Source organism: Coturnix japonica, chromosome 1 (genome assembly GCF_054131305.1).
Source record: "Coturnix japonica strain WE chromosome 1, WE-NBRP24, whole genome shotgun sequence".
In the NCBI taxonomy this organism is placed as follows: domain Eukaryota; kingdom Metazoa; phylum Chordata; class Aves; order Galliformes; family Phasianidae; genus Coturnix; species Coturnix japonica.
Genome location: NC_140663.1, coordinates 143,924,349 through 144,068,527, shown reverse-complemented (window position 1 = coordinate 144,068,527; position 144,179 = coordinate 143,924,349). Strand labels below are relative to the sequence as shown.

At 35.9% G+C, this 144,179-nt stretch overlaps 1 protein-coding gene, 1 non-coding gene and 1 pseudogene across 2 annotated transcripts; all 3 read right to left on the bottom strand.

Moving 5' to 3' along the window:
- Positions 1–90,271: 90,271 nt before the first annotated feature.
- LOC146762771 (uncharacterized) lies at positions 90,272–109,195 on the bottom strand. The gene is made up of 2 exons (XM_085553870.1): positions 109,112–109,195; positions 90,272–92,707 (listed from the first exon to the last, which is right to left on the bottom strand). The coding sequence occupies exon 2, from the start codon at positions 92,567–92,569 to the stop codon at positions 90,992–90,994; it is 1,578 nt and encodes a 525-aa protein (XP_085409996.1). The 5' UTR covers positions 92,570–92,707; positions 109,112–109,195; the 3' UTR covers positions 90,272–90,991.
- A 13,084-nt stretch (positions 109,196–122,279) lies between these two features.
- LOC146762770 (uncharacterized) lies at positions 122,280–123,268 on the bottom strand (annotated as a pseudogene).
- A 281-nt stretch (positions 123,269–123,549) lies between these two features.
- On the bottom strand, positions 123,550–123,828 carry LOC146762769 (signal recognition particle RNA). Its single transcript, XR_014942340.1, has one exon.
- Between the last annotated feature and the right edge of the window lie 20,351 nt (positions 123,829–144,179).

Here is a 144,179-nt window from a genome sequence, read left to right as displayed (position 1 = left end):
TACTAACGGGGATATGGAAACAATGTACAGTCTATTTAGAAGTAAGTAGTTTTATAAAGTATGGAATTATAAATGTTGGTGAAAAGGCCATTAATCGTGTTAACATGATGGCTTACTACTAAATCATGCCCTTGATATTTGAAGCTAAACACATAAACAACATTTCAAGGCTTCTGTCACTCTGGAGAACATTTCTGCAGAGTATAAGCATATCTATCATCCTGAGATGTACATAGAATTTTAAAATAATAATAATAATAATATTAAAATAATTTTTTACTCTGCCCAAGATTGACTAAAAGAAAAATTAAAATCTTAATCTTTTTCTTAAAGAAATAGATTGACAGATAATATTTTCTTCTAAATCTTATGGCCTAGGTTTGATATCTAGCTTCATTTCATGTTCAATATGAAGCATCACAAGCATAACCTGTTATATTCTAGTTCCAGCTACTATAAATATATAGAAGCTTTTAGTGACAAATCTGTTAATGTTTACAGTTGAATAGTTCTTACTTCTATATTGTATTGAAAAATCTACAGAATGACTTCAGAGTACTTACTTCCATTGGCAATTAACTTGAAATATTTTTCACCATTTTAAACTGAATCAAGCTGAAAATTTTGTTAGGAATGTGAGTTCATTTTCAAGAACACAGGACTACCTTAAGTGTATTGATACAATAAAGCTATACCAGGTGATTTCTATACATACATATTTTTTATAAATTAATGCTCAATGCAAAGTATGATCTGAATATGAACTGAAGATTTGATTTTCATATACTCTCCATTTTTTTTTTCTGCATATACAATACTTCTACAAATATTTGACTGAAGGAACTTATTTCATGAAGAATTCCTGTACATTCATGATGAGACAAGAACTTAGTTATCAGGATGACCTGTGGTACAAATCAAGGTTGTTGTTTTTTTGTTTGTTTGTTTTTACTAAAACTACTAGTTTTATTAAATATTTAATGTTCTTCTGATTATAATTCTGTATTATTTGATGTGTTTTCAATAAAAATTTATGAGAAACTATAGCGCTCCTCAATATTGCAATAAATGACAGCATTGTTGAAAGCTCAGATTTTATCATTTTCTCATAAGAAGATAATTCATACAATGAATCAAAATAAATGTCTGAATATGCCAACTTTTTTTTTTTTTTTTTTTTTTTGTTTTGTTTTGTTTTGCAAGATTTCACCGTTTTCAACTTCTGGGGGTTATCAACAATTGATAAACTAAGAGGAAGTGCAGAGAAGCAAATAATGGTATCTCCTGACTTTCCCTCCTAGTTCACTTTTCCCATTGTTTCTGAAAATTAGAAAAGAATATTTCAAGGGATAACATTCCTACCTGATATCTTTTATGACAAAATGACATGCCTGGTACATAAGGGAAAGACTGTAAATTTTGTTTACCTCATTCTCAGTAAAATGTTTGACATGGTCTCCCACAGTAACCTGGAGAAAATGGCTGCTGGTGGCTTGGGCACATGTACAGTTTGCTGGGTGAAGAACTGGTTGGATGGCAAGGCTCTGTCATGATGAATGGAGTTCAATCCAGTTGTTGGTCAGTCATCAGTGTCATCACACAGGGCTCATTCTTAGGGCCAGTTTTGTTTAACACTTTTATCAGTGAACTGGATGAGGCAATTGAGTGCGCCCCCCAATAAATTTACAGATGATACCATGCTATGTAGAACTGTAAATCTGCTTGAGGGGAGAAAGGATCTGCAGAGGGACCTGGATAGGCTTGGTTGATGGACCACTTACAGTTGTATTCCATTCAGCAAAGCTGAATGCTTCATGCTACACCAGTGTCACAACAATCCAATGCCAGCAATATAGCTTTGGGTCAGCTCACCTGGAGCTGAAGCTGGCCAAGGAGATAAAGGAAAATAAGAAGGGATATTTTTAAAGTATGTTAACACTAAAAGGAAGACTGAGGATAATGTGGGTCTGCTGCTGAACAGGGGAGGTGTCCTGGTACTAGGGGGTTCTGGTAAGGTGGAGATGCCGAACACCTTCTTTGCTTTGGTCTTCACTACAAAGATACCCCCTTGGGACTCCTGGACTCTGGAGTGAAGAGAGTGAGTCCAGGAAATGGTGAGCTTCTCACTAGTTGAGGAGGAGGTGGTCAGGGAGTGTCTAGGTGGGATCAATATGCACAAATCCATGGCCCCTGATAGGATGCATCTATGTGTGCTGAGGGGTCTGGCAGAGATGACTGCCAAACCACTCTCTATCAGCTTTGGCAGGTCTTAGAGAGTAGAAGAGGTGCCTGAAGACTGGAGGATAGTCAGTGTCACTCTGGTCTTCAAAAAGGGCAAGAAAGAGGAGCTGAGAAACTACAGGCCAGTCAGTTTCACCTCTGTCCCTGGAAGGGTGATGGAGCAGTTTGTTCTAGATGCAATCTCTAAGCAATTGGAAGAGAAGAAAGTCATCGGGAATAGTCAGCATGGATTCAAAAAGGGAAAATCACACTTGACCAACCTCATACCCTTTTATGATGGCATCACCAGCTGGGTATGTTGGGAAGAGCAGTGGCTGTCATCTACTTTCTCTACGGCAAGGCTTTTGATACTTTCTCCCATGACATCCTGATACTGAAGCTGAGAAAGATGAGAGGATGGTAAGGTGGGTTGAGAACTGGCTGATTGGCCAAGCTCAAGAGGGCTGTGATTGGTGGTGCAGAGTTTGGTTGGAGATCTGTGTTCCCCAGGTGTTGGTGCTGGGTCAGATCTTGTTCAGTATCTTCATGGATGATACTGATGAGGAGATGGTAGTGTCCACTCTCAGTAAGTACACCAATGATACAAAGCTGGGAGGAGTGGCTGACACACCTGAATACTGTGCTGCCATTCAGCAAGATCTGGACAGACTGGAGAGCTTGGCAGCAAAAAACCAGATGAGGTTTAACAAAAGCAAGTGCACTCTAGCACCAGGGAAGGGATAACTGCAAGTACCTGCTGGAGAGGAGCTCTGTGGAGAAGGACATGGGGGTCCTCATGGATGACAGGTTGGCAATGAGCCAGCAGTGTGCCCAGGTGGCCAAGAAGGCCAGTGGCATCCTGGGGTGCATAAAAAGGAGCGTGGCCAGCAGATCAAGGGAAGTGATCCTCCCCCTCTGCTCTGAGCTGGTCAGGCCTCACTGGGAGTACTATATCCATATCTGGATTCCCCGGTACAAAAGAAAGGGTAAAATATGCTGTGTAGCAGCAGCTGGGAGGGAGGGATGAGAAAATAGATCAGTGCAGAAGGAGGGCAGAAGTTGCTCCAGACATGGAGCAAAGGCTCCCTGCAGCCCAGGACAAGCACATAGTGGGGCAGGATATCCCCCTGCAGCCTATGGGTACCACATGGAGCAGATCTCCACATGCAGCCATGTGCAATCTCAACAATAATGATCTATGATTTCTTAAATCTTTTACTTTTTCTTACATACACAATCTGAAACAGTCACATATGACCTTCTTCTGCTTTTTCAATTTGTCCTTCCCTCATTTACTGCAGATAACAGTCATTCAGTCATTAACACCTACTCAACATTTTGTTTCTTTACGTCTTTCTAGGTGTGGTCTCAGGCCTTAGGACTTACTGCATATTTTGCTCTGAAGACAATATTATGGATTTTCAATTACATTTTTCCGTGATATTTTAAAGATGGCATTTCCAGGAAACTGATATGTTTGCCTTCAGGGCACCATGTGATTTCAAACTGAAGAGGAAAAGGTATCTTTCTGTTTTGTGTATTCCTCTTCTTAAAAGACAGATTTTAAATGTCATGTTGGTTATTAAATGTCTAAGGTGCATTTCCTATATCATCAGCCAGAATCCATAGTCTTTACCTCTGTAAAGAATACAAGCCCCAGTTCAGAATTCAAATACTCCAAAACAAGTGATAACTTAATTAGTGGTAATTAATAACTAAGTTATTGATATAAATGAATTGCCTTTATCCCTCTGGACATTTTCAGTAGAATGAATGAAACAATACATTTCTATGATAATTGATAAAACCTGTAATCTTCAATGATACAATGTGATCAGGCAAAGGTTCTTTTGATATGTTATGCCCGGCGTGAGATTAAGAAGAAGAGCATTCAAATGTTGATCCGACCAGTTTATTAGAAATGATAGACAACTGAGGGGATGGGGAAGGGAGAGCGATGAATATCAAAATTAGGGTGATGGGGAAGGGAAAGTAGGCGATAGAAAAGGTAGAAAAGAGCAAGAATTACGTTAAAGCGGGGAATAGTCACCTCCTGAATGCAGCAGCGTCCTGTAGCATGTTGTTAACGTTGGTCCGGGGCAAAAGAAGTGTAGGGGAGAGCAGCAGCGAAGTAGCAGGCCGCAGATTGATGAAACACAGAGAAGATGGTCAGAATAGTGAGGTCTCAGGAAGTGGAGTCGCGGGCAGCGAGGTCCCACGAAGCAGAGACTCGAGCAGCAATCCCAGAAGAGATAATAGGCAGCAGTAGGACAACGGTGGAGGAATCTGAGGTCAGATACCTAGATGCCCAAAAGGTTCTTCAGCATGCAGGCATCTTCTTCAGCATGCAGGCGTTCACGTAGAGAGGCATCTGATGACAGAAAGCCTCCTTGTTTCCGTAGTGAGGCATCTGGTGTCAGAAAACCACAAATTCGGGGTTTGTACATGCCCTTTTTATCCTTCTTTCCAGCCTTCGAGACATTTCGGGAAGGCTCCGGTCAGAGTCCTGTTCCATTTCCTCAGAGATGTCAATCTTCCTTGAGATGGGCCAACACAAAAGACCACTTAAGGGCCATTAATCTGCATCTTATCTCCCTTTCGTAGCTCCCGGACTTGTCCATCTCCTAAACAAAGGGATTTCTCGAACCTTGGTTCCTGTGTGTCTCAGACAAAGGCAGTCCTGGAACCTTGGCCAGGACTTGCCTGAAATTGTCCATTTCAGCAAACTTTGAGACAGTAATGTAAAAAGCATGGCTTCTTACATCAGGTAAACAGGAAATCCATGTCCTAGACCTTATCTGTGCCATTTAATCTAATAAAATAAGTCAACACAAACTTCCATTGCATTTAAACTGTGTCATATAGTTAGAAGCATTGCTGCCTGTAAGAAGGCAGCTGTGGGACATTAGGCAGCATGTTAGTTATGATGTTTTCTTAAATTTTACTGCTCAACTTTGCAGATATAATGATGTTCCTTTCATGCAGATGGGTCTGTCTGTATTATGTTTTAGGAGTGAAGTCACTTTGAGTTTGAAATTCTAGCTATGACAGTGAAATCATACTGATTTCATTTGCTTCTCCAGAAACGCAGAAACTTTGGGTTAGCTCATTGTCCCCTTTTCAGTAGCCTTACTCTTCTCATAGTACTTTTTCCTAGGCAGTCATGAGCTTTTCCATGACACCTTTTTATTTGATCTGTATCTCCTAAAATTTATTCTTACTCAGCTTGTATTTTTGTCCTTTTTTTTTTCCCATCAAGTCTCAGCTTTTGTCTTTCTTAGAATAGCTTTTTGTTCAAATTTAATGTTATACTCTTCAAAACTTCTAAAAGTTTTTTTTGTTTATTTGTTTGGGTTTTTTTGTCTTTTTTCCATTTCATTCTACATACCGATATTGGTTTTCCTACTAAACGATTTCTAATTCAAACTGGAACTATGTCATTATTCCTTTTCCACACCTATCTATACCAATTATCCACATAACCATTCTTAACTTGTTCCTGCTAATATCATTATGTGGGACTAAGTCTCTGCTGGATCTCCAAAGAATATAAGGTCTCTTCCATGATGAACTTGTATTCAAAATAACATAGTTAACTGTCTTGAACTATACTCTGTCAGATCTCCTGTTGACATTTTTTCTTATTTTTCCCACAAAAGCTATTTATTATTCACATGAATTTATTATTTTATTTATTATTTATTATTTTATTTATTATTTATTATTTTTATTATTTTGTCTGTATTTGGGAAAAAAAAAAAATGGAAATAACAAAAAACGAAACAGCTTCTTTCCCCTAGATGGCTGGAATGTTCCACCAAAATCTGATTCACCGAAAGTGACAAACAAGTTTCCTCATTTGCTGGAATATAATGAAATTCATAGTGACTGCTTCAGGATTGAAACAAAAACTGCCTATGTAAAACAGAGTCTCTCAGTCAAGTCTGGGTGCCCTTACTATTATATTAATGTCATTTTTTATGATTTTTTGTTCTCTCTCTGTAGTCCTACAGTGAATAACTGTGTAAATGGTTGATTCATTTACAAACTTAGAAGAAGATGGAATCCAGATTTAAACTCCCTGCAGTAATATGTCTCTATAAATAATGGTTCAACTACTACCTCCACTGCTGGCTTCTCAGTGAGATATCTAGCTTAATCTGTATTACAGTCAAAGGGCTGAAATGATCCTGTAAAGTAAATTGCCTGAAATGCTTTCTAGAATCTAAGATAGAAAACAGTTGAATAAGCCTTGAGTTACAGGCTGTGGATGCACTGAAAATATTTTACAACACGAAATTTGAGACAAATCTGTAAGCAGTTTTGCTATAAGTGGTTGTACATGTTGAGACTTTGAAATGACTTTAGTTGATAAATAACAGAACATCTTTTTTTCCTAGACCAAAATATAGCATCAGGAAAACCTCAACTTTTTGTTTAGAAACCATTTGCCAGATCAAAAATTGACAACTGCCAGATAAAAAAATACTGCTTTTATTTTCCTGGCATTCAAAAGTCATTCAATTAGAATATAGCTGTCTAAATGTTTGTTTATTTTTCTGTAGACTGTAAGTCCATCTACAGACTTTATTAGCTGATTTAAGAAGTTTGGAGGTTACTTAATACTATTTTTAGGCCATCTTATTTCAAATTGGACAACAGTTTATGGTATCTCATACAAACATAAGACATCTCATATGTCACTATGATTAGGAAGCTAAAATTTATCCTTAATAAGAGATTCATCTCATGTAGACCAACAATATAGAATTTCACATTTTAGCTAGTCATGACAGGGTCACTTATTAATTAATAGAAAGAAATCAGTATTTAAGGATTGACTGAATATATGTGTTATATGTGTTCATTCTTGGATGAGACAAACCGTGACCTAAAGATGTCTTTAAAAATATAAAGGTATCTAATGTGATAACATTATGGTACTCACCAATGCAGAGATCATTATAGATGTTAACATTGGAGGCAGCCTGGGCTTCAACAACCATACCCTGGTCGAGGTTGGGGTCTTGAGGAGCATGGGCCTGACAAGGATTGGAGTCAGGACACTGACGTGGAGAGTAAACTTCAGACTGTTTAAAGAATTGCTGGGTGTGATACCCTGCAAAACTGTCCTTGAGGACAGAGAAACAAAACAGAGTTGGCAGCACTTTAAGGATGCCTTTCTGAGAACGCAAGAGCTCTCCATCCCCTGGAACAGGAAATCAGCCAGTCCAGTTAGGAAATCAGCATGGCTAAGCAAGTACCTGCTGGTAAAACTGAGGGAAAAGAAGGATAAGTATAAGCAGTGGAAGCAGGGAGGGTGGCCTAGAAAGGATGTTGGGATGCCATCCAGATTTGCAGAGAGCGGATCAGGAAAATCAAGGCGAAGATGAATTTGTGGAGGAGACTTGGAGGTGCTGGTGGATGGCAAGCTGGACATGAGTCAGCAATATGCTCTTGCAGTCCAGAAAGCCATCCATATCCTGGGCTGCATCAAAAGATGTATGACCAGCAGATCAAAAGAGGTGATTCTGCCCCTCTGCTCTGGTGAGGCCTCACCTGGAGTAATGCATTCAGATGTGGAGTCCTCAGTACAGGAGAGACATAGACCTGTTGCAGAACATCCAGAGGAGGGACACAAAAATGATCCAGAGAATGGAACACCTCTCCTATAAGAACAGGTCAAGAAAGCTGGGGCTCTTCAGCTTGGAGAAGAGAAGGCTGCGAGGTGACCTTATAGCAGGCTTTCAGTATCTAAAAGGGAGCTACAGGAAAGAAGGTGACAGGCTCTTTATCAGGGTCTGTGGCAACAGAACAAGGGGAAATAGCTTCAAGCTCAGGGACGGTAGATTTACATTGTATATAAAGAAAAGATCTTTTACAATGATGGTGGTGAGGCACTGGAACAGGTTACCTACTGCTGTGGGAATGGCTTCAGTTTGCACCAGGAGTGATTCAGGTTGAAAGTTAAGGAAAAACAACTTCTCTGAAAGAGTGTTTTGGCACTAGATGGGCTGCCCAGGGAGGTGCTGGATTCACTGTCCCTGGAGGAGTTCAAGAAACATTTAGATATTGCACTGAGGGACATGGTTCAGTGGGAAATACTGGTGATAGGTGCATCTTTATCAACAACATAGTGTGATCAGGAGTATCATTGAGTTTGGTGATGTCACCAATGTGAGTGGTGCAGGTGACACAATAAAAAGGAAGGACTTCTTCCAGAGAAACATGGAAATGCTTGGAAAGTAGGCACATGAGAACTAATAAAGTTTAACAAGGCCAAGTGTAAGGTGTTTCACTTAGGTCAAGGCAATCCCAGATATGAGTACAGAATGGGAGAAGTACTCATTGAGCGCAGCCCTGAGGAAAAGGACTTAGGGTCTTGGTGGACAGAAAGCTGGACATAAATGCGCACTTGCAGCTCAACTGTGTCCAGGGTGGCATCCTAAAGGGGGGTGGCCAGCACGATAACACAGGTGGCCAGCAGGATAACATAGGTGATTGTCCCCCTCTACTCTGCCCTTGTAAGGTCCCATTTGAAGTACTGTTTGTAGGCCTGGGGCCTCCAGTACAGGAATGATGTGGAGTGACTGGAGGATGTCCAGAGGAGGGCCACTAAGATGACCAGAGGTCTGGAGAACCTTTCCTATGAAGAGAAGTTGAGGGAGTTGGGCTTGTTTTGCTTGGAGAAGGCTCCAAGGAGACTTCACTGTGGTCTTCCAGTACTTGAAGGGAGCTTTACAAGCAGGAGGGAAACTGACTTTTTACATTATCTGATAGTGATAGAACAAGAAGGAATGACTTTAAGAGAGGGGAGACTTAGGGTAGATGTTAGGAAGAAATAATGTAGTCATAGAGTGGTTAGGGGCTGAAACAGGTTGTCCAGAGAAGCTCTGTAGGTCCCATCCCTGGAGGCTGTCAAGGCCAGGTTGTATGGGGCCCCAGGCAGTCTGATCTAGTACTTTGCAACCCTGATTGTAGCAACAGGTTTGGAACTAGATGATCTTTAAGGTGCCTTCAACCTAAATCATTAATGTCTCTACTGTTACCTGAGATTTGGACATCTATATTGTAGAGAGAATTACTCTCTCTCTGAATTACATTCAGAGGAAGCAGCAAAACCTCAGACAGAAAGCTTATTTCAAAGCTGACCTTCTAGGTGGTGCTCCAATTACATCCCTTATGGTATTGCACTCTACCACCATAGCATAGTTATTAGAATGTAATAATAAAAACAAATTCTGGTTTTCTTGTGTCTAGTCAAGTTGACTATAAAGAAATGGCTGCCTTTTTTAATGGTCAATTAAACACTTATGATTACAGAGCTGAAGAATCACAGCATTCCTAACAGAAGATACTTAAGTTTAGAATGACATATAAATCAGCAAACATATTTTAGAACAAGCAAATGACTAGACATTAGTAGCAAGCAGACTGAAAATATCATGAAAGCAATTAAAAATATTTATAGACTATGTTTCATGAAACCAAAATAATACTCATTTTTTCAGGAGATGACTATTTACTGTAAATAATACAGTTAATGGCATGCATTCGTCATATCTTGTATTAATTAGATTTTTTTTTTGTTTGTTTCATAAAGATCTATGAAACAGTTTTAAGTACCAATGTCAACAACAGTTAACATGATTAAAACTGCATTCTTAATAAGAATTTTATCCCAACTTGTATTAATGTTTATTTTAAAATGCTTCAGTGCTATGGAGCCATCTGTTTTCTTGCTAGTTATAGTACCTAAGTTTTACATTCATAAGTCTCAAGGGAGACTTCCACCTATTTTTTCTTCATCATCTACCAGGCGTTCACTAGCTCATTCAGAAGAAATATTTCAACTGAAGTTAAGAAGTTGTAGTCAACAGGAAAAGGTTTCAAATTTTTTTAAATTGAATGCTCTTGATAAGTGCTGTAATTGCAGTAGCATCTTCACTGGGTGTGCAGTAAACTGTCATTTTGAAATTGTCAAAGAAAGGAGTGATTCTAACAGTCAAAATAAGGCATCCATTTTCATTAAAAAATACATTTGCTCAGTAAATAAAATTCCTTTAAACATATGAATAAGATATGAATTTCAAATTATCATTTGAAGAATATTAGAATAATTTAAATAACAAGTAAATACTCAACTATTTTAATTTAATTTTATTTTATTTTATTTTTTAAGAAATCCATCAGCTGTCAATTTTCATTGCTTATTTTGGGTTACAGTGGTGATTAATCAATGAACTTACTGCACAATATTCAACTATAAAAACATCATCTGAATTAGGTATTACGTGTCTCGGAGAAAATGGACTAAAACTTAGTTTACCCTTTAAGTCTTGGTTGTAGTATGTGATCATCTGCTCTTGATTTGGAAGGTTATTCCTGTTACACCTGGACAAGGCTATATTACTTTTTAATAAAGGTCAGATTTTTAAGTAGTAAGAGATGCAAAATATCACCTGTTAAAAAAACAAGAATTCAAGATGTGGAGAGTAAAGGTTGTGTTTTACAGGTTTAGCTAGCAGAGATTTTGTGTGGAAAAGTAAATCAAGTTTGAGTGATATTACAACACAGTAAAATATACAACTTTAATCAGATTAAAATAAAATGGGAATACCTGTAGAAAGGCACATATTACGTAGGTGAGTCTGAAAGTCTTGCCTCCTGTTCATTTCCATGGAAAATATGAGAAATACAAAGAGCACAATAACACTATTTGATAGTGCAAATACTCACCTACCAAACATTATTTTTCAACAGTCATCACTATTAGCAATGTATTTTCACAAGCAATGAACAAGAGCCTGCATGCCATGCTCATAAATATCTATGCCAGTGGAGGTGACCCACTGTCACTGCTGCCAGAACGGTAGGTAATTCACTACCCACCACTTCACTGTACTTACACTTTTTGGTCTCCATAAATGTTCAGCAAGCATTGATATGGGCGCCACTTTTTCCTCATGGAGGAATTCAGTGACACACACTTCTGCTTTGTACACACTTCCAGGTCAGACACCATTTTTTCAGACTGCCCCTCTGCTGCCATATGTCACACAGCAACAGCTGGGAGGGAATAGAACCAGGACAGATGACCCAAACTTGCCAAACAAATGAGGATGGGAGCTTAGATTTTCAGGAGTGTGTGAATAGTGTTTGTATGAAGGCTAAGTCCAAAGTTAACCAAAGGCCTTAGTAATGCAAATGCATAATGCATATACTGTCATCAAAATAATAAGTAATGTTCAATAAAGGGTTCATCTGAGGCCTAACAGGTTTAGAAAGTAAGATTCATTTCTCAGGTGAAGGAATCTATGGGAGTTTCACTTAAAAAAAAAACAAGAACAGAAATAAAATCAGGAATAAGGGTCTTGAGCAGTCTGACCTAAAAATGAACTTTATCTAGTTTTGGAGACCTCCAGAGGTCTCAATCAACTTATAATGGCCTAATGTAGGTATGGAAATAATGAGTAAAAATATTTTCAGCAGAAACATGCCTGTAAAATTTCACTTTTCATAGGTCTGGGGAACCAAAAATTTCAGGTGGCACTTAGCTCTACTTCCCTTCTGTATTGAGAAAAAATAATAATAATAATAAATCTTAAATGTAGCATAACTGTGGGGAAGATGTATCTGTGATTAAGTCGCCAGAGAGCTTATCAGGCTCTCTGATGTACCTTATCACAGTGAAACCCTGGTCGACTGGAGTGTGAGACCAAGAGCAATCAGTGTCTGTTTGCTCCTGCTAATCCTGTTATTCTTAAGAAACCATTCATCCCCTATCACCTTTGTTTGGGAGAAGCTGGGACCAATTAACTGATTAGAAAAACTGTTAGAGAAACAGGAATGTCTTGTTTGTACGTAAATGGTATAAAAAGATGCATGCTGACCACAACAAAGACACTACCCTGATGCTAGAAGAAACTAAGAGAGCTCTCTAACTGGACTGAGTGCCGACACATAATATATGAGGGAAATCTTGTGAAACTTACTGTTTGTTAAGAAAAAACAAAACAAAAAAACAAAAACAAACAAAAAAAAACCTGTCATACATCTACTAACCTTAGAGCTTCCTTTCCCTGGCAGGCCTCCAAGATCGTTTTTATTTTATGCAGTCATTGGGGTAAAAAGGCGACTGACAGTTGCTTATTAAAGTTTCCCTTGGCTGCTGTGCTGACTGGCAGACTAGCCTCCATTTTTAATTCTTCTTCCTGACTGGTTATTTAATATAATTTACTCTACAATTAGCCCACAGGGGCCTGAAAAATGCAGACAGTCCTTTCATCCTATTTTGGATGTGTGCAGTCATACAAATGGTACTGGATCAGAAACTGAAGAATCCAAAGTACTTTGCTGGTAAGATTTGCATAAGAGGTTATACTCAGGCTTTAATCTAAAGCTGTTCTTCTGTCTTTTCAGATATACTGAGTGTTGCTAGAACTAAGAAGAATTATTATTACTAAACTGTATTATTATAATGCTTGCAAAAAGATTTAATGTTTTCACATTCAGACATGGAAATTAAGAAATTAAATATTAATATCTAGGTTGCAGATATCACAACATAGTTGGTAGCATTCATCTGCTATTGGAAACTGGTTAAGAGTGTTCATAGAACACTGTAACTGCTTTCAGATACTCTCACCTCTATTAGGAAGTTAATGTCTGCAGTAAATTTCTAGCCTGTGTAATTTCCCAGCAGTTGTGAATTAGACTATTTTAGGATGAGAGACATTTCCTATTTCATCTTTGTCATATCACCAAACATTCCCAATGCAAACTGTAAAGTGTATAGAGTTCTTTCATAAGGAATTCAGAATGTTGTAGAAAATTCGGTTTTCGTATATTCTGGGAGCGAGTTTCAATTAGTCAGGGTTCACATTCCATCATTTCACAAAGTGAGTGAAAGATTAAGATCAGAGTATTACTGTTGCCAAGTGTAGTTCCAATAAAAATTAAGCCATAGGAGCACTGGTTCTTGTTAATAGTGCCTCCTGCAGACACAGTTGCTGTGTGCCTTCTAAGTGTGCAACTCTCTTTGAATTTGAGGCCTGTGTCCTATCTCTCAGAAGGTGTGCATGAATTGCAAAGTATGATGTGCAATTAAGAGAAATCATTCAATTAATTTCAGCACACATTTGTTATTGTGCTGCAGAACTACCCGAACAAGTGCAAGAATACTTGATAAGGATGACTGCATTCTCTGAACTTTTACAAACTGTAATAAAAAGCTATGCTATAAATCCGAAATGACCTGCAAAACTCAAGGGAAAAGTGAATATGATCTCTTCAGAGTTATTCTAACAGAGACAATATAATTTTTGAACTTCATGACAGCTCTATTGCTTTTTGTGCCATGATTTGGCAGTGTATTATGAGTACCTTCATCCAGAAATGCTCTTTCATCCAAGACTGCAAAGTCAAGACTTTTCTTGTCATACTTTTATGACATTGTAACTTGAAAAAGATACAACACTAAATACAATGGATGGAGAGAACAAACCAGAAATCAGCACTATCAGAAGTACATTTACTTCTGAGCAACTGAGTAACAGATTCATCGCTATGGCAAGGGCAGCACTATTGTATATATTTATTTTCATGAAAATAATTACAATGAGACTGTGTTTTACATATATTTGTCATAAGACTGTATATTAAAAATGGAACAGAACAATTTGAGAGATCTCTTAGACTAGAGAGGAAGGTATAAAATTATGAAGAGAAGGGAGTAAAGTTTTTTGCAGTGTAATTTTTGGAACTCATCATACCTGAAATATATGTATATATGAAATGTAGCATCAAGGTCTCAGCTAGCTACCATTTTCTCTTCTATAGGTAGTGGAGAGAAATAGTGCTTTCAGAAGGCAATTTATGTGATCTTTCCTAGATGTTTCTCTTATGAGGTGCCTGTATCTTTCCTCAGAGTATACAGCATAACTAGTTTTGATTTGTAGATCTACATCTTGCTTATTTATCACAAATGAATCTACCTGTATCCCTTCAGTACACCCTTGACCCAAGCAGAATATCTTCTACCCCCAAGAAATTGAGACTTCTAAATTAGATAAAAGATTAGTGAATTAAGATTAATAATAATAAATTAGCAAAAAAATGAAAGAGCAGCATCTCAGTTATTTTGTTGGTGACTTGTGTAGTCCTAGCAAAAGCATGAGTACAAGTATTTAGAAATTTTATCTGGACATTTAAAAAATGAATTCAGTTGTGGCTGCATGAAAATGGTCTCATCTTGGAACTAATATGCAAAAACTGTATATATAAACCAAATATGAGAATTTGGAAGGAGTTTCAGATCAAAGACTATATTCAGTCAGACCTGAAACATTTATGTGGCTAAAGTAGGGCAGAATAGTGATATAGAAGGAATAAAATATACCTCCTTTTCAGACACACTGAACCTGAGCTGTTAATTAGGTAGTCGTAAGGAGATGCCTGAATTCAAAAACAAAACTTACAGACTGATCCAGAATCAACAGTTCTGTGAAAGCCCTGATGAATATCACAGTTTAATAGGGAAGTTTAATCACTAGTTATGTAAAGAAATTATGCTACAATAACTTGATTATTGCTGTTATCGTACTTGGTTAGAGTTAGAGATGTCAAACAGTGAAAATGCACATCACATGGTAGATCATTTATGAAATCTTCCTCAAAACATTTTGGCTTTATTAAGCTGAGAAAAGAAAGAGATAGTTTATATGAGAGTAATTATTGACAAGCTTGTATAGAGATAATAATTTAAGTTCTGAATCATGGCTGTATTCACATTACTCAGTTACAGTAAATATTACTCTTACAAATAAACTGATTCATTTCTGCAGGACTCTCAGAAGAAAAATGTGAAGAACAGTGGCAAAAGTGGGATCTAAATGAACATACTGCCTTATTCATATTCAAAGTGAAAATGCAGGTTATATTATATGCATTTTCACATGGCGACAAGAAATTGTAGTCTATCCAAAAAGCACTGGATACCATACCCAGAAGAAGTAAGCCTGGCAAAATGAATTAATGCACATTTATAGTAAGTGTTTTGTATATTTTGTTTAGAAAGTATACTATGAAGAACAATTAACTTAAAAGGCACAAGTACATGTGGGAAAGAAGATTATCAGAGGAGACTGCAACTAAGGAAATGTTTTGCAGATGTACTGCATTTAAATTAATAAAATCTCATTAGGTTTTATGTTTGCCAATAACGGCTGGAAAAGTTACCATACATTGTAGGAACAATTACCCAAATCTTCACTGTCTCATTAGGTTTGTCATACTGTTTTCATTATAATACATTAGAACTTGCAAGTGAGCCTTCAGTAATGACATATTGTTCCAATTCTCCTTTCAGCAGGCTCTAAGATATTTTAGTATTTGTGTTATAAGCCAGCAGGTGTCTTCACTTTGTTTTTTTTCCTGAATCAGTTTTATACACAGACCTCCAGACACAGAATGGAATGTAAAAAGGCTTTTCAACAACCACATAAAAACGGGTCTGATTAAAGCAAAGCAGTACACACTATTTTTATGTTTTTATGATAATTTAAGGTACTAAAAATGTGCATCTTTAGAGTAAATGTTTATTCCTAAAAGTCTTGTTAGTGAAATCTCTATTAATGTAGATAAACCATGTAATATATGAAGTTTATAAATTTGCAAAGCAAATAGAAGACATAAAGCCAATTTGAATATCTAAGGCATTATAAACAACCAACATTGTTTGAGCTTCTAATACACCAGCATTCAGATGAGTAAGAGTTAAAAAGGATGTGGTTTCTAAAACATTTGAAGCTTTCAACTTCATGTCTTAAGAAGCTAGGAGTTGAAATCAATACTGAATTTAAGTTATGTGAGTAAAATATTGAGAAACAATTTGATATATAAATTACTTACTTAGGTAAGTTTATTGAAATATCACATGATGGCCAAAAAATGAGTGCTTGTTGTGTATTCTGCCCATGAGAAAATGGGCAGAATTCCATGACACCCTGAAAACCTGACAGGAACATTGTGCTTACACCATCACAGTAACTGGATTTTCACTTGGTTTAGAACTGTGAATATAAAGCTGTTTTATGTGACAACTGCTGATCATAGTGACAATAACGATGAGTTTTACATTAATAATACATAAAAATGAAAATTAATTTTTCTTATGATTTTTTTTCATTTATTTAAAGTTTCCCTATTTCACAGTTCTAATTTTCTCCTCATAATACTTTATTCCTAGAAATAGAGAAAAGTGAAAGGATGATCAGAGAAAGGAGAGAAAGATTAACACTGTAAATAGTAAAAGACCCAGAACATAATAATGCTGGTACTGACAGACATTTGCTATCTTTCCCAGTCCTGTGTCTCTCATGGGAGAAGGTGAGGAAAAGAACATTTTTATGTTAACTATCCCATTAAGATTTTTTAACTAGTAACAAAGCTAGTAGTTTAAGATCAAACAACTTATTAAAAGTACTACAATTAAAACTGAGTTCTTGTCCTGATTTGATAATAAATATTTCAAGTGTTTTCTGAAAATATAGCCAATGTCTTAAATTGTATCTATCTTTATGCATAAACAAAGAGGTTGTCAAGGCAAGAAATTCATAGGCGCTATAAAAGTGGTCTGTGGTCCACTGACTATTTTGCCTTTACTGAAGCCTTGCTACAGCTGATGTTACCACAGCAGAACAACTGTAGTTGTGATACAAAAATTGTAAGTAGTTTGAAACAGGATTTATTTTTTTTCCCATTAGCGTGAGACAGCTACAGATTCTACCCAGTGAGCCTCAGATGCAGTATAAAAGTTTCTGATGAACTACCTATTGCAAACAGAAACACATATACACAAAAATTAAATGAAATAACCTCAAGAAATATCTACTTCTTCTCTACAGGGAAGTTGACCAGACTATGACTGCATCCTACCCACAGTGATGGACCAGTATTCAGGTCTTGCTTCATAAACCTGTAAAGCAAGGTTAAAAGAACAGAAGAAAAACTGAAAAAGGAATTATAAGAAACGTTAGATAATACCGGAAATAGAAATCAGACCACTTTTTGGTGGTGGTGGTGATGTTTTTTTTGTTAGTTAGTTTGTTTGTTGCAAAGACTAGAGGTTAAAAGTATTCTGAAAAGTATATTGCCTTCTTGAAAATTCAGTCATAAAAATGCTAAAGTAACTCAGAAAATCAAAAATCTGTTATCTTCACTTGAACAAAATACTCATTAGTTGTTTTATATTAAGGATACACCATGACTTCAGTTTATTAAATAAATCTGAAAGCCTAGGAAAAGACATACAAGAATAAAACTATAGCACTGGTGTGAGAAAGATGAACAAAAATCATTCTGGTATCAGACATGAGGTACTGTCATGGGACCTGACATAGGTGAAGGATATCCTTACCCAAACAGCTCAGTTGGAGATCTTCAGTGCCACTCTTGAGCCACAGTGTAATGGACATTATAAAAATTTTACACCTGGACAGCTTGCTCTCTACCCCATATTACTCCATTTTATCTTCTGCCTGATGGTCACCCCTGCTGTTACTTATTACTGTACTGATCCCCTTGGGTCTGCTCTTTTTAAGATACAGGTTTTCTTAATTAATGCATTTCTTGCTGCTCTATTTTTTCCTCACTTTTAATTTGTCCATGAACTTTAATTAAGCTCCTTCATCATGGCTCAAAGGTTTGGCAAGCTTTGTATGCACATATATATTGACACATCCAGGAAGATGACCTCAGATTTTTCACTGTAGAACAACTGCTTTACTTCAGTTCATGTCTTGTGTTAACAGTTATCGGTAACAGTCAAAAACAATATAAGTGGTAGAAACAGACTGACTTACAATTGTGTTTTTTACCACAGAAATGTTATAATAATAATAATATACTTACATGTGCAAATACAAATTCTAAGGAAGCTGGTTCTTGCATATTCAAATTTCATATTTACTCTAAAACAAAGGAGTTGCAATTCTGCTCGAAATGTTTGCTGAAGAACAGAGGAGAAACCGTTGGATGTCCAGCAGTTTCCAGCGGGATATTTAAAGCGGCACAAACCCAGATGAAGCCCTTGATCGCCAAGGTTCTTTGCTTCGGAGCTGCCCCGGCCAGAACCGCAGCGACTGACCACGAGGTATAGGGCGGTTTCGGTTTGTTCCTTCATTGATGGAGCCCCGAGATAACAGAGCAGCTCGGCAGGTCTCGGAGAGGAGGATCTGGGTGTGTGTGCGTGTGTGTGTGAGAATTACATGGGCTGTTCAAACGTGGAGAAGTCGTTAAGTCACCCATTCACAGGACTACACAGTGAGGAAGGTTTTTATCACTGTGAAGAGAGTGTTAAGTGCGGGGGCACCTGATAACACAGAGCAGAGCTGATCAGTCACACCCCGTTAAGGCTACCCTAATAGTTCTGGTGAATCTGCTCGTTTGCCACGGCTGCACCCTGGCAGAAGGCTACTGCCAGGAAAAATGTGGAGACTCAGACAGAGGTCCTGATACAAGATGCTTGTGTACTGATCTCCGGCTGTAGTGAATGCCAGAGCCTGGCCTTTTTAGTGCTAGGTGATGGGGACAGCACTTGTGTAAGATGTGACCAGCTCAATTACTTGATCAGCCTTGTGGTTGACCTGAAGGAGGAGCTGGGGAGCATAAGGGATTTTGAGAGGGAGACTGATTGGTGGTGGGTAGGCAACCCTAACAGGCTTGGGAAGGAGAGGCTGGAAAGGTGTCTGAGGGAAAGGAACCTTGGTGTCCTGAAGGAAGAGTCAGCTGAATATGAGCCAGCAGTGTGCCCAGGTAGCCAAGAAGGCTAACGGCATCCAGGCTTGTATCAGGAATGAGAGATGAGCAGGACTAGGGAGGTAATCCTGCACCTATATTCGGCACTGGTGAGGCCTCACCTCAGCTACTGTGTTCAGTTTGGGGCACCTCATTACAAAAAGGACATAGAGGTACTGGAGCAAATCCAAAGAAGGGCAACAAGGCTCATGAAGGGCTTGGAAAACCAACCCTACAAGGAGAGGCTGAAGGGGGGCTGAAGGGGCTTTTAGTCTGAGGAAAAGGAGGCTGAGGCGAGACCTTATTACTCTCTTCCAGTACCTGAAAGGTGCTTACAGTTCTCACTGTAACCGGCCACTCTTCTCACTGCTGCGGCAGTGTTGGTCTCTTCTCACTGGTGGCAGGTGACAGGACAAGGGGAAATGGCCTTAGGTGCCAGAGTAAGTTTAGGTTGGATATCAGTAAACACTTCTGTACAGAAAGGGTTGTTAAGCACTGGAATAGGCTTCCCAGGGAGATGGTTGAGTCACCATCGCTAGATGTGTTTAAAACCCATTCGGATGTGGTGCTCAGGGACATGATTTAGTGGAGGGTTATTAGAGTTGGGGTAGTTTGTTTAGGTTGTGGTTGGATGTGTGGATGATCTTTAAGGTCTATTCCAACCTGAGTGATTCTATGATTCTGTGTCACTGGCACCTATGATATGGTTTTTTCACACACCTTTCCATGGTTTAGCTAGCTTAAATGTAAATGAAAATCCTTTGAAATGTGGTAATGTGATGATTTCATGTTGATGGCTAGCTAAATTCTTCCACGCCACTCTCTCTTCCCCTCCTCAACAGAATGGGGAGAGAAAATACAATAAAAAAAGAATGACTTCAGGGAACAGAGATTAGGACAGGGAAATAACTCACCAGTAATCAACACGGACAAATCAGATTCAGCTTATAGAGATTTATTTATTGCTAACTACTACAACATGAGAGCGGTGAGAAACTAAAAAAACCTTTCCCCCAGCTAACTACTTCCTCTCCCTAAGGAGTGCAGGGGAATGTGGAATTTTTGTTGCAGTGTGGCGATTTCACACTGAACTGAAGCTCAGTTCCACTATGCTGCTCTCACACTCCTCCTCCTCAAAGGTACAAGGGGAGAAAATTATTAAAAAATAAAAATAGGTTGAGATTAGGACAGGGATATCCTCTACCAATTGCCTACATGGGCAAAACAGACTCAGAACAGGGAAATTAACATGATTATTGACTACTAGTAACAGTTTGGAGAAGTAAGATACTAAAACCAAAAAAACCTTTATCCTATCCACCCTCTTTTACCTCCTTCTGCTGAGTGGTGCAGGAGAAATAGGAATGGGGATTGCAGTCAGTCCATAACTCTTTGTCTCTACTGCTCTTTTGTGGTTTTTCTCTGTCCCTGGTCCAGCTTGTAGACCCTCTCATGGGATGCTGTCCTTCCTGACCTGATCTTGCATTGCCTTCCCACATGTTGCAGTTCTCCAAGCACTGCTAGAACATGGCTCTGTGCCACAGGGCTCACCTCTCAGGCACTGCTCCACATGGGTCCCCATATACCTTCTGGGGTATCCACGGGTTGTGCCTCCTTCAGGCCTCATCCACTGCTGCCCCCTGGCTGCACATGGACGTCTATTCTGTGTAGTTCCCGTGGGCCACAGGGCAACACACTGCTCCTCCATGGGCCTTTCATGGGCTGCAGGGAGCTTCTGCTCTGTAGTAGGCGCACCTCCTGCCCTCTTTCTGCACTGATCTGAGTGGCTGCAGGGCTATTCTCTCTATGTTTTCTCATTCTTCTCTCCTAGCTGCTGGCATGCAATATCTCTTCCCTTTCCTATATTTGCTTTCCCAAAGACATAACCGGCATTGCTTGTCACTCAGAACACACACAAACACACACACACACAATGAATGTAGTATGAGAAGAAATGCTGGTTTGCTTACACAGGATACTCAAAAAGCTGAAATTACAGGTCACAATTCCATTTTATTTTTGAGGTTATTCACTATTAGGTGATGTAGCTAAAGACATGCAATGGCATTCAAAATATCAGATTTCCCTATAATTAAGGTTACAACACCATTTTTAGATAGTAATTTTCATAATATACCACTCTGCTTCATTGTATTCAAATGTTGCCTTCAAAGTACTTTAGTTAGAGTTTAAAAAAAAAAAAAAAGAGTAATTAAACTTACAGAATGAAGGCTGGTTCTTGTTTTCAGACCACTATCCAGGGCTTTCAAAAGCTACTGAGAACCAGTAGATACATTGTGTTTTGAAAATTGTATGATTTTAAGAATAGGCCTTGACAATTCTGGAGTTTCTTACTTGGAGATGAAAATGAACTGAAGACAAACAGAAATAATTTCCTGACTACACAGAGAAAGGTGGAAAACTTAAGTCAAGGCAATCACAGATATGGATGCAGACTGAGAGCAGACCTGCAAAGAAGGACTTGAGGGCCTGGTGGACAAAAAGCTGGACATAAGTGTGCATTTGCAACCCACAAAGCCATCTGTGTCCTGGGCTACATGAAGGGGTGGCCAGCAGGATAATGCAGGTGTTTGTCCCCCTCTACTCTGCCCTTGTAAGGTCCCATCTGAAATACAGTTTGCAGGCCTGGGGCCTTCAGTACAGGAAGGATGTGGAGTGATTGGAGGATGTCCAGAGGAGGGCCACTAAGAAGATCAAAGGACTGGAGCATCTTTCCTATGAAGAAAGGTTGAAGGAGTTGGGCTTGTTTTGCTTGGAGAAGGTTCCAAGGAAACCTCACTGTGGTCTTCCAGTACTTGAAGGGAGCTTTACAAGCAGGAGGGAGGCTGACTTTTTACACCATCTGATAGTGATAGAACAAGAGGGAATGACTTTAAACTCAGAGAGGAGAGACTTAGGGTAGATGTTAGGAGGAAATGATTTAGTCATTGGGTGGTTAGGGGCTGGAACAGGTTGACCAGAGAAGCAATTATTTTCTTTTTTTCCCCTTTGCAGTAGGGAGAAATCATTTTGCTGCATCCTGTTAAAATACATAGCTTATCTTGTCTCTTGTGAATTGTTCTGCTTGGCATATTACAGAAGGCAGACTTGGGGTTCCATATTTACCTCGTGCATATCTTTTAATTTCCCTCTAGAACTGCCCACTCCAGGGGAAAATGTTTTCTACTCCTCATTCCTCTTATTGTGAGATTCATTTTACTAGCACATAAAGACAGCTGGTCTTTAGTTATACATTCATTCCTGTACCTTTATTTAACGTCATTCACAATTTTACGTGTAACATACAATTGCAAGAAAGAAGACAAATCATTACAGTGTAATTCAAGATGTTTTTGCAACACACTAAGAGATAAAGATCTTAAAACAAATTTATAATAGATGAACACTATTTGCAGGCAAAGACCAGAGCTATAAATAACATTGAAATAAAATACTGTGGAGTAATCTCATGACAATTTTCTGCTAGAGAACTGAAAGTGTTTTATAATACATGTTATGTCAAGAATACAACTAGATGTATATCCATGACAGTCTGTTTTATGGAAAAATAATAATAATAAAAAAATAAAAAATAAGGAGTGAGTTATACTGTTAAAGAATAACTAGGATGAGAAAAACTCTCAGCCATAGGAGCTCTACTGAGTAGACAACAGTGGGAAACATGCTTCCAGTTGGCTTCATAGAGTTGCAGGATTCATATCAGCTAGGAATCTGTCCATGTAATTTTAAGGAGTGAAAGACAGAGATAAAGAAAATGGAAAAAAACATTGCCTCCCTTTTCTTTCCATCTGTGTAAGATCTAAACATTGTATGTCCAAACATTCAGCTGGAAACATTCTGAAAACAGAGACATACCCATCAAGTGGGAGGAGGACAGACTTGCTGAACATTTCAGTCTTTGTGCATGAGCTTTTTGTTTCAATGACTGGTTGTCATTCTGGGTCACTGCTGATAAAGATCCCACTAGAAGGGAGTAAGAGATTTACCCTAGATTAGACAGTGTCTATGTCATTACAAATTCTGCTCTCAGATTTATTCAGGTGGCATGAAACTTTATAGGCAGCACACACTGGTACCTAAACAAAATTTCATTTTTGTTCAGCATTTTATCAGACTTCATAACATAACATTATGTCACATAAAGTACAATATATAGAGCCCATTTTTGGGAAGTGTTTACAATTTTCAACAGACACCGAAATAGCTAATCTAATTGAATCTCTGGTGCCTGCAAAATGTCATTTCAAATACCATAAAACATTACTGCTGACTTATCTAGAGCATCCTTGCTTTATTTTTTTACAGATTCATAATACACAGTAAGATCAACTATAACATGAATGTGATTCATTTTTTTGAGGTTTTTACTCAAACAATTCTTAGGAAGCAAAGGTGTTTCTAAACAAGTGTCCTGTTATTAGTCTCTCAGTTTTTCTTATCTCATAAAATGCAAAATTGATAAACCCACAGAGGCTACAAAAGCTCAGATTCCCATCACTGTCATCTTTGCCTTCATCCACCTTGTATTGAGTTGTGTCAGTCACGTCTTTTTCTGATTTTGATTGCAGTGAATATTGACAGCTATGTAGCTGGTGAAGAGTAAGCAGTGAATATTCCTTACAGTTAATTTTTAACCTTTGCTTATATCCTGGCAGTCAACGCACTTTCTTTGGAGATTTCAGATTTGAACATGAATCCACACTGATGAGACAACTGAACTTGTTTGACACCTTTTCTTGAGTGCTTGTATCACTGCCATAATGCTAAAAGCTGGGAAACATCATTTCTGTGGTATGAAATTCTATAAATACAAGTTTTGACATCTACAGGGGACACATGTACCTCTAAGCCAGTCTAAACTGTTTTTTATAGACAGGTAAGAGAAACAGACACTTCTTGTGTCAATTCTTCTGAGACATCTTAGGTTCTTGGATTAGCTCATGAGAAATCACTCCTTAGCAGTGTGTGTTCCTCTTCACTGACCACATAACTGGTTGTCACTGCCTAGAGATTACACTCCCACTTTTGGTTGAATGAAACCAATTTCAGTGTATTGTGGAAGAGGATGAGCCAGTGCCAATTTTAAAAAAGCTTTTTTTTTTTTTTTTTTTTTTTTTTTTTTTGGTATTTGTGTAGATCTTCAAGGTTCTTCAAAAGCAAGTAGCAATGGCAAACAGTAATCACTCTGACTGTAAAAAAAAACTAGCTGTGCTGTGATGTCCTTGTCTGCAGTGTCAATGACCATATTTCAGAAATTCTTAAAAATAATGTACCTGATCATTTCCAATACTTAGGTGTATGGTAAAAATGCTTGCAGGAAAAATGTTTCCAAATTCTAGTAATAAATGTTCCATCTTTTCTGAATCACATTTTGGTTTTAGTTTTGTCTTTCTCTTCTCCAAAAATCAACTATTTTTCTCTTATTTTTATAAAGAAGATAAAATATAATAAATTTTATAAATTACTCCTATTCAATTTGTTATTTCTATGAGATAAAGAAGTGAAAGCAAAACACAAATGAAAATCAAATAAAAAAACTACTCTGCTTACAAGGAATTAACTATGTGGGCTCATCTGTAGTTACTTCTTTATGGCCTGAGATGCTCCAATGTAGGGAAGGATACTGCTGACATTCTAGTCAATTTATTTTAAATTTCAAATTGATTACTCAATTATTGTTGGTTTTTTTTTTTAATGTTAGATTTGTGTGAACATAATAGGATATCTGTTTTCTCCTTTGCCACAAAAAATAAATGAACGTATTTGTAGAATTATTAATCTCTGCAAATAAAATTTTATTTCTTGAATATGTTAAGACTGGCACAGTTATTTTTGTAATGTGAAATTTTGACCAACTTGATCTACTAAAATATTAGATGGCACTGAATCCTCTAATTTTAAATTTCAGAGAACTGTCACGTGTCTCTGATGCATCATCACAGTCACTAAGATAATATCTAGGTGAGTTTATTAAAAATTATATGCTTAGTATTGGTTAGGCAATTTATTCTGTTTCAGTGTTCCTACAAAAGTAATTTAGGTGCTCCTCCATGCACCGTCTGAACCCCAGTCTAGAAAAAGATTGCGTTGAAAACCTTTTTAATTTCAGAAGAAAAAATTCATTCAACATTTTAGTCCATAAATAAGAACTAAAAACCCCATGCATGGAAACAGAACATTTGTTGTTTTGTTTTGTTTTGTTTCGTTTTAAAGTAATATCTTAGAAGAACTTGAATAAAACTTTTAATCAAGCAATGCAGTTAACCACTATTAAGAAACTAAAATGATTTTGTGAACTACATATGTAATATAAAGTTTATGTAAGAAACTAATTCTCAGAAGAAAATTCTTTTTATAGACCAATTAGGTATGTCAGACTATTAGATATTAAATTGAAAGGAAGTGGAAATCTGAGCTTTCTAATAGCCTTTTCATTCCACTCATGCACGTGTGCTGAGGTTGGGTAACTGAGGCAGAAGTTAAATCTTTAAGTAGATACTGGAAGATGTAAGTCAATCATTGGGGGCAGATTCTCACAACCATCTATATACATTTGTACTGTACTATCCCCAAGTAATTTCAGAAACTTATTGACAGTCTTGTTCTAAACAAAGTGATTGATTAAAAACAGCTCTTTCTTCAGAAGTGAACCCAGTGGAAGTCTTATCACTTATTTCAGTATGAGTATGATCAAACAGTGAAAGAATCTGTATTGTTACTGTGATGAAATTCCATAATAATTTTAAAGGGAATCTCAATGCCCTATATTGCCCCAGGAAATCATATTTAGATCTTATTTATGTGGAGAGTGTTGAAATATTTGAGAATCACTGGTGCTCAGCTCCCTCAATTTTAAATGAGGTTGTTACATCTTGGTATTATAAGGCATCAAAGGAGATTACCTTCATTTCTTCATTCTTTGATATAATAGTTTCTAGTAACAAATAGGAAGCATGTGGGAGTAAATTTATTACTTACTCCTTGAAAGTGACAAAATAGAGGGCAAAAGGGAGAAATGGAGGCATGAAAAAGACAAAAGCTTAAATGTCTGAATTATGTGTTTTGATTTTAAAATAATTTAAAAAGAAATGAGAATCTTAATATACTGAATTCATAATATTTATATAGGATATTATCTCCAGTGAAAAAGTTCAAATTTAAATTATTCTGATAATGTCTGTTTTAATCTACTAAACTAATTTGTTCTCTTACAAATGACATTGTTTTAAAAAGTCTTACACGAGTATCTGAGCAAGATGATGTGAGAGGTAGATTGTGTTTTTGCAGTGGAAATTTCCAGTATTTCTGTATGTAACATAGGATAAGTAGGCTTTCACAAAGGAAGTTGCTGAACAGTGTAAAGTTGAGACTGGGGCATTCTGACCTAGGTAAAACTGACATAGGCACTAGGTAAGGTAATTATGCAGGGGAGGGGAGAGTCCGGTACAGGACTCTTATCATCGTAAAAGGTACTAAACATACCCAAAGACGATGGATTGATAATAGACATTGTATGGAAGTGCAACATAGCTATGGAAGCATAACATAGCTATGGGATTATAACTTAGCTATAGAAGTGTAATGTAGCTATGGAAGCATAATATAGCAACAGAGTTGGGAGACTGTGAGCCTGAGATGCTCAAACAATGGGTGGCAGGAGGGGCTTTACCTGCATTGGACCCAGGGCATATATTGGAATGTATTTCACTGACTAGTTGCACAATTTATCCCTTGTCAGTAGGGGGTGTGCACCCATTATTGCAATAGTGAATAAACTGCTCTTCACAGAGATCATCTTGCAGGCTGCACTGCATGAAAATTTCAGTCTTTCCTTCTGCCTGTATTGATGGTGTTGCTGTTCTTTCTCTTTCAATGATTAAATTTCAACTCTGTATTCCTTTAATACAAATAATTTTTTTATTTTATTTTTTTTCCTCTATTCCTCTATCCACCTAACAGTAAAAGTGTTCAACTTAATGTCTTGTTACTGTTGCTACTGGGGACAGTAGAATTATTGAAGAAAGGATGGGGCCTTTGGTGTAGCAGAAGCTGTGTAGTACTATGACAGGTTACAATAGGTAAAGGAGAAGTGGTGTACCTGTTCAGTTTCTCTGTTCTAATTGGAAAACTTCACATTGATGCCTTTAACAGTCAACCATATAGGAGCTCATAATTGATTCAGCTTTCCTTTGGATATTGCCACTTCAACGGGTGCTTGCTCCAAACAAATTTTTATTTTCCATAACATGTGAGTAAGTTTGATATATGGTTCAGCTCCTCCAAACTTTAGCTGTTGATCATCCAAAAGAAATTGTGCTTGTTTTATTTTTCTTATACATTTTGTTTCTTATAAGTGTTTGAAAAGTTTTTTTTGTTGTTGTTTGTTGGGTTTTTTTGTTGTTGTTTTTCAGTTTTCAGTGCATTTCTCTCTAGTTTGTCTCCTGGGTGGATGGTTTTGGCATGAACAAATCATTTTCCACATTTTTTTTTCTTTATATCTAAAAGAGAATATACTTCATAGCTTTACTTTCTCTTTTTTTCTCTATTTTCTTCAAGCCCTGGTAGCATTTTAAATACAAACTTCCAAAGCCATTGAGCTCTGGGAGACCATTATCATAATTTATTTACTTATCTTACCTCTGTCTTAGGCATTCTTTAAAATTCTGAAAGAGTAAATAAACTTTGATCAGTTTTACCCGTTAATATTGATTCTTACTTTTTACCTCTTTTTTTTTTAAGTTAATATGCTACGTGAAAGTATTTTAAAACTTACTGGAAATGAATGCCTCTATTGCTTTCCAGTACAGAGGCCTTTAAATAACAATGAGAAATGGAATGTAAATACACATTTAAACATGCTATCAGAAATCTGAAGTGCTCCATCTAATCTCTAGGCCTTTGAATCTTATAACATAATTGTGTCCTAATTCAAGTTGGCTGCTTTCACTACTTACCCAAAAGAAAGACTTGTCCTACCTTATCCACAGATGTATGATATGAACATTGACCTTGCTTTTCTGGCTTTATTTTCGAGCCAATGTAAAGGATACTTAGTTTTCACAAAGAATTCCTAGAATTAGTACGGAAGAAAAAAACCTACCTTTTTCTGAAATTGGCTAAAGCATATAAACAACGTAAATATGCAAAGAGTATCAAGAAAAACACATTAGAATACATTTTCTGTTTTGAGAAGTCCTGAAAACAGAGAAATCCCCCATGACAAGGTAAATAAGTTCCTAAACAAAACGAGTCAATTTTTGTCCCTGAGATTCACTCTTTCTGTTTTCTGTCCCTTTATTTTTATGTAGCTTTGCAAATAAAACAAGCAGCAAATCAATGGGAACTATGAGGCAGCCTGAACAGAAACTAATCAGATGAGTCCCAACAAACTGTAGATCATGTCTACTGGACCATAAATGTTGAAAGCAAATGTAAACAAAATTTGGGAGAAGCCACTGAACAGTTTGGAAAAGATTTAGTGCCTAAGCCCAGTGTCAGCTACAGCATGTGCCTGAATGTAGCCCAATTATATTAAGAATGATTTTGAAATTGAAATGATTTTGATTGAAATCAAAATGAATTTGAAATTTGAAACACGCTGCTTTTCATCGTGTTTCTTCCATTCTTCAGAGTCTGTAGTGCTGACCAATATCAGCTACTATTAAAGTGTCTTCATGCATGTAAAATAATATGATTTCACAATGATTACATATTCACTCTACAGCTGGCTGAGTTTTTACATCTCCATTTGTCATTGACTATTGTGTCCAATTAAATGATTAGCTTTTAAAAACTGCTGCACATTATGAGAGTGAACTTGTGTTCCATTGCACTGAGTGATGCAGAAACAAACTCATTACAGCATGTAATTCACCCATATTAAATAACAAACAGATGGCTGCTGTAAATGAGAGCTGCCTTTTCTCTTCAAAAGTGCCAGGAAAAAGGTGTTTTTATTTATCTTTGTTTTCAGCTTCTTTCTGTTTTCTTGACAAGTGGGCAGCTGGTTGCTGAGGTTTTCAATTGGTGCAGAAGAATGAAAAGCCTGTTTCCATTAATTTCCCCATAAAATAAGTCTTTGAATCACTCCTGTTATAAATGCATGTGCAGTAGCAAGCTGCTGCTTGATTAATTCACTTATTATGAAGATTTCATCTTTTATAAGAGGGCCTGCAGGTAATTTATCTTGTTTAGTAAGATTAGAAAAATGTAATTATCTTGATACCTTTGGACCTCTCTCATTTTAATTGTGTTCCCATAAATTTCAAACATAAAGATGGGATTTTTTTTCTTGCACAAATGTTCCAACATGTGGTAGAAAAATGTGTTGTAAGATCTGCATAAAAACTTATCAAGTAAAATGTATTTGGGTTATACTGTTAAAGGAATGCATACAAATCAAAACAGCATACAGTTGTGGAATCATATACAAATATCTATGTTTCTGGTTCTCTTGATGCAGGCATTTAACAGAGTTGGCATATATGCTTTTTGTTGTTATGTTGTTATTTAATTTTATCAATATTATTTTCTTAATATTTTGGTAATAGATGTATATATTATTGATAATGTACATCTCCTGGAAATAAAGAATCTGTTCGGTTTTCACTAATCAGACTACAAATATGTTTTTCTTCATATATACCATTAAGAACAGAAAGGGCACATTCACGGGGTGAGTTCTAACAACAGTTTCTCTGAACTCTTCCATATTGTATAGATGAGTTCTCCCTCCTCTTTCTCTTATTTTTGCTTAGAGGGTTTGTTACCTTTTGTATGATTCTTTATTTCCAGCCTGTCAGTTCTACACAGATGTTTTTCCTTATTTTCTTATATATATGACTTTTAAGAACCTTTTGATTCTTTTCCCCATCCACAAAATATTAACTAAAACCTCATACGTGTTTCTTTTTCACATTAATTTTAGTTTAGAGTTATTGTGATGGTCAACTTCCACAAAGCAGGTGTATAAGAATGCAGTAAGTAGACAGTAATTGCACCACATACCTCAGAATTATGTTCCAGATGAAAAGCAGAGGTTAAAGAGCACAAAAGGCTAGCAAACATGCTGTCCTATTTGAGTAAATTTTCTGAGCTCTGAGCATCTGCAGCTGAAGAATACAGACATTCATAAATCATTAAATTTTCCAGATTTTTTCAGTAACAGCTCTATTATCTGAACCTGATAACAGATCAATCCAAATTCACTGAGTATCATATGCCTTCTAACATTTAAATGAGGAAAAAAAAATTCTTTTCAGTGAGTTCAGTGCTAACTGGTTTCAGGATTTTATTTTCATACCTTCACAGCTTTTGAGGGTGTCTAAAGAAGCCATGTGGATGCTATTGAACTTAATATTATAAAAGGCAGTATAAGCACTAAGTATAGTAATGTACAAAGAGAGAAATTCTGCCCAGTGAAAGTCAGAATGTAAAAACTCTTATAAGCATATGCTAACTGTACAAAGTTGAAACCATGGAACTGATAAATGTGAGCACTTTGTTGAATAATTGTCACTACCAATTGTGACAAACAATGATCTGGGAGACCTGTGTCAGCAACTAGGTAGTTGAATGCTGAAAAGGCTAAGAAGCTCATTAGGGAAGACTGACAAACAACCCTTAATGACCTTGCAATTGCTCTAAATTACAGTTTTGCATCAACACACTGAATCACACAGTAATCTTCTCTAAACTTTTTTTCCATTTCCAGGCTCCGTGAACTTCCTTGGAAATTCTGATAATACTCTTAAAATCTGAAGTGAATTAAAGGTTAACTTTTTAGAAAGATACTTAATTCTAATATAATTTATAACTGCAAGTGCATTTAACCATTTTAAGCACCTTTTTTTTTTTTTTTTTTTTTTTTTTAATAATCACATGTGACAATACAGAGAAAAAGAATATGTTCACTATATGAATAATATATAGCAACTGGGTTCTAATTGCCGAATAACTGGATTAAGGCAGTGCTTTAATTCAAAAGAAATAAGAATATTTCACACCACAAAACACGTATAGAGACACCTCCTTCCATCTAATGAAAGTGTTAGTTGAAAGCTGCTGTTTTTCTCCATATATTTTTTTCAGGTAAATTGCTAACTGCAAGTGCATACTAGTCAAAACGATATCAAAATTGTTATAGATTCTAGTTGCTTAGAAACTACTATTTGTCTGATTTATTTGTTCTGATTTTATTTAATGTGATACCTTGTTTCTCGTAGTGCATGATTATGTTGCTTTCTAATTGATGATTACAGAAAGGATGAAAGTTTACTTACAATTAGTAGCAAATAGGCATTTTTTCTCTTTTTTCTCATTTTTTCATCTTTGGAGTTAGAAGATAAAAGGCGGTTGTTGTGTTTATTTACCAGTAGACAGCCAAAAAGTTAGTTGTGTAGAATTAATAAGACACTAGGACAAGCACGAGCATTTTGCATTAACAAAAATAAGAATGCAATTTCTCCTAAAAATTTGAAGCAACCTGCTGGTTCCTCAGTCTTCCACAACATATAGCCCATGCTTCACACTTAGTCTGTTCTTCACACCAGAACATTACAGTTCATTATCTCCGGAGAGCTCAAAAACTGATGTATTAAACTAGCTGCAGATTATGAGAATCAGTAAGCATATTATACTACTTCCGTCTTTGATTCCTTGCAACCTTGGGTTTAATCAGATTTAAACATCAGCTCACGGCACACTTTTGGTTTTAAAGATTTCATTTGAAAGTTCTGAACATCAACTATACTTTTAGTAATAATGGGTAGAATAATTTCAATAGCTAAATAAATACACAACATTAAAATAAATAAATAAATAAATAAATAAATAAATAGAAGAGGAAACATAATTGAATTAGGTATTTTCACAGTGGATGAAATATTCTGTTCCTATTCTGAATGCTGTAAACTGAACTTGGGCCTGTATAAACATCATGACTATACAAAATATAACAAAATAACTCTATGAGTAAGTCTGTCATCAATAAGCAACTAGTCCATTTTAACATATTACACACATCTTATCTAGATACCCATGAATTTATTTTGCATATTCCTAAATATATTGCATATGTATGTGTGTCTCTCATGTATTTATATATAACTGCTTCATAGATCACCTACAAGATTTCTCTAAGAATTCATCTGACATGAAATAAGGAGGAAAAACAAAAACAAACAAACAACAACAACAACAAAAACACTGAAAATAATAGCATGAGAAAACAAAACAAACAAAAATTACTAGCTCTTTCCTTACTAGCTCTGCTCAAAATGCTGAAAGTTCCTATGATGAGTATAGGGAGTTTTGTATCTAGCTGTTTTGGGCTTGAATATGGCAGTTTTCATATGCTGCAGTATTTGTCCCTATGTACACAATTGCTTCTTCCATGTTATAACTAAAGGAAGAAACTACTATAGATCTTTCCATGATAATTCAGAGCATTTGTACTGAGTTCCAGATATAAAAGCAGAAAATTGAACTTATGGGATGTGGTTAGCAATGGAAATAGGAAGTGATTGTAATTTCACCTCAGAGCTTTCAGATTGTTGTAATCATTTCAGGAGAAAAAATTGTGTCCAGATTTTTAGAATACAAAAATCCTCTAAAACTGAAATACAACATGAGTCATCAATCAGTATACCTAAAAATGTCCGCGTAATGCCATTTATATGTCAGGAGCTAGTACATATGATATGACATCGAGGAGTGTTCCACACAAACTTCTGAGTGGCAACTGGAAATAAGCAGCATCCTACAGCACAGAATTATCATTTCAAGGAATTCAGTCACCTCAATAGTGCAGTCATTAGGTTGAGCTATCTGCATGTATCTGTTTATATATGAGATGGATATCTCAGCATCCACTTCAGGTGATGTATATGGAACAATTTAGCCCACTAAACATACTGTCTAGTGCCTTTGAAGATGCTACAGTACAGTTGGCCTAGGATACAAATTGCATCTCAGAACAAAACAGGCCACATCAGAGGAATATAAAACAGTTATCAGTGACTGACTGCAGGGTTGCCACAGGAAATTCTAAGGATCATTTGGAATGAAATTTGATGAAGGAGATCAAGGACAAGAAGAAAGGCTTATTTTGGTATATCAGTAAGCACATTCTTCCTTCTAAGGAAAAGGAAGACTAGGGAAAGTGTGAATCTGCCGCTGAGTGAGTTGGATCCATTGGTAATGGAGGACAATGTGAAGATAATGTTATTGAATAACTTCTTTGCTTTGGTCTTGTCATAGCTTCAGCTGGGTCAGAGTTACTTTCTTCGTAGTGTCTGGTATGATTCTGTGTCTAGGAAAAGGATGATTTCCCCTTGGTCAAGAAGGATCTGGTCAGAGATTGTCTGTACAAACTCAATGCACACAGATCCATGGTTTCTAAAGGGATGCACCCATGAGTGCTAAGGGAGCTGGCAAATGTTACTGCCAAGCCACTCTATCATCTTTGAAAGGTCACGGAGAGCAGGAGAGATGTTTGAGTACTGGAGGAAAGCCAATGTCACTCCAATACTCAAAAAGGACAAGAAGGACCTGGGAAAATACAAGCCAGCTGACTTCATCTCTGGAAAGATGATGGAACAGCTTATTCTGGCTGTCATCTGCAAGTGGAAGAAAATAAGTTTTCAGGAGCAGTTAACATGGATTCACCAAATGATGTCCTGCATCTGGGAGGAATGACTGCATGCATCAGTGCAGGTTAGAGGCAGAGAATGACCTGGGTGTCCTGTTGGATCACAGGTTGACTATGAGTCAACAGCGTACCCTCATGGCCAGGAAAACCAATGGTATCCTGGAGTACATTAAAAACAGTGTGGACAGCAGACTGAGGGAGCTGATCCTCCTCTCTACTCTGCCCTTTTGAGACCGTATCTGGAGTACTGTGTCCAGTTTTGGGCTCCTTAGCTCAAGAATGACAGGAAACTTTCAGAGAGTCCAGTTATGGGGCACAAAGATGCTTAGGGACCTGGAGTGTTATATACAAGGAAAGGCTGAGAGGTCTGGGACTGTTCAGCCAGGAGAAAAGAAGGCTGAGAGAGGATCTTATCAATGCTTATAAGTATCTAAAGGGTGACAGCATAAGAACAGTTGTGCTCTAGAGAGTTTGTGGAGACTCCTCTGGAAATATTCAGAACTTTCCTGCTTTCCTGTTTAAGCTTCTGTAGGGAAGCTGCTTTAGCAGGGGGACTGGACTAGACAATCTCCAGAGATTCCTTCCAAGCCCTACAATTTTGTGTTTCTGTGATTCAGTGTAAGAAATCAATCTCCTGCTAAGTTCCCTATAAATGACATTCTACACTGCATTAAAGCAAATATATCTGTAAAGACATTTACATCTTTGCAAGATCTCTGCAAGATGCAATAATCATAATGAAAGTTATTGAGTGTTGAAAATGTGCTGTTGTCTATCAAGAATAATTTCTGGTATGTATTAGATGAATAGAAAGAAATAGACAACTGGATGCCCCTACTTGGGTAGAGAGGTTTCACTAGATGACCAGATATTTCTTCCAAACTCAATCATTCTGTGATTCTGTGAAATTTTGTGAATTAGAATAGCTAGTAGAACTTTGAAACTCTCTTTGATTCCACAGAACCTCAGAGTATGTAGAAGATTATGTTTTTGAAGACTTCAAAGAAAACTTGTTAAAACAAGATGAAGAGATTAATATCATAAGAGAAAAAAAAAAAAAAAAGAAAAAAAAAAAAGAAAGAAAAAAAAAAAGTTTGACATTGAAATTCTTAGGCCTGGCCAGAAGTCAGAACTATCACTATGTTCTATTCTGTATTTTTTTTTTCATTTATCTTGAGCTACTTATAAAGCACATCTTAGTATAACATTTTTTTTCTTTTTTTTTTCTTGTTAAAAGAATTAACTATATTTCATTACCTACTGAAACTGTTCTCTGATAAGTGAAATTTTGTGTACTTGCCCACAATCTATTTCTTTGACAGAGATCATCTAACAAGACCATTAAAGTTCTCTCTGAAATTTTTGAAGCACATTCAGGCATAAAATTCAATTCTAAATTAAGTAATTTTTCCTTTCTTTTTTTCCTTTCTTTTTTTCTTAATATTCAGGCATTATAATAAACATAAGTTCATAATACACAGGTATAAAAAGTATTGTTATAATTTTTAGATAAAACACAGGTGATGGATATTCAGTTCCCACTCAGAAGGCCATTTTCACATATATAATATTAGAATGATAATGAAAATTGGGAAAAAATAGAGGAATTAGAAATGATTAATTATATTAGAACCAGAATGAAAAATAACAAAGAAAAGCAGTTTATTTCTTGTACTCTATAGTGTTTTTAAGCTTACGCTTTGATTTCAAACTGAGAATTAGTTCAAGTAATTCTAATTTAAACAAATGAGAGCTTTGTATTTGGAAAGCAGTGTGCCAGTTTCTGTCAGGTTCTAAGCTTTTCTTTTCATTTCTTACCAGTGTCACTTTCCTTAAGTGACATCATTCCATAGCATGAATGATGATAAAATTCCTAGCAGAAAGACTCAGTCTTTTGTCCATATTCTCACATGCAAGTTCTCTGCATCCCTTCTGGGATGAATGGAGTTCATACAAAGTGACATTATAGTGAGCTAAGTTTTCTCTGAAGTCATTTAGAAATACTCTATGCTTGTCCTTACCCTATTCTTTATGTTCCTACTTAATGAATTTGTTTACTTTTAGTAACTTGAAAGACACACTAACTTTTATTTTTAATGACCAGTATCAGATTGCAATTTTTTGGCTGAAAACTCAGTTTTCAAATATTATTGATCATCATTTTTATTAAGAGTCAAGCATCTAAAAGTGTTGACTAATTATTTTTGCAAATTCAGACTGTAGAGATGATTCTCATTCCTTTGACTGTAGAACACATCTGTTGCAATTCCAGTCAAGCATTCTATGTGTGCAGATAGAATCAAACCATACTTGTTTCTTTTTATTACAAGAAGACTGAACATATACTTCATAATGACAGACATATATAGTAGAAAATTAAATTGGCAAATTTCTTTTACTTACTGGAATGTGTGTTCTTGATAATTTTCATTGGTAGTAGGGCTGAAGGTGCAAGAAAGAATGGGTATATTTGGCTTAATCATCATATGACCTTCAGAAAAATCTGTATGTGAAAGATAACATTTAAGCAATTATGCCACTTCTTATTCTATGCAAAGCATTGAAGAATATAGGTCTGGAAAAGGGAATTGTTTCTAATGCAAACAGTATTCCATCTTGCTGTGATTTGTTTTGTCATAATACTGCTCTTGTCCTGCTGAGGAGTGTAATATAGCAAGGCATTAACTTTTAACTTAGCACTTTACTACTATCTGGGGATGTATTTAACCTTTATTACATTTCATAGGGATGATTTTATTCAGTAACTATTTACTTCTCCCTTGGGCTGACCACAACAAGCAAACATATTTAAAAGCACAAATCCACTCTATGCCAGGATTTTGTGTGGTAGTTGAATGTGTTGTATAACACATTTCCTAACATAAATCCCATGACTTATTGATGTCTAATTTGTTTTTTAAAAAATTAGCATGTGCTTTTTGGGAGCTACATGAGAATCCTTTATTTCTAGGAATGATGCAAAGTTTCACAAGGTGAATAAAATACCTATAACACTTCACACAAGAAAATCGTATGGCTTCTAAAATACACATGAAACTCCAGAGTGGGACATTGCTTTAAATCAGCAATATTTTTCTTACCTATGGGAAAGAACTAAAAAAAATCATTTTCACTTCTCAGTAAATAACACACTTGCAAAAAGAATGTGAACTCTAAAAAAATCTATAGCCAGTTGCATCACCAATCACCAACAGTTCTCACTAAACTGTGTCCTTTAACACAATGTCCAAATATTCCTTGAACACCTCCAGGGTTGGTGACTCCAGCACCTCCCTGGGCAGCCCATTCCACTGCCTGGCCACTCTTTCAGAGAAGTAGTATTTCCTAACATCCAGCTTGAACCTCCCCTGGCACAGTTTGAAGCCATTCTCTCTAGTCCCGTCACCAGTTACATGAGAGAAGAAGCTGACCCCAGCTCACTACAACCTCCCTTCTGGTAGTTATAGAGAGCAATGAGATCTCCCCTGAGCCTCCTCTTCTCCAGGCTGAACAATCCCAGCTCCCTCAGCCTCTCTTCATAAGGCCTTTGCTCCAGACAAATGCTGTGAGTGCAAGTAGTCAGCAGAAGTCTAAAGAGAGAAGAACCTTAATACTATTTAGCTGTGAATTAGGCATGCAGGAAACCTGCAAGCACTAATATAATATTAATTCATAAAATTATAAAATTAATTCATAAAATTCACTAATATGGTTTTAATTAATGTACACTTTAATTACAGACAGAGCTGTGTTGTTTCTTTTTGCTTGTTTATGTGTTAGTTTTTCATTTACTTCCTTTTTTTTACATGTAATTTATTTTAGATAACTTGGGTTTTTTTGTTGTTTTTTTGGTTTTTTTTTACTTTATTCAAGTAACTTTCTATGGCAAACATCTTCAAATTTATCTAGTATACTTTCTTCTCACAACATGAAATGCTGTTGTGTTGTTTTTTCTCGGGTGGGGTAAGATTTTGTAATAGTATTATCCTCACACTACACTATATAAATATAAATCTTAAGTATGTGCCTGTCTGAGTAATATGAGTGACATTTAGTTACAGTCCTATCTGCATATGAATCACACGCATTACACTGAATACTAAACATTTGTCGTTCACCGTTTCCTCTGTTTATCCTGCATCATGGTGATGCAAAACTGCTTCATATTCAAAAGTATTTTCCATATTCAAAATGAATCAAGTGAATGAAGACATAACATATCATCCACTTCAACTTCAACTTCACTGACACTATAGATCATATCCATTATGGTCTTTCAGGTCAATAATTCCCGAACTGAGAAGGATTAATAGGATTTATGACCCTCTTTTCAACTGCGTGTATCACAAGCAGTGCTAATTATATTTTCATTAACCTCTGTGGCTAGCTCATGTTCTAATAATTTACCCCTGTTACGGATTAATCCAACATTTTACATGTTCAATAAAGTGAACATACAAACAAGAGCTATATGAATAAATTCTCATGGCCAAATCATGGTTGCTGTATTGAAGAAAAACTTGTAAAAGATCTGCTGCTTCTAGAATCTCCAAAGATCTGGACCAGTCATTGGTCAGCTGTAACTTTGCACTTTGAGTGATTTATGCATTGTCAAAGAACCAATGTAAAGCCTGAACTTCATATAAATCTAATGTAATTGCATGAACTGTAAGTGCTAAATGAGGATTATATCAGTTATTCTATAGTAGCAATGTCAACATACACACTACAAGTTGTAAATGTCACAATTTCAAGATGTTTTAAAAATATATTTGACAGTGTATCTGAGCAGTATACAGAAACTGAATCTGTACCCCTTCAGCTGACCCCTCCAACTGAGTTTTTCTTAGATATCTAATTTGCCAGAGGGAATAAGAGGTATGCAGGAGACAGAGTTCTGCTATGATTAGTGACAGGATTACCAGTGCTGAATGCTGTTTCTGCAGTCAGCAGAGGAGTAACAACTGAATTAATTCCAGATTATGTAAATTTCTATGAAATGTGCTATCCCACAAACATTCTCCTCTTGAGCTCTCTTTTCACTTCTTCTCTGCTGCTGTTAAAGATCTATAATGATTGTTTAGCCTTTGCTTAATTGATTAAAATTAAATATATTTAATCTATAAGATATAAGGCAACAGATCTGTTCCCCAGTTGTGATGAACCTGGGACTTGAAAATAAATTATCACGGTAACCATGATAGATAAGATGGTATGAAATTTAGAATTAACACTGGTTATGTGAGATGCACTGCACACTTTTCATTATTTGTATTTTTAATTCAGAGCTAATGTCAAACACTTTTAGACATTTGGTTGCAATATATGTACAGCAAAGTAGTGAAACGCTGTTTGTATACAGGGAATTCAAAAAGGTATTTTGGAGATAGTGTTACAAATTATTGTTATGTATAATAAGTTACAGAGGAAGAAATATCTATTTAAAATTGAGTTTGTTAAAATGGCAACTTCTCTTATTACCATTCTAAGTGGAATAAGTTTTTCAGTGAGCTAATCTGGTGCTTAGAGAAAACCTAGAGGCACCTCTAGAATACAACTCATGTTACCTGTTTTGACTACCTATGTTAACAGTTATTACTATCAACTATGTTTGCTCGAAGGCTTAAAAAGTGTTATGGTGATTTATCTGATTAGCTGAGAGGTAAATTTTGAATTAATATCTTCCAATTATCCATTAAGATATACAGTAAAGCTTAACCATTAAATCATTCTATTTATTTATGTTTATTTATTTGCACTGTACATGCATATTTGGTAGCTTGAATTAGTCTTTTGTACTTTACAGCACAGTTAAAGAAATCCATGTCTGTTATTCATGTTGAGAAATTGTGTGAATATATGTATATATATACACAAGAAGAAAATAACTATTAATATTTGATTATACTTTGCTATGTTTGGTGGAGCTATCCTTTCCTCCTTAGGACATGGTCTTGCACCAAACTGATCTGCTGGCCTTATTACTTTATTACTAGCCGAAACAAGAAGCATTTAATCTCTGTAACCTCTGACAGAGATGCCCTAGGACATGTTGTGTCTGTTTTACTTGTTTCCTAGCAGTCATATACACGATGCATTCCTGAAGAACATTTGAAAAACAAATCCACTCATGGAATACAAATGGTAAAAATATTATTCCAGCAGATAGAGTAGTGTTTTGAGCCCATGTGTTCAAAGAAATCCAGAATCTGTAAAATTCCATAATGCAAAATGGTTAACTATCAGTACCTAAATAACTGAAGCATAACTGCTCTTTTACTGGATGTTTTATATGAATTAATGTTTATAATAATTAGTCATGCATTGTGTACTCTATTCTGGTGTTCCAAAGATAAATACTATGGAGACATAAAATGAACTGTGTGACTAAATCTTACAGGATTTTCTAATAGTTCTCATGGTGGTTCTGCTTCATGTTGAACCTCTAGTTTCCTTCAGCTTGATTTTTCTCCAAGTACACAATCACAGGCACTGGGAACCAGACACCTCTCCTGGAAGACTATTTCAGTGTTTGACCATTCTCATGGTAAAAAAAAAATAAAAAAAATTCCTAATGTCCAGTCTGAGCCTCCCCTGGCATAGCTCTTTGCCATTCCTGTGAGTCCTATTACCAATTATCAAGGAGAAGAGACTACAACCTCCTCCACTTTTCCATCTCACAAATCTGTAGAGAGCAATGAGATTGCTTTGCTTTCTTTCCTCCAGACTAGACAATGTGAGTGTTCTAAGCCTCTCCTCATTAGACATGTCTTCTAGCACTTTTACCTGTTTTTTTGCTGTCCTCTGAACACTTTGAAGATCTTAATATCCTTTCTATATTGCAAAGACCAGAACTAAATACAGTATGCTATATATATATAATATATATTTAGTATGCTAAATATAATTGAAGAATCACCTTTTCTGACCAGCTGGCTATACTGTGTCTAATGCAGCTCTAAACAGTTTATCCTCATGACTGCCAAGACATGCTGCTGTCACATATTAAGCCTGCTGTCAGCCAGTACCTCCAGATCCTTCTCATCCAGGCACTCATTTCCCAGTTGTCTATCATTACTCCATCCCAGATGCACAACCCAGCATTTTCTTTTGTTGAACGTCATGTTGCTGCCCAATGCTTCAAATTGTCTAGATCCATCTGCTATGCCTCTCATTCCTCCAGAAACTTAATGGCATCTCCCATTTTAGTATCATCAGCAAGCTTGCATTCCACTCCTGTATCCAGACAATTAATAAAAATGTTGAACAAGGCTGGCCCTAGAATCGAGCCCTAGGGAACATCACAAGAGAATGTTCACCAGCAAGATGTATCCCCATTCACTACAACACTTGGATCCCTACCCTTGTATTGTTTCATCATTCAGAATAGCATGAATCTGATCATCTCATAATTGGACAATTTGTCCAGAAGAATGTCCTGAGGGACAGCATCAAAGGCCTAAGTAAACTCCAGAAACGCTACTTTCACCTCCTTCTCTTCATCTACCAAATGTGTGACTTTATCATAGGAGGAGACTAAGACAGGAATTTCCCATCATGAATCCATATTGACTGCTCTTGATAACAGATCTGTTCTTTAAATGTCATTAAATGTCCCTCCTGAACACTCTGTTCCATCACTTTTTTTCCAGAGATTTAAGTAAGACTAATGGGTGTATAGCTTCCTGGTTCTTCTCTTGAGTTCTTCTTTTATATGGGTATAGAATCAGCTAGCTTCTTAACTATCTAATTGAAGCCAAGACTATCTAAATATAAAGTCAAATATACCATCTGTTGTGAGATATCTTGGACATCTCAGTGGTCACTGTAAGTCTGTGTTTATATCTGCAAACTAAATATGAGGTCTTCACTTTCCATCATGGGAGTTTAGACACCTACCTCACTTGTTGCTATCTAAATTTATGGCTTGAATTTTAAATTTTAAAATTTTTTAAAAATTTTTAAATTTTAAATTTTAACCCAAATGGTTACTCAGATAGCCTTGTCTTTCTACACTTGTTTTAATTTACCAGTTACTGAAGAATATGTACAGTTGTTGAAATTATTCTCTTTTGATCTTTGTTTTATCCTTTACAGTACATAATTCTGATTCTGATTTCTCTTTCACTGCAGTTCTGTAGATAACAGAATTAATTGTAATTTATGGTTTGAAAGTAGACAGGCCTTAAGTACAGCAAAATACAGTGCCTTATTTTAATGTTTTCTTTTTCATTACTGTTAATCTGTTTTCACACAACTCTCAGTTGGTCTAGGAAGCTTTTCTTTTAGCTGCTACATACTGAAGAAAACATAAGTATAAAGTATTCTTTCCAGTCCCTCTATTCCCCCTCCCCTCTGAATAGACTGAAAAGTATTTCACTTTCTTATTATGTGTAGTATGCTTAATTCAAGTTATTTATGCATATGTTAAACTTTCTGCTTCTGCTACTACATTGTAACTTGAGGGCTTGTTGCCCTCTCATGTCAGAGGCATGTGGTGGTGGTATGGTATTAGAGGTTAAACCTTCCTAGCAGTATTCTATTGCATTCTGTTGCCATATGAGGGATGGCAGTGGAGGGCCAGTCTCACAGAATAGCATCTGGCATCAAAGTGTGTATGAAACAAAGATATGCCATTGAATTCCTGCATGTAGAAAAAAATGGGGTCCACTGATATTCACTGAATGTTTATGGAGATGAAATAGTGGAACACACTGAGGCAGTGCATGGTGCATTTCAGCTGTGGCAACAGCAGCAATAGGCCACTTCTTCTGGTAGAGATTTTTAGGAGCATAGAATACAAACTCTTCTCCATCTCTGGCAAAAAAAATGTATTACTAATGGTGGTGAGTATATTAAAAAAAAAATAAATTTTTTTTAAATCTCTGCATTTATAAACCTAGAAATTAATTTAAATCTGTATAGCAGGCAGAGGTTTTTTGAACCTTGCCTCAGTACTTAAATCATAAAATCTCTCTTTATTCAGTTCCTCTCTCTGTTACCTCTGGCAACCACCATGTCCAAGGCCACACCGCCAGGGGCTAGCGATCCAAATTTGCCAGGGCCATAGCAACACTGACATCAATATGATGGTGAAGCAAAATGGTGTTTATTAAGGCACGACAACTCCTTAAATACATATCCCGTTTTGTCTGTGCCCCTTAAGCATGCAACACACGTTACTCACAGAGCAGGGGAGGTCCTATCACGTCACAACCCGATACCCCATTAACACCTACTACAACATCTCTCTCCTGAGCATGCAAAAAAAGTTGACAACTACCAACAATTGTCATAATGTAGTTTATGTTTTATGAAGTTATGCTAAGATTATTCATACTCAGTGACCATCAAATGGCAATGACAGTCTTGATCTCACCTGGATTAATAAACAAATAAATAACTTGATAGAGCAAGTAAAAAGGCTTCATATAAATACTTTAAATAATTCAAATGTTTCAACTCTTGTATGTATCAAAACTTGCAAGTTAAAATATTTCGTTATTGTTCATCAAAACTTGAAGAACATAATGTGTGAATAAATTCCACTAAAGAAAAAACATGGCGATAAATTTATATATATATATACACACACATATATACATGCATATATATATATATGTATATATATATATATATATATATATATATATACACATACACTGTATGTTAAATGTTACTAGACAGCAAAAATTTAATTATGATGTTCTAATAGAAATTCTAAAGCATGGAAATTTGAGATTCATAATTTTGACATTAAATTACTCCTGGAAATTTAGATTCTGCATATAAGTATTTGCCAAGAATAATGTTTTGTAGCTACATGGGAAAAAGGATTATTTTTCTGCATGACTATACTTGATCAGAAATCCATTTCCTCTGCTTGAGAAGGAAATAGTAGAATGCTGAAGATATAATGAAAGGGATTCTTCCTTATTATTTTCCTTTGATCGGATTTTAGTTTTGAGTTACTACTCCCTTTCTAATTTGCAGATGATTGAAAGCAACTGTAAATATTTGCATCTATCTGCAGCCTTCATCACTTCTTAAGAAAATAAATATGGAATTCCACAAATTTCTTCACATTCTCCTCCTGAAGTAAACTCACAGGAATTGATGGTAACGTCTCTGTGAAGACTGCTGACAATTAGTTTCTGATCCAAACTTAACTGCAGAAACAGTTTCACTACAGTTTCAGAGGCTTTCAATGAGGACACCTGATGGGATTACTGCTTATTCTCTGTTGCTTCTTGTTATGTAAACAAGAAGTACTTTATTTCAACCATACTTAGCTCTTAAGAAGTCTTTTATCTAGTTTTAATGGTTGTTATTTGTGCACATCTTTTGCAACTTCTGATTTATACAATTTCTGTAATGTCATGTCAAATATATTAATTTCTGTTTTACTTTTACAAAATCCTGATTAATTTCCCGTTTTATCAAATTAATTATTGGTCTAAGAAAAGATTAAATGAAATCACTTTAAAATGAACTAATTTCCTTCGCTTTAATGGCATGTCTCTTCAGAAAAAAAGAGAGAAACAGAGAAAGAAATGCATACTACTTCTTATTTCTCATTGGCATTTAAATATATTTGTTCATTGTAAATTAAATTTTAACTGTATTTTCAATTTGTGAAAATTATCATAATTCTTTAACATTTCCATACAGTTTTTTATCATCCACCTTGTTCGAAAACAGACTGAAAGATAGTCTCTGGTGGTGTATGAAAATAATTACGAGTCATAAAAACGCTTTCTTTTATATGTATTTCCTGATCAATACTTTAAAATGGATGAAGGAATATATTTGTTTGACATAATGTCAGAGAGGAAAAGAAAGTCTGAGGAATCTGAGATGTCTTCTGGTACTATAACTCCAAGGCTTCAGGAAGTTTCTTTATTACTTAGTACTGTGTGTTCTAATCAAGCATAAAACAGGAAAGTGACTACTATCAAAGGACCCATAAAAAAGAGTTTATGATGTTTCAGATTCAGACAACATAAAAAAGGACATATTCAAATTAGAAACACTATTATAAAGTGTGATTCTATAAGGAATCTCCATAACAGACTTAATAATGTGATTAAAGAGACAAAGTAATAGCAATATACACAAGTACTAATTAGAACATTGAAACTATTACGCCTCATGTGGGAGACAAGTAATAAAATTCAAAGAATATTTGTAGAAAACACTACCAGACTAGCTTTTAAGTTTCCTGCTGCCTCAGGCTGATTATGTGAACTTGTGACATGTGTCGAAAATGTTTAAACCAATCCATTTGGCCTGGTAATGCTCCCTTCTGTCAGTGCATTTTGCATCATTACACTTAGTTATAGTTTGGCTAAACTACTTTTCATGATGGGCCTAATTGGTTTTGTTAAAAGATTGAAAATGTTGCTTTTTATTTTTTTTTTTTTAATTCAAGAAGGACTTATATTAGTAATTTCATTCAATTTCTTAAGAATGTATTTGCTTCTTTTTACTATTAAAAACATTGCAGCTTGGATATGGTACAATGCTGATTACAGCTGTGAAATCAAAAAGCCTCAGTGGATTTTTGGATGGGACGCATATATCAGCTGAAGAGGAAGAAATGGTAAAAAGTCAGTGTTTAACATGGTCGGGACCTTATGTTTCTGTTTCTAAAACCAAATAGTTGATTCACATAGAAAATGTAAAGGAGTACTCCAGATATATAAACGATTACACTGCATTTTTAAGTAGTTGCTGCCGAAATACGCTTTTATTTTTGTACTGTCATCAAATTCACCATGAATAATGAGAATTCTCTATTGAAGTCTCCCTATTGCATTAAAACAGAAAACACTTAAACTTAGTGAGCTAATATATTTCAAAAGTACTGAACGCAAAACATTTTCTTAAATGTCTTCCTCTGAACATATCAATCTGAATTTATCATACATTATGATGTAACTGACTAAAGCAGAAACCACACATTTGAAAACACAGGTCCTTTTCTGTCAGGTAATTGGACCAGAGAAATACAGTGATCATATCATTGCATGGTATTGTTCTATGTTTTCTTTTTAATCAAGCTTACTCTTTTATAATATCTGGGGAAAACTTCTGTCATTAAATACCTGTAGAATTTACCAGATAATTGTTTAACATCTTTTCCTCTGACACAGACAGTGGGATTGCATGCATTCTCAGCAAGTTTGAGAATGACACCAAAGTGAGTAGGGAGGCTGACAATATGCAGGGAAGGGATGCCATCCAGAGGGACTAGTCAGGCTGGAGAAGTGGGCCCATGAGAGCCTCATGATTTCAACAAGGCCAAATGCAAGGTCCTGCACCTGAGTTGGGGAAATCAAAAATGGACTGGACGCTAAGTGGATTGAGAGTATCTCTGCTCACAAGGACATGCAGATTCTGATGGATGAGCTGCCAATGTGCATCTCAGAAAGCCAACCATATCCTGAGTTTCATCAAAGGAAGCATGGCTGGCAGGCCAAGGGAGGTGATTATCCCTCTCTACACCACTCTCATGATATCCCAACTTGAGTACTGTGTTCACCTCTGGTGTTCCGAAAATAAAGAAGACAGATCTGTTAAGGAATTCCCAGAAGAAGGCCACAGAGATAGAGCACTTCTCTTTTATAGAGGACAGGTTTGAAAACACAAGTTTAGATAGATTGAGGTAGTTGAGAATGTTCAGTCTGGAACAGTGATGGCTCCAGGGAGACTTTATAGCAGTCTTCCAGCACCTAAAGGGAGAGAGATTCTGTCAGAGGGTGTAGTAACAAAACAGGGAACAATGATTTTAAGCTAAAAAAGGGTGCATTTTTATTAGATATTAGGAAGAAATTCTTTACTATCAGGTTGGTGAAGCACTGGAACAGACAGTCCAGATAAGCAGTGGATGCCCCATCCCTTGAAGTGCTCTGAAAACCAGGTTGGATGGGGCTTTGAGAAATGTGGTCTAGTGGAAGGTGTCCCTGTTTGTGGAAAGGGGGAGTGCGACTAGATAATCTTTATGGTCCCTTCCTACTGAAAATATTTTATGACTTTATGGAAATATCAGCTTGACATAGCAATGTAATATTGAAGGCTTTCCTTATTTTCAACTAGTTAATTTCTCGTAAGGAAAAAATATGGCAGTGTACTGGATATAAAAAGGTTACTCAGTGAAACAGGAAAAAGGTCTGCTGTACATTAATTCAACATTTAGCAGAAATTTGAGACAATCTTAGAAACATGTTACTTATAGTTAATCTTCAAATAAAAACAACTCTATCATTAACCCGGTCACTATTATTTGAAATATGAGGCACTAGGTATTCAAAACACTATCTTTAATCACTTGTAAAAAAAATTAGGGATTGGAAGAACTAACTTAACACTGCCATATAGTCTCAAGACAAGTGAATTATATTCAATTTAGAATTTGCATAATCATAAAACATCATGTGCCAGTTAGGTTATTTTTTCATATTAAATAGTATTTTATTGCTTAATTGACTTTGCCACTGCTCCCATTCTCCACTTCACTGCTAAGTTTCACTCAGATAGTTTCAAGGAAGATGATCCCTCTAAAGCATATTACTTTGAAACTACTGCTGCCAAACTAATATTAAACAGTTTGAAATACCTCAGTCCAATATCAAAAACATTAGCATTAACCACTGTGAATGTTTATTATAATCTCTGAAGGCTTCCCTGCATAGAACTGTTGTTCATTTTTTTCCCCCCATCATTCATTATTAAAATAAATTGCTCTTGTATCCAATTCAGCTGCAGGCAAAATTCTTCTGTACCAGGTGCCCATCAGCTTTTAAAATCAGTTAAATTAATTGACAACAGACTTAACATTTAACTTTAAAAAAAAAAAAAAAAAAATTATGACTGCAAACAGTTTTTTTTAAACAAGTTCCCCCACCCCCTCTGCACAGAGGAAAAACAAACAAACAAACAAAAAGTAGTTACAGAGAGGTAACAAAACAAAATAATAATAAAAATTAACTGAACAAATCTCTACCTTGATTGCTCTTATTGTTATATGTGGAAATCCAATGAATTTTTCTGTTTTTCTTACAAAGTCACATTACAGAATTTTATCAGTTCATTTTGAAGCTGAAAATCATTGTAAACCTGCCTTCTTTCTTTTGTTGAATAGATATAATATACTGTAGAACAATGGTAAAGGTTTTTGTTGAAAGTTTCACAATTAAACTATAATGTGTTTGAGAAAAGGTATTTAAGTATTCTGGTGTAATCAAGACAGCAGAAAAATTACTATTCTATGTAAAATTTCAACACTGGAAGATTTTTCTTCCAATTCAGGTGATTTTTTTTTTTTTCTTCTGATGTGAAACTACAGAGTTTTGATTGAGTCAATTTTTATTTTCCATATCATTTTCATTCATGCAGTTATAGATATGTAACTGTTTAATATTGAAAAATCAGTATTAAGTTTTAGTAACATAATTTCAAATATATTCATCATAATGAAATAAATAAAAATGGAACTGAAAAAAAGGAAGCATTTTGACATGATATCAAAATATCACATTTTGATTGGGCTTTGCAAGTGACTCCACATGTATTGTTTAACTCCTCTTGAGAAAGATTTCCATAAAAAATGTTATCAAGCACAACTAGCAAAGAGGAAGCACCATGTGGTTAAACAAGCACTTAGCAGAACCTTTTATTATTGGATTGGAGGTGTCAAGAATAAGTGAACATAAGCTAACAGTGAAAGAGCAATATGAACTATTCTTACTTAAATTCCTCTTTTGTATTCTGCAGAAGTTAGCTGTAGGATGTCTTAGATTTTCTTTTCTAGTATACTGTCTTCTGGGCAACTTTAATGCTTGTGTCTTCCTATTCAGGAAGACTGAATTATTGATTTTGAATTTCTTGTATGAATTGTAACGGCACAAAAATTCCCTAAATGAGATAATTTTCAATAACTGAATTCCTTGTGCTCTCATCCATGTATTATGACACCGATTTGAAAAGACAACAAGAATATAAAATTATAGAATCTTAATGGCTGGAAAAGACCTCCAAGATTATCTAGTCCAACCATCCACCTACCACCAATATTATCCCACTAAACCATGTTCTTTAGTATCAAATCTACACGTTTCTTGAACACCTTTAGGGAGAGTGACTCAACCACCTCCCTAGGCATCCTGTTCCAACACTTCACCACTCTTTCAGAGAGTAAATTTTTCCTTTTATCCAGTCTTAACTCCCCTAGTGCAACTTGAGGTCATTCTCCTTTGTCCTAGTTACACAAGAGAAGGGGGCAACCCCCATCTCACCACAACCTTCTTTCAGGCAGAGAGTTATAAGGTCTGTCCTGAACTTCCTCCTCTTCAAACTGAACAATTCCAGCTCCCTCAGCCTCTTCTCATAAGACCTGAGTTTAAGACCCCTCACCAGCTTTGTATGGACACTCTCCAGCGCCTCAGTCTCTCTCTTGTAGTGAGGGGCCCCAAAAATGAGCACAGTACTGAAGATATGGCCTCACCAGAGTTGAGTATAGAGGGAAGATCACTTTCCCACTCCTGCTACCAACACTATTTCTGATACAAGCCAGGTTGCCATTGGCCTTCTTGGCTACCTGGGCACACTGCTGGCTCATATCCAGCCAAGTACTAACCAATGTCGCCAGGTCCATTTCCTCCACACAGTCTTCCAGCCACTCAGTCCAGGTCCCTCTATTGGGCTTTCCTACCCTCAGGCAGATCAACACCTGCTCCAAACTTGGTATCACCTGCCAACTTACTGCAAACATATCTATAAGTATTTATCAGGGCAGTATTTATCAGATTAAGGAAGTCTACAAAAAATTCTAGAGATATTTTAAAATAAATATCACAGATGCACACTTATGTTTCTGACAGTATCAGAGTTCTATCTATTCTTCAGTAGAGAACAGACATAACATACATATGTTTATTGTTAAAAGTTGACAGGAGATTTTTGTAGAAAATAGATCTAACTATTTCTAAAGCCACTACCCATCCCTATTAATTTGTATTATTTAAGTAAAAAATAAAATTATTTTTTTAACACAAATCTACTGGATGCTTCCAAGAACTGAATGTTCTTTTGTTAAATAAACATCATACTATGAAGCAAATGTTGAGTAATTACAGCTAAACAAGAATTGCTTCTGCTTCTTTTAAAAAGAGGTTAAAGTGCAATAATAATAATAATAATAATAATAATAATAATAATAATAACAACAATTTATTATAAGTAATTATATAATATATAAATATTATATAAACAATGTATATAATAAATATATAAATAATATATGTGATATAATATATATAAGAATTATATATATATATATAAAAAAATATATATATAATATATAATTTATTATTATAAAAAAAGTATTTGGGACTTTGTTTCATTACTTTCTCTTTGAAACTTCTTCCACTGTTCAAAAGCTTTGGCCTATGGTACTTAGATTACACAATGTCTTTTAAATAGAAATGTTTTTCTTTAGACAAATGTATTCTTTATTTTTCGTGTTATAGAGCTTATGAGTGCCAGAGCCATTTTAAACAAGGTAAATGTTAGAGACAAGAAGAGAAATTGATTAGGACTGATAATCACAGAATCACAGAATTATCAAGGTTGGAAAAGACCTAGAAGATCATCTAGTCCAACCATTACCAATATTTCCTGGCTAAATACTTTACTCTATCCCATATTCAATTGTGCCTTTTCTTATCCATTTCTGAAAAAGAGAGGATTCGATTTGACAGAATATACAATTTGAATTCCCACTGAGTTTAAAAGAAATTCTATACTCAGAGTCTACAGCTGAAGTCAAACATTCCTGAAGCCTGTGATCTACATAAAAGGGTAGGAAGACAACTGCAGCTAATATCTTAGAGGAAACATGACACACATTAAACACAGAGTATTTCAAAGTTCACGCATTAGTCATCCCATTCTCCAGCCTCTAGATGTCCAAATATTAGCCATGTAATCTAAATTTCTCATCTAAATTTCTTTCTGGGGAAAGAGGAAATAAGTATTTCCAGAGACGGAATACCCCCATTATAAAATGACTTTAGAAAAGCTAATAAATTAGCAAAGACCAAGAATGTAGTACAATAGTAAATTATTTTTCTAATTTCAAAGCTGAACTATAATGTTATTAATGTCACATGCCAACACGTGTTCCTGGTTTTCACACAGCCAGTTATAGTGCTTAGTTAAATGTTAGAGAACATTTAGGGAAGGTTTTTTGTTTGTTGTTTGGTTTTGTTTTGTGAACTTTCAGCATTCCTAGTATAGTTTACATCATGCTTAGACAGTTTACCACAGATAAAGTTGTGAACTATGTTGGAATTGCTGGGACAGTCCATGAAGCCTGGGGACCAATAGTGCCTTTTTCATGACTTGTGGAACTGAAATTTATCTAGGTACATATGAAGCAGGCAGATGTTAGTAGAAAGGGAAGAGGTGAGGGATGAGTGGTTCTGGTGAGTTGTCTTTTGCAGCTGAGAAGCAGCAGCACCTAACTCACTCTGCACCACACAAGAGAACAGGAGGAAAAACTGGATGAGAAAAAGCCCTAAAAAAACCCAACCAACCCAACACTCTTGACACCAAGATAAAAACAGTCTGGTAAGTGAATGTAAGAGAACAGTGATACAAATGCTATAACTCAGCAACCACACACCAGTAAACTGATGTTCAGTCAGAATGACTGTACAGAATGCAATATTTCTTTGGTTAACCTGATTCAGTCTGGGCCAACTTCTCCAGCTGTATCTACTTCAATTCTTGCCCATGTCAGCCTACTCAATGGGCTACCAGAGTAAGAAGCCAAAAAAGTGTAAGTACTGTCACAGAATCATAAAATAGTTTGGGTTGGAAGGGTCCTTTAAGATCATTTAGTTCCAACGCCTGTGTTATTGGCCGGGATATCTCCCTCTAGACCAGGCTGCTCAAAGTCCCTTTAAGCCTGGCCTTGAATGCTTCCAGGGAGGGGGCATTCACAACTTTTCAGGGCAACTTGTTCCATCTCATCACTGTGATGAGAAGGAGCTCCTTGCTGATCCATGGAGACCTCCTGGCACACTTGCTTCTGGGCTTGGAGGAGACGATATCTGAATACCAACCATCTTTCTTGGGCCCCTCTACCCTCTAGGGCTTTCTGCCATGTCCCCCTGTCAAGTTCTTTGCACTCCTAAAGTACAGAGTAGGAAGCTTGACACCTGAGGACTTGGAACTCCACTATTATCAACACTGTTTTGGTCATCGGTGTAAAACACAGCATTATTCTGTCTCTTCTGAAGATTAATCACTCCATCTCAGACAGACTCAGTAAAAATTTATATGACTAAAACTGAAAACTATGAAATAAAAATAAATGAATTGATGAAATAGCATGATTGAAATTTTGAAGAAACTATGAAAATAAACAGGTTTTATTTAAATGTCAGATTTTAGTTGCCTGACATTAGGAGAACCAGAAAAAAATATTCAAGGAAAAATATAGATATGAAAAAAAAAATCAAGTATATATATTTAAATCAACTCAAATTAGACAACTATCTATTTTGCAGCCAGATCCCACAAATGCAATTTATTGTTCATGTAGTCTCAGTCTGTTACTGAGGATGCCAGTAAGAGAGCTGTCAACAAGAATAATTAAAGAAATCCTATTTCAAAAGGAATAAACAATCTTTTTCAATAATTTAGAACTAAAAATAAAATATCTGATAATTTTTACTACATTAATGGATAAAAACCATTGAAATGGGGCATTCTCTTTAATCATTAACATAGATTTTTAGTAGATTAATACTCTGAATGCTAATTTTATATTCTTTCTGATACTGTAGGTATCTCAAATTTAGATCACTTCCTTCCTCATGTGTATGAAGATAAAAAGATATATTAGGTCCAGTCCTTCTCATCTTGCAGCTATCACACTTGGAAAAAAAAAAAAAAAAAAAAAGAGGGAGAAAGGAATTTCAAGTGTAATGGCTGTCTGTGCTGGATAATTTTTTCTAGGGAAAAAAGAAATCTCTTTAAAGACTATGAAGAAGTGGACAGCTGTCTTTCTGTCACCATGACTATTGGTGATGTAAAGAGAGTTCATAAAGTAGAGAATAAAAGTAGTATTTACTAAGAAGAATGTTTGATGCCATTAGTATACGAACTTTACTTTTCCTATAAGATCAGTCACATGCAATAATAGAAATGGCTAATATTTATGAAAGAGTAAGAAATGTCATTGTTAATTAGACTTTTAACTGAATGTGACATAACTATTTAACTATTATGAAATCTAGAATTGGCCACCCTTTTACTAGAAATTCCAAATTGACTCCTGTTTACATTCCTGCACACAACTACCACAAAATACATTGTTGTCAATTTTCTTCATTTCCAAGGAATGAAAATATAATCCATTCTTTTTATAACACTTCTGAAATGACACACTTTTTCTATACTTAAAGAAACTCTCGTGTCCACCAGAGTGTTTTTTCTAATATTTCTATGACATGCTTAAAGCAGAAAAACATTTTAAAAACTAAATTATATATTTTCATTGTGTGTTTTGCAAATGCTTTGCATTTAGTGATCAAAAGATTTCCTGCTTTCAGTTGCATTACAGATTGTTATAAAAAAGTTGATCAGCTGTGGCATTAGACTTTTTGTTACACAGTCACTGAGTGTCTTCAGGTTTAAAACCCTACCCCCCTGCCTTTTTCACAGCATCTGCTCTAAAGAGAATCACTCGACAATTTCTTACAGACTTGGAAAAAAAAAAAAAAAAAAATCAGGTTTATTTGTATAATATGAGTCAATTAAATTTGTGTAGAGCAGATCTCTGCTATTGGGATTTTCTTCTCTGAGCCTTTCAATTTCCCTATGGGGTTTTAATACCTGATGATGATTGTTTTTTGTAATTAAGATTTAAGTATCCAATCCCACAAGACTCGTCATACAGAGAGCTGCCACTCAAGCGTTCAGCAGCCCTTTCAGGCGCACCCTCTTTGTCACAGTCTTTTTCTAGCATCCAGGAGTTTAAAAGAAAGGCCTTTGTTGAGTATTGCTGTACTTCATCCCACATATTTTGCTAATCCACACCATAACCAGCTCTAGTTTGTCTCTAACTTCTAAAAGGGCAAAGTGATAATGTCTCTTTTAGCAGCTGCCAACAGCATGTCAGAGGAATGAATGAAGATTCCAGCTGACTGAGTAAAATGAGACATTGCTCTGTCAATTCTACAGCTTACACATATTATGAATATATTTAAAAAGTGTACACAAATATAAAAGTTAGGATTTAGGTTTCAATTCTTGTACAAGTTCACAACTCATAAACATTGCAGCAAACATGGGGACAAAATCAGGATGTTTAGTTTCTTTTTTTCATTTGTTGCTTTGGTAGAGACATGAAGAGAGGAAAGTTCAATGCAAGAATATGCAAAGACAGCTAGCGGTTAATGAATGTGTATGGTCAGCTATGCTAGTCATGGTTCTTTTTTGTTCGTTTGTTTGTAGTATGCTATAGAAAGTTTAAATACTAAAACAAGAAGTGCAGGAAATGACCTTGGCTGAAGTACTGTTGGGACCTGGACTCATCTTGCCTTCCTTGATGTCTCTAGTTGTTCCAGGAACATATGCTATGTTTAATTAGCTAGCTCAATAGGAATCTCAATAGAAATATATCTCTAAACAAAACAGCCTCTGCTGAGGACTTGTAATCCATGCTGTACATATCTTAAGAGATTTTACTTCCGGTTAACACTAATATGGTCTGGAAGAATGAATACCCATTTGTGTTTGTGTCATGTTAGGTTCCTCTCTAGCAGATATATCTCTTGGTTCATTTTCATCCAAAAATTTTCATCAGGTTTGAACCAGAGCAGGAACTGTAAGATTTGGATCAGAAAGTGTAACCCTGTTCGATACTAAAAACCTAGTGAGCTTAATACCACAGTGTTCATGAAGTTAGAAAGTATACATATATATATATATATGTACATATATATACACACACACACACACACACACACACATATGGCTATATTTTTAAATCTCTTAAAGTTGGATCCCCACAGGCACCGAGGCTGTGTCATCAATATTAGCTCCTTAAAATCCCCAAATAGAGAATTAATAAAGAATTCCAAAGTAGCTAGATTGATTCAATATACCCCTTCCTCTTTTACTTTAATTTACCATGCCACTAATCTATCAATCTAATCCTGCACTCATAATTATTTGTTGACTTTAGTAGAGAGAATTAATTCTTTACGTCTTCCAGGCTCTTTAAATGATAATATATTTCAAATTTAAAATTACCATCAGGATAGCAGGGCTCCAGGGGAATGCAAGAAAACACCTCCTTTTGTTTGATAGAACCTTTTGACATATCACAATCTATTTATAATGAGCTGCCTTTATCCAGATTAGATTTAGAAAACCACTCTTTTTTTTTTTTTCTTTTTCTTTTCTTTTTGGTCACAGATTTTGCAAACAGAGGTTATCTAATTAGAAACAAGTTATATACTCAGCATTTAGTTTGAGTGGTTTAGTAGCAATGTGATAAAAAAAAACAAGGAAAAACCCAGGGGAGATTCAGAGAATCTGTGCCAGCAGTGTTCAAGACTTTACAAAGTTATCAGTTACAAACTCAAAAAGAAGAAAAAATGTGTATAAGATTGTGTGCAAAATATTTGGTTGAAAACATGCTAAGCAGCATAGCATATGATTTATCTTAATTGCCCTTTTCTTCAATAGAGACTGTTATTGATCTTTTCTTCCCAGTGCAAATAACTTGTTTTTGTTATTTCACTCTTTTTCTTCCTCGCTTAGTCCTATGTTCAGTTGTGAGATACTGTAAATGCCACTCGTGTTCACTGGATACAGAGTATAAAGCAAACAAATCAGAACTCTAGAAAAAAAAACTTGTGTTTAAAATCTTGTACGCTCCTACAACTGTCTCTCTGCATTTTTTTATTTTTTTTTTAATTTTTTTCAGGAAACTATGCAATCTGAAGTAACCAAATTCAAATGATTCATTTCAGGTAAAGAAGGTCTTGCAGAATTGGTTCACATCAGGTGAAAGCCCATCAACAAATTTAATTTATGAAAAAATAATAAAATTGTTAGATTTGCATATACAACTGTCTTCAGGTAAAGCATTCAGCCAGATTCATTTGTCTAACAAGTAGAGTTAACCTTAACAGGAGATTTGAAAGATTAAGAAAGGTGTGAGAGTCTGCTCTAGAGCTTTAACAGGAAAAAGTTTCTAAATACATTTATTTCCCCTACATTTTCCTGAAGCTACTAATTCCAGTTGGGCGTTTTAATTCAAATATTCCTCAAACTTGCAATGCCTCAAATCTAAGTTTTGCACACAGGTGACCAAAAAAAAAAAGGCTAATTTTCATGTCACTGTACTCAGTGTATTAGATATCTCTTAAGAATTTGGGCTTCACTTTCTGGCAAAAGCAGAAGTGGCTAAAATGGGAGGCTGGACATGTGTAGGTTTACACCTCAGAGAGAGGGATATCTAATATTTTAATACATTTAGTTTCTACTTCCTCCTTGTTCTTTCGAGTACTGCTAATAAAAAAGCACTAGGCTAGATAGGTAGATTTTTGGCTTTAATTAACAGGATCTTTCTTATTTTTTTTAATGTTCGTTCCACATTTTTAACTGAATCACATGAAGAAAAGTTTTGTAGGGACAGTGTCTGTTTTTAGAATAGCAAATGCAGAAGAACAGGTACGCAGAAGTTTCTTCAGAATGTTTGAAAAAATATTAGGGTACATAAAAACTTCAGAAACGTAGCACTTCATCATTAATATAATTTAAGGAAAACTGTTCTAAGTTGAAACCCAATGAAAGTGCAGTTAGTATTTGAAGCAGACTGAGAGAAATTAGCTGAGCTAAATGGAATGTATTCAAATATTTCTTTCTGGAATAAATGGTGAGGTTCATCTGCCCTAGGTTAGGGATTTACTTATTTTGATGTCTTTCATAAGCACTTCTGGATGGCAATACAGTGACCTATGTTAAAATTAGATGAATGACCATCTGTTTAGATATACCTTATTTTTAGAATGGAAATCAAAATTGCTCTTCTAAGAATGTACATCATTCGTATTTTCAATTCCTTCCTTCACACAACAGTCATAAAAAAGAACTGAGCAAGAAAGAAACACTTTCCCCATCACTTTTAAGTTTAAACAACATTAAATGATGTCTCATTCAGAAAATACAAAATTCTCCAAACCAAGCAGAAAGGTGGAAAATGGTGCTTTTCATGTATCGGGATAGTCTGTGTTCCTAACATAAAGTAACTAAGATAAAAAAAATTATTTTGGAAAACAAAATCATAGTTTCTGCTTATACAGAAGGCAGTCTGAAACCTTTATTAATGGACCATAAATATAGTTTTCTTTCATAATAAGTTCCCTTAGAGTATTTTACTGCTACATGTATTTTATATCATGAAGCATAAAGCATTGCTAAAGGATGAAGGAGTTTCACATTTGCTGGGGTTTTCTAAAAGAGATGATATAGCCTCACCAGCAGGGCCCTGGCCAGACTCATTCTATGGAGGTTCAGCCGTGGAAGCTTCCTCCTCTTTAATACTGACCAGAGTGAAAAAAAGAAAAAAAAAAAAAAAAAAAAAAAAGTTTAAAAAGATCAAAGCTTAAAAATTCTTGGAAATAATGTAGCAGGACTTTCATGAAAACATTCAGAGGTGTCAAAACCCCACTTGCTCTCACTGTTATCCACCCCAGTACCTCCTGTAATTAACACATATCTAAATGTTGTACTTTCAGTAGTATTTGCGGGAGACACCAGTCAATTTTCTGCTTTCATGATGTATGATGTACTTACCTTTAAGTCACCAAAAGCAAATAAAATTAATATGAACAAGTAATTTCTCCTCTCTACCCCAAGTCAGTTCTGTGAATACTTTGAGGAGAAAAGGTACTCAATCATGGTGGCAAATGATCCAGACATTCTTAAACACTGGAGACATGCATCTAATTTTGAAAGTTTGTCACTCAGAAACTTTAATTACAATGTTAAGAAATTAGCACTTTGCTGTAACATAATTCCCCATAGAACTAAGAAACTACTCACTGCCATTGATCTGATCTGCACCTGTAATAATGGCAAAATATGTTATTAAATATGAAGTGAATATTCAATTGTTTATGCAGTTACTACCAAATTTTAAATGCCACTACAATATAAAAACTTACATTGAATATGTTTAGATAGGAAATAGCTTGAAAAAAGAACAGTGTTGTTCAAAACAGGATGAATGTAATACTTCTGTAGATTAGCAGTTTTATAAAGTTGAAGTGTACTCTAATGTGTTTTGTTATTCAGGAAAGCACATCATAGAGTTTAAAATTAAAAAGATTTTGGAAAAGTAAAATGGAAATGGTCAAAAATGTCATTCAGTATATGGAGTTTACATGGCAAGCATTTGGAAGTAGAAGACTGCAGCTTCTTCACATCAGATCAGAGCCAGCTTCAGCTGTTCCAAAAGGGGCTCACTCCTACCAGAACTGAGCCATGCATGATGATGCTGGGCGTGCCTCTGGGAGAGCAGATTTAAGAAAGGGAAAAAACACTGTGCAGTGGCAACCCAGTGTGTGCCCCGGTGGCGCAGTGGTTAAAGACGCCGCTTTGCAACACTGGGGCCCGGAGTTCGAATCCCCCCTGTGGCGCAAGTGGTAGAAGTGCCGCTCTGCTACACAGGAGGCTCGAATCCCGGGGGCTGGACTCGATGATCTCTAAGGTCCCTTCCAACCCGCACGAAACTATGAAACTATGAAACAGAAAGAGAAGACAGAGAAAATGTAGAGAGAAACAAAACTACATTCCCACAGGTCAGTGCAGAGTGAGGGCAGGAGATGCTCCAGGCTCAGAGTCCAGAAGACACTCATGGTGAAGCAGGTTGTTCCACTTCAGCCTATGGGACACCATGCAGAGCAGATTTTCAAGTGCAGCTTGTGGAGAGGAGCCCATGCTGGAGTAGATGATCTGGTGGGAGCTGCCATCTGTGGTGGAACAGTTCACTCCTGAAGGATGGACCCTGTTACACACTCATGTTGCAGCAGTTCTTTAAGAGCTGCAGCCTGTAGGAAGCCCATGCAGGATTAGTTCATGAAGGATGGCTTCCAAGGGGAGAAGGGAAAGAGAGAAAAGATGAAGGAGTAGCAGAAAATTAAGCATTATAAAATGACCACAACTTGCATTCCCCATTCCCCTACTTTACTAAGGGAAAGGAGGTAGAAGAGGGTGAATGGAAAGAAGGTGGTTTTAATTTGCTTTTAGGTCTCACTCATCTAGTCTGATATCAATAGGAAGTAAAATACACTAATATTCTTCAAGTTGAGTCTGTTTTGCAAGTGACAGTAACTGGTTAGTGATCTCCCAGTCCTAATTTCTATGTTTGAGTGTTTTCATCATATTTTCTCCCCATCTTCTGTTGAGGAGAGGAGGTGACAGTGACTGTGTGATGCTTGGCTACCTGTAGGCAATATTATTTATTATTAAAAATAGTATTTATTTCTATGAAATTCTATGAAATATTCTACTACATTGTGAAACATCTTAATTTATTACAAGCGTTGGAAGCAGATAGAATTTAAAATTATTTATTGTATGAACATATCATGTAGATATAACCATGCATTAAGCTCCTTAGAAAACACAATGCAAACATGAATTCATCAGTATTACCCTTATGATTCAAACCATCTCTTCAAAATTCTAGCGTTACTTAAATTTTGCATAGTCTAAAGTTTTTTGTCTTTAGTACATTTTCCCAAATGGTTAATAAAAAAACCCAGAAGATGCAAGGCTAATTAAAAAGTACAACAAACTTTCCCACTGCAGTGATTTATGGGAGAGTGTTCAAACTGTAAAACTGAGAAGGTAGTGAGTCTAAAAACTATGGGAAGATTATAACAGACATTAAGCCCTCTGACACTGTATCAAGTAGGGGGAATTAAAAATCTTACCGCCAGAAACACATACATCTGAACTACATACTGCAAAAACTCATTTCCTTCATATTGTTTCATTCTGCAAGGGATGATCTAGTTATAATTTTTATTTTTATTTTTTAAGATTGTGTAAAGCACCACATTAAAATACAGTTCAATGTTTGTGAGTTAAGTTTCAAAAAAGGACCAATGGTTTAAGGAATATTTTTCTTTTTTTATAAAGGAAACTGAAATTTTGTAGTGAGAAATAATGTAACTTAAAGATTTTACTTTCTAGCCCAAAGACCAGTGCTTTGTCAAAGATTAATAGCAAGCAAGCATGATCTTCCAACATCATTAGCAAGAAAGAGACATTAATTATCTTAATTTCACAGATAGTTTTATGTAAGTCACAACATTTTGTTTTATATTTTAAAAATCTAATATATTTAATAATTATTTTGGCTTTTATTCTCCCCCTTCTGCTTATATGTTTTCTTCAAGTACTGAAAAATCACAGTGAGGGCCTTCCAGGGCTTTCTCTTCTCAGCAAAACAAGCCCAGCTCCCTCAGCCTTTCTTCACAGGAGATGAGCTCAGGACCCACTTCAGCAGCTCCACATCCTTCTTGTACTGGGGGTGTCAGACCGGTATGCAGCACACAGATCTTTCTGTGAGATCTGGTCATGATTTTTCATGTAGGTATTATACTCACAAGATGTAAAATGCTTTATTAGCAAACCAAATCTAGTAGTGCAGAATGATATCAGTCTTCTGATGGAGCTGAGCTCTTAGGTTTATGTTAAAAATATAACAGTGAACTCAAAAAAGAATTTGTGTCATTTAAATTGAGGAGAAACAGCATTTCATATCATTTTTTGTTATTTTTAAAATAATTATAATAATATTTGTACTTAAATAGAATTATTTTGTGAATGCCAGATTAAAAGTTTACACTTCAGAAATATATTGATTTAAATATGATTTGCTTTTGAGGTAAGAAATCCTGTGATTGTAGGTTTAATGCATGTTTTCTAAACATAATCACATATTAGTTGCAATTTTCTCAAAAATATGAAGCTTAATTGTGGTAAGAAGAAATGCTTCTTCTTATAAGAGATGTAAAATACCACAGCTATCTCATTTGTACTAATACTAAGATTGAAAACTCATTACCACTAAAAATGTCAGTTCTGATGAAGCATTTAAAAAAATTTCAAGAATCAAATTCAGAATGTCTTTACTAAGCTGTTTTATGGTGGAGTGTACCATTGGAAATGTGATGAGTCTTCACGTAAAAATGCTGATTTGAATTAGATTTAGAATATATGTCATCCTCAATTAGCCTTCCCTTCATCAAAATGATCTCACAAACACGGAGAATGAATCTTTATTTCCTTCTTTGCACATGGGAGGTCATTTGTCAGATTTAATATACTTCTACCTATGTCTTCCTACATGCTTTGGGTTCAAGATAGATGACTACATGCTTCACGTAAAAAAAGATATCTCATTAGTAAGAAATTGAATTCTATTTTTATAAGAAGTTGATTATATTTATTGTTTCATTCTAAAATTCATAGAAAAATATCAATAATTGGTAAACTGTGTGAAAATTAACAGTACAGTAAGTTTCACTTTAAGAACTAATTTCTGCACACAGTTAATGCTGGTACTTAAAAAATGACAGAATATAGATTTTGTAAAACTGGATATCCGTATTTTCTTAAAGCGCTAGATTGATAGGTATTATTCTTCTGAAGTTTAACATCAGAACAATTAGCTTTAACTTAGAATACTGTTCATATTACAATCTATTTTACTTTTTGCACTTTCAAAGAACATTGAGATATAAACAAACAAATAAATAAAGCTTTTAAAATGTACTTGATATGTGCTGTAACAGCAAGTATTCTGAATGTTTAGTAAGACATTACCTTTAAAGAATATGGTTAAAACAAGAACATTTAAAATAAAAGTTTGCTAGAATAAAAATCTAAAGAGAAACTGAAATAAGCAGTAGTGGAAAGAGGGTATTACATGAACTAATGATATAAAACAGCTGACATACCAAAATGTCAGAATAAAAAAAAAAAAAAAAGTTTATGCAAAGAATTATTATATTTCGTTGTGTGATTAATGATAACAGGCAGTGTTTTTATTCATACCCGTATTTTTTAATACCTTCTCTGCATTCTATACATGCTTGGTTGAAGAAACAATGGACCATTAGAATTTCCCTTTTTACAAATGTGCTTTTATAGGACAACTGCATCTCAGAGAAGTCAAAGTGCATGACCAAAGTGAATTTAAATGTTAAATGTATCTGGCTCATTAAACCAAAGATTTTTCTTCACTTTGTGTTATACATCTCTATCTGGGATGACTGCTAAAGAACGGAAAGTAAGAAGAAAAATGTAGATAAAATTAATATTTACATACACACGTGGTGGATAAAACATTACTATCTAAATACTGAATATTTTTAATTGTAAAAAAAATATGACTTTTTGTTCTAAGAAACTAGAAATTCTAGAAAAGTCATATAAAATGTACATGTACAAAGAGACTAATTTCAGCTTCTTACAATGACAGTCACTGATGCAAGTTTTCAACCATAGTCATAATCCTGTATTTCCCTTTAACAGGTGATTTTAAGACTACTGTGAATAGTGAGATATTTAAGTAGTCCCCACTATCAAGCAAGCAACTCCATCCCCATAACCAACTTTAAAATTCAGTATTGGTGTAAATGGGAAAATGTTGCTAACTAATCTAGTGATTTATTAGTGTAGATGGAAACAGTTCTACACAGTTCTGGAAGCTCCATTTTATTGTTTTCATCAGAATTCTTGGGGTGGAGAAAATATACTCTGGCAGCTCTGAGAAGTGCAAAGTAATACCATAAAAATAACACTGAACTGAACATTCAGGTTTTGGGCAAGTTTAAATTCTAGACAATGAAAATGAAATAGTACACTATAATGTCTCCTATAGGCAAAACTTATAAGGATCTCAGAATTCACTGACAACAATAGAAGATACAGTAATTATGATAAACAGTGTATCTCCTTTAATATATATTTTTTATACTAATGCAGAATAAATATCTGCCCTTAAAATTACATCTCTGTTCACCATTGTCATTTCTAAATTCAGAAGCCATCTGAAGTGTAGTCCTCAGATAGTGGAAATTAGAAAAGCCCCATTGAAAATATGTTTTTATAGGTCAGCTTCTTGTCTGATATGTATAAACTGGACATGATTAAATGAACTTATGCCTCAAGTGACTGTTCTATATTACTATGACCTGTCAGAAACAATTGCTTTAAGTATAAGTTTGTGTTCAGCAACATTTCTGTAGGCATCGCAACTTCCTCTGTAGTCCTGCTAGCTCTGCAGGAAAAGTTGTCTCCAGGAATACTTCCAGAGGCATACTTGCCTTAATGATCCAAATTATATTGTTCTAAATTTGCTAAAGCGTTTTGTAGCTGCCTACATTTGAGAATGTGACTAATTACACATTAATTGCTTAATAATAATAAATATCATAAATGTAACTGCTAAATTGCAAGGCTAGCACCGTGAAAAAGCTCATTAGATTAAGTCTAATTGGACTTATTTTCCTTTCCTAAATTTGTGGCTCATTATTTGGGAATTAAAGTAGCATTAAAAAAAAAATGGTATTGAACACCATACTCTATACTTAAATTTTTATCACAGATTTAAGCTGTATTTACCCAGTTTCATACATTTCAGTAGTGATTATTCTTAGGTAACACTTCTCTGATTTTTTTTTGTAGAAATTGAACATTTTCTTCTTGTACATATTGACTCTGATATTAGATCTATTAGTTGGAAATAATAATTGTGGATTGGTATGGATAGTCAAAAGAAGAAGAAATTTTAAAGGAGATTTTAAAGTAAAATGCTGTAGAAAAATGGTATAAGTACTGGGCCATGATATCTACCTTAGTTAGACAATTAATCTCAATCAAGTTAATTGAAATAATTATGTGGACAAAGATAAGCAAGATTTAGTGACCATTCTTGACACTGTCTCTCTGAGTTAGACTGAATTTCTGAAAATTATTGATGATACTGAGGTTCCTTGGGGCTAAGAAAATCACTGGTGTGATTTTAATTAACCATATATGCTGTTTGGACAAGATATTGCACACTGAATCTCCTAGCCTTTTTCTGAAATACACAGCACCTCATCAGAGAACGCATGGAAATCCTTGTAAGATAATATGAAATGCATATTCATTTTCTGCTGTGGATAAATTTTTCCCACCATTTTAATTTATGAGTGGCTGCTAGAAATTTCTACACAGAAATTTAAGAAAGGTGAGAGTATATAGTTACACACTTTTGTGAGGACGAGTCTGAACATAGCAGTATTTAATGCTGATGACACCAATCTGAATGGTGTAGTTGATACAACAGAAGGATGACATCCAGAGGCACCTGGACAAACATGAAAAACTGCAGTTGGACCATGGGAACCTAATGAGTTACAACAAATCTAAGTGCAGGGTTGGGTTAAAGGTAATCCCAAATGTGAGTATGGAATTGGAGAAGAACTCATTCAGAGGAGCACCACAGAGAAGCCCTTGGGAGTTCTGATAGAAAAGCTGGAAGGGCATCTTGCAGCCCAGAATACCAGCTGTGCCCTGCATCAAAACAGGGATGGCAAGAAGGCTGAGAGAAGTGAATGTTCCCCTCTACACTTTTCTCCATTTGGAGCACTGCAACCAGGTTTGGGGATCACAGTACAAGAAACATGTAGGCTGCTGATGTGGGCTTGAGTTCTGCAGAGAGGGACGTGGGCATCCTAGTGGACAACAGGATGGCCATGAGCCAGCAGTGTGCCCTCATGGCCAAAAAGGCCAATGGCATACTGGGGTGCATTAAAATGAGCATGTCCAGCAGGTCAAGGGAGGTATATTTTAAGGGGGAAAGCTTTTCTTTCATGCCCAGGGAGGTTTTTAATTCAACAACCCTAAACCTCCAAGGCTTAACTTATATATATGCTCTTTGATACAAACACCAAAACTCCAAGTAAATTTGAACAGTATTTTGAAATTCTGACTGTCAGAAGAAAAATGCAAGAAAAAAAAGTATTCATCATACTGCGCTAAATGACTGAATACATATCTAACATTAAAAAAAGAGACACATAGAAGTGATAACTATTAAGAAGTTTAAATATAATAATATTACAGTATATAATACATATGTGATGTGTGATAATTATAAAATAATGAGTGATTAAGTCACTATTAATAATTATCAGCATAAAGGTGATTATGTGAATTACAAAGACAAAACCGTATTGACATTGTGAAAAGTCCACCAAGTGACAAATACGAATAAAAAAAAAAGTTGAATCTAGAACACTTTTGTGTTTATAATTTGAATAAAAATAAAAAAGTGATTTATACCACTGAAGTAAGTACATAATTGACAGTATAACAAAAGCTTCATTAACTAATAGTTAGACCAATTAATGTGTGACACATAATTCAAGACAACAGGTTTTGTCAAAGGCTAATTTAACCATAAAATGTGCATGAGGAATTAGTGTATAATGAGAACTATTTCAGGGACCAACATTTCAGAGTCCAACATTTCAAGGACATCATGAGCTAATATGCATAACATATAAATATGTGGGCTTACACAGAAAATACAAGGCAATCCAGAGAACACAACCACCACCTCACTACAAGCATACTCAGTTCTGTGACTGATCCAAGCAAATACACTTTTTCTTTTTATGTTACTTTAAAGACTTCTCTAAGAAGTATTCTGGGTCACTAGTTAGCTAATACAAGTGAAAGAACAACTGAAAATATAATCCATTACTCAGTTTGCTAAGTACACTGATGCTTTAGCTGTTTCAGAGCAGTGATTACGCTAAGTCAAGGAATTTTCAGCTTCTCATGCTGCCCTGTGTTTTTCTAGTACACAAGTAGATAGATAGATAGATTAGATAGATAGATAAATAGACAGACACACAGACAGATAGACAGATAGATAGATAGCAGACCCTCTGACAAAGCATTAGCTACTTATCAAGATGATAATGGAAACTGAACTTTCAAAAGGAAAGGAAAGACTATGTTGCTGGTAAGAATGGCTGTTTATTACAAAGTTTATCTCTTTTTTTTTTTTTTTTCTATTTAAGTTTTGTAGAAGAAGCTCAAGAAATCTATACATGTATGAAAATTATATATATATATATATAATTGAGAAAATAAACACTTCTCTATTCTGATATTTAAATATGTGTGGATGGAACTGTTAGTAGTGATTTGAAGGTAACCATTACATCTGTATTAGATATGGATGAATATACAACCTAAAATAAAATATATGCTTGCCTCATTATGTGATAAGCAGCATTTTTTTTAAGATGGGTTGAGGCTCTCATTATTATTAACACTAATGAGATATTTCTTCAATTGTAGCTGGTCATTTCCTGGAATTTGTATCACTTAGCAATGGAGTAGATGTCTGGAAGCATTTCTGACCTTCAGAATTAGTAAAAAGATACTCCTGGCACTGGAGATAGAATGAGTTCATTGAGCAAGTTAAAAAGCTATTTCTAGTATTTTCTTACAGCAGTCAAACAGCAGAGGAGAAAGTACAGATTATTTAAATTTTAAAGTTTTAAGTTCTGTTTAAGCTTTTCAGAATTTCCCTTATTTTTTTCAGAGTATATCTGAGAAATCCAGAAATCCACACAAATTACAGCTCAAAGCTGAAATAATTCTAGAGGTGCACTGTGCAGAAGATCTACTGTATTAACATCAAGTTCTAGATATGACAAAGTTGTTGTCACATGCTCTTTTCTACTCCTGTAACAACATTAAATTCTGCAAGTGAATTGCTGAAGAACAGAAATGTTCTGTGCAGGCTTTTTTTATCTTAGTGGCTGTAGTAGCACATCTGACTCCTGGATTCAAGTACAAATTCTGACTATTTTTCTCTCCTCATGCTTGGAGAGTGAGTAGATGGCAGCAGGACCCTTCCCCTACTTTTTATTCTGCAGGACTCAAAATTGCACATTAGAAGTGCATTTTTCAATGCACTGTTCAAAAGGACAGACCTCAATGCTTCAGAACCAGGAGACTGAAGCACTTCACAACATACACAGACTGAAGAAAAATCATGCTAGTTTTTGAATAACTTTGGATATTTGTAGAGTTTGAAAATTATCTTTACTTATAGCAATGATACTTCATGATAAATAATAAATATCATATTGGAAATTTCACCCAAGAATAACTGATTTTTTGTTACTTCTTGATACAATATTAGAATTAAAATGAACAGAGACTTTAAGTTTCACCTAGAGAGTTAGATAGCTTTGCATAAAAAATAGCTCCATGCAGCATAATATTATGCATTTTAATATTATAATTTATTTCTATTAACTGGCAATTCAGTAAAAACACTATTGGTAATGTTCACAATCTTATTATGTGATGAATCAATTACTTTAATCACACTGAATTCAAAAGTATAAAAAGAAAAATTCAAATAGTTTTCATCTTTGCCATCTGAATTGATGGAGACTGAGCTTTTATGACTTCTAAATAACACTTCTTGAGCTCATACCAATGTGCTTCTGTAAAAGTATGTTTAAGTGCCCATCTAGGTTGTCAGACTATGGCAATGGAATAGCTATTTCCAGAGACACTCTAAGATATATTTGAGGTACTTTTTAAAGAAAGTGATTTTGTAATCCAAAGGACTTGTACTTATAAAATTTGAAGAGCTTTCCATTATCTTAATCTTGTTTCAGCTGAAGTTGTTACACCATTTCCCAAGTAGCTGCTGTGTAGTTTTAATTTGACTTGTTCTGCTGCAAGAGGCGCACAACATCCAAAAAAACCTAACTGAACTATCACCAGAATCTTCTGAAACTGGTAGTGGATTTATCCCACTATGTTAAAGACATTTATGACACCAATTGTGGAAAACAGATAAGTGATCTTTAAAATAAGAGTTCTGAAAGATATTTCTCATCAGTGGTATTTTTGAAAAAATCATGTCTGAACTCAACCACAGCTATTGTTTTATGGATTAGCATCCCTCAAGAAACTTTTCTGAAATTCTGAGTTGAAGAAGTAATAACAATGGTGTGAAATTTATTCTGAGACTGTAGGCAAACACTATCATTCTCTACATTCTATTTTATTAACCTGTAAAATAGTACCTACATTAGCAACTTTACAGTAGTAACATTATATTTTGCAAATAATTAAAATTTTGTATCAATTTTTCAGAAGAAAGGATTAATCTTTCTATCACAAAATGTTAAACATTTTATTTCCCTCTGTGGTTAATTTGGAAATCATTTAATCAAATATGGCAATTTTTAATCCAAGTTTCCCCACCAGATTCCCCACTTATTTTAGTTAAAATCACAAAACCATAGAATGGTTTATGTTGGAAGGGACCTTTAGGATTACCTAGTTCCAACTCCATTGCTATAGGCAGGGATAGCTCACTCTAGACCAGGTTACTCAAGGCCCCATGCAGCCTTGAATGTTTCCAGGGAGGGGCCATTCACAACCTTGCTGGGTAACCTCTTCCAGTGTCTAACCACCCTCACAGTGAAGAATTTATTCCTAGTATCTACTCTAGTCTCAATCTACTTTCTTTCAGTTGAAAGTTATTTCCCCTTGTTCTGTCACTACCTGCCCTTATAAACACTTTCCTCCCAGCCTTCCAGTTCTGGAAGGCCACTATAACATCCCCTCAGTCTTCTCTTCTCCAGGCTGAAAAGCCACAACTCTCTCAGCCTGTCCCCACAGAAGAAGTACTCCATCCCTCATGGCCTTCCTCTGGACCTACCCCAACAACTCCATGTCCTTCTTTTGTTGGGGGACCCAGAGCTGGACGCAGTAATCAAGGTGGGGTCTCATGAGAGCAGAGAAGCAGAATCACATCCCTCAACCTGCTGATCACACTTCTCTTGATGCAATCCAGGATAAAGTTTGTCTTTTGGGCTGCAAGCATGTGCTGCTGGTTCATATTCATCACCCAGCACTTCTAAATCCTTCTCCTCAGGGCAGCTCTTCATCACAGAATCACAGAATCACCCGGGTTGGAAGGGAACGCCATTCTCAAGCCATTCTCCACCCAACCTGTTTCTGTGGTTAGGATTGCCCCAACCCAGGTGCAGGACCTTACACTTGGCCTTGTTTAAGTTCATGATTTTGGCATGGGCCCGCCTCCCAAGCCAGTCCAGGTCCCTATGAAAGAAAGTGGACAAAATTGTCTGCCCATAACCATATTAGGATTAGGTGTGATTTGCTCCTGGATAGAACTCATTGGGAGAAAATAAAGTGAATAAGCTGTCAAGCTCTTATCTCTGTTCAAAGAGAAAAAGGAACATATTTTAGAAAAGCATTTATCCAAATTATGCTAGTGAAAATTTTCCCACAGCTTTTAACTGAATAAATATTTCATTTTTGTTTAATATTTAAGAGCAAAGCATGTAGAAATTAGAATTACTTTTTTTCTACTTTCTCAAAAGGCTTACATACTGCAATCTTTAAGCTTTTACAACATCTGTTAAATAAAAATCTCCACCCAGACATTTTACTGCAGCTTTATCTCCTTACATTTTTACCTGCTACTCAACAAAATTTCATCATGTCTGTAATGATAAGGTTGAAAAAATAACCTTTATGATACCAGATGGATTCTAATTCTCAAAAATCTCTGGTGATGGCACATTCATATTGACATTTATACTGACTCCATTTATGACAGACTGAGGGTGATGAACGGGCCCTTGCAAGAGGTCACCTTGTGTCAAAGCTGGTATACAGTCTGTCAAACATGGTGAATATAAGGCTGCTAATGAGGAATTAACTAGACAGAATGTGGCCATTTTACTGTTTTCATGAAATCCAAACCTGTTAAACAATGCTAATCAGGTGTTTATTAAGTGAAACTATTATGCCAAACTTGCTGCAGACCGTACCATATGTCAAAGAGGTTGTAAAGTATTATTCATCTGATTTACAGCTGATTAATAAGAGTCATCTAGTAATGAACCTTTCTTTTCTTAGCCTCTAGCTAAGCATATGTACCAAGGTTAAACTAACACATGCATGGTTTTAAAAGTAAAGTTTCAATTAGAAAGAAAGAAACTGTTCTATGAAAGTTCTAATAGTTATCATGAAGAAAAGTGTGTAGTGAAAGCTTTTAGATATAATCACATGATAAATCATCTCTAAAAGGAAGATAAATAAATAAAATTTTCAAATGTCAGAATATAAAAGGATAAAAGGGATTTACATGAGGCAAACTGAGTTAAATTTGAGGAGAAAAGAAATAATATTGTATAATAAAACACACAAAGGAAAAATGTGTGGTCAATTTGCAGAGATGAGTTGACATTAAGTATGGTGCAAAGAGAAATACATTACCTCAGCTCAAAGCCAGAAATACTAGAGGGATCATCATGGCAATATAAACCTGGCCATGAAACAGAACATCTTTCCTGTGAGCTTTTAAAGAACTGGAGAATGAGCTTTTAAAATACAGGTCTGCAGACAGGCTGGCATATGCTTTGAAATACATTTCATTGGAATAAAAACTAAGAGCTTCCAAATGAGATGTGCAAATGGTATAAAGCTGGGAAATGTTGCCAATACAAAATCAGACTATCATATGGCAGGAAAAAAAAATGACAAAAGTGATTGGAGAAATAGCATGGAATGGAAGAGTTCAAAGTGATTAGGAACTAATTGTAAGAATAACTTAATTACTAATAGTAAGAATAACTTGAAAAGCTCGCTTGCTTTTCAAAATATCTTGCTTGTGGCTTAAAGAAGGACTTGCCTAAAAAAGGAATGGATCTGAACAGTAAAGAGATATTTTCAGCTCATCCCAGAGGCAATTCTCTGGAACTGTTACAGAGTAAGACTACCAAATTCCGTTTATTCAAGCACTCTATTCGCCTACATATCAGGTCTTCAGGTATGTAGCATGACTTCAGTATCAATTTTTAAAACCATTAATCTTATTTACTATGACATCACCCTAATTACTAGTACTTCAGTGCTAAAAAAATACTCCCACACTACCCATCAGTGATCAATGTGATCAGTGTGAATGCATCAAATCCAGTCTAGAATGGATTCAACTACAGATTATTTATTTCTTGAAGAAGCAGCATTAGCATTAACAAAAAAGGAAATGAAGTCTCATATTACAGAGCGTTTATTGTAACTAACTTAAATGATAAAAATTATCTAATGGATTTATTTTCCTTTTTAAAAATAAAATACTACTGATTTTTTTAATTATTATTATTATTTTTAATGTCATCACTTCAGGTATTTCGCAGCAATTACATTAATTCAACTGCAGTTCTATAAATTCAATATTACTTTGTTCAGGTAGCACTTGCGTAACTGATCCTACCGAGATCAGAACTCAAGAAGACACACGCCTGAAAGTTCTTGTCTCTATCTTTAAGGCAAACTTGGATTCATATCTTTGTGTGTGTGTGTGTGTGTGTGTGTGTGTGCGTGTGTGTGTGTGTGTGAAGTACCCAACTCTGGAGCATACACATTCCATGCCAAAGGAGGCAATTACCTCAGCTGGTTGGTGGGTAGCCCTGTCAGGAAGCAGCTGCCAGGTACCACACACTGTCCTCTGTATAGCAGTGACATTCTGACATCATGAGGGTGGAGCCAAGAGCAGCAGCAGGATCACTCCCTGCATGTATAAGCCCTGCCAGTAGGGAGAGGCATGAACAGGATGAGCAAACATGGAATGGAGGGTCAGAAGGGTATAGCACAGCAGTTTGCATGGGCATTTCAAGCAAGGAGGATGAGGAGAGCAGGGTATCTCTGTGAACTCAGGAGACTGACTCACCGGCTTGCTTCCCAGACAAGAAATCTAACTGTTGTCTCCACTGGTCAGAGAGCTCTGACAAGAAAGAATAAGTCAACTCAGATGGAGTGCCTGCCTAAAAATGGGTTGATTCACATCTTTGGCTGCAGCAAGTGCCTGAGCCTGTTGCTTCCAGTGAAGGGCAACAGGGATTCTATCTGCGTGAGGTGCGAGCAGCTGGATGATCTGGTCAGAGTTGTAGTGAAGCTCAAGGTGAAGGTGAAGAGATTAAGGAGTATCAAAGAGTGAACAGGAGATAGATTGGTGGAGTAACAATCTGCTGAACTTGCAAGACATGGGGGTTTATGCCCTCCAGACAGTGGTAGACCTTCTCCCAGCCATTGTTGAGCAGAGGAACACAATTTAAGGGATGGGGAAGAGTGGAAATAGGTCCCAGATTGTCATAAGGGGCAACCCCCATCCTGTGCTCCCAGGTCTCCCTGCATAATAGGTTCGAGGCTCTGGAACTTGGGCAAGAGATAAGTGACAATGTGGTGGGAGGTCCACCCTTGAGGTTGTCCAGGGTGACGCAGTCTAGTCCACACCTCAAGGCTGCCCCTGCCAAGGACAGAAAGGCAACTGTTGTAGGCAGCTCCCTTCTGAGAGGAATGGGGTGCCCTGTATGTCAGCCTGACCCTACACACAGGGCACTGTGCTGCCTCCCTGGGGCCCAGGTCAGGGATATTTCAAGGAAACTTCCTAGTTTGATTCTCCCTTCAGATTATTATCCTTTATTGATAGTTCAGGCCTGCAGTGATGAAGTTGCAGAGAGAAGCCTGAGGCTTATCAAAAAGGACTTCAGAGCAGTTAGTGGATGAAGTGGGTGAACAGGTTGTATTTTCTTCTGTCCCTTCAGTGGTGGGGAAGGATAATGAAAAGAGCAGGAAAACCCATTTCATAAGTGCACGGCTCAGAAGCTGATGCAAATACAAATATGTTTTTAATCTTTGACCATGGGGCACTTTATTCAGAACCTGGCCTGATGGCTGAGGATGGGTTTCACCTGTCTCAAAGACCGAAACAGATCCCAGCCCAGGAGCTGGCAGGGCTTGTTGAGAGGGCTATAGACTAGATATGAAGGGAGAAGGGGATAAAACCAGGCCTGCTAGAGATGAGCCTAGTAGACCAATGGTGGGACTGGGAGTGAAGCAAGAGGCTCAGCTGAAGTGCACCTACACCAATACATGCAGCATGGGCAACAGACAGGAGCCCAAAGCCACAGTGTGGCAGACACATTTAGTTGTCATTATGGAAACATGGTGGGATCACTCCCACGACTGGCTATAAGCTCTTCAGAAGGGACAGGCATGTCTGTGTTAGGGTGACTGTGTTAGAGAATGCTTTGAAATTATTGATCTTGAGGCTGGGAAAAAGATTGAGTCTCTATGCGTAAGGACCAGGGGGAGAACCAACAAAGTATCCTTCCTGATGGAAGACCTTTATAGGCTACCTAACCAGGACAAAGAGACAGATTAGGCATTCTACAAACAGCTAGCAGAAGTTGCATTATCACCAGCCCTTGTTTTCATGGGGGACCTCAACTTCTCTGATATATGTTGAAACACAATGCAGCACAGAAGAAACAGTCTATATTGTTTCTAGAGTATATAGAAGATGATAACTTCTGACACAGCTGGTAAGAGAGCATACCAGGGGAAGTGTCTTGATAGACCTGCTGTACACAGAGAACGACTGGTGGGAGATGGTGAAGGTCAGGAACTGACTTGGAAAGAGTGATCACAGAGTGGTAACGTTCTCAATTCTTGGTGAAGTCAGGAGAGGGGGAAGCAAAACTGCTACCTCTGACTTTCAAAGTGCAGATTTAGAACTGTTCAGGACCCTGGTAAGAACAGTCCCTTGGGATTCAATCCTGAAGGGTAAAGAGGTCCAGGAAAGCTGGTCATTCCTCAAGAAGCAAGTACTAAAGGTGAAGGAGCAGGCTATCCCCCTGTGCTACAAGATGAGGCAGAGGGGAAGAAGACCAGCATGGGTGAACAAGGAGGCACCAGGAGAAAAAGATAATCTTCCTCCTGTGGAAGAAGGGACAGGCAACTCGAGGAGAGTAAAAAAGAGTAAAAGCCCAGCCTGAACTCATTGGGCTGTTGGGGTAAAAGCAAAGAAAAGCTTTTTAACAAATGTAATAATAGGAAGAGAAGGGCTGAAGAGGATCTCCACTCTTTACTGGATGCAGTGGGGAATGTGACCACTGAGGGTAAGGAAAAGGGTTAAGTTCTCAGTGCCTCCTTTACATTTGTCTTTAAAAGTTAGATAAGTTATCCTTAGGGTACTCTACCCCATAACTTGGAAGTCTTGGATGAGGAGCACAATCATAGATTCAACAAGGTTAGAAAAGACCCACAGGATTACTGCTCTCTTGAACTTCCAGAGGGAGGACTTTGACCTGTTCAGAATGCTTGTAGCACAGATCACGTGGGAGCTGCTCCTTAAAGGTAAAGAGATCCAGGAAGCCTTCACACTCCTCAAGATGGAAATCTTAAAGGCACAAAAACAGGCTGTCCCTGAATGGTTGGAATCTTTAGAGGTCCCTTCCAACCCCTGCTTCTATGATTCTGTGATTCTGTGGTTCTGTGGAATGTTTTGATGTTGTGCTGTTGTGATGATATGACTTGATGGGGAAATAGTGGTGGTAGGTGGATGGTTGGACTGGATGATCTTGGAAATCTTTTCCAGCTTTGGTGATTTTGTGATTTTATGATTTTACAATAAGAACAACAGGAAATTTCCTTTGTGTCTTTCAAAGTCCTGGAGTATTTAGGACAATAAAATAGTGAGTTAGGGCCTTACAACTGCCATTTTTCCTGAAATTAAACTTTAGTTTGCCTCTGCCATTAGACTTTCATGCAAAAGTTTTTGCTGATTTCAGTGCAGATAGTTAGCTAAGATTCTTAACTTTTTTATTTGTTTGTTTTAATACACCAGTCCTAACAATTGAAGGATTTATCTGGAGAGCTATTGCAAAGTACATATTAAGTTACAGATTTAGCAGATTTGGGGTTCATATCAGTGCAATTTCCTCTCCTTTCTGAGCACAATGAGCACTTCTTGTCACTTAAAATACAGGTTTTTAAACAATTCCACTTCTTCTGAAGAAAGGTAGTCATTGTAGATGAATGGGGCCAGTCAATTATGCTAATAATCCCATGATCCACTGTAGTCATGCCAGTAGAAACAGAAACAGGCAAACAGCTGATTCATTCCGTGACTTGTTTTGCTTACTGTACTATACATGTATCACAGCCTAAGACCAAGAACATGAAAATATTTTGCACAACAAATATCCACATTTTCTCCTAGATTTTTTTTTTAATCTGCCTGAACTCTTAATTTTAATGATCATAATAATCTATCTCAGAAATATAGAAGGAATAATTGTTTGCAAATCAGACAAACTTATAATCTGCTAAGTCAGTTGCAAACATATTTTTATTATTATTTCAGAATTGTGAGTGACATGATCTTTAGGTCAGGTCTTTCTAAAGAAATAACTCTTTGGTTTTAGAATGAGTTTGTTAATCTAGAGGGAAGGGGAAATGACAAATTATCTAATATTTAGTGATATAAGAGCCTCAGGACTGTCTAAAGCAAGACCTAAAGTGTCAGATAGTGAGATCATTAATTAAATTTACAGTGAACATTCGTATTTTCATTTTCATACAAATATTGACAAAGTAGTCAGAATACAGTTTTAACCAGTGTATATATAGTTTCTTAGTAAAAGCTGAAGGAACAAATATGGTCATCTTATCTTATTTAACACTCCATTAATTCTTAAATTTCTTAAAAGCTAACAATATCTGGTAATTTCTAATGAAGTACTAACAAGTAAAATATGATCACTTCAAACATGCAATGATACATATTCTTTAAATTTAAACTTCTATCATTACACAATTGCCAGAAGTTAAGGAAGGAGTGCACTACTATAGAGTTTTACATGCAATGAAGAGAAAATATATTTTTTACAACATTATGTATACAAATATATATACAATTTACATATACTGAAATGATACTTCATATTGAATTTATGAGTGCAGATAAGAAATGTTAATAAATAAATAAATAAATAAATAAATACTGGATTGTGGCCAAATCCATCAGGTTTCTCTTCTAAAAGATAACTTCTCGTAGTCCATCCCTAATGACAATGCCATGAATATCTTTAACTTTTCCATCAGAACCACTTAGCGTTACTATTGCTACTCTACAGCTTGAACATCGCTACCATTGTCAGAACCAGGCAAACAAATTTATGATGATGTTCCTGGGAATAAGGAACTAAAGCAAAGGGGATTTCTCTGTAGTTCTTCATTAACATTTTATTCATTTCAACAAGGGAGTTATAAGAGTTTCCTTTTACGCAAATTAGGTCACAGGATAAAATATACACAGCATGGAAACACAGTGTATTACTACACAGAACAAAAGATCTGGTTAATAAATTATGATAATGGAATTAGTCTACTGCTAATGCTGAAAGGCACATTTAAATATTGTGAAATTTACTTGGAAAAAAGAAAAGCTCTTGCATGTATTTATAAATTGTTCTTCTCCTTTGTGCCTCAGTTTCTGTAGTTCATTTTCATGTTATTTCCCTCTGAGGGAATGTACAGATCCTACTTTAAACATTTGTTTTGTTTTGTTAGAAGAAAAAATGAACACTTAAGGTGAGTAAAATAAAAAGTTTTACTCTTTTGTTTTTTAAACAAATGGTTCAATTAAGTTCAGAGGCATTCTGAGTCAGTTCAAGCGGATTGATTCTGGAAATGATAGTGTAAAAAGTACAAATAGTGAAAGTAGTCACTTAATGATTAAGTAAGCATGTGGTCATGTCATAAATATATATTATTATCAAAGTTACTCTATATATTTATAGGTATATATAACATATATAGGTATATTTGTTGGGGGTGGTGGTTTTGTTTATTGATTCTTATTTTATTTTTTATTTTTTTTATTTTTATTTTTTTGCAGGGGGGGTGGGGGGGGGGAGGTATGTTTATTTGGTTTGGATTCAATATCTTTCTATAATTCCTTTGAACAAAATAGACTAAATTCAGATTTTCTTTGAATGGTCTAACTCTATTATTGTAATTAATTTGCAACTACCTCATTAATTCAGTGATTGCCTTCAGTTTATTCATTGCATTAACTACTTTCTGTCCATTTATACAAGATTGGAATATACCTGAAGGATGGCATAATGAGGACACTTACATTCCTGTCTGGAACAAAAGTAAGGGAACATTCACCACTTTCTCCCAAGTCAGGCAATCAATTTTCAACATCTTTCTGGAAATGTCACTACTTTGCCAGCTGAGAGCATTCCACTTGTCAAAAGAAAAACAACAGGTATTTATTAGAGCAATTTTTTTTGTACAGAAGAGTTTCTTCTCTAAAATCATTATGTTTTATTATTGATAAAAAAAGAATACTCCCCTAAACTGCTTTATTCCTTAAATACATACATACATACATACATACATACATATATATATGTATACATATTCTATATATGTAAGGCTTATCTCACTCCCAATCTTTTTAAGGTAGTGATATGAACAGAACAGGAACTTTATCAACAAAAATCCCAAAACATCATTCAAATGTTCCTACAGAACTGATATGGATAACTGACATAGAATAGCTAGGTAAGGCTTCTCAGAAATTCTGAGTATATAGTATATAGTCAAATATATAGTATATATATATTTGAGTATATAGTATATAGTATATAGTAAAATGTGTATAGCTGCAGTCTACTTCATTCATGTTTAGGAGAGCTTTAATTGTAAAAGACTTACTGTACATTAAACAATAATAGAATATTGCATCTATATTTCCAAGGAAAGTGATAGAGTTGATCACCTCTCATGTTCATGATTCCTCATCTGTTTTTCTGATTGGTGTTGTATTCCATAATTGTATGAGTTCTTTAGGCACTTGTTAATTTCTAAAAACTGGTATGTTTGGCAGAGCCATCAAACTGCTCCGAATTTGGTAATTCTAAGGAAAAGTGTGCAGATTACCACAATATATTCTACTAAATGTTCAGGTAGTGCAGCATCCATCTTAACACAGGAAAAAGTTTTGTTGTTGTTTTAATTTCAATGATGATTTTACTTTAATACGAGAGTAAGAGTATAAGTGTTTCTGGTAAAATACAGTAATTTTGAAAAGCTCTTTTCTTTACTTTTTATTGTCTTCTAAGTCAGGAATTCCAAAGACCCTCCCCATGTAACCCAGCCTGGACATGAAAGTGCTCCAGAAGATTGAGATATGTACAGTAACTTAAAAAAATATTTATCCTTAGAGTCTTAACTGAAATAAACCATTGTTTATAATACACATATTTTAAACATGTATAGCCCATGCACATAATAAAGTCTGATACACAACTGAGGCAAGAATACATATGTATTCTATATGAATGTGGAAATTACATAGACAGTAGTAACTCTAATGTTAACATGTCCAATCATATATGGAATTTGATTCATCAGAGGATTGTGATGATACCATAAATTGCCTTCAGGACTGAATTACAGTGTCAGTACTTGTAGTGTATTAGGCGAAAGGTGGGGCTTCGGGTTGTTATGGGAAAGGTTCCACCTCCCTAGTTAATATGCGTGATGCAAGCATATGGGCGCGATAAGCCATGCCTACTCTCTAGAAGGCTCTGTGCCAAGGGTATATAAGGATGTGTAAACTTGAATAAAACACCATTTGCCATGCACTCTCTTGTCGCTGTCTCAGCATTTGGCCCAGCCGCAGATAGTCAGGGATGAACACGGGACAATTCAGAGCTACAAGTACTTGATAAAAAGAATGATGATCCCAGGGGACAGAAGTGTCCACTATCACTGCTGAATGTAAGGTCCTATGTTTCTAGTTAAGGTCTGATTTTTATCTTCATTATATTGCAATTTTAAAAAGCACATTTAAGTGGGTTTCACAAGTATTCAAAATGAAGATCAATTTATTTTTATTCATAGGTTTCTCTGAAAGTAATGCCTTCTATTTAATTTCATGGAAACTACAATAAATACAAAGAGCAAATTCACACTATTGGATAGAGAAACCTCTCAGCTACAAACACTACCTTTCAACATATTTGCCACCACTAGTTATGTATTTTTGCCAGATATGAACAAGAGCCTCCCTGCAGCTCTCATACAAATCTGCCCCAGTCAGACAAGCAAGATACTGTTGCTGTCATCTGTTCTGAAAGTCACCACCCACCACATCCACTAGTTTGGTCCCCACAAATGTTCAGCAAGCATTGATGAATGGCAATGGTCGCCATTTTTTCAATAGGGAGAAATCAGTTTACATGCATTTGGTTCATATGCAGTTCTATGTCAGACTGTCTTTCTACTGCCATCTGTTGCAGGGCAGCAAAATTTTATGGAATATTGATAGGAAAGTTCAAACTTTACTTCCGTATCACCAACATCTGCCTCTGACATGTGTCAGCATAATAAGATGGGAAGTATTGCTTCCAAAGTAGTTCTCATATATTTAATTATTTATTTTATACAATTCATTATCATTCAATTACAAAGGCCTACCTGGACTTCAGTAAGGCCTTTGACACTGTCCCCTATAACATACTCGTGCAGAAGCTGGCTGCCCACGGTTTGGATGGGCGCACGCTCCGCTGGGTGAAGCACTGGCTGGATGGCCAGGCCCAAAGAGTTGTGGTCAATGGAGTTGAATCCAGTTGGTGGCTGGTTACGAGTGGCATCCCCCAGGGCTCAGTGCTGGAGCTGCTTCTGTTTAACATCTTCATTGATGATCTTGGTGATGTGATTGAGTGCACCCTCAGTAAGTTTGCAGATGACACCAAGTTGGGAGGGAGTGTTGATCTGCCAAAGGGAAGAAGGGCACTATAGAGGGACCTGCACAGACTGGATGAATGGGCCAAAGTTAACAGCATGAGTTTCAATAGGGCCAAATGTTGAGTCCTTCATTTTGGTCACAACAACCCCAGGTAACCCTATAGGCTTGATGAGGTGTGGCTGGAAAGCTGCCTGATGGAAAGGGACCTTGGTGTGCTGATGGACAGTTGGCTGAATACGAGCCAGCAGTGTGCCCAGATGGCCAAGGAGGCCAATGGCATCCTGGCTTGTATCAGGAATGGTGTGGTGAGCAGGACTAGGGAAGTCATCCTGCCCCTGTACTTGGCACTGGTGAGGCCTCACCTCTAGTACTGTGTTCAGTTTTGGGCACCTCAGTAGAAAAAGTGCATGGAGGTACTGGAGCAGGTCCAGAGAAGGGCAATGAGGCTTTTGAAGGGCTTGGAAAATCAGCCCTATAAGGAGAGGCTGAGGGAGCTGGGGTTGTTTAGTCTGAGGAAAAGGAGGCTGAGGGGAGACTTTATTGCCCTCTTCCAGTATCTTAAAGGTGCTTACAGTGAGAGTGGGACTGGTCTCTTCTCAGTGGTGATAGGTGACAGGACGAGGGGAAATGGCCTCAAGTTGTGTCAAGGTAAGTTTAGGTTGGACATTAGGAAACACTTCTTTACAGAAAGGGTAGTTAAATACTGGAATAGACTCCCCAGGTTGGTGGTTGAGTCACTGTCCCTGGATATGTTTAAGAGCCATTTGGATGTGGTGCTCAGAGATATGATTTAGCAGAGGGTTGTTAGAGTTAGGGTACTATGGTTAGGCTGAGGTTGGACTTGATGGTCTTTGAGGTCTTTTCCAACCTGAATAATTCTATGATTTTATGATTACAAATATAACTTTTCAATGTAACTAATAACAGCTATATAGTTTAGTAATTAGTTTTGGTGGTTTTGGTTCTATTTTTGCCTTTATTATTTTGAGAACAACTCATTTTTTAATTAAAACAGTTCAGTTTCCTAATCTGAAGCTAATAATGCATTCTGTATAGCAATTCTGCATCACTTCATGTTCTGGCTATTAAAAGATTAACATTCAGAGCACTTGGAGTAACCTTTTTTTTTTTTTTTTTTTTTTTTTTTTCCCCAGACTTTTACACCAATATTTGTTTACAGCTCTCAGAAAGATAACTATCAAATTTTCTTTTATTTTTCTGATATTAAAGTAGAAGCCTCATACATATTATGGTGTTTTATATATCAGAGGACTCTCACTGTATTTTAGTTGTAAACTCTTACAGGTACATCACAATGAAGAACATATGTAGTAGGTCAAGAGACCCTCATATGGGGGTGACCACATGATATTCACTCATCTTAAACATGTTATGAATAATATAATTTAGAGGAAAAAAATTATAATATATAAATATTCCAAATATTTCATCAGATTCCACTCATCTTTCAACTAAAATGGAGAATACAGATGTTAGTTGTAATCACTACTTATCTCACTTCTTTTTCTTCTTCTTCTCGGGGTGTGAGGGGTAGTGGCATATGTTTTTTGTTTCATAATTCCATTCCACCCAATTATTCTTCTCAAAATAAAGAAGCTACCATAAGTATAATATATAGAAAGTCTGTCTAGCTTCTGCAAGTCAGTAGTCAAAGATAGCAATTTCTATTACCTGATATCTGTAGCTGACATAGTTCTAACTTATTTCAGGACTATTTGAAAAACAAACAGAACTGAGAATGAAATACTTCATGGTGGTTCATAAAGGCAGAATACAATTAGTAGATTTCATATAGCTATGAATTTGTTAGGTAGAGAACTTAAAAGGAATATTTTTCACAAATGATGCGTTATTTTCCTTACTAATTAATAAACATCATGCTGTGAATAACTGGTGATAATGTTCTAATAAGAAAAATCAATAAATTTACACCCAGGGTCATCGTAATTGATGCTGCAGAATAGAAAAATGTATTCTCCATTGATCCTTTAGCAAACTTCCAACTAAAAAGAAGAGGAAAGAAAGCCAATTACTGTACTATGCCTCTGAAAATGTAAGATTAAAACAATCTAATTATGTGTTCTTGAAAAACTACATTTTATGATGAAAATAAGTAGAATAAGGGCATCCTGTGTCTAGTACAGAGATATTACTTTTTACTAATTAAAATGTAGTAATTTTACATTTAACATTTCTTAACCAATAGGCAAACATGTAGTTAGAAAAATCAGACTTAAAAATCTCCTAGAAAAAATGCCTTTTGAAGTTGCTGCAAATATGGGATTAAACTGAAGAAAGAAACAAGCTCCTGGAGCACCAAAGCTCAAGGAATTCTCATATACAAACAGAAGAACACTTATGACTTATGGAGAAGATCTGAAATTAAATCCTGGGCAAAGCTGTCCACTGCTTTAACTGACTTCTTCTCCAAAAGAAATATCTCGTATTTTGTTATGTCAGCCCATGACATCGGGGACCGATATTGCCAGTACAGCAGCGAGGGTTGAACTTTCTACCAATATTCCATTACATTTTGTTGCTGTGTGCAATATGGCAGCAGAGGGGCAGTCTGACAAATCAGCAACTGATATGGAAGTGCATATGAAGCAGGAGTGCATCATTGAATTTCTCCATGTAGAAAAAGTTGCAGCCACTGATATTCATTAATGTTTGCTGAACAAAGGACTAAGCAGGGGATGTGAACACAGTGAGGCACTGGGTGGCAATTTTAAGCACTGATGATAGTAACGGTAGGTCACCTCCACCGTTGCAGATTTGTATGAGAGCAGCATGCAGTACTTCATTCCCAGCACAAATGCATAGCTAGTGGTAGCAAATACATATTGGGAAACAGTATTTGTAGCTAAGAATTTTCTCTATCAAATAGCGTGATTTTGCCATTTGCATTTGTTGTCATTTCCATAAAAATAAGGCATTACTTTCAGAATGACCTACAAATTTTCCATTCCTTCAAGTGATTCCTGCATAGCAACATACAGGTAGAACTTAACACCTTCAACTTCAGCCAAGGTATGCCTGTAACAATTTATGTGTTATCAACAAAAAAAATGTTGTAGAAAGTCAGCAGCATCTGATTCTCATTTTGATCTCATGGTGTAATAAAATGTTATTATAAAATCAAATCTCTCTTTCCAATATGAAAAATATACATAAATTTTAAGATTATTAGCAGAATTTATTAAAATATCTGTAAGTAACTAAATTTCAATTTTCCTTTCCTTGGATACAGTAAGCAAAAGTATATCCATCAGATATATTAGGAAGAAGCATTATTCAGTAATATTTGAATGCACATTCAGCAACATGTTTAGTTATTAGGATTTTGAACACTTAGTTTCAACTTGAGACTAGATTTATTCAAGATTCTTCATTTCCAGATATCTACCACAGAGCTGCAAGGCTTAAACTTCTTACTTTGCTACACTGGCCTCTCCTGTTGAGCTCATGAAAAACTTTAGGTAGTTTTCACCTACTTAATTCTCTTCAATACTGACTAATTTGTTTTGGTCATACTCAGTATCTCTGAAAATTACCTTTATCCTAAAGTTTCAATCCCACAGTATTCCAGCCAAGGTTTACTTTCTAAACATTCTTCTGTTCGTGTCAGCAGGGACTTTGAGATTAAAAGTTACAATGCCTAGCAAATAGTCTTTATTTGAAAATCACTAGAGAAATATATATATATATATAAAATAAAGCTAGAAAGTTAGAGCTATGTTAATTTTGGACTAAAGATAGAGAAGCCTGCAATGGTTGTTGAAATGCAATTGCAGTTTGGTCATTTAAAGCGTTTGACTTTGTCCTCCACAGCATTCTCCTGGAAAGGCTGGCAGCCCACAGTCAGAGCAGGTGTACTCTTCACAGGGTAAAAAATTGATGGAGGGCCATTTTAAGCTTTAACATTTCTACTATTCTACTTATGATCAGCTATGATTTATTTATTTATTTTTTCTCACTGGTTGTAAGTTTTTTTTTGTTTTTTTTTTTAATGTTTTTTTTTTTTCCTGGGTCATCAGCTTTCTTGTACTTAAGACACAGGTGTAAAATCAGAATATTTGGAGTACGAATTGAGTACTTTTTTTGTACTACAATTGCCTGTTAACTACTTAACTTAAGAAATAATGCTTGTTGTCCAGATATCTAGATGGTTTAGTCAGCCATTCTGTGTTCTAATGGTGTAAGTAAGTTAATATAAAGACTGTCATTCAGTGCCTAAAAATATGTTCTTTCAATTTCTGCAACAAGAAAGGCAGAATCAAAATATTTTATTCTATCAGTTAAATAGTTTACAGTTGTCGTAGAAGGAATGTTTCCTTGTTAAGAACTTACTGCATAGTAAACGTCTAAGCAATTTCATTTCCTCATAGTTAATCAGTTTGATTAGATAATCAGCTTTGCCATTTGAAATACCGTAATAAAACTGTAAGTAACTTATATTATTAAGAATGTCCAACATTCTCATGAAATTCAAACATTTGAAAATAAACATATGCACATTTACTCACCAGCTTTTTGTGGAAAGGATGCATACTCCTATATTTAAATATATGTTTAAAACCAGGTGTATACGTATCCTTATTATGTTTTGTGTTTGCATATGAATGTATCTATTTGATTACTGTTTTTCCTTCCTTTACACATTCTTGTTCTTTATGATCTATTATTTCTTTCTGGCAATAAAGCAGCAAGTGCCAACACCTTCACAACTAATGAAGCATATATCTTGGCTTAGAATATATTATAGCACTAAACAAAGAGCATTTGGGGAACTTTTAATAACAATGCAGCCTATGTTGCTCTCCTAATCTGTTTTAACTTTGCTGCCTCTGTAATAACAATCAGGTTTGTAATATTCATGCTACAGGTGGAAATGTTTTTCTAGTTCATATAATTCTACAGTACTATGACTTATTGAAATACAGGGGAGAATAACTTTTAAATAAATAAACATATGAAAGAAAATGCACAATTCATGTATTCTAGGACTTGCACGATCCTCAAAATCATGAAATATACTGGGGGAAAAAAAAGAGAAATAAATATGAAATAAATCCTACTGTGCCATCTCCCTAAAGATTTCACTTTATCGAATTCTTCTTACTGATACATTTAAATTAAAATTTTCACTATAGAAGAAAAATTGACAGGGCTGAAAAAATATTAGTGCATTTTGCAGCATCAACCCATGCAGAAAAGAATTCAAAAATATACAAAAATACTTGTAATAGCTATTTCCTTTCACACAATCTCTGTGTGAAGCAAACAAAAATACTGTGAAAAGGTGAGGTTGCCTATAAACTTGGACTGAGAAAAAAAAAAAAATGTAATAATTTTGGATGGGTCTCACCTTCTTTTGGATTTCTGATGAAAAATAGTAGAGACATATCAGTATTTTTAGACACAGAGCTGTGCTTACACAGTCATCGACTTTTCTGCTTCTCGTACTGTCATGCTGGGGGAGCAAAAGCAGCTTAGAGGGAACACAGACAGGACAGATGATCCAGATTGACCAAAGAAATATTCCATACCATATGATGTCATATGACATCATTCCCCAACAGTAAGAGCTGCAGCAAAGAAGGAAGGAACAGACATTCAGAATTATGATGTTTGCTTGCTCAAGAAACATTACCTCTGATGGAGTCCTGCTTTCCTGGAATTGGCTGCCTCCCATGGGATTCCAAATTAATTATTTGTTTTGCCCGTGACACTTCTGCTTTACCCAGTAAACTGGCTGTATCTCAACCTATGTGTTAATGGATGGGTTTTTATCTTTTACTTTTCTGATTCTCTCACCCATCCCATCTGGGAAGAGCGAGCAAGCTGTTTGTTTGGGTTATATCACTACACAAAAACAAAACAAAACAAAACAAAACAAACAAAAAAGCCAAAACACATAATTCTTATCATAAATCCAAACAGGCTTGAGTAAGTCAAAGGAAATTATCACTGAAATGAAACAATATATGTCCAGATACTAATTGGAAAGAGTGAGGTATAGGAAAACTGTTTCCAGTTTGAGACGAGGCTAGTACTCATATCATGTAATTTCACACATTGTTTGATTATATAAAAGGAAAATGTTAATAAGCTCTCAGTTTTCCTTTGGACTTTTGCTTTTAAATAGGCATTTGGTATATATTGCATGTTATCCTTCCTACATTCCCAATCTAAGGATTGCCTCAGTCCTGTCTCAAAAAGATTACATTCATTCATGACTGAATAAATCTTTTCCACTATATCTGACATAAATTACAACTGGGCATCAATATTTGGCAATAGCAGAGTACTTATAATATTTCAGTATTCATTCCTCATCATGGACCTCAGTGAATCTCATTCACAACAATTTTTCTAATAGAAAATTTGGTCAAAATCCAAAGAAATTTAAACAGAAACCACTTCCTTGACATATTTTTTAAACAGGTTAGTGTGCATCCAAAATAATCATATTTTTTACACTTTCTTGTACCGTCTTCCAATATTGTCAGCCATTCGAAGTATCAGCAATATTCGCAAAACTTATTTATGTAGTTGGCACTAACTGGCACACTGACTAGCACAGTGTAACCTACCATATCATGCCTAGAAGTGGTCCACCAGTGTCAGTATTGCAGGGAAAAAAATGGAACACATGCAACAAAACTCACTGTCACTACCCGGAGAGAGAGGATAAGACTTTGGTCTCCAGGGTGAACTGCTTGTCAGGATGCTAAAACAGTAAACTTGAAAACATAAAAAATATAATTTTCCTCTGTATGCCAATTGTGAGTTAATACAGATGTCAGGAAAATGACCACTTCATCTTTCCTTTGGAGCCCCCGCAACAGTGCCCCCACCCCCACTCTTTTCCTGTCATTCTTGATTACATCCACACTCTGGTCTTTTTGTTGCCTGAAGATACTCCACCAACCATGTTAGACTCAACTCCTTTTATCCACATCTCTTGCAATTAGTCTGTACTTCCTACAATGTTTAGAAGCAATGGTGATCAATCATCCTCCTACAGGTTGTCTATCTCTAAAAAATTTCCTCAGTACCACTGTTATATTTACAAGAAGCTAGCTAACAAAAGAGACATAATGAAGGTGATATAATAGAAAAGACTTCTCTGTGATGTCATTTATTCATGTCTATTTTTTAAAAAAACTAACCTGTTTTGGACAAGACACTGAGAAACTACTGAGTATGTTGTCCATACAAATAAACGACAAAAATAGAAATTTAACAACAGCATTGTGCAAAATAGGAACATATTCCATGTGTGCCCTTTATTCTGAGTTTACTTAGAAGTGTGCTTACATATTCAAATATGATATTTTCTCACTGCTACCAGTGAGAATTCAGACTATAGGCAGCAGAAGCCCAAGAGGCATTTCATGTGGAACAGCCTGAGTACTGGGTCTCCTTGTTGAGGAATACATCTCTTAATATAGATCACCAAATTTCTCTGTTCTTCCACATACAGTCATTAGTGTATACTATTTTGGAATATAATTTCAGAAATTAAATATGGTGTTAAAGAATGGGTAATATGACCATTAATGATAAATTAAGGAACTAATATAATATTATGCACTGTAATTTTTTTTTTTCCATTTCATTTAATATGAAAAATCTAAGCACTTCCTAATAGAGCTGGTAATTGCTATATGACTGGACACAAATTATATTTATTTTTCTTAATTCCTGACATTTCTGTCATTAATTGTCATGTCATGTTCAGCTTAAGTCACATTGGTTTATTAGACTACAAACATGACACAATATGTCACAATAACCCAGTTAATATGTCAGAAATTTTTAGGAGATATTTAGGGAAGAAAAAAAATCTTTCAGCTTGGACATTTTCCTTCCACTCTCCTCCTGCCACCTCTTCAACCCACTGACCCTTACCAAAAAAAAAAAAAAAAAAAAAAAAAAAAAAGGAAAAGAATTGAAATTAAATACTTCGCAACTGAAACTAAAATTAGTTTATTAGTTTTTGTTTGTTATTTTGACTGTCATGTTTGCATACGTTTCACAAATGACAGCTAAAGGAGTGTTTATAGTCTTTCCCTGAATACCATGATGCTTCTCTATTTCTGTTTTAAATCAAAAATCAGCACAGCATGGCATAAAGTATACCAGAATGCTATGTACTAAAAATGAAAGCACCAGATGCTTAATGCAAAATGTAAAACTGGACAAAGAGTCACACAATTTGTTAAGAAAATTTTAGTATGCAATCTGCTAATTCCAAGGTTTTTACAGATTGTTACATAAATTACAAAAGGTGACACTGTAGACTAAAGCTGTTTGCAATTTGCAGTGACCATTTTGTTGTCAACCGGTAGTCTTTTCCAATGTTTTTCATTATTAGAGGAACTAATTAAAACATACTCAGACTGTGCCACATATGCTAAGTACATAATTTGTAGAAAAATCTTATCTGTCCATTACCTTTATTCTACTGCATTTTCTTCCCCACATCTTGGGATAGCGAGCTCACTTTTTTTTCCTGTTAATAAGATTTTTGTGTTAAAACTGGCATGTTGAAATGCCTGACATGAGAATTCTCAAACTGTCTTAACTAGATTTTGGCATTTAATAAGCTGTAAACTGCTGAAGCTATTTGCAGATGAAGTCTCATTTTTGTCCATCAGCAGGGGGCTGGAAGTATAATTAATTGAGTGAAAGTTAAAAGATGGACAGCATGGTTACATTTATGCAAATATTGCACAAGAACATCTAACAGAAAAGAAAAATAGCTTGTAACTGATTGGTTTGGTTTTAGACCAAAATCCACAGGGTCCACTTATACACTGCAGATTGCGCGTATGACAATTAAGACCTATAGTGGTTAGGTTTTTTAATATACTTTCTGCAATAGAAAAAGAAACAGTGGAAAAAGAAAACCTTCACTGATAGTCAAGGTTCCAAATCCAGTGAGACAGTTCTATTTCTGTTTTAAGCTCATTTACTTCTCATGAATGTTAAAATAGATTAAAAAATAGTATTACAAAAGTCATATGATGCATGTACCATCAACCATATGCTGGTCTCTGCTGTTTATTTCTTTTATTCATATCCCAGTCACATGAATCCTGTTACACCAAAGATTCTATTTAATTAAAGTTAGTTAAAAGCTTAAACACAGGGATCAGGACAGCTGCTACAGGTATTAATTTGAGTTCTGCTTGGGGTGATCAGAAGAACTTTTATGTATTCTGTTTTATATCATTTTGTCTTCTTATAAGGTGTCTTTTGTTTTCTTTCTGCCTGTTGCCGTTTATTGGAATTATTCCCCAGTTAAGACTAAAAGCAGCAAGTATAAGTATTTGGGTTGAAACATTTTCCCTTTTATATCTCTGAGTCATGTTTTCTATATTTACAAAGTAACTGTTCCAACACTGTTCACTGATTTTTGACTATGTATGAACAGTATGATGTACAGCAGATAAAACCTGCAAAGAAAATTTCCTAGGGGATTTATAGCTCAACATTTGTCCTTCATGTGACTTAACTAGAGCATCTTACTCCAGTAAAGTAACAACAGGCAAACAGTTTGTCTTTATTAGGCAGAGAAACTGATCTATTACTCATTTACAGAAATATGATGTGCTCTGATATCTACTGGTCTCTACATGCCTGAGTTTAACTAATTCTTCCAATATTTGGTAGCGCTGCCAAGTATGCTACAATCAGCTGATGCTAAAATTTGAAAGAAGTAGAAAGATTATATTTTTAGGAAATAACATATTCACTAACTTCTGTGAAATAAGCAGTTGTTCATGAAAAAAATTCTTTTAATTACTTACTGATAAAGCATCAAGTATCTTTAAATAACACTAGGTGTTCTTTGTCAGGAGCTTCATCAAGCATCTCCTTAACTCAGACTTCATGCTAACCATACTCAGTTTACCAAAGTTTGCTCCAAAGAGAATTAAAATTCAAGTCATTATTTACTTTTTTTTTCATTAGGTATAAACACTTCAAAACAAGTAGCTATTTTCTTTTTTATTCCAAGTACCATTCAAAAAACTTCTTAAGCTGCCAAATGCAAAGAGACATATATCTTGTTCAAAAAAGGCAAGATTAGAATTCCTTGTCTCAGCACACAATTCTGAAATAGTGTTTTAAAAAACAAAAGCAAAATCAACCAACAATAGAAAGTATACAGAGAAAGAAATACTGTACATCATTCTCATTTTAATCAGGCTTAGCTCCTGAAGACTTAGTTTACTACTTAAAAGTAATAAATTAGCTAAGGTGTTACATCTAGGTGCTGCTTGTCATCTGTCTAATGGCAACACAATCTGTCCCACCAGTGGCTATAAGAGCATTCATCACTACACTAGTTTGTAAAAGCACAATATTTAAAATATGCCCATTTCTTGGTACTTTAATGCAATACAAATGCAAAGATCACAGTGGAGATGCAATCTTAAAATATTCAGGATAAATTAGTATTGTCCCTTTATATACTGTAATAATTTTGTTAATGTAGTTTGAATGATCTCTGCTGTATCTGAAAGTAATTATCAAACTTAAAACATATACCAGAGTGGGGAGGAGTAGGAAAGGGAGAATGAATAACAACTAAACAAGGAGATGATTTTTCTGTGATAGGATAGTTAATGATGGAAACATTAAATAAATAAATAAATAAATAAATAAATAAATATTTTTTTTTCTTCTTTTAAAAAAAGAAGGAAGTCATAAAACCTCTTCTGCATATTTTTATGGTTGCCTGAGATGAACAATAACTGGACAAATAATACAATTAAAACAGTGATTTTCCAAGTTTATTTACTTTGTAAAACTAGAAAGTAGTTCAGGGATTAGAAAGAAAGCCCTGTTGTACCTCTTGCTATCATACTTATTAAATTAAGAGTTGATTTTGGAGTCCAATAATCCACTGATAATAACTCAAAAGATATGATTCAGCAATGGACTGACTGAAAAGAATGAAGAAAAACCCGAATTTCAAAGTGACTTTCCCACTACTATGTTTAAAATTATTTGACTCATCGAAATTAAGAAAAAGAAACAAATAAGCATTTGGATTTTGCTATTCATGTGCCAAATAAGAGTTTTAAAAATATAATAAAGAACTTTTAGTGGCTGGGATTCAGTCAAGCTTATAATTCTTCTGGAAACTTTATGAAATAGTAACATGTAGCTCTGAATTGTCCCGTGTTCATCCCTGACTGTCCGCGGCTGGGCCAAATGCCGAGACAGCAACAAGAGAGCACATGGCAAATGGCGTTTCATTCAAGTTTACACATCCTTATATACCCTTGGCACAGAGCCTTCTAGAGAGTAGGCATGGCTTATCGCGCCCATATGCTTGCATCATGCATATTAACTAGGGAGCTGGAACCTTTCCCGTAACAACCCGAAGCCCCGCCTTTCGCCTAATACACTATATTTCCCCCTCCCTATGATAAAGTAGCTTAACCTGTGACAACCTGATCGCTTTTACTCTTCATGCTTCTTTAGAGCCTCTCATACATTCGTTCTTGCTCACGTTTCTCTTCGAAGATTCCTGTCACCATCCGTCTGATGCATCCTTGGAGGCACTGGATGATACACAGTATGCAGATCAGCAGTGCGAGAAATATAATGAGCCCTATTACTATCACCTTTAATAATTGCTTAATCCAAGGTCCAATACCTCCAAATATACTACCCAGCCAGTTCCCAAATGGATCATCCTGGATGCCAATCTTCTTGGTATGATCTTGCAACCAAGCTAACTGCTTATACATCGATTCACTATGATCACTCAGGTTAAAACAACACATCCCTTCGACATCTTGACAACCATGCCCTTGGGCCAGAAGCAAGAAATCTATTGCTGCTCTGTTCTGAAGTACAGCATGTCTAATGCTGCTTACGTCTACAAGCAGGTCCGAAAGAAGTTGAGAAGTAACATTAGCCTGTTTTGCAGTCCAACAAGCCAATCTTCCAATTTCTTTCAAAGCATGTGCAGCCGCTACCCCAGGGTCAAGGATCGAAGCAAAGATCCTTGCCGTGGGTCCCCACAATTTAACATCATCGCCACATTCAGAATCCAAGGCGTGAATTCCTCTCTTAGGTCGAGTGTGATTGAGTGCCTTATATACCTCTGTAATGTTGGGTGATAAAATAGTTAACCTTCCTAGATAACAGGATCCCCCTACTGCATTTCTTGGAATCCCTTGCCAGGCGCGATCCCCACAGATAAGGAAAATTCCTGGGGGTAAGGCTTTAGCGGTATTATTATTCCAGATGGAAATCGCATATATGCCTGAGCCTTTGGGAAAAGAGGCAACGACACAGACATTGTACCTGGAATAATTCCCGCAATATACCTCTCTAACCGATCCATCCGGTCTGCTAACATTAAAAGTCGTTACTGGTGGAATCCAGGACCCATTCAATGGATTCAGTGGACTGTATGCCCTTGTTACGTTAGGGGTGAAACCGCAATATTCCCCATCTCCGTTAAAGGTCCGGCTATTCCGGGGATATACAAGAGTAAATGGAGCAGATTGGTTAGTTTTGTGATCCCTATAAGGGCCTCCCTGCCCCAGGAATTGCAGTATATCTAGAGGTTTCCTTTGTGTGCCAAAAAATAAGCATCTAGGGCTCAGCCACGACAAGCTATTGGTGTCCCAAGTGTCATTCTGCACTGCCTGAGAGCCAAGCAGCTCCACTTCCTCGGGGTCCCCTGGAAGAGTGACATTTAACCTACAGATAGTACATGCCATCTTTTTTCCCAAATAATCCATGGTATCATTTCCTAACGCCCTTAGGGTAGAGTTCAAGTTCAAACAGTCACGGTAACAACGGTGATCCCGGTAATAAGGTGGGCCCTTCCCAAGATATCCCGTAAACACCGAGTCATCCCATTCTGGAATCCCAATAAGGCATGTTTGAAAGGGTGAGGCGGCAGACTGTAAAGCAAGGCAAAAATGCATATTCCCTGTCTGATTAGCCCATGTAACCCAAAGGTTTCCTGGCTGTTTAAGCAGGTGAATGCCCCCCACTGGTGACCACAATAAACACATGAGGTATATAAATGTCAACATAGTAATTCTCGTAGGCAGCAAAGATTCTTTGTCAGGGGATTCACGTCCCTTCTTCTTCTTTGGTATCCACAGGAGCGTCTTCCTCGGCTTCTTTTGTTCTGGGTTCTCCGGTCTCTTCGGGCATCCAATCGGCAAATCCTATGAAGAAACACTCAGCTCTTGTTACTTTCTTAGCCTTCTTGTTTTGTTTAGCCAATTCTGGTTTAACTCGACACGACGGTACCCATTGAATATCCCCAGTCTCATTACTCTTTACTGCTGCAAACCCCCTGCCCCACACTAATACAGTCCATCCTGATTCCCAGGACCCACTGTCACCTTTAACTTTTACCGGTGGGCCCTCCTGAAGGACCCTTGGTTGCCAATGTTTCTGGGTAGGGGTTCTCATGCTTTCTCCTCGCTCAAAATGATTCAGAGCATATAATGCACGAGCTAAAATTTCAACCTGTTGTAATACTGGGATTCTGCCTGAGTACCCTTCCCCCTCCCCAAGCACATGAATCTTCTCTTTGAGGAGGCGGTTGGCTTTTTCCACAATAGCCTGGCCCTGGCTATTCCCTGGGATGCCTGTTGTATGCGTGATGTTCCAATGAGCCAGCCACTCCTTGGTTGACCGTGATATAAAGCAAGACCCATTATCTGTCTTAATGTGGCGTGGCATTCCCATAGCAGCAATAGCTGTAGCCCAGTGATGTTGAGCCGCCGTCAAGTTAGCGCGGCTATGTTGTGTGGCTACAATAACAGATGATGCAGTGTCAATTGTAACTGCTAGCCATTGGCGAGGGACCATTCGTGGCTCTAGCGTGAAGTCCGTCTGCCAGATTTCTAACGGGGCTAGACCACGCGTGTTAACTCCAGCCCCCAGGGCTGGTGCAGTGTTACAGTGCGGACAAATCTGGATGACCTCTCTTGCCAAGGTGATCGGAATAGAGCAAGCTTGAGCCAACGCTCTGGCTCCCAGATGCAGAGCATCGTGAAGCTCCTGCGCTTCTCGAAGAGTAAGAACCTGACCCCCAGCCACATTATCAGCTACATCATTGCCCGCAGTAAAGAAACCCGGCACATCAGAATGACTCCGGACATGGAGGATAGCTACAGGGGCTGTCCAAAGTGCTAGAGCATCCTCTAATAAGATCGCTGCCCTAGTACTTGGTAATCCCTCTTTACCCATTCGTAATAGCAACCTTGCCATGAATGCAGAGTCTGTGACAACATCGCAGGAAACTGAAGGCAACAGACCAGGGCCACGGCAACAGCCCTGGCCTCTAGCATCTGAACGCTTAGGGTAGGATCAGAGATAACTTTGCGGTCCCATGACCCATCGGAGGTCCGCCAGACCACCACCCCTTGTCCCGTACTAGAGGAGGCATCGGTAAACAAAGTTGGACCCTCAACAGGAGTGTCTAGTACCCGCACCCGCAAAGAAATCTGAAGGGGTTGGGCCAAATCAAAAATAGGCAGAGAGCCCGAATAACAAAACTTCCCTGAAAAATCATGCACAGCTAGAGAAACTTCATCCAGAAGAGGTTGAACATTCCGAAAAATAGAAGGCAGATATATAACATCTAAATCTTTACAAAAGCTCTAACCGCAGCGAGACGCGCCTTTCACAATAAGATTGAAAACTGCTCCAACCATGGAGTAAATGCTCTTGTCGGCTGTGCTGAGAACAACCAAAACAATAGGCGGGCCTTAGAATTAAGTGTGTGCCCAATAACTGCAGTGGACCCATTCTGACATTTAGTAACGGCAACCTCCAGCGGACAGTCTGGTTGCCATCTGGAGAGAGCACTGCTGGCGCTAGCAAATAGAATTTCTCTCCGGGTTTCCTTCATTTCAGGTGTCCACTCTCTAGGCTCCTGAGGATCAGATCCTTTCAACCGATCATAAAAGGGCTTCATGAGTCTGGGGGGAATACGTATAGCATTCCTTACCCACTGTAATGCTCCCACAAGTTTCTGCACATCCCATAGGGCTGTAATACAGGGCTCGATCTCTAATCCTTCAGGAAGAACCGTGGAGGGACCAATCTTATGTCCCAAGAATTCAATACCTGGTTCCCTCTGTATTTTGTCTTGGGAGATGACAAAGCCAGCAGAAGTCAAAGTACTCATAATCTGAGAGGCTAGGCCCTCCAACAAACTCTGATCAGGCGCTGCAAGTAACAAATCGTCCATATAATGAGCAATCTGGCAGCCCGGTGTCGCCTGCCTAACAGGCTCAATGACCCTGCTCACCACAAGCTGGCAAATAGTAGGTGAGCAGACCATCCCCTGAGGCAAAACCTTCCACTGATATCTCTGGACTGGCTCCAAGTTATTCACCACCGGGACCGTAAACGCAAAAGCTTCCCGGTCCTGCTCAGCGAGAGGGATAGAAAAGAAACAATATTTAAGATCAATGACCATCAGCAGCCATCCTTGAGGTATTGCCGATAACAAAGGTCCTCCCTGCTGAACAGCACCAAAGGGAACAATCTGTGCATTAACCGCCCTAAGGTCATGTAACAGGCAGAAGGCACCTGAAGCCTTGCGGATAACAAATACAGGCATGTTCCAATTACTAAGTGAGGGTTCAATATGGCCTGCTGCCAACTCCCATGACACAAGCTGTTTGAGCGCTGCTAATTTCTCAAAGGGAAGAGGCCACTGATCCACCCATACAGGAGAGGCGTCAGCCTTCCAGCAAAGTGGGATTGCATTCCGCAGTGCTAAATGATGGATTAATACAGAAATAGTTCAACTGGGTGACTCAACAAACACGCACAAATTACTGAAACTTATTCCCCCTTTTTTCTATTATTGGTTAATAATCTGCAGCAGAGGACTTTCTGTAACATAACTTCTACCTCACTGGAGAAAAAACATGTATGGCAATCAAAAACTTGTTATTCAGTATCTTTTGACAGAATAGAATAGAATAGAATAGAATAGAATAGAATAGAATAGAATAGAATAGAATAGAATAGAATAGAATAGAATAGAATAGAATAGAATAGAATAGCTCAGTTGGAAAGGACCTACAAAGATCACTGAGTACAACTGCCTGACCACTTCAGGGCTAACCAAAAGTTAAAGCCTATTATTAAGGTTGTTAGGTAAACTGCCTCTTAAACACTGACAGACATTTAAAGCATGACTCAGTCTGGAAATGGTTCTACAGTCTGAACAGTAGGTTGAATACTTTACTTCACAAACAAAAGCAGTAAAATATAAGATTTTGTGAGTACAAAGCAATTAAATTTGGAATTATGTTTCACAGTTAACAAGTCACATAAACTCTTTGGAGGAATGGTTTGTTAACGTACACAAGAATACTAGAAAAAAATAGTTGGAAAGCTATTAACTCATTTTCTACTCTTCTTTATTTGGTCAACCTCTCAGTTAACTTTTGGATTTTATGTAACATCCAATTTGAATCTGAACAAGAACAACAGGAAGCTTGAGCTGATTATCTTGAGATGGACAGAAAAAAATGATTCCTTATTTTAAACAACGGGGAAAAAGCAAAAACAAAACACCAACAAAGAACAAAACAAGCAAACAAAAACCCTTATGTAGATCTTAGTGCTGTGAATTTTAAAGAAAATGCAAAGCCATATATTGATTAGCTGTTTGTGGTAGTTATATGTTTGTTCATCCTAAATTAATCTCTATACTTATCTATTTTATCTTCTATTCTTAAGTTTTATTTATCTATTTCTTTGTTGTTGTTATTGCTGTTGCTGTTGGATTTTGGCTGAGGTCAATGTATTTGGAAATTTACTGAAAAATGTAATACAAGAGATGTGTAAAAGTACATTTGTTTTGGGGACTGGAATGTGTTGGCCTTTGAACATTACTGTAAAACTTATATTGGAAAATACTGCTGACAAAGAGTAAGTCACAGTTTTTGACAAAATGGCAACAGGTTAGAGGAGTAACCCATCTGGGGAAAAGTTCCAGTGACTAGTAAATACCGAAGAGACAATTATAAAATGGGAAGTTACTGTAAGTCCATATTCAAAGTATATCTCGTTTCTTGTGCAATTTTTTATGAAATTTGTAACATTTTCTATGAGTTTATGCTATCATATTAGCATTCTGAATGAATTGTGTACTGTATCATCAGTACAGTCTTATAACTTTCTCTTCACAGTAAAGCTTAGTAGCATGGCAGAAGGAAATCACAAACAGTGTTATCCCTTTTCACTATTTTTTCTGATAGTGAAGCATGATTCTCTGCTCCCAGGTTTCCCACAGCGGAAATCTTTAATGTGTATAAATCCAAGTATTTTACAGAACAGAGGACGTGTTCTTTTGTTTAGTAATGCTAGATGAAAACAGGTCCAGTGATTCAGATTTGGTTTCAGACATCCTGTCTATTTTAATCAATAAGACTGTGTTCCACTTTTTTAGAAGAATGATGTCTTATAAATAAGAAATGGGCTCACAGTTTTGATGATACAGTCTGCAGTTTGAAAACACTGGTGCAACACTCGTTAGTGGATTTTATGTAAAAGCTTTGTGCATCATGTTGAACCTTCATTTACACAAATACGAATCAGTTCTGACATAAAGGTGGGAATAAAGCTCCAACATAAAGATGGCAAAACATTCCCACTATTATAGTATTTCACCTGAACTGATAACATTTTCAGTAACAAGCTGGTGTTATGAACCAAATGTGATCACACAGCAACTAAGTTTGTAAGCTACTCAATCCACTGAATATTCCAAACAATTAAAAATTAGGTCATTTAGACATCTGAAAATCATTTTAATCACTTTGCAAGTGCAACTGTATTACAAAGCAGTTCTAGACTGAAATATAGCCACTGTGAGCTTTCACTATACTGAATAAAGAATTCATTTAAAAGGCACTTTAAAGTTCCCATTACTTTATACCATCTTACCTAAACCTCATCTGATGTCATTCCTACTTCAAATACCTTAGGCTCTTGTGCTTTTTTTTAAGGAAGGACTTCTCTTGAAGACAAAGAATAGTCACTATCCCAAAATACAGGTGTTAAATTATAGCTTTTTTTCAGGAAGCACAGTTTATACTTTGCATAATTCTCTGAAAGGGAAAACACAGAGGTTGCCTTCCTGTTGTGGCAGCCTATCCAATGATACAATGGTTTTACCTGTACAGGTCACATTCATAGGCAGCTAAAAATGTGAAATGACATAAACACAGATGCCGTATGGGAGCTTGAGAACATTCATATGTTTAAGAAATGTAAATATAATCCTTTTACAACTACAAAATATCAATGCATTTATTTGTTCTTATCATTTTATTATATTTTAAATACTGTTCGACTACATTTTGTTTCAAAGAAAACTGAGTTGTTCATCATTGAGATGAACACAATTATCTCACAATGGAGATATGTTCAGACATTACTCAGAATTTTGGAATCATCTGGTTTTTGATTGCTTCCGTTCTGGAGCCTTAACATTAATGTCTATTATTATTATTATTATTATTATTATTATTATTATTATTATTATTATTATTATTATTATTATTATTACTAAACCTAACGTTTGTAAAGAGCAATCATTTGAGCAACAACTAAAAAAAAAACAAAAACAACCCACATAAGGGAGCAAGAATTCACAGCTTGTATTGATCCCAGCTTTTTCTCCGTGTTCAGCTAAATGAACAAGCCACAGGTGCAACCACAAAGAGCAGGTGATCTAAACAAACTGTTACTGTGATGGAATAAATAAGATTTTTTCCATAACGTATTCATCTCAAGACATATTGGTGCATCTGTTGTATATTTACAGGCAGTGCTGATTTCTGCCAGAAGTTTTAAAAGAATGTAAATCTACGAATTTATACAGATTGAAAGAGATATTCAAGAACTTTCTTGTTTGCGATTTCCATGTCTGTAATCATAAACTAATGAGTCCAATAGTGCAATTAACATTCAGTAATGCAAGCAAGACATCTGTTTATAGGCTGCCTGTTCAGCAAGGGTAACATAGCAAGAGGAGAGTTAAGAAGACATACAGAGACATCAATATAAAAAATTTCACATTATACGCAGGCACCTCTCCATAATTCTTCTTTCTATATGATTGTTCCTAGCATTGTTTCTTATCAACTGGCTAACCAGGTACTGAACTAACAGAAAAGTTTCTCCAAACCATTCCATACTATTTTTCATGTTCCAAAAAAAGGAGTAGAAATTAGAAATGAGCAAGATTTCATTCAGTATGTTGATCCAAGCAAGAAGGTGCTTTTTAATATACAAAATGTGGATGTAGTAAGAGACGAATGAATATCTGAAAGGATGAGGATAGTGTATTGTCCCTAAACAGCAGCTACAATTAGAAATGCCGTAGTCTGCTAGATGGAATAGTCTGGACTAGATCTAAAGCTAGACTAGATCAGACTACATCTGAAGTACATCTGGATAATACCACATTCTGTAGTGTATTTATTTCTTATGTTATCATCTTTATTTTAAACACTGCTAACACTTCTAAGAAATTAAACTAAAAGTAAAATATGAACTCTAGTTATCTGTTTCTTGACTCCAGCATCACAACTATAAACTAACTTTGTATGTTCTGCCCTTGCTATTCCCACTACCACCTCATTCACTTAAGCAGTCCAAAGTCAGAAATACCAGTTCTCGTTTTTTTCCTCCTCCCCTTCTGACTTCAAAGTGTTTTAATTTGTGTCAGTTTATTGACTTCAGGGATATGAGTTCATCCAATATCTTGATGATCCAGTCACATTTCTGGAAATTAAGAAAGACTTAAATCCATTCCTATACTACTCAAATCTTTTGCATTTGTTCTTATTAAGCCATGAAGTAAGAACAAACAGCTGCTTTGGCCTTTATCTTCTTAAGTGATCTACTATACCAAATATACAACACACTGTACCAAGAGTTTTCAAGATCTTATGTTTACATATGTATGCAAGTAAATTTTAAAAACGAGATACAGCTAGTACAATTCTGAAAACATTTCAGAAAGAAGCCTGTTCCAGAAGCTATTCCTACCAGCTGATTATGGTTACCCTGGTTAAAGATAGACACACGCAAATGTAATTGATTTCTTGCTAGTTGACCTTAATACCAAAAAGCAGTCCTAAGCATCTTTAGCTAATTTAAAAATAGCCATATAGAGTATTTCTCAGTCAAACACACTGACCACTAGCTAACTATATATCACACCACCTAAATAAACACATGTATTTTCACCTGATATAATAATAATAATAATAATTAATAAATAAAAATCAGAATGTTGTACAAAGGCTACTTTACTGTTTTGGTTTTTTGGCGTTTTTTTTTGTTTGTTTGTTTGTTTGTTGACAAAATTTGCTCTTAGCTGCTTAAAATCACTGTCAATAATAGCATAATAGCACCTGCATTACAAAACAATCTAAAAGACTGATTTTCAGCACTGTGATTCAAAACCTAAACAAAGATATTTTCTAAGATATTATTTAAAATTGCTGCTTTGGGGCTGAGATTTTCTGTGTAACTTTTGATGATTTTTTTAAGCACAGACAGAGAATATATGTTACATATTCTTTTTACTTCTCATCCAAATGGCTTAAATGTTCCTTTATCCAGAGCATTAAGGGTCTGTATATTCTTCTTTTGCTTTATGTAAGGTGTGGTAATCAGACTACATCTACATTACTAAATAAAAGTGACGGGAACATTTTCTATGAGAGAGGTAGTTGGTACAAGCCAAAGATGTGACAGAGAACATAATAGCAATTAAACGCTATAAATCCTGAGACATGGAACTTCTGCACAAGTTCTGTTTTATTTACTAGTGTACTAGCATAAATGTAGTCACACTGTTCTCTCTGGGATAAATTCCATCATAGACCATAGGATGCATCTTGTTTCACAGGTCTCATAAAATGAAGGGAAACAATGGTAGAATGTGTAAGAGGAAAGAAGAGACATGTTAATTAGTTTGCATCAAGTTGTAGAAAGTACTGCCAGCACTCTACTTATTCATGACTCAACAGACCTAATACTATGGATGCAGATGATTAGAGAATTTAGGCCTGCTCTGGCATCCTACAAGATTGTGCTGCATAAGTGTGTATAAGAACAAATCTTATTCTTTATTAGTGACAGAAGTAGCATTACCACTCTGGAAAACAAAACAAAACGATAGCCCCCTTACTATTTTCTAGCAATAATAGAGATGCATACTGAAATTAAAACCATCCAAGATTCCTTGTAGAAGTAAACCAATGCAATAAATCACAGAAATTAACTTTTTACATTGGTAGATAATGATAAGACGAGGAATGGTTTTAAACTAAAAGAGTGGAGATTTAGATCAGAGGTCAGGGGGAAGCTTGTCACAGAGAAGATAGTGAGGTGCTGGCACAGGTTGACCAAGTTGTGGGTGCTTTATCCCTGGAGGTGTCCAAGCCAGTATAGATGAGGTCCTGGGCAACCTGATCTAGTGCTTCACTTAGCAGCTGGCAACTCTACCCATGGCATTTAGTTGGAACTAGATAATATTTGAGGTCCCTTTCAACTCAAGTCATTCTATGAGTCTAACATATTTCTCCTTTCTTTATGCTCCTTTCCAGCAGGATGAGCTACCTGGTTACAGACAAAATTTCCACAGATTCTTTTCAGCTGAAACTAGAGAAGATTTGTAATTGAATTACAGTTAAGAATAGCCTCTTATTCACAAGGACCTTATGAGTGACTTACCCACTCTGATATCTATTAGAAGGACAACACAATAGGGCACGAGCACTCTTAGTAAACTCATGGATGTCACAAAACTGGGTGGCTCAACAGAGATCAGTGCAACAATCCAGAGGGACCTTAGTGCACTGGAAAGGTGTTCTGACATGAGGTTCAGTTACAAAAAGTGCAAAGTCCTGCACAAAGGGAGGAAGAACCACAGGCACCAGTACATGCTGGATGCCATCCAGCTGGAAAGTAGTTCCAAAAGTGAAACTGAGAGACTTGATGGATACCACATTGAATGTGAGATGGTAATGTGTTGTGTTCATACCACTAAATAGGCAAAATGCTGTTCTTGGCTGCCTTAGGCATAATATCATCAACATTTCAAGAGAGATGATCCTTCCTAATTATTATTTAGGTGGGTATGCACCTAGAATACTGTATCTAGTTCTGGTTCCACTAGTACAAGGGAGAACTTGATGTACTGGAAAGAGTCCAACAGATGGATACCAAGATGATCAAGGTATTAGAGCACCTCTTCTGTGAGGAGAGGCTGAGACATTTGTGACTATTCAGCCTAGAGAAAAGGAGGCTCAGAGCGATCATATCAAAACAATAAATACCTGAAGGAAACGTGCAAAGAAAACAGGGCCAGGATCTTTTCAGAGGTAGCAATGCCAGGACAAGTGGCTATGAGTACAATCTGGAATCTAGGAGGTTCCATCTAAATAACCAGAAGCACTTCTTCACTGTGCAGGTGATTGTGTATGCTGTCCAGCGAAATAGAGCATCCTTCATTGGAGACCTTCAAAAACCACCTGGGCATTGTCCTGGGCACCCTGCTGTGAACGTCTTTGCTTGAACACGTGGGTAGAACTAAATGAATTCCAGAGGTTCCTTCCAATCTTAAACATTCTATGATCCTGTGATTCTTTGAATTAAGTTCTTAAAGGTTCAAAGTACCTTATCTCTGAAAGCACAAATATATGAAAATACTAGTAACTCCTTTTGACACTTTTATAACTGAAATCGGTTCAACTAGCTTTTCAGAATTTACAGAAATGAAATTGCTTCAAGGAAGGAACCCACTTCACTAACCTTTAAACTGAAGTGTTTGTTTTTGTAGAGGTTTTATTTATTTATTTATGTCTGAGGCAAACCACTGAAAATCAGCTTTTATGTCAGATTGGAACAGAGAAGATGCATTATTATAACACTGGGTACGCTTGTTTTTATTTCCTTCTATGTATTAGGAATCAGCCTCTCAACACATGAAAACTGGTCACTGAAATGAAGACAATCTATAGAAATTTCCATCATACCTGACAGGCATACGTCAGTGAGTTTATGGGTAGACACACTGACTAAGCAAGGCTTCTCCTTAAATTTCTTGTCAGGCTGTTGTAGTACTTCAAATTTTCAATTCCATAGTTCAGAATAGAGATAGGAAACTAAACTATATAAGAGATAATTCAATATTTGTATCTTGAGAATGACCTGTGAACCTAACCTTTCACAGGAAGCATGACCTGCTTCTCTGTTATTTGTGGCATTCTGTGGAACTTCTACACCTTTTCTTACTATTCAGTGTCATAATAACTGTCCCTTTCAGGACTTTAAGTCAACAATTTCCCCACTGGCTCAAATAGACAGATACATGATTGTACCAAACACAGACCACTTAAAAAAACAAGCAATTGTAGTGTGATGCACCCATTAAAATACAGATATCAAAAATAGATGAGGTAAATAATGCTTACTTTTGTCTATTGATTCTGGATTGATTTGTCTGTGTGTGTTAATACTTCTACTGATGATCTTTGAGAGGTGAACTGCACTATAAGCATCCAGAACTGGTAGTCAAGGAACAACATGATTTCAAAGTAAGACAAAACATACAATGACTAATCTCTGTATAAGAGGCCACAAAAATGATAGTTGTTTTTTTTCTGCTTTAACAAAAGAGAGTGGGGAGAGGTTCTTAAATGTCATTAGAAAATGTCTACTAAGAAGACATAAAGAGGACAGAATCAATTTCAAAGACTCACAAAACAAAGTCACAAAGCATGTTGACACCCAAAAAGAAAAAAAAAAAATAAAAAAGCATACTGCTACATACTGGCATGGGCTGCCCAGACAGGGATCTCCATCACTGGGTACATTTAACTGAACATAACTTTTAGCAACCTTCTCCACCTGAGAATGTCTGGAGAAGGGAATGGGACAAAAAACCTTTAGAGGTCCTCTCTAATCTACAAGCTTTCATGATTCTAATTATATATATACATATATTTAACCAGAAAAACTTTAAGCATTCTTATGTTGTAAGAAAGAGACAGAAAAGGGAGAAAAGAATTAGATTAATTGAAGACCGTGAGTTAAGAATGGGTGTGGGAATGAAGAAGATTTTCGTCAACGTTTTATCTGACCAGGCTCATGAACAGTAAACAGAATCATTCAAGTAATAATCAACAACTTTAGATTTACAGTTTGCCACTTTCAGAGTTTAACTTGTTTTGTTATTGATTTTTTGTTTTAATTAAATAAATACATAAAATTTCCTTTCTAGGTAAGATGCATTAGTCAAATACACAACAATTCATTGTTTGACTCACATATGCATGTAAAAGTTGACTCCAAAAACAACAATTCTATGTCCTTTGAGTTAGTCATTTCTGCAGATTTATTTGATGTACACAGTGTTTTACAAGCTCTCCAGAAAAGCATTTGACAGAAGCAGCAACTGTAAGGCTGAAATGAAAATTGCAGAGGCAGCAGGCAGTGCAAACAGGAAAGCATGGGGGAAAACATACCTGGTGCTCTGCCATGTCTCCAATAGAACTTCCAGGTCTTACACTGGTAGAGAATCATAGAATACTTATAGTTGGAAAGGACCTTTAAAGGTCATCTAGTCCAACTCCCCTGCAATGAACAGGGTCATGCACAGTTAAATCAAGATGCTGAGGGAAGCAGGAAAAGAAAGAGGCAAAAAAGACAGATATTTAAAAAGAATCTGTATAACCTTATTACAATTAATTAAACAGGATCTGTTGCATTAACAGAATTGCTACTATTTCTTAAATAAACCCACTTAAAAAAAACGCTTGCAGTGACACTATAAGTAACCAGCCAAATATTCATATATTCAAAAAAGAAAGATATAATGAACACTTGAGGGTCTATGATTGTTGTCTCCTGTTCCATTTTATATAAAGCTTCTATGATTTATTGACATTTCAGTATAAATGGTTTATTATTTTCTATTCATCCTAACCTTGGTCAAATAATACCACCCTACTTCTCTTCACAATATTTTCCTAATATCTCAGCTCATTTAATTCTATTGATCCACTGAAGAGTATAATGGCAATGAAAGTGGAATTAATAGCACCTCCCTTTTCCAATGCTAAGAGCTTTCCTATTTAGTCTGTGGACCATCACACAAAATCATAAAAGTAGACCAAAAAAAATAGCAGACTGACCTTTATCAGATACTATTGTGTTGCAAAATTCGCAAAGCCCGGAACATCATTTTCAGTTTTATGGCACTGTTTTCTTAAATAATAAGGGGAATGTGGGGGGAGGAACTGACCCCTGTTCAGCATTTACTTAAGCAGAATTGGCATTAATAGAGTATTCTGTCAAAAATTCAAGCCCAGGAAAATGTATGGCTTTGTCCATAGCAGCAGTTATCTTCGCAGATTGCACTGTCACTGCTTCACACAAAGAGCATTGCAACACCATTAGTGGACATAAATAATGCACAAGCTCTTATGCAGTACTCAGCTAAGTGCATGGAAACCTTGGGCTCCTGTTGTCAGAAATTCAATGGATTAGTACCTAGATTTATTTTAAGTCTGTAAAGCACTTTGTTCTTGACAGCGTTCAAAGTAGAAAGAGTGCTATCCTGAATGTGCATCTTAATACTGTCATTCTTGTCTTGTAAGAATAGATGAAATATGGGAAGCAATACTTCTTTTTAATATTTAAAAGTTTTCACTATACAGACACAATACGCATATTCATACACAGACATATATATATGTATATATATTTATATACATAAAAACAGTAACCTATTGTTACCTTTTGACCTGAAAAAGAAAAAGACAGATAAGCAATGTAATTCTAGCAAGAAAGAGTATGATCACAGTTGTAGATAATGAAAATAAGCATTGATAAATAAAGATATTTTCAATATCACGTTATTCTTGGTAAATGAGATGTGCCCTCTACCAGATTTATATATAAATATCATATTTATCATTCTATTACAATACAAATTAGTTAACTTGTACACTAAACCTTATTGAAAAGAGATCTTATGATTCATTGAGACAATCATGAATATTTTAATCGAATTGTTAATATGGAGAACTCAGTAAATCTTTACTGACCACATATCAGATATAATGTTATTATACATGTGTACAACAAGAAGTCAACTTCAGAGTGTTTGGGTTTTTGTTTGTTTGTTTGTTTTTTAAAAGGAAAAAGATCTTTTCAAAACCATCATTTAAAAGCATGTGAAATATGTGCAAGAAATTGCTTCACAGCAATAAAGACTGTGGGGTCTTTTTACCTCTGGATGTTCTGGAGAGTTAAGCATGATAATCCCCCATGCATTGAGAGGATAACAGGACCCTTTGTGTAGATTAAAAGCAGTTTTCTATTGATATCAGGGTGGTAATGCAAGAACAGCAATATCTCATGTGAAGGTCAATCTTTCACAATGCCACTAAGACATAAAATCTTCGTTTGAAATAATAACAGTTACCTTTTCTCTTTGCTGGCATGGTCCATGAATTTCCACACAATTCATTGAACCAGCAGTCAATGAACTATTCATTATTGAACTCAGTAATTTAGAAGTCACAATATGTACATCATTAATGTCCATTTACGAAAAAAAAATATTAAAAAAAAAAATAAAAATGTCAAATTCCAGAAATCTTGATAAGATTTGAAATAAACTAAAAGCACATTATATTATCTACATAACAATCCTAGAAAAACAAAAGGACTACTTTATTGCCATTTTTTTTTTCTTTTTTTCTTTTTTTCTTTTTTTTTTCTGTAGCAAACCCCTCTCTTCTCAATGGGGAAATATGCTGTTTATTCCCTTTACTGCTGAAGAATATATGTTTTTCTATTCCCAGTACAAAGTTCAACACCAAGTCTGAAGACACTAAACTCTGTATAGTCTAATGTTGTATCTATTATGTTTCCTAAGTCCTTTGAATTGTACTTCATAATAGAAAGAAAAGGGGGACGGAGAAAAGGGGGACGGAGAAAAGGGGGACGGAGAAAAGGGGGACGGAGAAAAGGGGGACGGAGAAAAGGGGGACGGAGAAAAGGGGGACGGAGAAAAGGGGGACGGAGAAAAGGGGGACGGAGAAAAGGGGGAAGGAGAAAAGGGGGAAGGAGAAAAGGGGGAAGGAGAAAAGGGGGAAGGAGAAAAGGGGGAAGGAGAAAAGGGGGAAGGAGAAAAGGGGGAAGGAGAAAAGGGGGAAGGAGAAAAGGGGGAAGGAGAAAAGGGGGAAGGAGAAAAGGGGGAAGGAGAAAAGGGGGAAGGAGAAAAGGGGGAAGGAGAAAAGGGGGAAGGAGAAAAGGGGGAAGGAGAAAAGGGGGAAGGAGAAAAGGGGGAAGGAGAAAAGGGGGAAGGAGAAAAGGGGGAAGGAGAAAAGGGGGAAGGAGAAAAGGGGGAAGGAGAAAAGGGGGAAGGAGAAAAGGGGGAAGGAGAAAAGGGGGAAGGAGAAAAGGGGGAAGGAGAAAAGGGGGAAGGAGAAAAGGGGGAAGGAGAAAAGGGGGAAGGAGAAAAGGGGGAAGGAGAAAAGGGGGAAGGAGAAAAGGGGGAAGGAGAAAAGGGGGAAGGAGAAAAGGGGGAAGGAGAAAAGGGGGAAGGAGAAAAGGGGGAAGGAGAAAAGGGGGAAGGAGAAAAGGGGGAAGGAGAAAAGGGGGAAGGAGAAAAGGGGGAAGGAGAAAAGGGGGAAGGAGAAAAGGGGGAAGGAGAAAAGGGGGAAGGAGAAAAGGGGGAAGGGAAGGGTTTGATGAAAAATATTTTCATTCTATTTTTTAACACATATGTTACATGATTACCATGGTATAATAATTTTGATTTTAGCTATTTTTTCATATATACTTTTAAAACACTTTAGCATGAATCCTGAAAATACATAAGCTTTTAATACATATATGCATATAAAAAGCCAGTTATGATCATTTGAATACAACTACAACAGGTACCAAGGAGCAACGAATAAGATTACATGCGGTGGTCAATAGGTGGCGCTTTTCCCCTTCCTGATTTCCCTCAGATCCTAGTAGTATCACGGAAGAAGTTTTTGAAAACAGTATTTGAAAAACTTACATTACTTCTGATCAACTTACATTCCTTAAGAAAAACAACAATTTTTTATTATATCGTGGGCCTTTTTTTTTGCACTACCACAGAAGAGTGGATGGACTTAAGCCAGAATTGTAGTACAAATCACTGAAATAAATGAATGTAGTTTATAGTTTAAAAAAAAAATAAAAATAAAAATAAAAAGCCCGACAAATCTTCCTTTTGGTCTAATCTAACATAATGAAAAAAGAAGCTGTCATAATATTACACGCCATTTTAAAATGACATTTAGTTAGCTACTGAATTTTTGTCAATGATATCTATTATAATGTAGCATGAAAAATCAATATTAAAAGAATATATGCTAACTATAACCCTGAAATCCTGGTTCCTGTATGTGAAACATCCAAAGACATCAGTGTCTAAAAGGAATTCACCTTGGTTTCCGTAAAGGAAGAAAAGGATCTCTTTTCCTTAAGAATAGAAATATAATGGAGCACACACTCATCTGCACACAAACGTGTGCAAGGGCACACTGTATATTCACATACGGAATCTTGTTATTCCTAAAGTAGAGTTATTTTAAAAGCAAAGAGATAATTGATTAGCAGTGCAAGACATTTTCTAATGCTGGAAGGCAAAATAAAGTTTCTTATCTACTTTCTATTATCAATATCTTAAAGTGAAAACTACATTTCAAGAGCAAAATTATTATAGCATGATAAGAAGTTTCAGCCATAACTAAGAGTTTTGCATTGATTAATAAGTGGAATTAGAAGGTAAAAAAAGCTTTCCTTTCCTGAGTCACATTGTTTTCAAGGAGGTCAATCCACATAATGGAAAGCATGGAAGATCAAGAAGTTTGTACTATTATTAAGTTTGTAATGTTATTAAGTTAGAGTAGCAAATGTCAATAGCTTAATTTTATGTTGTTATTCTGTACCTTTTCTACTTCCACTAAAATACCAAATTAAAGAAAGAAACTATGGTAATGTTTTACATATTCCTACAAAGTGACATTTGTTACACAACAACAACAAAAATGACCTGAATATAATTTATAAGTACAGTTATGTATGTTATATTTATGAAGTGCACACACACACACACAAAAAATAAAAAGAAAAAAAAGACGGTATTCAAATCAGAAATCAGCTGAGAGGAATGAGGAAAATACAGCCACTTTGGTCAGAGCGGAAGGAGGGCAGGAAGTTGTCACGGAGTTCTCTCTAGAGCTCACTCCGTGACAGTGGGAACAAACTCAGGGGAGCAGGAACAAAAGTGCCTCCCTTCTCCCACAGCGCGGTGCAGCACGGCACGGCGCGGCCCGACCACGTGCGCTTGGGGAGAGAGGAAGGGAAGGGAGATTGCGATTGGGTCTAAAAAAAAAAAAAAAATGAAAGAGGAAAAAAAAAAGAATGATCTGAGAACGAACGACAATTTAATAAACCCGGCGACACTAAACAACAACGAGAAAGTTTCAACAAGGAGAAAAACCAAATCCCAATCTTACCGATGAGCTGTGGGAGGCGAAAAGTTCCGACCACGCTGTCTCCTTGCACGGAGCCGGGCCATATACCCCGTCCCCTTCCCGACTTCCTCTACGGTGCCGCTCCCCGCATGCCCATTTAAAGCAGTCCACAGAAAAAATAACTTGTCCCCTTAACTCCCATTATTCCGCATGATGTTCTGATGTGGAATACCAACACCAACCAAATTACAAAACCATAACAGAGGTGCATCAGGTGTGAAGCAGAAGCTCTCTTCAAAAGGGCTGACAATAGCAGGACACAGGGAAATGGTTTTAAGTTAAAAGAGGGAAGATTTAGATTGGATGTTAGGGGGAAGTTCTTTACTAGGAGAGTGGTTAGGCCCTGGAACAGGCTGCCCAAAGAGGTTGTTGATGCCGCGTCCTTGGAGGTGTTCAAGACCAGGTTGGACGGAGCCCTGGGCAACCTGATCTAGTAAAGGTGTATGTTTGGTGGCCCTGCTAGGCAGGGGGGTTGGAACTACATGATCCCTGAGGTCCTTTCAACCCGGGTCATTCTGTGATTCTGTGATTCTGTGAGTGGCTCACTGAGGAGTAGGCTATCCTGCAGCTCATGGGCACCAACACAAAGCAGATCTCCATGTGCAGCAATGGAGGAGACCATGGTGCAGCTGTGGAGGAGGTCTGAATGAGGCACAGCCCACGGAAAGACCCAGAAGGTGTAGACATGGTCTGGAGCTGCTGCTTGGTGTGTGCAGCCTGCCATGGAATATAATTAATCCATATATATATATATATTTAAATACATTTGTAAACCATATGTATATGAGTTCAAGTTAAATATATGCCGCTACATGAGTTTTTGTTGAAAATGGACTGTAACTGGTATCTTCAACTATCAGCATATTGATCCTGCATGCCTGAAACTACCATTCCTCTTACACACTGTTTTGCTAAATTTGGAACCAGCCTAGACTTACGGTGACTGAAAGCTTATTAAAATGTAGAACATTATGTACAGTAGAATATAACAAGTGGGGAGAAAGGAGTTAGGACAAAAGCTGAGACTCCCATATCTTATTTAAATGGAATTTTGTATAACATTACTTTGATATACATTCTGTTAGATTTTTTGCGGCTAACCTGCAGCCTTCTTTTCCACAGATCTTCTCTTGAAAGGTATAAATTTTAATTTCTTGCAAGTACTTTATTTCAGATTTTCTATACAAAAGACCTGAGGCTTTCAAGCTGCAAGTTTTCTATGTTGCTAGATCTCCTAAATATTGTTTCCATATCACAGGAGCTATATATCTAAAAAGTCCTCACCTCCTCCTCCTCCTTTGTGAGATAGACCCAGACACTGATTATGCCATGTGAAAGTATTAATTACCTCTTAAACTCTTAAATCACAATAGCTACTTTTGTAGCTAGAACAACGTATGATTAAAATAAATAAATAAATAAGACAACTATTCAGAGTTACAGAATTGCAGGGGTTGGAAGGGACCTCAAGAGGTCACTGAGTCCAACCTCCCAGCTGAAGCAGGCATGCAGGCTGGTCTCAGATATCTCCATAGGATACTCCACAACCTCTCCGGGCAACATGTTCCAGATTTCTGTCACCCTTACCTTAAAGAAGTCCTTTCACAGTACAGGACTTCCTATGTTCAAGTTTTAGGCCATTACTCCTTGTCCTATCACTACACACCACCAAGAAGAATCTGGCCTCATCCATTTGCCTCCCACCTACACGCCACCAAGAAAAATCTGGCCTCATCCATTTGCTTCCCACCTCCCTTTAGATATTTATAAGCACTGGTCAGACCCTCTCAGTCTTCTTTTCCCCAGGCTGAAGAGATCCAGGTTACTAAGCCTTTTGAGGAAAAGCCTCAACAGGCTTTGAGGAAAGACCTCCTACACGAGGTACAGGAGATACTCCAGGCCCTTTACCATCTTTATGGCCCTCTGCTGGACTCCTAGGAGATCCCTGTCCTTTCTGAACTGGTTAGCCCAGAACTTCCTTACAGCAGAAAATTCTATGTATAGAACATTCTCTCTTTTCTTCTTTGCACAGTGTATTCAGTTCTAGACATTCTTTCTAGCAGAATGGGAATGAAATCTTCAACTATGCGTTTTTAAATAGGCCAAAGGATTTGACCCTAATTTACAAGATATTTTCATCTTTCATCACTTTAGGTTTAGGCAATAGAAGAAACTTATTTTTCTTTCTTACCAGTTTTTAGTAAGTTAATTTTCAAGCATTTAGACATAACAAGCAAGAGCACAATTACGAACAGATAGAAAAATCTTGTACATTTTTCTGTGCATGTTCACGCTGTAGCATAGATAAGCACAGAACTACAGAAATTACAGAACACACTTTGGTGAAACACATATTTTAAAAACAAGTTCATTTTTAATACAATCACTTCACTGATCATGCCTTCCACTAAGATTTATTTTGAAAAACCTGCATATGAGGCCAAATATATCTACATCATATCACTAAACACTATGGAAATTAATTCCAAAGACGTACATGTCTTAGCTGAATAGCTCTTTGAAACACATGTAAGGGATAGGAATTCCAATTAGCAGATGGAATTTTGCTTTATGTGTTTTAAAATATAATGTATGTTTTATGAATATGTGTATATGCTTACAGTATAATCTATAATATACTGTAATTTACCTGGCAAATTTTCACTGCTTTGCTACAGTTAACATAATAACAATGATTAGTTGTGTGTTTGTGGGTTTGTTTTCCAAGAGTTTCAGAATTTTATTGATGCTACTCACTTTGATATTGCAGCAGCTACCTTTCACAGGTAAATTTGTGACACTTCATGAAAATCTTTAAGTTACCCTATTTATTTATTTATTTATTTATTTATTTATTTATTTATTTTTATTTTGTTTGAGGCTTCCTCGTAGGAATAGACTTAAAACTTTAAGTCAAGTTTCTACAAGCTTTTTTTGAATTACATTTTTTTTTTCCTAATTATTTTCTAGAACATGAATTTACTGAAATATGTGAAAATAGTTTTATAATTACAAGGAATATTGAGAAGCAATACCTGGGAATGAAAGGAGGAAGATTTCAGGTGGATCCAGAATGAAGAAGCATAAAAATAAAGTATTTATATAGAATTCTATACAATTAAAATATGACAATTATCTATATTATAGCAAACTTGATTAAACATAAAAAGAAAGAGGAAAAAATAATTAACCAAGCCTAGTCCACCAAGCTGCTTTACTTTTTAATCCAAAATACAGTACTTCATTTTGTGTGTGTGTGTAAAAACACAGCATAGGTAATGTGCAACTAACAGATTTGATGATTTTTTTTTATTTTTTTATTTTTTTATTTTTACAAGAAACATTAAGAATCAAAAAGTATCAGATACAATATTAAGGAGTTTTTGAAGGGGTGAAGTCATGGTTTCTGTGAAGACTTTACAGTGTTTCTCTAGAAGCACATCTATCCTAGGAAATCGAAGGTAACAGGAGATAGATTTCTAGGCTCCCGAAACTATGCAGCATTCTCCACAATTAAATTACATCAGGAAAATGTAAAACATATTTTCAGAATTTATAAGTTACTATGTAGATGATAAGTAGTAGTATCACTATTGAAAATGTAGAGTTAATTCTGCCACATCGTGTAAGTTTTTAAAAAAATTAAATAAAGTGATAAATAATTCTCTATGACACAAATAAAGATTTGTATGAATTTTCCATGTAAGTCAATTCTATTCTCTAAAAATTATACAAGTCTTAACCTAGCTATAGTTAAAATGAATATGAAAATTACAGTGTTTTGCTATGAAATATGCTGTAAACAAACAGCTCAAAATCACTCCAAATTATGTCTTTTTTAATTAAATAATTTACAAGTCTTTCCAATGTTCTAAATAAAAACGCATAATTCTTGTTCTATATTTGCATAAATATTATGCATAATTGTTCTTTTAGCATGGTTACTGTATACGTTGATTTGACTGATATTAAATATGCATGAACTCCCTGTGATTCCCTAGGGCTCACTGAAACAGGAAGGATCTCTAGAGACTGGTTTAAAGTTTCAATTTAAAGAAGAAATCTCTTATGGATCAAGGCATCTTTGAATCTGCCTTCAACTGCTGAAGTCTAAATTTCACCTCAAGGAAATAATTAATAAATAATTATTACTTGAGGATTTACAAGAGGTGCTAAGATCAAGTAAATTATTTGTATATCTTTTCTCAAGATTTTAGACAGTTATTCATCCATCCAATCAGTAGATAGGTCATGATGTATATTAACCATAATGACTTTTTGCAACACTATTCACACTAATGAATTAACATTTTCAAATCCATCTGACCAAGCAACTAAGTTTCTCTGTCTTGGAAAAAAACTGTCCTCCAGAAACTGCTAATATCTTAGCTGGCTGCAGATGACAATTTTATAATAACTAGCAATAATAATAACACAGTTAACACAAATAACATTTAGTTCATGTTAGTGAGGAGTTAATCATTTGTTATGCACGAAAAATCTTGTAAGCTACAAGTATGTCATTGTTAGATATCTTGTGCTTGCTTATACCAGAGTTAATGGGTTTATAAGTATAACACCTTGTGTGGTAGTACTAGTAGGTAAGACCTTGCTGTTCTTGCACTCCACTCTACAGAACAACAAGGGGAGAAAATACAATAGGGAAAAAAAGCTTGTTGAGATAATGACAGGGATCACTAACCAGTTATAAACATGGGCAAAACAGACTCAGCGTAGGGAAATTAATATGATTTATTGACTATTAACAACATACTAGAGCAGTGGGAAATGAAAACTAAAAACATCTTAATTCTGTCTACCTTCTTCTGACTCCACCTGCTGAGCAGCATGGGAGAATAAGGATTGCCTTCAGTCCAAAACACTGTATCTGCCACTCCTCTGTATTCTTCTCCTGTTCCATGAGGAGTCCCTTCCACAGCCTACCCAAAGTGACTCTGTTTGGTGTTCCCCCACGCTGCCGCTCTCCAAGCACCTTTCCAACATGGCTCTGTACCACAGGGCCCAGTCCTCAGGCACAGCTTTCCCAGCCCGCTTTTTCCACCACAGGCTGTTCTCCACAGGCTGTAGCTCTGGCACAGGGCTGTTCCTGCTGGGTCTCTGGATGGGCTGTGCCTCCTTCATGCCTCATCCACTGGTGAAGTTATGATTGCATGAAACCAAGATCTATATAATTTGTCATGATACAGTTTATAGTGTTTTATAATAACTACAGGGTTCCTGGGGACACTGAAATAGTTCTTGATGAGCAACTCCTAATGTTACATTCTTTAAGTTGACTGTAGGAATATGCTGTAGTGCTGAGAATCTTAAGGTGTGAGCACCAAACAGGAAGCTGTTATAGTGGCTTGAAAGAGAGTACAACCATATCATCACAAGTAGTGGAATTTAAAGCTGAGACTGTTCTAAAATTCTTCTTAAACCACTTGTTACCCAGTTAATGATGAAGCTCTTTAAAAGCATCTAAGTTGCAAAGGGAGGGAAAAAGTAATTAAGAAGTAAGATAATTGGTACAGGGGCTTTTGGTTGAACTACGTCAGGATGTTTAGAAACTCATTACCAATGGTTATATACTTACACATGCCAATTAACTTTGCTGCCAATTTCACCTCAACACGAGTGAAAGACAATTCTTTTTAGCTTCAGGACTCTGTGTAAAATACGCTATGATTCTAGTTAGTGACACCTTTGTTGATCCCTTCTGAAGTTTAGTATGTGACACCAAACAATAAGAAATATCTTACTACCGGAAATAACAATTATATTTTCATGAATATGTAGATTATAAGCAGATATTGGATGTTTTTCCAGTCAGTCCTCAAAACAGAAGCCAAAGTTTATTCACATGATGGTTAGAAAAAAAATAAAAATAAAATTTGAGGTGACTTCAATGTGAACCAAGTAGTATAATGAACCTATAAAATGCTTAGTGAGATGCAGTCAGGCTTGCAGATCTGTTTACAAAAAGGAATGCTTTATTTTCATATTTATTACGAGCTTTCTCTGATTTAAGACTACTATATATTGAAACTGAGTAAATGTATTTATTTACATAAATGTCAGCATATCAAAACAAAACTAAACTTAAAAAATCTTTCAAAACAGTATTATCTACAGTAGGCTTTCTGTCATTAGGGAAAAAAAGGAACCTTATTGAACCCAAGAAACAGTTCAGAAAGCCTATTAGAAAAAAAAATATATATATCAATGCCCTTAAAAATAATAATACAAAGATGGGATTCTAAAATATTTGTTGGATTCTGACTGAGTGAAACCATCAAAGTGCAGCACCTCAGTAACATTTTAATAACATGTTTAGGTGGTGATATAATAGATGGGTAGAATTTTGATTATAGTCCAAATGTCTTGATGCATAATTCTAGTATATGGGAAAAGAATTCATATAAGTAACCTTGCATAAGTGGGTTTTTACTTCTTCAGTCACTGAAATGTGGAAAAGTGATGAGCCAGTCCTTTTGTCAAAGTGAAAGGAGAACCCTTTAAAACACTAAAACAGTTATAGAGTAAGATTTAACTCTAAAAAGTTTAGCAGACAGAGTACAAAGCAATGGTGATTTTGGTCCTTCATAGTTTAATCATTCTGTTCTTAAAACATTTGATGGAGTTTAATAGCTTTAACAGTGAATAGGTGTAGACCAATTGAGTTTATCTTATGAGATACTAGGCATATTTTTCTCCATACTGAGTGAAGTCATATACTACGATTTTCAAAAGGACTTCAAGATTTCCTGAGAAACAGTCTCTGACACACTGTCAAAGGCTCATTGTCTTATTGAAGTCAATAGCAAAACTCTCATTTACTTTTGCAAAACCAAGTCCTAAACACATAATTCTAAAGTGAGTGTTTGCCAGGTTAATTATACAAAAGAATGACTCATTCTTTTCATCTTTGAATGACCTAAATATAAAATTATTAATTTAAGGACAACATTCCCACTGTTAAACTAGTTACTGTGAGCAGTAACAAATAAGAAACATCAAGGGAAATTGTTTTACAGCATACTTCATACTTCTTATGCCATGTAAAAACAAATGATGGGGAAACATATCAGTTCTTCTCATTTGGGAATATCGTCATGGCAGAAGAAACTGGCCAGTTCTTGCCTAGATAAAATCTGTTCAGGTTTCTTCTGTTTTAATTCCCATATGTCCAAGTCCTCAGGAGATAGGAGTTTCTCCATTCTTTAATATGGCTTCTACCACATCCCTTGGGAGAATACATTGCAGTCCTATAAATCACACCATCAAGTCCATTCTTCAGTCTAATTTTCATTTTATATATATAATGTAGTTTCTTGGGTTAATGTAGTTATAGTTCCATAAAGTTTCACAAAGCCTTTTGTTGATGATTCATATATCACTTAGTGAAAACAAAAAGGAATTGCACAAAAGGTGTTACAACCAAAAGAGTGAAACTGCTGCACTTTTGTGGGCATGGCTGCATGCAAAGACACTGAACTAAATTTGTTACAAGCTCAAGAAATGTAAAGCAAGTCAGGCAGAGGGCTGATTGTCTTTCAGAGTGCAAAACAGCAGCTTCTGACAACCACCCTCAACATTTAAGATAGGATCATATACATACATACAGTAGCACTTTCTTATACTCAGAAACAGAAATAAATAAGAGGCCAACAATTTAAAATCTATGTCAGAATCATATATAGTTTATGCGTATCCTGCTTTAACCCAAAGTGCAACCCAGTGCTCCCAATTATCTTGATCCAGCCAAAAACACTAACTCCAGCTGACAGCCAATACACCAATGACTCTGTGGGGTATTGGCCACAGCTCATCAAATGACACCCACTACTCAGTAACAGCTCACCCATTCCCTGATAAGTGAAGATCTAGGGCTTAGGTACTGCAATTATTTAGTGCTATTGCCATTGAAAAGAAAGGGGACCTTAGGACTAGATGTTGGGACTATTTTGCTGCCTCTCTACATATTCTTGTGCAGTACAAATTTAAGAATGGACGGCTAGTATTTACTTACTTGTTAGTTTCAACCTCATTATAATGTAATGTGTGAACCCAGCACTTCAGTGTTAAGGAAAAATGAGAACTAGAGACTGAAGGCATTCTCTGAACCCTTTGAATAAGCCAAAAGCACAAACCACAGCATAAGTCTTAGGGCTAAGTGCCCCTAACCACATTTTAAAGTAAATATTTGATAATTAAGTAAGTCTTCAACCACTATGAAGATCATCAGTCATGCTTACATATATGCATTGAAGATGAGAATGAAATTTTCATTTCATATTAATGCTCTCAGATTTCAAGGCAGTTGTTATTGCATATATATATTATAATTATTATTTTTAAACAGATATGTATTACCAGGTTTTCAGCTTCTGTACACTGACATTTTTTTTCTTTATTTCTGTGGAGTTGTGACAATTTATGTTAACTGCAGATCTGATCCATCTTTCTTTTCTGAAAGGGAGTGTTCCTATATGAAACCCTATTCTTCACTACAAGAGTTTTGAAAATGCTTTATTTCAAGATGAGTACTTGTTTATAAACACACAAAGAAAAGTATAATCATGAGAATTCTGCACACAGCTCCACTGAATATACAGTAGCTTCACTTGATTTCTTTTTCAGATTTATATCAAGCTAGTTATCTATTCTAGACAGACTATCATTTAAAACAAGAGACATACCAAATGAGTAAATGAGGTTATATTACTAATTAGCATACTGTCTCCTACTACCTCCAGTAAGCTACAAAAATTTGACTTCCATTTTATCACATAGATGAAACAGTTATCTTTCAGGGTTTGAAATTTCTGTGATCTTTATGCTTAATAAGCTCAGTAAAAGGCATTCAAATTACATCACTTTTGTCTTGGAAGTTAAATTGGGAAATATTGCATTCTCTGAGATGATAAACTCTGTAGAAGATAAATTATCATGAGAAATAGTTTTAATTGATTTACCATAATAAAAGTTATGTGACTTTGAAGTGCAAATGACACATTAAAATGAAACTACAGTATGTTGATAATACAGTGGCTTCTTTGTTAATGGAATTACTGACACTGCAGATGCTTGTAGCAGAGTTGTCCTCTAGTGTTAAGTGAGAAACACTGATGGAAATTGAAGATACACTATATTTAAATCCAAGCTTAACTCTCCTACTGTGAGTTCTGCACTTATCTCAGAAAGCATATAGGCAATATATTTCAACATCACATAAGGCATGAGTAAAACTTGAGCCAGGTATTTCAACACAAGATTTAGAATACAGTTATTCTGACTGTATTGTTGTGACTATAGATTCTGAGGCGGGGGGGGGGGGTGGGGGGGTGGGGGGGGGAAGAAAAAAAGAACAACAAACATTAGTCCTCACCTGTCCTTATCTCAGTTTCTTCATTTGCAATATGGAGATACTGCATATGAAACACGTATGGAATATGGGTCCTAGACAATAATTCTTGTAAATATTCACCTTTTAGTCTTAGAAGCCTAAGAGTTTTATAATCTGTGTAGGATAAAAACAAAAACTGAAACAGGACAACCTTTGTCTTCTGAAAAACAGTAAAAAGCAGTAATAGCTATATTGCTTCACATACCTACAGAAATAATGCTTGTACATTATCTAGACTTTTCATACTAAGTAATGGACAAATACAAATAAAATAGTAGAGGTAGAAATAAGCATCAGGAGCTTATTTTTGCATTCATTTGCCAATTTGCTACACTCATATATTCCACAGCCTTTCAGCTTGGAAAGCTTCTAGTTGATTTTTTTAGTAGCTGTTTAAACGAAAAATAGATGTTTATCTCTTTAAGATTTTGCCAGGAAGCTGTCACTTTCCCTTTTACTCATGCTATGTTGTGACAGAATGTGTCAGCATCTTGCACAAATGAAAAGGGATATAGACCTGTATTTACTTTAGCTGAAAAATAAGTAGTCATCGATTCTGAGAAAAGTGTTTTCCCATATGAAAAGATGGATAAATAAGAGCGGTTTTGTGAAGTAACTACTTGCTAATGCTTGAAAGGTGGTGGCAAGCCAAATATTCTAGTTCAATTCACTGATATCCAGCACTAAGAGAGGAGATAGATAGACTCATAACATATAAAAGATCTGTAGCAAATAATAGCAGATATCCATTGAGCTAATGTTCTTATCATAGCCTTTGATTTTTAAATAGTATCGTCTGATGATACTTGCATAGATGAACATATGCAAGACTTGCTAATTGCTCTCACATTTTGACACGGAATAGAAATGCAATTTTGGAAAATCTTTATCTTAGATTGGACTGAAATGCTGAAAAGTATGGAACTAATCAGTGACAAGTAGAACTTATACATTACTTTGGGATATTCTTAGAGAGATTTTATGGTTGCACATATGTTAGAAGGAAGAAAATAAATGGGTTGGAGGGTAATTATGTATAATTTCTGTAACTCTCTTCCTTAAATTTCTTCATCAGTCATACAGGACTCAAATTTCTGCCATGTAAAAACCTAGAATGAATGCTGCAGTTCAAAAATAAGTTTTTCAAAACATTTTTTTTAAAGAATATTAAGAAAAAATAAAAGAATTGAGTAGCAGAATCTATGAAATATATTCCAATAAAAAGTAATCAATCATTTTATCATAGGTCTAGCAAAGGAAAAGCAAAAACTGCTTATGAAATATACAAGTCAAGTTTTAGATATCAAAGCAAAATCCCATATCAGCTGAAATCTAGAGAAAGCATACATTGATTTTAACATGCCAGGTTTCAGTCTAGATATTAAATCTATATGTTAATTTTGGTACTGCACAAAAATGGCTACGCATAGCATAGTAGAGAAGATAGTATAGAAACCATCAAACCAATGCAAATCCTTCCCACCTCTTCCTGACTGATTAGGATTTGTAATAAACTGGTCAAATCAACATTTGAACCATAGTTTCTTAATCTCAAATCAGATATACATATATCAAAGAACCTCCTCTCACTCTGATAGTAGAAGTGAGACAGGGACACACCGACCCACACCCTGGTAAAGGGGGAAAAGGGAAAGGGTAGGGATATTGGCCTGAAAACAAAACTGTCAAAAATCTGAAAAGATAATTTACTAGGAAAGATGCAAGATAATACAGTATAATACAATAAAATACTGAGTAATTAGAATTGAAGATAATAAATCAAATAAAATGAGAGTGTCCAAAAAACTGAAAGGCCTTACTCTAATGCTGAAGGCAACATGTCTGGCCAGGATGAGTTGAAAGGGGAGAGCTGCGTGATCTGCGAACAGTTTTATCTTTCCCTCTGAACGGAAAACAGAAACACAAAGTCCCCTGGGGTATGCAGTTCTTCTCGTCTAAGAGTCAGGTAACCAGAACTGTCCATGATCGATGGAACTGGAGCATTAACTCTTTAACTCCCAGTGCAAGACATAGTGTTGTGATGTGAAGTACCAGTAACAAAAATCATAAAACCGTGACAATAGCATACTAGGGGTTGAACCAGGATAGACGACCTGAAAGTATTCCATAACATGTGGCATCATGCAGAAGTCTGTAAAGCTTATTGTGTAATCAGCACAATCCACTTGCTCCAGGTGGCATCAGTAGCATGATAGGTGGAGGGAACCTCTCCTTTAAACATCCAGTTCAGCACAGGCAGTCGAGGTGCCAGAAGGAGTTGCGTTTCAGTACCGACTACTTTGGAAGCAGCCCGAACTCCCTCATATGTGGCTAAGATCTCCTTCTGAGTTGGAGTGTAGCACTCTTTGGACCCCTTGTATGCTCAACTCCAAAATCCAAGGGGTCAGCCTCAGGTCTCTCCTGAGGCTCTTTGCCACAAACTCCAAGTGGGACCTTGCAAAATCATTCTTCTTCCGTGTCACCTGATAAAGGGGACTTAAAATTGTCACGGCTGTAGTTTGGAACGTGCATCCTCCAAAAGCCCATTACACCCAGAAAAGACTGTGTCTCTTTCTTGCTGGTGGGTGGAGACATGGCAGTGATTTTGTCAATCACATCTGCTGGGATGTGACAACATCCATCTTGCCACTTTATACCTAGTAACTGAATCTTCTGGGCAGGTCCTTTTACTTTGCTTCGCTTTATAGCAAAATCAGCTTGTAGAAGAATTTGGAGTATTTGCTCTCCTTTTGTGAAAACTTCTGCTGTATTGCCCCACACAATGATATCATCAATGTACTGCAGGTGTTCAGGAGCACCACCCTGTTCCAGTACAGTTTGGACCAACCTATGGCAAATGGTTGGGCTGTGTTTCCACCCCTGGGGCAAACGATTCCAGGTATTCCAGGGATACTGAATGCCCCTCCAGGTGAAGGCAAACTGTGGCCTGCAGTCTGTAGCCAAAGGAATGGAGAAGAAGGCGTTAGCAATGTTAATGGTGACAAATCGTTTGGATGCTTTTGACTCCAGCTCCTACTGGAGTTCTGACATGCCTGGCAAAGCAGCACTCAGTGGGGGTGTGACCTCATTCAGGCCACGGTAGTCTACAGTCAGCCTCCATTCTCCACTGCCTTTACACACTGGCCATATGAAGCTGTTAAAAGGTGAGTGAGTTTTGCTTATCACTCCCTGATTCTCCAGCTGGCGGATCAACTCATGAATGGGGAGCAAGGAATCCCTGTTGGTGCTGTACTGCCGTCTGTGCACCATCTTTGTAGCAATTGGTACCTGCTGCTCTTTTACTCATAGCAGCCCCACAACAGATGGGTCTTCTGACAGTCCAGGCAAAACAGACCACTGCTTAATGTTGTCTGAATCTACAGCAGCTATTCCAAAGGATCATCGATACGCCTTAGGATTCTTGAAATGCCCCCTTCTGAGATAATCGATACCAAATATGCATGGAGCCCCTGGGCCAGTCACAATAGGGTGCTTTTGCCAGTCTTTACCAGTGAGGCTTATTTCAGCCTCCAATGCAATCAATTCTTGAGTGCCCCCAGTCACTCCAGAAATATGGATAGATTCTGTCCATTCATGACTTGAGGGCACTAGAGTGCACTGTGCACCGGTGTCCACCAGTGCTTTATATTTCTGTGGTTCTGATGTGCCAGGCTATCGAATCCACACACTCCAATAAACACTATTATCCCTTTCCTACCCTTGACTGAGGGCAGGGCCCCTCTATTCATTACCTGTGGTAAGTGGAGCAGCTGTACTGTGATCTGTTTTGTAGTTTTCTCACCCGTGCTCATAGTACAGGAGTAGCTTGGTCATTCCACTTCCTCATGTCTTCCCCATGGTCATGTAGGTAATGCCACAAGGCAATATGCGATGTAGTCTTACTGTTGTTCCTTCCTTGAGCTGGAAAGAATTTGCTTTTAATAGCTGAGATTTTTGATGATACAGGTGAGGAGGAGGGTTCATCGCCTTTAATTAACTGGATCTGGATTTTCATTAGTTTGATCAGCTCCTTCATTAGACTCACTTGATGATCCTGATCTTCATCAATCAATTCTGATACTACTACAGGTTCATCTCAATTAAACAATAGAGATATTTGATCTTCCATTTCATTCAGTCTGTTCCTTACTTCTGAGATGGCTGAAATGGAGACATGAGTTGGAGGTAATTGTTCAGAGTTTTGCAGTGTAAGAACCAATTCAAAAACTAGGGGTCTTCTCTGTTTTTCCTCGTACCTTTGAAATGTTGCTGCTAGTGTAACAGCGTACCTTTCTGGTGCTGTTTTGCTGAGTTTCTGCCATATATCAGGTGTTGCCTTCACTCTCTCACGATCATGGCCTTGGCGAGGATCGCTAGGATCAAAATCAGGGTTATACAACATTTCCACCACAGCTATTTCCCTCAAATACTGGATGCCTTTTTCAATTGTATCCCACTTGTTCGTCAGGGGCTTCAGACTGTACTTGAAGGGAAGTTTTTCCTTTATGGCTACTAAAATTTGCTACCAGAAGGGGGGCAGCCCCATCCAAACATGTGTTAATCCCCCTGTCAGCAGTTGGGTCTCTGGCAATGCCTCCTAGTTGGCAATCTTCATTACCATCTGAAGACAAGCTACTGACTCCACTGTCCCAACAGCGAAGCAACCAGGTAACAAGAGATTCATTAGGGCACCGTGTAAACTCCTTTCTTGAGCCTTGGATTTCAGTCATCTTCAGAAGTCGACAAACAGTAATAGAGACTTTCTCCTCATCACTCTCTTCTTCATGCCTCTTAGTTTTTCCTTTTGCCTTTCTTGGTGCTGTGGTGGACCCCTCGCCTGGATCTTCCTCTGCCTCCTCCTTCGCTTCTTCTTTTATTCTGTTCTAGACACAAGGACACCCATTTTCATTTCTTGCCTTCCACAGGGACAACTGACATTGTTACTGGTGCCTCCTGTTACTGATCAGGTTTGACATGGGGATTTCCCCCTTTGGCTTGTACCTCAGCTCCGAAAATCTCTGTGTTGCTCAGGCAATGCTCCAGTGGCTATTCACAGGTGGTTCCACTACTGACCAGCATGGGAGTTTTGACCTGCTCCATTTCAGATGTGGGCTGGTTCATCCCTCCTTAGGCAACCTGGTGTGCCTTGGCTCCCTGAGGCTCATCATATTGATGTCAGACTTAGCATGGATGCCTGCGCACTGCAGCCCAGAACTCCTGGGCTCAAGCGATTTAGCAGGCACAGTCTCTCAAGTAGCTGGGACTACAGGCATGCTCCACTGTGCCTGGTGTTTCCCTCTCTAACCACGAGGTCCTCTGGGATGTGTAGTTCTTCTTTGCTCCAAATGATGTTATGATGTGGAATACCAATAGCAAAAATTACAAAACCATGACACATATATAAGAAACAAAACTTATTTTTTATAATTTTTATTGAAACATAAAATAAGAAAGCACCAAAAACATAAAGCTGGTGGAATGTTTGTCCTTGTTTTTGTGAAACTAATGCATACCCAGAGCTGTACTGGAAAGGGAAATCCCATGCTGTGATATCTTGGGTCAGAGGGAGGGCTTCAGTTGAGCTGTGCTGGGTTGCACGTGGCCTGCAGGCCACAGGTTGGATATATTTAATATTAACTATTTCCCACCACACCATTGCAACCAGCATGCCCCTGAAAATGAATACGATCATCTGAGATTTCCTGGAATATTATTCCTCATCAATAACTGCTATTCCAAGACAGCACATTGGCCAGCCTCAAATGAAGAACTCAGTTATTTTTAGACTGTTTTGATTGATTATAAATTCACCCTGTTTAGGCACCCATTCTTTACTAAAAAGCACTTGTTCTCAAGGCTCCTGTTAATATTATCTTAAAAATTTAAAACAAACTCCTAAAAAAGTCTAGACAAAATAGATAAGTCTGAATGAAGGATACAGAATTCAGTCTGCCATTCCACAATATTCACTTGCAGAATAACTCTTATTTCAGTGAAAAATGTCTAGAGTTGCCTTGCTTATATGACATTTATTATTATTCAACATTTTTAATTTCATCTGGTTTTCTCTCACACATACACAAGCTCATCAGTGCAAGCATTCAGCCTTTTGATTTCCTTTCAGAATTCATGGAATACCTGCTATCTGTGGCATGGGGCCTACATCATCAAAAGCACCTCTTATTTGAGATAAATGTGAGAAAAATTAAGATAAATTATTATTATTATTTTTAATCTTACATTTTAAGAATTAAATTATAATTAAATTAGACTTAAATTCTTAAATTTTGAGGGAAAATTGTCAGAAATGAAAAAGATGTAAGCTGGATGTTCGTCATTTTATATTTAGCATGTCTTTTGCAAAAGCAGCACATTACTTTGGAGTAATGTGGATCACAATATAGGTAAGAGGGGGAAAGGACTATGCAACTCAAAATGCTCAAATATAAAACAATCTTATACATATACTTTTATCTTTGTGACACTAATCTTTTGTTTTCACTTTGTAACTGAATAACTATCATTCAACAGTTTTGGAGGAAAAGAGGAAAGGAAGGAAGGAAGGAAGGAAGGAAGGAAGGAAGGAAGGAAGGAAGGAAGGAAGGAAGGAAGGAAGGAAGGAAGGAAGGAAGGAAGGAAGGAAGGAAGGAAGGAAGGAAGGAAGGAAGGAAGGAAGGAAGGAAGGAAGGAAGGAAGGAAGGAAGGAAGGAAGGAAGGAAGGAAGGAAGGAAGGAAGGAAGGAAGGAAGGAAGGAAGGAAGGAAGGAAGGAAGGAAGGGGAATAAATAGAAAAAGAATAGAGAGAAAGAGAGGAAGAAAAAAGAACCTCTTAAGTAAAATATGCCTCATAACTGTATAGTATTCACCACCACTCAGCTGTCTTTATTTTGATGTTTCAGTCTTGTTAATATCCTTTATTCTTCATAATAGCTACCTTTTAATTTATTATTTATTTTTTGGGGGTGGGGGGTGGGAGTTGGGGGGTGTCACAAATGTGTAAAATATATGCCATAATTATTCCTTAAATAAATCATCTATTTGAATGAAAGTAGAATCATAAAATCATAGAATCACTGAGGTTGGGAAAGACCTTAAAGATCATCAAGTCCAACCATGACCTATCCAAACTGCCCTAACAAACAACCCTGCACTAAATCACGTCCCTGTACACCACACACAAACAACTTTTAAGCAAATCCAGGAAACTCAACCACCTCCCTGGGGAGCCTATGCCAGTGCTTAACAACCCCTTCTGTGAAGAAGTGTTTACTGATATCTAACCTAAACTTACTCTGGCACAACCTAAGGCCATTTCCCCTCATCCTGTCACCTTCCACCAGTGAGAAGAGACCAACACTGCTCTCACTCTGAACATCTTTCAGATCATGGAAGAAAGCAATAAGGTTTCCCCTCAACCTCTTTTTCCCCAGACCCAGGTCCTTTACTCTCTCCTTGTAGGGCATATTTTCCAAGCCCTTCACCAGCCTAGTTGCCCTTTTCTGGAACTGCTCCAGTACCTCAATGCCCTTTCTGTACTGAGGTGACCAGAACTGAACACAGTACTCGAGATAACGGCTCACGAATGCTGATTACAGGGCAGGATGACTTCCCTAGTCCTGCTCACCACATCATTCCTGATACAAGCCAGGATGCCATTGGCCTTCTTGGCCAGTTGGGCACACCGCAGGCTCATATTCTACCAACTGTCCATAAGTAAACCAAGGTCCCTTTCCACCAGGGACCTTTCCAGCCACTGCTCCTCAAACCTGTAGGGTTGCCTGGGGTTGTTGTGATTGAAATGCAGGACCCAACACTGGGCCCTATTGAATTTTATACCGTTTGCCTTGGCCCATCAATCCAGTCTATCCAGATCCCTCTGTAGTGCCCTTCTCCCCTCAGGCAGATCAACACTCTGCTCCAACTTGGTGTCACCTGCAAACTTACTGAGGGTGCACTCAATCCCCTTGTAATGGTTTTATGATTTTTGGTTACTGGTATTCTACATGATAGCATGATGTAGGGCACTGGGAGTTAAAGTGTTAATGCTCCAGTTCCAGGTTCCCATCAGGAGGAGAAGAAGAACTACATTCCCTAGGGGACTTTGCAGTCAAAGTGGAGATATAACTCCTGGCAAGGTCATCTGATTGGGCTTTTCTCTTTGTCACTCTTCTCCTTCACTGCTGCCCGTCCCAACTGCGCATATCACTTCAGTATTACTGTAAGGCCTACAGCTTTCAGCTACTCTCTCATTATATTTGATTTATTAGCTTCAATTCTAATTATATTGTATTATAGTGTGTTATCTTGCATTATGATACCATATTTAGTAAATTAGTTTGTTTTATTTTTGAACACACCTAGATGCTTTCATAATGTCTTTGCAAGATGTAGTATTGTCATAGATATTTTCATGAAATTTCATTATACTAAAATTCTCTTCTGTAACTAAGTGAAACATTTTCCAGGTTGGCTTCTCAAACAGGACCCTCATCTGGTTTGAGGAAGAGTTTTAAGGATGTCTCCACAGGATGGGAATATCGAGCTTCTGTTTAAAGTTTTAATTTAAAGATTCCCTGGGTTTTACTAAGTTCACTTTTGTGCAATAGAATCATGGTCACCATTCAGTTTTATTCTTAGGGTTACTGGTAAAATGGGGCTTCCTAATGAAGCTGAAGAAATAAGTTCTACAAACAGAGAAAGTTAAGTAATAGAAACATTGTGTTGATTACCCTGGAAATTCCAGATGCATTTGCTGTATTACTGACATCAACTATCAAGGTTTACAAGCAATACAAAAATGATCATCCCAAGCTTTTTACACTTCAGACTAGCTTGATCTGGATAAAAGGATTTGACATTTCATATCTCATTCAGCCTGCTATCAGACAGTCCTCTAATGTCAGAGAACAGTGTGATTTGTACCATATGGGCTTGCAAACTGAAAGTTACTGCAGCACCTTAATGGATATGGAAAACTGCCTTAACACAATATTGAGGTCTTATAGGAAGATACAGTATTACATAAGTTTATCTGCATTTCTCAAAAATAAAAATTAAAATTAAAAAATAAAAAAAAATGTGTTTGAACCAGTGAAATTCAGTACATTTAGTGAAATTCATTAGTAGTTTTTGAAAAAGACTGACTTACATCTTAGACCAAGGAAAGGCCTTTCAAAACAGTGATAAAATGTCTTATGCTTGTATACTCTTCATATGTCATGGTACACACACCCTGGAGAATAAATATTAGATTTCAATTAAGATTACACCATGACCATTAGAAATTAATAAAGTAAGCTCAGGCAGATTTTATTGTGTTGTATTTCATATTTTATTTACTATGATTTCTTAGAATATGAATAAGCAGAAAGGTTGTTAATTGAAAGAAATTGAAGATGATAAATTGTGTGGGAGACAGGACATTATCAATCATCTATTCACTGTTTTCAAATTACATAGAATTTTGATAATCCTGTTACCAGGATTACCTGGTTTCACTGGCAGAATTTTGGGTTTCTCAGTCACGTGATGGTTGACACAACACTTGACCTGATAGTGTTTGATGGGATGCACCTTTATGAGAGGGTTGTAGGAAATAGTAAGGCTGATTGATAGAGCTTTAAACTAAATTTGAAGGGGGAAAGCGATAAAACTAGGCTTGCTGGTGATAAAGTATGTGGTGGCATGCCAAAATTTGAGGGGCTGTGTGTTAGTGACGTCCTGAAGTATGCTCCATGAGGTGCTGGATACAATGAAGCAAATTCAATGTGTTTCTATGCTGGTGCACGCAGCATAAGGTATAAGCAGGATGAACCAGAAACCTTGGCTTAGTCCCAGAGCTGTAACGTCACTGGCATAAGTGAAACTCGGTGGGAAAAGTGTTGTGACTGATGTGTTTGTATTACAGTGGACAGCTATAGGCTCCTCAGAGGAGAAACACAGGGCAGGCAAGGTGGGGACATGACACTCCATCTAATGGGGGGACTGGACTGTGCAGAACTTGAAGTCGGTTTTTACCTGATTGAAAATAACTGTTTTGATTTTTGGGTAGTCCTATGTGGAGGATATTCTGTGCTTCAAACTTCAAAAGCCTCAAGAGAATATGCTTGTTGCATGTTAGTCATGAGCTAACATTTGATTCATCTGGAGTAAGTGATGTTATGAAAAAATTCCATATTTAGGAAAAAAAAAAAAAAAAAAGGGGGACAAAATAATTCAAGTAATATTTTTTTCTTCCCCAAACTTCATTTCTACAGTTTACATATATTTGTGTACGTATGAATTAACGCATTCATACATGAGTAATTCTCACTACTTTTAAAGAGATATTTCATAAGACAGATAAGCTTGGGAAAAATCACCACTGATTTTGAACTTGCTGACCTGGATTTTTGTTTGATATTTCTTCAGATTTTATTAATTAATTCTTTCTCTTTTTTCCTTCAGATTAATTTCTGTGGATTCTGTAGGTCTATCTGACTAAGAAGGTATTTACACTTGTATATGTAATGATACACAAGTCTGCCTATAAAAACATAAAAAATATATAAATATATAATTTTCAAATATTTTTATAATGGACAGTAATCATTTACACATGATTTAGGCATCAGAAATGTAATCTAGTTGCATTACATCTTAAACCAACTTTTAACAAATAGAATTTTCTGTGTGTACAAGCTGAATATTTTATATTTTTAAAACTAATTATATTTTATTTAAACCTAAACCTAAGTATGGACTGAGCAAAAAAGGTTTTCCACTGTATTAGAATGAACTATATATTAGAAAGCAAAGTACATTAGTTGTAAGTTATTCAGGGACAGAAGGGCTTGTAATGATCTCTTAGTAGAGTAACTACATTTCTCTTTGTTAAACATCTTAGTTATATTTAAATGCAAATAGATATTGTTTATCCTAATAAACAATTAAAGAAATAGCAGTTATAGAAAACAATGACTCATCTTTCTTGAGAAAAATTGCTAAATAGCAGAAAGAAAAAAGCAGTTGTTTTTAAATCAAGAGTTTTGGCTTGCTGATTCAAGTAATGAATAAAACTTTTCATTTAAATCAGTGAATTTAAATCAAACTAATTTATCCTACTTTAAAGTAATTATTAGATGAAAGATTCTTTGTACCAATTACATTAAATAGTATTAGTTAAAAGGCAAGTTGTTCTATGAACCTCTTCCCAAACTATTTATCAGAAAGTCTTCTATACAGAAATGATGTTAGTTTCTATGAAGTTTCTATGAAGGCTTTTGTTACTCTCTTAGGAATTTTTCTATTCATATATTATATTAAAAGCTGATTTTATTTCATTACACCTTTATTTATTTATTTATCACAAACTTCATTTTACTTTTATCAGTGTTATTTTATTGTCTTTTATGCTATCTCTTAAACTGAACATCAGGAGACAGCAAAAATTAAAGACCTTAAAAAGAATTTAATATTTTTAACAGTGCAAAGTAATCGAATAATCAATAGCTCATTTAATTAGATTTTAGATTCAAGTAAAATTAATTAATGCAATGCTCTTCTTCCTTCTTCAGTGTAGGGGTACTATTAATTCACAGCCAAGAGAACAGTTTGGTAAGAGCACAGAAGTGGAGGGAAGTTGTGGCTCCTGAACTAGAATCAAGCTTTTCCTAGATTTATAGAGAAACTAAGAGGGAAGAGAGGACTCAGAGACATTTACCCCATCTAGAAACCATATGTTCCATGGAAATGACTGACTAATAAATCTTTGAAGATTTGTGATTAATTTCAGAAATCACATAAGGGCACTATAGGTTTCCCTAAGCTTTTTGCTTAGAGTATGTTAGGGATAGAGTTTCTGAAGCAAAAATCAGCCAAAATCATGGGAGACCCAAGAATTTGAATGCAACATAAGATCTAGTGAACTACACTTTGACTTGCCCTTTAAGATTCCTGCTAAAATTCTGCAAATTAGAATGGTATTAACTGGAAAAGGAAATAATTTTTCTGGCCTAGACTACTTTTGTATGAATAGCATTGTGGAACTCTCTATAGAAAACAAAGATCTGGTTAGCTTTCTATAACTGCAGTAGTTGGTCAAATACCTGTGTGGAACAAGACTTAAAAGATAAGTTTTGCAGCTAACAGAAATAACTGATTTACTAAACAACAAATTTCACACACACACACCGACTTTAATTTAGTGCATAGTAACATACAACTATTGTTATACCTTTGAAGTGGATTTAGTTTAGACGTTACGCTCTAGGAAAGGGTTACAAAATGTGAAGAAGGTCATCAAGGATGCCCTAACAAGGAAGGCGAAAAAATTAATATCTGTTAAGTCAACTTAAAAACTGTACCATGTAGTTAGGGACAAATGTTTTCTTTTACATAAAATGAACATTTATGGGTACAAAAAAAAAAAAAAAAGTTTTGTCTGTTGTGTATGTTGTTGTGTATGAAATGAGACATGTAGGATATTGTTTGCTGATCCAGAAGGCAAAAAAAAAAAAAAGGAATGTAAGATGTCTGATTTTTTTTTTCTTTTTTTCTTTTTTTTTTTTTTTTCAGTAATATTGATATCCACCTTGTGCAAATATCTTTCAGCTGGTAAAGACGTGATACAGTAAGTTTTCAGAGTGAGCAAACAATCTGTACTTGAACAAAACGTTGAATTATTCATAGCAAAGGCTATATCAAAAATTCTGGAGAAAATAGGAAGAAATTCATCAAATTGATAACAGTACTGTGTATTTCATTAAACAGATTTTTTTGGTAAGTGTACTCTAGACTGTTATACAAGATCCAACTTAGACAAATGATTGGACACAACTTTTGCATGGTCAAAATGATTTCTATGGATTAGCAAAATAGTTATGTTTTATTTTTTAAATTCGAAAGGGTGATAAAGGAATGAAAATGAGTTTACTCTTTGTTGTCTAACATATGCATTAGAAGATGAAATGCAAAAACAGTTAAACAAATAAAATAAACCTATTTCTCGATTCAGTGAGAGACTTTAATTCAGAAAAAAAGAAAAAAGAAAAAAAAAGAAAAAAAGAATTAGTACAATTTAAGGAATGGGAATGTGGAAAGGAGGGAAGGAAAAGAGAAGAAAAGATTATGTCACAAGTAATTTGTAGGAAGACTGACAGCTTGAAATTATTCCATATTAAGAGTTTGAGAGAGATTTATATTCAGGTCATTGGAAGCTAATTCTTGCTAAAATTCACCAGGAATTGCCTAGTACAGTTTTCATTGGTGGATAAGTGTTTTGTTGGTTTGTTTTTTTTCCCCAAACAGTTCAAATACATCCTTGGGAGTACCTCTACTAAAGGCAATTATGTTACAACAATTGTGTAAAACAGATAAGACCTGAAGGCTGCATAATCCAAATTCAAGGTGAATCACTGAATTTGTGAGTTCTATACCCTAGCAAAAATATCAAGCAATCCATTGAGCAAGTAATTTAAAACATGCTAGTTTAAAGAATTATGAGCCTTGTTAGCAACAGAAGTTCAAACATCTGTCCGATTAAATGACTTACCTAGAAAATAAAATTTAACTTAATGCAAACAGTATGTCTGAACTGGGAGAAAACAAAGTGATGATTACGAGAGAAGAGAGTTTCATATAAAGGAGGGGGAAAAGTAGTATTTGTTTTGAGAGTCAAAGCACACTGATCAGACCTCAGATAGAAATTCTAAAAACTTTAGCAGCTTTCAGATACTAAAATATTTGTACAACTGTAGACTGTGTTTCTTGATTCCTAATTTCATTATTCCTGTGAATGAGTTCCGGATAGACAGTATTTATCAAGAGGGCTCAGCTCATCTCTTTTTCTAAATGTTAGTGTTTAGAAGCTTTAAAAATGGAGTATGTGGTTGTACAAATGTGGAAATAAAAGCAGTTCAAATGCACAAATTCATTGTGACAAAGCATAAGAAATTCCCCAGATTTGATATATTCTTAATATACAGAAAATGCAGAAATGAATTGAAAATAAATAATTGAAAAAATATATATTTTTTTACTTTTGCTGTGGGAAAGGATTCAACTCCATAGGTTCTATATGTATTATTAAAATGATAAAGTAAAAATCGAATTCCATAGCATAAAAACAAGAAGTATTGAGAGGAAATGTTATCTAGAGGGAACATATCTGAAACAGAGACTGTACTAACTGTATCAGTGATTTTTTCACATCCTTTAGTGAAAATGCAGAAGACTATTTTTTTCTGATCAACACTGCTGTTATCATGTCATTCCCATTCAGATGATATAACACTTCTTGCTTAAGTGAAGGCACAGAACAATAGCTAAATCAGAAATAAAATAAAAATATCTGTTCAGCTACAACAGTCATCTCTATATGTATCTTAGCCAATATGTATGAACAATATTTATAATACCAATGGATAATTCGTATGTACATTAGACATAAATCTCTGTCGTCAGAGGAAAATAGAGTTCAATTTATTTACTGGATATATATACCATCATACTGCATAAATGAGAAAAAATCATCATGCTTTGTACGTTTTTGCTTTTTTTATTTTCTTTTCCTTTCTTTCATACACATGAAGTACCTTCTAAAGATCAAATCCAGAAACATACTTTAATTGTACACTGTATTTCTTCATTAAGTCATACTCTTCTAAACCTTTCTCTAGATTTCTCTTGTTAAAAGGTGACAATACTTCAAAGTTACAAAGCTTCTAGGTTCCTTCACTGGTGGAAAGTAAAACAGTCCTAGATCTGTTCCACTTACTCACATGGAGCAGTAATCTATTCAGGCAGTAATTTCAGTGACAACAATGTATTAGTCAGTGAGCAAGCATAATTCCTTCTGTAGAGTTCTAATGCGGACTCAGGTACTAATGAAATCTTTCTTACTTTCAGCAAAAAGCATAGACATACAGTTTTTATGTGAATCTTTTCCTCATCTTTCAAAAATATCGCCAAGTGTCAATCCTAGAAAGCAAGATTCTTGAACTCTGAACGCTGATTTTATTTTCTTTCCTATGTCCAGTAGTACTCAACATCTTGAGGAGGCTGTGTTTGAATATAGAGAGCCCTAAGAACCTTCCCCTACCCATGTACTTCTTTATCCTCACCAGTAACTTAGCATTATGGCTTTTAATTCATAAAACAGATCTTGGTGTGGAAAATAAGAACACTCACAGATATAAACACAAAACTCATATTGAGTATCTGACCTTATTGGCTTAGCAAGTTCAACTAAATGTAACTATTTTTCCATGGGCCTCTTGGTAGTTAGTTTCTTCAAGCAAAAATATTAAATTTTATTCTTAAGGAAAGTCTGAAAACATAATCTGTTTCAAAATGTTTTAGAAAAAATTGTCTCCAGTGTCATTGTTTTTTTTGTTGGTGGTGTTTTTCTTAATGAGCTATTTCCAAGAGAATCAGATTAGTACCATTGTGCAAATATACTGGAGCTAATAGAAATAGTGTACATATAACACAATCTGAAGATGATAAAAACGTAAGAGTAGTAAACGAGTGTAAGAGAAATCTGTAAATGAGTGTAAGAGAAAACTTTGAGGTCTGGATACTTCTGAACCTCGAGACATCAATTTCTGTGGTTAATGAGAGTGGATGTTAGGGAGAATATTTGTGTATATTTATAAGGTGATGCTGCTTAAGCATCACCCTGGGATTTTTATGTTAAAGTATTTGAATCATTATTACTGCTCATGAGAGACATTGAGGATGGAGATTTGCAGGGGACAACTAAGCAGACACCACTATATATCCATTGTCTATGACACTGACTAGAATAATGTGAGAAGCTCCGATCCTTTCATTTTTCATCTCTATGGCATTCCTTGTCTCCTGGAGCTCAGGAAAGGGAGAACCAACTCCGTGCTTTTTCTTTTGATGGGGGAAAGTAATACAGAAAGTTAAATTAACTTTCCACGAGCAACAGAATCACCTAACAGAGGCAGGCTCTTTTCCATTTAACAGCTAAGAAAAGTATGAAAAAATAATACATTAACAAGTAAGAGCACTGGCTCTGTTTCTTTTCTTTATTGCTGTTTGATGAATGTCAAGGTTTGGCTAGATTTTTATCTGTCTCAGAGGTATTTTATATCAAAACTCTTAGTTGTTCTATTTCTCGACACTTAGGAATAGTTAACAGGTAACAACAAATTGAGGGTTAGCTCTCCTCAACCCACACAATTCATCCACTACATAGTAGTCACTTCCTTTTATGTATGGGGAAGTACAGAAAGACAGTAAATCCCAGGGAAATTATGAATATTTGTGGAAGGTCTATAGGGCCTAGCCAGCAATGTGAACACTGTCAACCATAGCGCTTTTGGGTTAAGAAGAAATATTTATATACCAAACAAAACTAAAAATATTGTTAAAGCTTGCACATTTCCAAGCTCCTGAAACTTCAAAAACTATCCCTCAGAAATAGATAGGAATAATGAATCTCTACTATTTATATAATAGTCTACTAAGTAATATTTTCCAATTCTTGCAATCCTTACTCTGGTAAGAGAGAGTGGGGTTGGTCTCTTCTCACTTATGACAGGTGACAGGATGAGGGAAAATGTCCTCAAGTTGCACCAGGGGAGATTTACTTTGAATATCGGGAAAAGCTTATTTGCAGAAAGGGTTGTTAAGCACTGGAATAGGCTCCCCAAGGAGGTGGCTGAGTCACCAATGCTGAATGTGTTTAAAAACCATTTGGATGTGGTGCTCAGGGACACAATTTAGCAGAGGGTTGTTAGAGTTAGGGTACTATGGTTAGGTTGTGGTTGGACTTGATGATCTTTTCCAACCTGAGCAATTTTATGATTAAATGATTCTTAGATTTCCATATTTCATTTTGTTTCTGAGACAAAAGATAAAAAGAAATTTGTAGTGAAAAAAATATTCATTTCTAAGAAATAACAAGTATGACAGTGGGAGCTGACAATGGATTAAAATGTGTGAAGATACAAAATGAGACACATATATTCCATTCAGTAGAAAAACTTTTCAAATCTTCATAAACCCTTTTTATTTCTTTTTTTTTTCTTTTTTATCATACTTCAGTTGAAGGTATTACTGATTAACAACTTGTAATTCACACAACAAAACAAATGTTAGCAATCATGTCAGTATCCCATATTTGATAATCAAATGTTTTCACATGAAGTGAGATTATACAGATGTGTGATTTGAATAATTAAATATATTTATTTAAATAAACATAAAATAGTTTTTTGGGGATGAAAAGGACAGCTGTAATGTCAGTGTATCAAAAAAAAAATGAGATCATTACCACCATATTCTGTAGGAGAAGAGGAGGATGAAAACCAACCGTTCAGACATAATGATTTCATTAGGATATATACGTAGAAAGATGAAAGGAAGAGATCACTAACAGATTGCTAGTGAAACAGAAAGAGTGTGAAAGCAGCTGAATGTGGTAATACACACAGAAATGAAAGTAGAAAAGCTTCAAAAAAATAAATATAAACTAAATCTTTTTCTCTCTTAGATGGGGCACAAGCAAAAATAAAATACATTCTTTGTCGATTCTCCTCAGAGTCACTGATCTCTTAAGCACTGAGCCTAATGAGGCAAGTAGGAGAAAATTATAATGAGTCTTGCATCTGTTTATTGTTGGGCTTGAATTATAGTTTGAAAATAAACCATATTTTCAGTACAAAAGTCCTTTAAGTTATGTCAAGATTTTATCACAAATAAAATTACAAACATTACTTTGTAATGAAGAATTCCCAAGCTTCGCTGTATCGTCAGTTCCCCAAGCACACACAGCTTTTGAGGGTGCTACATATTTTGTTTGAATATCAGTTCAGATGATCACTTCTTTCTTGGCATGTGTTAAATAGAGAACACAATTAAACCAGAGACTTTTCTATCTTCTAAGTCACTGCTTCCTGCTCACTTCAGTGTTCTGAAAATCTTTGTGAGATCTACTTTAATGGTGGCTAATGTATTTACATATGGACTTATAACTCAATACCATGAGTTTTTTTCAAGGCATTTGGAAATCATCTGTAATGGACTGTCACATGTAAAGTGATTTGTGTTTGTAATATGTTTTATAATTTCAAATTCCAAACTTCACAGCTTTTGCGTACATTTGTGGACAACTCTTAAAAAGCAAACTAGATAACACATTACTATGTGGATGTCACCTAGCATATTGCCAAGGTGCTTAAGTGTAGAAATGTTTCATAGCTGTCTGATTTCTGAAGACTGTTTTTTTTTGTGTGTGTGTTTTTTTCTTTTGTTTGTTTATTTGTTTGTTTTTCTGTTAGCGACAATGTTTTCCTTAAACAGGAAATAGTCTATCAGGTATTTACTGTCTGCATCTAAGCTGTTAGATCAAAGAGGACACAGTCTGGACTGGGTGTTATGGTCTGGCTTACATCCCTGACATGGCTATCTGCTTCTGTACCAGTTTCATCTTGAGGATGGCTGCTACTGCTTGTTCTTCCCTCTTTCATTAGCACTGTGGATGCATCTGTTGGTTGTTCATTTATCAAGTAGAGCTGGAATCCAGGTTCAAACTCTCATAAAATCATTCATAATTTTTGACTCCTGGTATACTTCCTGGAATTCCTGTACTCAAGCTTTTGCCCAGTTACTAACTAGGATGTAATAGGAGTGGGCATTATTTCCAGAAGAAAGTATGAATGGGACAATAATTTTAAGAAGGCAGGAAATTGAACTCTGTGAACACAGAACTTGAAGAACTATTCAAAGGCACAATGCCTTTCATGTTTTCATGCCAGTTTCAAAACACAGCATGTACAAATAGAAAAGTTAAGAAAACCAAGTACTTCTGGTGAAAGTTTCTTTCTGTGTAGTCCCATATCTTATTCTTTTCAGGAAATATTAACTGGGATTATTAGTTAGAGCTTGATAATATTTCAGGGAACTTTTAAAGGCTTTTGTGCATATGTAACTGTAGCTGCATGAATATTCATGTCCAGGATGGCATGATAGTACTGTAATGTGTGAACACTGCTAACAATCTCAGTTCCCTTGATACTTCAGTAGCCTATTGTTTCATTTTCTTCAGTTATACTTCTCCAACTATAATTCAGTGCCAATAAAAATTATTTGGATGCCTTCAGCGTTAACCTTGACAGACCTTTCTTTGGAAGTAGAAAATTAGAAAGTTTTTGTTAATCAGACTTACCTCATACCCAGAAGACCAAGATCTTTATTTATTTATTTATTTATTTATTTATTTTTTAAAGCAATACAATGGTAATGCAGTTAGTCATGCCACTGGGTATATGCAGAATCTCCAAACTGCTTTTTTTTGCACATCATGTTTTTCAGATCCCTTTTTTTCCACCTACATTTTCCCTGGCCACTTTGTCATTATGTCAATTACAAACTGACAGTGATACACATGAGATAAATCTAGAACTATGTGCACTTCATCGGCTATATTATTTTAATGTCAAGATACATGTATGAAAAAATGTTAGATTTTTAGTCTCCCATAATTAAAAGGTAAAAAAATACAGAAGCAACTGCAAAAATTGATTATCTTTTCAGATTATTTTTCCAGTATGCATAGATAATTTCATTCAATAGCAAAGAAAATATATTTGACTTATTTCTTGTGTGACTTTGTAGTGCCTGTAATTTCTTTATAATTTTACAGTTAATTAGGAGGGAAACAGACACAACAGACTTCCTGTTGAAGAGTTTTATTACATTAATTGCACTGCTTTGTCTGATTGCTCAGAACTTTTGCCTTATGTACACATTCTATAAAAAGTAACTGACTTTAGATGTGCTAGATGTGCATGGGTTTACAATCTACACTGATTAGGTAACAAATGTGCAGCTACGCTTACAAATGAATGTGAAAAAGTCAGTAATCCTATATTTCAGAGGCTATTGAAATATACTAGCTTCAGCGAATAGTAGTTTAGGAACATCAGGTGACATCAAAATTGATTTGAATATATTCATAAAATTAATCTTTTCATTTGTTTCTGTCCAATACAAAGCATTGTTTCAGTCTGGGAGTGCAATGGAAATTAGTGTTTGTGAAATTAAGAGAATTTTTGTTTCCTTTGTATAGCTAAGTGGTCAAAGGAGCAAAATAAAGGTGTTCTGGCATTGCCTACTTAACAAAAGAAACAAAGACAGTCATATAGTTTAGCACATAGTAGCAATTTGAATAATAGCATTCATAGCTCAAGGATCCAGTATTTTGGACAGCAATAGATATTAAGACTTGAGCACAGTGACTGAAATGACATTATCAGATTGAGAAAAAAGGGATTTACTAAACATGCTACAATTGTCTTCATTTTCCTACATGAATGTACACTATAATGTGGTGTGAAGAATGTCTAATAAGGTTTAAAGTACTCTAAATTAATAAAGATCCTTATCTAAACTGGGAGATACATCCAGAATTGTGGCAGTATCTAAAGAAAACCAATAGGGGCCCACAGAGTTTCAGCTCAGAATCCAGCTAGATTTACATATGTCATAAACCAAAGATTATGTTAATATGCATGTTAGAATTTTAGTTTTACTGTGTTAATAACCTGAGGACAGGTCTCTCTTTCAATGAGTATAGAAATCTGGAGCTGGAAAGACAGGATTGAAACGAAGACTTAATAACTCTTCTGGCACAAATCAGTAAGGCATATTGCTGTATTGGAAAATTTAGTATTTCTGACTATAATATACAATGCATCTATGCATTACTACTGTAAGTTATGATTGTAAGAATAATTCTGAGGTGTAACTACCATTTGTCGCTTCGGAATAAGAAGACAGTTTCCTGCAGCACCCTTGACTAGTGGTAGTTTGCACATTGTTTGTAGTCAGGGAAAACACCCCACTGTTCTAAATAAAAACAAACAAAAGGGGAAAAAAAATAAAAGAAAAACGCAGTAACTGGGACTACTGTTCTTCAGTGTAGAGTCTTGGAGGTCATGTTCAGATTTTTCACAGTGTATTACCATAATGTACTCTACTATGGCTATCAGCTGTAAATCAATTATAAATATTTTTTTCCTATGGAAAACAAAAAGGAGAAAAGAAAAAAGGGAGAGTTCAATATTAATGTAGGTAACATTTTTAAGCGAATATAATGAAACTGGTTTTCAGTTTATTTGCAGGAGATCTTAATGTTAAATGGCTTTAAGCAAAATACTCCAGAATTCCAGATACTATAGCAAGACAAAAGAGGATGCTGAAACATCATTTTCCTTGATGTTCTTGTAGTTCTCTCTCTTCTTGCTCTATGATATTTATTCATTTCTTTATTTACCCTTTTCACGGGAGAAAATAGAAGCTTGTTTAGGATGAAATTTCTTTTGGGGACCTGAAAGGACTGACAGTTTCAATTGGTAATAGATGTTTGGGGATTTATTGTTATACTCTGACTTAATTTTTTTCTCAGAATGTCAGTTATCTTACATATATTTTGAAAGACCACTTCTGTCCTGTAAGTATAGAAATAATGCCTGTTCACTCACACTTTGAGCTCTGAGCGACTGCTTATACCAAACTAAAAGGTAGAAAATTCACACGTGAACAGCGACTAAAAGAGATCATTAAATTAAAGGCTCCCTTGGCCCTGATATAACATTCCAAGTCACTTCCATGCTGTTCTCATGTTATAATTCTTAGGTAAATTAATTGTGAGGGAGGTGCTCCCAATAGACTATTGAAACTTCAAATTTAGAACCCTAGTCAGGCAAATGTCCTATGAATCTCCAAGGGAATTTTCCCAAGTAATTTTTTACAAAGATTCTGCTTTGTATATGCTGACATATTTTTACGTTATAGAATGTTCATTGCAAGGTGAAATACATGATCTCTCAGTACATAGGTGCAATTCTGCTTCCAGTATCCAGTTTAATTTCATTAGTTGATAGATGTTTTTTCTTGACATCCAGAGGTTCAAACTTATTCTATATAGCAAAAAATTTGTTCTTATGACCTTTTATATTTAGTCTAATTACATGCCAAGGCCAAACCAAATGTTTATTGAAAGTTCTGTTGACTATGATTACAATTGATATTTTTATTTTTTTACTAGCACCACCAACATTTCAAATAGAAACATGAAACTATAGACATCAACTTTAAATACAAATGAAATAAAATCAGAAACAGGTTGATAGACTCAGTAAGTACTTCAAATCATAAAGGAGAAATAGGAAAGAAATAAACAGATGGAAGGACCAGAAAATAATATTGCAGTGACATAGGGGTTGCCATATGAATTAGATTAGGCCAGTCTCCATTCACTGACCCTTTCCAGTGTGCAACAGTTTTAAGACATCTTCTGGTCTGACCTTCAATATGTAAAGGCCATTTCAAATCATGGAGCTATAATTTGTTTTTTCAAATTTCTAGCTCTTAACTCTGTCATTAAGTCCGGATATTTCTACTGTCCAAACCACCTCTGAAGCTTACTAAAATCTTAACTCTGTGGGATACTGAACAATTTATACATCAATTTACAGGCATGTCAAAATAGAACTCTAATTTATAATCCCAGAAGAATGAGTATGGATAGGTGAAGATGGATCACAGTCTCTATATTCTGCTCCTCTCTTTGTCTTTTTGTGATATATATTTTCCACAATTGTGTGTATGCAGAAATTTCTACAGAAGGAAAATAATTTCTAGTGAAATACAAAATTAATGTCTAGACTCTGTGGTTTATTAATATAAGTTTAATATCAGATTTTGTTTTCTATTTATGTCTTATATATATATGCATATATATATGTTACTATACATGCATGAAAAAATGTGTTTTTGGATTTCAGATATTTTATCTTCAGCAGGCTATGTTTTTTCCAAATTTAATTTCCCATTTTGCTTTAAACAAACAAACAAACAAACAAATCTTTTCTAGGGGATTTAAAAAATAAAGTCTAAAAAAATTGTATTAGAATTTACTGATTTTTGTTTGTTTGTTTGGTCGGTTTTTCATCACACTCCTCTTACTGCTCCTTTATATGTGATTTGGTAATGTAAAAGTACAATGACCTTACTAAGTGACTTTTCTGAACAGTAGAAATACAGATTTCATGGGATGACTAACTTCAAAATTCTATCTCCTTGAAATTTATTTCCAGGATGTTAACTGCAAAGCAAGTTATATATAGCAGTAAATGCATGCTTAATTTGTGCAGAAATCATGGTGTGATGAATACAATTAAGAGCCTCGGAGGGAATAATTATATTACTGCATAAAGCTGGTGAATCTCAAATTGCTTGGTGCCTGGACTTTAAATTGGCCTGTGTGCCTGTTGTGAAAGTCATTCGTAGTAGTTACAAAGCTGCAGTCAGAAATGAGCTACTTTCAAAGTCATATAAGTAAGTGTATTTAGTTGTCTGTTGCAAATGACAGAGAACAGAAAAGGAGAACAGCATTTAGAAGTAAATGAACAAGAATTTAATTCCATTACAAATGAATATAATCAATTATGAAAATAAAATGTAATAAAGAGTGCACATCAAATCATAATTTCATGCATTAACATATAGAAATTATAAAATCTTGGTAATTGCATTTTCTTTCACACATACACATGTGGCATGTGATAGTTCTCACTTAGTTTTTACAGTTAATTATAGGTACTTCTAAAGAAATTCAATGAAGATCCATAATTGATTTAAAAGACCCAAACCTAGTATAAGTCTAAACTTTGATTAATAAATGATCGCCCCATATCAGAGTTATATTACTCAGCAAATATTCAGATGTATGAGAAATATGGGACTGGATACTGTCATCTTAACATCCAAGTACAATTCAGTGGGCTTTTATTCACTCAGAATGACCTCAAGTACATATATTTTTAATAATAAAGACCATTTTGTAGCTCTACGGTGCACACTTTTCAACACTTTTTCTTATCCAATACTGATCATCTAGTGGTAGCCTTATAACATTGATATTTTACACTCTGACCCTAAATAGAATATTCTGAGTACATAATACATCAGCTGCTGCGGCCAATGTAAGGTTTAAGAATTCTAAATTCAGCTTTCAGTTTTTGGGAACAATTTTCTTATTTTTCTGCTTCTACTTAGGCTTGTAGAAGCCTACATTTCTCTTTGTTTGAAAAGGGGTACTCTAACAGTGTCTGCTTTAACAGGCACTCTCCTTATGTGAAAAGATACAAGCATAATTTTAACAAATTCCATGGATAATTGTACAGAACATAAATCTAGTCATCTCTACTTGTCAAGGGATAAAATAACATGACTCAAGGTGTGTAAATCCTAAAACATCACGGTAATGCTGGTAACATCATAAAAGCAATGTGTGTGACATTTAGCTATATACTAAGATTTTATAATGGTATCCATCTTCATTACTTTGATTGTCTCCCACATAACATTGAGAAGTGACTGAGAAGTTAGTTATGAACTATATGTTAGAACTTTATCAGGTCAAATTTGTGGCTTGTTTGGATTTCATGGCTGTTGGTTTTTGTTGCTGTTTTAATATTTTAGTAGAAGTTTTATTCAAAGCATATATTTTGATAATAGAAAGTCTGTATCTCAGTTTATCCAAAAGGGAAGGGGAGGGAAGGAGAGAGAAGGGAAGGAGAATAACCTTATTCAGATTACTTACGTAATAAAGCGTGGATTTTTTTCTGTGTGACTGTATTTTCCAATTTTGGGAAGAGAAATAGTAATTACTACACATAATATGCTTCTGACATCATCATTAACAATATCGGTGCTCAAATACAACCATGCTTACAAGTAAAACTTAGTTTAAGGTTATAGAATCACAGAAACATAAAATCATTAAGACTGAAAAGGATCACTAAGATCATCTACTCCAGCTGTCAACCCATTACTGACATGCCCATTAAATCACATCCCCAAGACTTATACCTACACATTTATTGAACTTCTCCAGGGATGGAGAAGTCCACATGTAAATATCTTTTAGTACCATTTTATTATTATTTTTTTAAATTAGCAAGTATCTGCTAGTGATCCTAACAAATGACTTCTGCAACTCTCTATAGGACAGTTCTTGACCTCATTTAGGAAAGATATTCATAGCATCCAGCTGTTAAGCTGTAGAAATTTCTTTTTGGACAGTAGCATCTGGTTCACTGACAGTCTCTTCTTGCTCTTTTGTTGGCTTCACTACAGGTTTTTTTAGCCATTAAATGAATAGGATATTGATGTAATATTTTATTCACTAGAATCTCATTTCTTTTCGCTAACTCATAGTTTCTGCACCAGGGGTTTTTCCCCTCGCAAAATAACAGAATTTCTCCAAAAGATCTTTGAATGACCTGAAAGCAGTGGGGAAAAAAAAAAAAAAAAAGATTTCTCCAAGGATAAAGCAAAATGAGTACTTTGCATAACAATCTGGTAGAAGAATGATATTTTGTTTTGTTTTGTTTTATTCATATTTCCAGAATATTACATTTCTTTTTGAAGAACTGTTAAATAAATTTCCTTATTCACTCTTCAAATAAAATTTACTATATGTATGAGGTGAAAGTAGAGCTTTTCCTTATATGTCACCTCTAGAAATGCCTTATAAAATTTATAATGTTTATATTTAATATAAAATTTAATTTATATTATTTAATTTAATTATTTAATTTAATATTTAATTTATATAAGCCTA

What these genes read in the sequence shown, in the direction of transcription:
- LOC146762771 (XM_085553870.1), bottom strand. Translation starts at nt 92,569, where the DNA reads ATGTTGACATTTATATACCTCATGTGTTTATTGTGGTCACCAGTGGGG.